Source organism: Psammomys obesus, unplaced genomic scaffold (assembly GCF_907164565.1).
Source record: "Psammomys obesus unplaced genomic scaffold, mPsaObe1.curated_primary_1811, whole genome shotgun sequence".
Taxonomy (NCBI): Eukaryota; Metazoa; Chordata; class Mammalia; order Rodentia; family Muridae; genus Psammomys; species Psammomys obesus.
The window spans coordinates 8,353,268-8,455,312 of NW_026586173.1; the positions used below are offsets into that span (position 1 = coordinate 8,353,268).

General features: G+C 47.1%; 1 protein-coding gene across 1 annotated transcript; it reads right to left on the bottom strand.

Moving 5' to 3' along the window:
- Positions 1-30,801: 30,801 nt before the first annotated feature.
- Igsf9b (immunoglobulin superfamily member 9B) lies at positions 30,802-76,082 on the bottom strand. The gene is made up of 20 exons (XM_055601365.1): positions 75,907-76,082; positions 65,654-65,851; positions 63,571-63,717; positions 58,708-58,859; positions 58,283-58,400; positions 57,126-57,267; positions 56,786-56,931; positions 54,261-54,403; positions 53,819-53,959; positions 53,616-53,732; positions 53,212-53,362; positions 52,217-52,328; positions 49,882-50,057; positions 48,065-48,291; positions 47,214-47,298; positions 45,055-45,216; positions 44,371-44,416; positions 42,180-43,832; positions 34,309-34,430; positions 30,802-31,152 (listed from the first exon to the last, which is right to left on the bottom strand). Exons 1-20 carry the CDS (start codon positions 75,968-75,970, stop codon positions 30,944-30,946), a joined length of 4,311 nt encoding a protein of 1,436 aa, XP_055457340.1. The 5' UTR covers positions 75,971-76,082; the 3' UTR covers positions 30,802-30,943.
- Between the last annotated feature and the right edge of the window lie 25,963 nt (positions 76,083-102,045).

Consider the following 102,045-nt stretch of genomic DNA (forward strand, 5'->3'; position numbering starts at 1 on the left):
AGAAAGAAAGAAAGAAAGAAAGAAAGAAAGAAAGAAAGAAAGAAAGAAAGAGACAAGAAAAGAAGATGGCTCAAGAGTTAAGAGCACTTGCTGCTCTTGCAGAGAACCTGGGTTCCGTTTCCAGCACTGGCTTAGCAGCTGACAACCATCTATAACTTCAGTGCCAGAGGATCTGTGCCCTTTTCTGACATACACAGTCACTAGGCACACACATGGTGTACACACATACATACAGACGAAACACTGGCACTCACAAAAGAAAAATCTTAAAATCTTAAAAAAAAAAAAAAAAGCAACAACAACAGAAAAACAAAACAAACAAAGCCCAGGAAAACATGGATTGAGCAAGTTAGGTAAATTCTCTAAAATCTCAGAAAGCATGAGGAAATCACGGCTAAGGCCTATTTTGGAAGTTTTGTTGGGTATTTGTAAATGTTTATTGGTCCTTCATCCCACCCCCTCCACTGGCCTCACACACCCCATCCATGTCTGTAGCCGAGTCCGAACATTTACAATAGAGCCTGAGGCCCTGGTCTCACTCCGCAGTGTTAGCTGTGCAGAATCACCCTTTTCACAAAAGAAAATAGTGCTGGAAACAGTTTTCATTGTGGTGTTTGTTTTCAGTACTCAACACAATGACATGTTTTTTTCAGACCTTTGGAGAATTCAGTGGTCTTTCTTTCATGAATGTTACGAAACAATGTGACTATTTTTAAGGTCAAGCCAAAATCTGCCTTGATTTTCCCAGCTGTTTTCTCTGTCAGAGAGATTGGGAGTGGCCTTTCATATTTGTGTTCTCCACAGGACCTAGCTCAGTAGTGTGGTTCTCATGACGCCAACACTTGGATGAGTGATAGTTCTGTGATGTGGTCTAGAAGTGCCTGGAAAACTAACATATGCATATTCGGCTTCATAAACATACCCCACATCACTGAGGAGTGCTGAACGAAATGGGTAATGGATGGGCACAGAAGCTGGGAGAAGTCGTCTGGTTTGGGGGAGCCAGCATTGGTGCCTCAAGGATTTGATGCAATTCAGTCAAGTGTTATTCTTGTATAAAGAACATACTGAACCTTCCTTCAGCACTCTGGTCAGGTTTTGCTTCTGAATAGTCTACATTCATCTGCACCTTGCCCTATTTGCCCAAATCTTCAGGCTGCTAATGCAGATGTTTTATTGTAGACAATCTCTCTTCAGCTTGACACTGGAGCACGCTTTGTCAATGATCTGATGTTAGTTAAATAACATGCATTTCCTTTTTGTGAGAGTAGCCGCACAACCAGCACTGACCAGCCCACTTTGTTGTCAACCAATACCTGAATGTAGAAATGTGAATTTCTCTACCTTAAACTTAAATTCTTTCTGCCATTTAATAGCTTCCCAAAACTCTAAATTCATTATTTCAATCTTGCCCATCAGAACAATAGCCCTCCCTTTCCTAGCTGGGATGAGCACAGTATTTCCACCACAGGCATCCTCCTGTAGAAACCAGGCAAGGAGGTGAAAATACCCCATGACAATGATGAGCAGGCAGGAATGCAATCATGTCTCAATTCCTATGTGTGTGGTAGAATGTATCAAAACTTGGTGGATAGAAAGAGAAAAAAAATGGTGTGTGTGGGGGAATTTAAGCAATGCTTTTATGTATATCTTGAGTCTATCTTGCAAATAAGAAAATTTTGGATGGAACTGTGGTGTTTAAGAATACGATTCCTGCTGTATTTATGCCCGATCTTCATTTTTAAATGTTTGGTTTTACAATATGTTCAATTACGTATGGTTTTTAAAAATAAGCTTTGGAAGTAAATGCAAATCTAAAATGCAAAATTCCAATAAGGCCTAGAGACTTAAGCAAGTGTGAGTATTTATCACTGAAGCGAGCCAGAACAAACTTCATATCCTCACCTAAGTGGTGTTCCCGTGGAAATAGGGCATAGAACTTTCAACCCTAAGCAAAGAAAAGTGCCAAGTTACACAGCACAAGTTTAACTTCTTCTGTTCTCCATCTGAAGACAAAGTTCATGAAGGAGATTTTTCTAATAAAGTACAACAATATATATTTAGATTAATTCAACTTGTTAAGCCCACATTAAAAATAAAGACTGCATTAAATTTGTACTATGGGATTTTTCTTGAGGAAAAAAAATAGATGGATCTTCTAATTTTGAAAAAAATAAAAATAAAAAATAAAAACCCTAAGTGAATTAGCCAAATTGAGAATCTGATCGCCAGTCTTATTAATTCACATATGTGCTTTTAATTAAAATTTTAATTTAGAACTTTTATGAAGTATTAATCTTCAAAGCACCCTGGAGATGTGAATGAAGGTTACTAATCTTCTTTAGACTCTCAGGCACAAATATTCAATAAAGTCCACTGGTGCAGAAGGAGGGAGAAAAATAGCACACTGAAAAGCAAAATAGGATCTATTTCCTTGAAGTACATTTAGGATACAAAGACCAAGGGCAAAAACTTAGTCACCAGTGTGATACTTAAAAACATGTCTGTGTAAGGATCATTGCAAACACACAAACTGTTTCAATTTGTGGTACAACAGTACTGCTCTTCTCTCTTAGCAGATGTCCTCAGAACATGTGACTATGTCACTTTAAAGGGCAAAAGAAATTTTGTAGACATCATCAGAGTTAGGGGCCTTAGGAAAAGAGATGTGGGGATGGAGAGAAAGCCTAGTTGGTGGAATGAGTTTCCTGTCTAAAACCCACAGAACAGCAGTTGGTCATGGTGATGCTTGCTTATAATCCCAGCACCAGGGAGAGAGCATGAGCTGACCCCTGGATGCACTGGCCAGCCAACAGAGCCTACTTGGTGAGCTCCAAGCAAATGAGAGACCTTGTTGCAAAAGACAAAAACAAAACAAAAAAAAAAAAATGAGGATCAACATGTGAAGATATCTGGCCTATAGACACACACACACACACACACACACACACACACACACACACTGAGATGTTATTAAGTATGCTGTGTACATAGGGGGTCCAATCTCAGCCCAGAAACATGAGTCCTGAAAAGTGGAGAACTCTCTCTGGCCAAAGTTAGAGAAATGTGTGATGAGCAAGGAAAGCCAGTGCAGCTGGAGAGGTGGCTCAGTAGAGAAGAGCATATACCACTTGTGGAGAGGACCCCCATTTGGTTTCTAGCACCCAAGTCAGGAAGCTCTCTACAGCTTATAACTCCAGCTTCAAGAGATCTGAGGCCCTCTTCTGACCTCCCTGGGCACTGCACTAATGTGCGCAAACACACACACACTGCATATATAATTTTAAAACTGAAACAATTAAATAAATAAGTAATCTTTTTTTAAAATGAAGAAAGCAGAGGCATGTGAAGAGAGGAGGCAGAAGTGAAATTCAAGGTATGATAAGAATTCAGCTCACGAGTGTTAGTTCTGAAGATGGAGGAAGGGAAACAGAAGCCAAGATAGAGGAAACCTCTAGAAGCTGAGACTAATGCCTGGCCGATAGCCAGCACACTATGGAGAGTTAAGCACTGTAAACACAGGTAGCTGAATGTGGCCGCAGCCTGGGGGAGTATGAAAGCAGACTACCTACCTACACAACCTCAGAAGAGTACCCATGTCAGCCAAAACCCTGATTCCTGCCCTACGGAGCAAAGAACACTACAGTGCTTTGAGAAACAATCAGTTTAAATAACAGTTGAATCATCCTTTCCCTTAGCATTCTCTTTATAGTGAGAAGGATAGAGTTCCTATAAAATTCTTACCCCTTTAAAACCTCAGAATGAGACCTCATTAGGGAAGTGTGTGTGTGTGTGTGTGTGTGTGTGTGTGTGTGTGTGTGTGTGTGTTTAATGTGGGAGTGGATGAGGACATTGGCTATCCTGCTCTATTATTCCCTTGAACTTGGACCTTGCTGCTTCTGCTACACTAACTGGCCAATGAGAACCCAAGATTCGTCTGTCTCTGGCTCGCACATAGCTCACAGTTGGTGTTACAGGTGGTGGCCGTGCCAGAGTTTTATGCAAGGCTTTTAAGGGGATTCCAGTGATCCAAATTTAGGTCCTAGTACTTGCATCTCAAATACTCTTATCCATTGAGCCATCTCCCTAGTCCTAGGAAAGAAATCCTTTACAGGTCTAGGACCTCAAAGTGACCACATGGTAGAGTAGCATGAGCCCTCAATTCAGAAAAGCCTTCCTTACATGACACAGAATGGGCACGCAGAGACAAACAGAAGAAAACAGAGACTGGAATTATGCTTCCACAGGCCACAGAAAACATACAGTCAACAGAATCTAAACAAAACAGGAAGGGTTCTATGAACTTTCAGAAAGAGTATGGACACACCAGTGAAAATATTTATTACATATTTCTAGCTTCCAGAACAGTGAAATAGACTCCTCTTGCTTGGTGCCACCAAGTAATATGGCCAAATTATATGGAAACCTCAGAAAACAGCTGATGATTTTGTATGATACCCTGTCTTAAACACACAAATAACTAAATAACTAAAATAATAGCCTTTGAAATATAGGTTATGCCATTAAGCTCCTATTTCAGTACTAGAAGCATTTATAAGGAGTTCATTATATTTCTTTTCCTTTTCTTATGTTCTTAAGGGTAGTGGAGTTTTGTTATTGTCTGGGCACAAAGCTTTAACTTTGAACCTTTATTTACTCCCTACCCTGATAACGGCTTCTTTTCTCCCTGCATCTCCGATAATACATGTGTGCAGTGTTCAAACAGATCCTTACTTCAGGAAAAAAAAATGCAACAAATGAGGTTTCCTACATTCTCTCTGCCCCTTCTTCTATGATGTACCTTGGGCCTTGGATGGAGTGATGGATAAAGGACTCAATAATCCTTTTTTCTTAGCACACTGACCAGTCACACCGCTACTCCTGACCACTACTGTGGGAAGATGCTTCTCTGACCAGAGCCAACAGCAACACTAACCAATAGGCATGAACATAGTTATTTAAAAAGTGATTTGATGGGTACATCATGGCTATTAAGCGAAACAACAATTCCTATGCTAGGGCCTATGGCATCCCCAGTCACGGCCATTGACTGGATTTACAGCACAGGCTTGAATTTCTTCCTGAGGAGAAGAACTCAAATCCAGTCAGAAAGCAGCAATTATTTCCACTATATGCCTGTCACTATGCACCAGTGGGCTGAGGTTCCCTGATCAGTTGGTTTTGTTACATGCCAGGCTCTTTTTTTTTTTTTCTCTGTCATTGTATTTCTACTAATTATTTGGGAATTCTATACAATACACCCTGATCAAACTTACTTCTCATTCCCCCCAGGTCCACCCACCCACTCATGCCTCCTTTCCCCAAAATAGCAAATAAATAAATATATAAATAGTTAGATAGATAACTAAATAAATAAATAAATGTGAAAATTAAAAATAAAAATGCCTATTCAAGGAACAGGGACTGTCTCTGACATGAACTGACTGGCCTGTTCTTTAATTTCCTCCCCCTGAGGGGGAAGCAGCATTACCAGGCCACAGAAGAAGACAATGCAGCCACTCCTGATGAGACCTAATTGACTAGGATCAGAAGGAAGGAAAAGAAGACCTCCCCTATCAGTGGACTTGGGGAGGGGCATGCATGCAGAGGGTAGAAGAAGGGAGGGATTGGGATGGGAGGAGGGAGGGAACCACGGGGGAGGGGGGTACAAAGTGAGTAAAGTGTAATTAATAAAGAAAAAAAGTTATGTAAAAAAAAATTGCCTATTCAATATGTGTTGCCCATATACTCATTGGACCATGGTTAAACTCCCAGTGGCCAGCCCCTTAAGGAAAACTGAGTCCTTTTCCACTCTCCTAACATCCCCAAACCCACACACCCCATCCCCACCAGAAGCCATAAACTGTGACAAGCTACACTTCAACATCTTTACCACAGTTTTTAAGGACTCTCTTCAGTAGCTTCCTGTCTGGACTGCTTCTTTTTGTAGGAGAGGGGGTTATCACAGAAGCCTTCAATGTCTCTCATTCTCAGTTTATGAGTCTGCAGTCATTGATACTACTGCAAAAGAAGCTTCCCCACCCATAGCAGCCAGCAGCAGCATGGATCATAGTTTTCCGCATGATTTTAGGCAGCAGCATGGATCATGGACTTCAACATGATTTCTGGAGGCAGTTCAGATCATGGACACCAACGTAGCCTCTAACAGCAGCTTAGATACCAACATGGCCTGAGGCAGCCGCACGGATCACAGACACCAGCATGGTCTCTGGCCACATGCCAAGTTCTTACCTGAGTAAGACAACTCCCCTTCAACAGCCTGCATAGACCTACTAGCACCATAAGGGCTTAACATTATCACACTGGGGCTCAAGTTTCAACGTGTTAGTTCTGAGAGGAGATCAACACTCAGAATACAGTGCTGCAAACTCGCAGTAAGTTTGCAAGGTGTTGGTTATTAAAGAGAGTGTGAAGTTAGGCAGAAAAGTCAGGAAGAGATAGGGAGAGGCTAAACGGAGGGAAAGTCAGGGGTGGAGTAGGATGTGGTAGGGATGGAGCTGGAGATGAGGAAGGTGGTAGATCAGATCCAAGCATGTTATATGTGTGCATGAATAGTGAATAAAATGTTTCCTTCAAAAAGAAAACTAGCTGAGAGCAAGAGAGTAAGCATCATGTCTCCCTGGGGTTTGCTTCAGTTCCTGTTTAAATTCCTGACAGCCCTCCATAATGGACTGTATTAGCTTTAATGTCAGCTTGCTACAAATTAGAATCACCTGAGTAGAGAGCCTCCCTTAAAGAGTTGTCCTGATTGCCAGGATTGATGTGGGAAGGCCCACCCTGATTGTGGTGGGCCTTTTAGGGAGCAGCCCAGAGAAGGACTTCTCTCTTGCCCCTGTTGTTGCTGGGGATTCCTTCGCTGATAGCCAAATCAGCACTAGCTTTCATTATGGGTTAGGGCTAGCAGCTCTCCAAGAAATTTCTAGGCTTTCAGCATCATATTGTGAATACTGGGGAACCCCACCTTGTGGACTGAGTGACTGTTTTCACCACTACCCTCACCCCACTCCTCCAAGGAGAGATCACTATCCTGGAACTACTCTGACTATTGAGGTAACCAGTGTTAAAGACTGAGAACCATGTTATCAGCATATCAAGTGTGACCTGGCTATCATTATTTTAAAGTTCGATATATATATATTCTTCCCCTTGGTTCTGTTTCTCTAGAGAATATGATTAAAATAGACTGTAATCTGAAAGTGTAGGCATAAATAAATAAACCTTTTACACCTCCCACACTGCAAAGATGTCCTGAGACCCTGAAAGCTGAGGCTCATATGAAAAGATCCCCATGCATCTGGGTGCATGGAAACCCTAATTTTTGGATCTGAATCCAAAGATCATTCACTAGTTACCCACTTTTTTCCAGGGAAATCAACCCCATAATGAGCTCCCTGCGGCACCTGCCTTGGTGCAAGGCTGGCTTTTTTTAGATCTTGTGCCCACTTCCTCTCTTTCCTTCTAAGCCTCTATATACATTCAAGTCCCATCAGTCCCTAAAATGTGAGATAATGACCAATGAGATGGTATCTTAGGGTTCTATTGCTGTGAAGAGACACTATGACCACGGCAACTCTTATAAAGGAAAACATCTAATTGGGGCTAGCTAACAGTTCAGAGGCTTAGTCCATTATCATCATGGCAGGAAACATGGCAGCATGCAGGCAGACATGCTGCTAGAGAGGTAGCTAAGAGTTCTAATCTGGATTGGCTGGCAGCAGGAAGAGAGTATGACACTGGGCCTGGCTTGAGCTTCTGAAAACACAAAGCCCACTCCCACTGACATGCTTCCTCCCAACAAGACCACACCAACTTCAACAAGGCCACATTTCCTAATAGTGCCACTCACTATGGGCCTTTGGGGACCATTTTCATTAAAACCACCATAAAAGGTAAGCTACATGCATCAAAAACTACTATTTTTAAATTGTATACAAGAAGAATTTGGGGGCAAGTGTATGGAAAGGGAACAGAAGAGAAAAGAAGAGAGAACATACAGGGTTTATTCACACTAGTCCACTAAGCAGAGTCTAAACAGGGGGCTGCAGCTTGAGAGTAAGAGGGGACCATTGTTGTGTTCTCAGAATGCTTCCTGTGCTTGCCTGTTTGCCGCTGAGTGTTAACTCTTAGACTTAGATTCTTAAACAGGTGTCCTGTGTCTATTCCATATGGTGCAACTATTTCCCACCATTTTCTTATTTTTACTTTTTGAAAAAGGGCCTCGGTTGTAACATAGTATTCCCACAAGGTTACAGATGACCTTGCTCAGGCATCCCAGAAAGGAATGTTTGCAGGAATAACCTATGTCACAAGGTAATCTGTCCTGATTGAAGCAGACAATTCCAGGAAGGAGAAACAGGAGACCCACATGTAGTAGGCATGGGTGAAACAATTTCCCCATTCTCAAGCCCCTCCCATCCCCCTATGAAGGGCCAAAGCCAGCTCTTTCCCCTGGCAGACCCTCCCATTTCTCACTGGGGAGAGGCTGCCCCTCTCTATATGTGGAAAAAAAAACAAAAAAAAAAAACAAAAAAAAAACATAGTTCTATCTGTTGGAGGCCTCAGCCTCAGAAATCAACATGTTTTGCCTTGTTTATGGTGTTTGGATACATAAAAGTGTTCCTAACTTTTTGTAAGTAAAGGTATTGTTTCTGAATTCTATCAGGATTTTGAGATATAAGTATTTTTCTCACACTAACTTTGTGATGGTTTAATGGTTTAAAATTACTGTACTTAAGAGAAGTATAAAACAGCTGGGTGTGTGGGACATGCCTATAATCCCAGCTGTAATCTCAGGGAGGCAGAGGCAGGCAGATCTCTTTGAGTTCGAGGCCAGCCTGGTCTACAAAGTGAGTTTGGGACAGCCAAGACTACACAGAGAAACCCTGTCTTAGAGAGAGAGAGAGAGAGAGACTATTAAACAAAATGCCTGTAATCTGTAAGCCTTACTTACCCAAGGACAGATAACGTCCCTGAATGCTGGGGCCTGTTCTTGTAATTGCCTGGCCTTGTATAAACCATCTGTTTTCACTCCTGTAAACAAGGTTGCTTGCCCCTGGCTGCATGAAGGCAGTATGTGTACTTGACTGCATATAGATAAGATGTGTGCATGATTACATATAGGCAGGAAATACATCTGGTTGTGTATTTGCACCTGATTTCACTAAGGCAGGAAGTCTGTAGCTTTGTGAGTTTTGCCTCTATAAACCCATAACTGATATAATTAGGGGCCACATATTGAGTTTGCTCTCAGGTGCAGTCCTGACACCATGATTATCTAGTGTTGGTATCTGAATAAAGTCTCTTCCTTGTTAAAATTTATTCATGGTCAGACTGATGAACCTCTAAATGGGACCAGACCCATGAAAAATTTATATAGAAACTTAGCTGTAATTCATTCCAGGACATATATAAGATGGACTGTAGCTCTTCAGTCCCTTGGAGGTTAAGAACATCAGCTAACCCTGTTCTTACTTGTCTCAATAATGATACATTAAAGCTCAATCTCGTGACTGGGGATGTTGGTATAATACTTGCCTAGCAATACTAAAACCCTAGATTTAGCCCCTAGAACGGCATAATCTGGGTGTCGTGGTGTACACCTGTAATCTCAGCACTCAAAAGGTAGAGGCTGGAAGATCAGAAGTTCAAGATCATCTTCAGCCTGAGATCCAGGAGACTCTGTCTCAAAAAAATTAACACATCAATGGAGGAGAATTATATTTATTGCTATAAACTTTTAGAATCACAAACATAAATAAAATCCTGCCTTCTCTATCATGATGGTCTTGGTCTTGACTAGTGTCACCTTCACATCTGGGGGTCAGCCGACCTACTCTGGCTTCTTACCCAGTTCTAATTTGAGCAGTGGCAGCAGTGTTCTGTTCTGTGTTTCCATAATCTTCCAGCAGGCTACCATGGACACATTCTCACAGCAGTGGCAGAAGCCCAATAGAGAAAACCCTACAGCAGGGCTCATTTCAAGCCTTTACGTGAGTAACATCTGCTGACAAGCCTCATCCACGCTAGTAAAGCAGGAAAGCTCTAGGAAGCCGTGAAAGAGTTTGAATACATGAAGGGATAAGGAATAGAGAGCATATTTATAACACATCACGGCCTTCGTCTTCCTATCATGTTTCTCCCTGTCGTCTTAAACTTCTTTTCATTGCTATCTCTACTTCTTTGTCTACCCTCTTCCCTAGGTCTCGATAAGTTGGCTTCCTTTCCAGACAGATGAATTTCCAATAAGCTTGTCATTGGTTCTCAACCAACATCTAACATGCAGTATGTCAGTCATGTGACTAATACGTTAATTGGGCATAAAGCTAAGTCAGACCTTCTATGGAAAGGCTATGTTTATGCGTCTCTCTTCTCGTTCCCTCTGAAGAACAACTTCTCATTGTTTTTCTCCCTGCTTTCAGGCACTACATGGACATGCCACCGGAATCCTGTGCTTTGTGGCTTTTAGTGGGCTTCTACCTACAGGAATCCTGGCCTGGAGGTTGGAAGAGGAAAGGGCAATAAGATCAAAGTGCTTGTTCAAAGTCTGTGAGGTCAACTGGGGCTATCGTGCATGTTACTCCTCCTTTCAACATGTCAATACAAGGATTTGCTTTCCCAATTGTGGTAGGTTCTTCTCATCTTTGAGTCCTCAAGCCTGTTATGGTGTAATGTTAGTATTGGTTATCAACTTGACAGAATTCGAATGACCTGGGAAATGAGGCTCTGGGAATGCCTTTGAAAATTATCTTGTTAAGTTATCTGGTTAAGAAGACTCATCTTAATTATGGGTGGTACCATTCTCTGGGCAGGGGATCCTGGGAAGTAGAGGATAGAGAAACTAACCTGAGCACCAAACTTGAGCATTTGTTGCCATCTAATTCTTGACTTTGAATGCAATGTAACTGGCTGTCTTCAGCTCCTGCCACTGTTGACTTCTCTACAATGATAGACTGTGGTCCTGAACAATAAGTAAATTCTTTCTCAATTAAGCTGCTTTTGTCAGGGTATTCTTTCACAGCAACAGGAAAAGAAATTGAGAACAATGACGACATCTAGGCAGTAATTACCCCGGGTTCTTGCTCTAACAATATAGTCTTCCTACAACTGCCCACATCTATGAAAACAGTTTCTTTACAAACCTTCCTATGAATATTTGTTTCCTATTAAAACTTCAACTTACAGTGTGATGTCATTCACTCTAGTATATCGATTTGTATTTAAACTCGAATGGTATTCCTTTTAAACATCTGATCAAACCCAATAAAGTGCACCAAAGCAGAAGGGAGGGAATGGAGAGAGTTCCTAATCACTACTCTTTGAGAGTCTAGAAATTGAATGCCCTGATGGTAAACAAACATAACCATATCAGACAGCAAGACCTAGGACTCTGTGTAAGCAGTGTGTGGTTCTCTGAAGCCTGTGAATCACAGTGCTATCATCTGCATCCATCCACATTTGGATGCTCTGATCTCAATCGGGCTAGCAACAGCATGAGCAGGAGGGATCCTAGGACACATTGTAAAGCCTTTGAGCTGGATAGGACTCAAAGCTTGGATTGGAGCTGGCATTCTCACCAACAAGCCACTCCAGGATTGCTTTTGTAACTCAGGGAAAAACTGCAATGAGTCTGAGAAATAGAAACCTTAGAAAACCCACCCCTTATATTTAGCAAACAAGATACAAGGACAGCTAAGGACACAGTGACAACATTTACAGAACTCTCATCAAATTTGACCCTGCTGACCACTCCCAGTTCTCCTGGATTCTCTCTCATCTTTCTGATTCATCTCTTTTCAGTACCCTTTTCTCTGCCTGCCCCTTAGCCACCAGCATCTCCCAAGATTCTATTCTTGGCCATCATCCATCTCTTCTCCACGTTCTCGTAAGCAAACACAACTTGGTTCATGGCTTAGCCTGAGGTGCCATCTGCTCTTTCTCTGTAGCATACTAATTAGCAAAATGAGTTTGGAAAACCCCAAGGCCAAACAAGGAATACAGCAAATCCAGGAGAAATCCTGGTGTGTGGAGATACTGAACCCCAGGAAAGACAATTACAGTCCATAGTGCTATACTTGCTTTCTCAGTACTCCAGGGAGCAGAGGAGCTGAGCAGGGGGGATGGGTCTCCTTTCCCCAGTGGCAGGGAAGATTATCAAAACTTTCTGCTGCTACAATTGCTAACATAAGGGGTCAAGATGATACTGCAGAAATGCATAGTTCAGTCCCTTTGCTACTAAGGAGCCTAGCTCAGAAAACAGCTGGATAGGAGACTTTACTCTCAAAAAGTAAATCAAAATCACAGTATTTAAGATGGATGAGATGGGGAAAAAGCAAACAGTGAGTAATGAATATGTGGAGAGGAGACTCATGCATGAGTGTTTGTATTCGTTTTATACACACTTAGCTACATATTGAAAATGTACATCTGAGAATGTGCAATCTAAGACATAATTCCAGTAGATGGAGAGGTAGTTTACAGTACTTGCTGCTCTGGCAAGTAAATACTGAACCCAGGTTCAGTTCCTAGCACCCCAGGGCAGCTCACAACCTCCCTTAGCTCAGTTCTAGGGGATCTGAAATCTTTTGACTTCCACAGGCATGAAACACACACATGGTGCACCTACAGTCAAAACACTCATGAACATAAAATAAAAAAATAAATATTTAAAAGAAAATAATTTTGAAATAAGAAATACTCACATACGTAAGTTTCGTTCTAAACATAGCTTAAAATAAATACACTACACTCTCACTAAATCTGGGGTTAAGATGGAGAGGTAAAGTAAACATATCCAAAGGCATAATTCAGGTTAGGAAAGAGAAAAGAGCACCTCATCATATTCCAGGTAGAGGAAGCAGTCAGCTAATAGTGTCCTGGTAGAAGAAGAGTTGGCGTTTGTTGTCATTTAATAGTGGCAAAGGACATATGGTTCTGACTGAGTGCTTGGAAATGAAGCATAATCATTATTGGAAGGAAAATGATGCTTAAGCTCCCAAATTTAATATGGAAGTAAACAAGCAATGAAAATTAATTGAAAATAAACAGCACAAACCAGAAAAAAATGTAAAAGGAAAAAAGTCAAGAAATTTTAAAATAAAAGTGAAATAAAACACAAAGTAAAACAAGCACTAAACAAGGTATGACAGTTTCCTCAGGGTGAGCTAATTGAATCCCCCTTCGCAAAACAGACACCACCACATTGAGTTTCTTCATGTTAAGAAGACAGACAATGCTGGGCTTTTATAACTCATACCTGCAATCTAAGTCCTGGAACAATGAAGCAAAAGGATCAAGAAATCCAGGACAGGCTGTGCCCACACAGCAAGATTATATCTTTTAAAAATACAAAAGGCTTGAGGGATGGCTCTGCACCTAAAAGCACTTGTTGCTCGTGCAGAAGACCCAGGTTTACTTCCCAGCACCCAAGTGGCTTCTTACAACCATCTGTAACTACAGATCCAGGGGATCTGATACCTTCCGGTTTCCTTGAGCTCCTCCATACACATGGTGCACATATATACATTCAGGCACACACATGCATTAGACAGACAGACAGATAGACAGATAGATAGATTATAGATATAGATAGATGATAGATTAAATTAGATTAGATTAAATTATATATTTTAGATAAATTTATAGATGATAAATAGATAGATGGATAGATAAATGAGATATACAGATGATAGATGATGATGAAGATAGATAGATATTTTAAAAACATACAAAGCAACCAAACAAAAGCACACCTCAGAGACAAAGAATGGTTAGAGCTTTCCACTGTTGGTAACAAGCCAGCACCATCATTTAAAAGTCTCCTGACAGAAGGCAAGGTGAGCTATGACAGACTTGTGAATGTAGAGCTGAGTTTGCTCATTGCTATTAACCAAAAACTAAGAGGGACCTGATGCTCCAGTTGAGCTGAGCAGAGGGAGACAGCAGGAGAAAGAGGAAGGTCCAAGCTTGTAAAGGAAGATCTTTGGTTTTGGCACCTGGAGAGCAGTGGCTTTTACACATAGGCTTTTACAAGGCAGACTGTTGGTCCTGATAGACTCCCTAAAAGGATCACATCCTAACAGAAGGAACAACACAGGGAGGCAGGATGTTCCATCTGCTTAGCTTTGATCTCATCTCCATGCTTATATCTTTTCTCACATTTCTTCCTTAAATTCCACCATTTTCCTGGTTTCTTATAGTTTGTTGCCATCGCTATTACAAAGTTACCTCATTTGTGTGTTGTTATTATTGTTATTGTCATTAGTTTTTGTGACCGAGTTTTACCTGGTAGTACAGGCTAGCCTGGAATTAAAGATCATCCTTCTCTGCCTCCCAAATGTTGGAATAAAAGGCATGTCCATGTTCAGCTAAATTTGCCTTTTAAAATACATATTTTTAAGCTCAACATGGTGACATGCTTGTAATCCCAGCAATGGGAAAGTAGAGTCAGGCTGATACCTGTGGTTTGCTGGTTATCCAGCCTACCCTACTTTGAGAGTCTCGAGCTAATGAGAGACCCTAAGGATGATACCAAGGTTGTCCTCTGACCTTCATGCTCACTCACACAGATACACCTATATAGACACAAATACAAACACACAGGCATATATGCATACACAGAAAAAATAAAGGAAATATGTGGTCTGTTGATAATACAAACATTCAGGCTCAGCAAACTTCCTTTGGTCTCTTACTATTTCTAATAGTTCATTATAGATTCTGTCCTTATTAGCTTTAAACTGTCAATTTGACACAGCCTAGAGTCAGACCTCAGCTGAGGAATTGCTCGGATCAAATTGGCCAGTGGGTATGTCTGTGGGAGACTGTCTTGACTGGTAATAGATGTAGGGGAGCAGAGCCCACCGTGGGCAAAACTATCCCTGGTCAAGTGGTCTTGGGCTACAACCCAAGAAGGTTAGCTAAACATGGGCCTATGAGTGAGCACTGCTCCTCCGTGGTTCCTGCTGTACTTCCTAGCTATGAAGGGAGTGCCTTGAACAAAATCATGGGTTGAAAGAGAAATGCTCCCCAAAGTCTCATGCATTTAAACATGTGGTCCCAAGTTGATGACACTATTTGGAAAGACATGGGAAGTATGGCTTTGCCAGTGGAAGGATGTCACTCAGGGTGGACTTCAAGGGGCTCTTCCAGTTCATTCTATCCATGTCACACTCGGTTCAAGATGGGGAGGTCTCAGGCTCCTGTTCTAGCTGCCTTGTCTGTTTATTGTAATTCTTCTCCTACATGATAGAGCCCTATCCCTCTAGAACCACAAGCCCGAATAAGCTCTTTCTTCTACAGTTTGCTTCAGATCGTGATATTTTATCATGGCAGCAGAAAATGAATGCAGAGGTAATTCTATACAGAAAGGTAAGCAATGTCTGCCTTGACTTCTTATCTTGACATCCCTCGATGATGAACTATGACCTAGAAGTGTTACCCAAATTATCCTTTCCTCCCCTAAATTGCTGTTGGACATGGTGTTTCTCATAGTGACAAAAAGTTAGAGAAAGTCTTAGAGGTTTTTTTTTTTTATGTTGATATTCATGTTGTTTAAAGATAATGAAAGTTTTTTGTTTTTACTTTCCAAATTCCAGAACTTTCCTTCGGCTAAAGGCTAATTATGAACATTAACTCATTAGACTCTTAGTAAAATATTCCATGATAGAGTTGATGTCTTTATTTATTTATTTATTTTCTTGCTTTGAAGGGAATGCTGCTCATTTCCCCACTAACCTTGTAAAATTCAACAGATGTCCAGATTTGAAACAGAGTGTTAATCTCTGAGCTTCAACCTCTGGAAGATAACCACTGTTAAGCTTCTCATCTAGGCTATGGCCATCTTTGATACACTATCCCAGCTAGAAGCCATGTAAGCTGTTGCGTTTTCTGGATTGTTTTTAGAACCGGCCCATTTTATTGTGCCTATTTCTCTGTGCCTTTTGATGCCCCTATTCACAGAATGCATTGGAGTCCTAACATCTATTTTTGTGTGGTCCATCACTCTCAAGATTCAAAGCCTTCTAGCAGCTATCAGAATTGCCTTCCAGAGACAAGCTCGATAAAGCCTGCATTATGGTACGATGACCCCAAATGAGCAAACTCTCCCTTACCAAGCTTTGCAGTCCAGTTCCTTGATCCAGCAGCCTCTAGACTTACCTGCTGCTCCCATCAGAAACAACTGGCCCAGGCTTTTCTTCCTAGAAGTGTTCTCTCTTTAGTATCTCTAAAGTATTTGCCTTCACCTGTACCCTGCCTCACTTCCACAGAGGTGACAATATCAGCAATTGCAGTGTTAAGGCATGTCAGGAGCCACTGCAACTGGACATAGTACTATGACAATGTCCTCTTGCCAGCCGGCTGCTGTAAACCCACCTTCAGAATTCCATCCTTGGTTCCCTTGTCAGCATATCTTCAAATGGGTTTCTTTTATGTACCTAGTTGTGGAAATGTTCCTTGAGTAAAAAATACTTAAAAGAGACAAAAGAAAGCTAGACAGGACTTAGAGAAGTGAATTTACAATGTCATCTCAGATAAATTGCAGCCTTGGCTTGAGACAGACGACCATGATTGAGGTGTGGCCTTTGTTCCTAAACCAGGAGGTCACAATGGGGTAGGGTATATAACCTCTTAGGCAAGGAGGCCTGTGTCAATGGGGCATACTGGTCAGCAATGGAACCTGTGAGACATTAGCCTCCAGGAGCCAAAGAAGTTAGAGACTTGGCATACCCAAGAAAGGGGATCTGGTGGGCTGCTGCTGTACCTGCTGTGCCCCTAAAGCTGTGTCTACTCTGGTCTGCAAATTCCCTCATTTGCCTTTTAGCCCTGGATTTAGCTATTGTCTCAACTTTCTACTCAACCCATTGGAGATGGAATGGCTGTACTCACTATTCTACTGAGACTTCCCTTGTCAGCAGCAACTACCTCCCCAGCACAGCCCACAGAGGTAGTCAGCTCTTTGGCCCTCGCTTGAGGCTTTTACACAACCCACTCATCTATATTCTACCTCTCTATTTAGGTGTTTAATACCAATACGACCTCCAGGCTCCCACTAGAATTCCAGGCTTGTACCCAGTGGCCTCTCCCCTGGGTGTCTATCAATCATTTCAAGCTTCATGACTAGACTTCCTTCCTCCTCCACTTCTCCTCCTCTCCATTGTCCTTTTATTCTAGGCTGAAGATAAATACCTGAGTTGCCTCCACCCCTGGATTCCCCTTCCCACACCTCTGATGGCAAGTCTCTCAGCAAATGTCACAATACTCCCTTATACACATCTGCCCTGGCCTGAACTCTCTTTATTTCCACTAAAGCTCCATTTAAAAGTTATGTTCTTAAATTGAGATATTATTGGTGTTCTTCTCACTGACCTCCTCAGCAAATAGTCTACCCCTAAAACAAAATTGTCTTGGTTTGTAAAGCACATGAAGTTTGCTGTCACATGGTCTCTATCTAGCCCTCTCTTCATCGCAGTAATTAATCTTAATTTCCATGAATAGAAGCATCACATTGCTCAAAACTGTTGGGTTCCCAGGAGAAGTGTGACCTAATAGGAACATACATGTCCTGAGACTGTGTCATGCCTGGATGAAGGGGGTCCAAGAAAAAAAGTGCTAGGACCTCAACACTGATGTGAAATAAGGAAAGGAAGGAGTAAAAGGGTGAATGGAGGAACAGGGGAAAAGAGAACAAGAGGTCACTGATAAGATCGTCCACTGGTTGATATAGAAATGATAAAGATACATTTTGCTTAGTGCATGAGGTTACCATGAGCTCAAAAACAAAATCAATCTAGAGGATTTTGTAAAGTATGGAGTTAGGGGGAACCTAAAAAAAGAAAAACAAGAATAGGTTAAGGAGCTGGACAGATAGTTCAGACATCAGAGAACTTGCTGTTCACAGCTGCCTGTAACTCCAGTTCCAGGGCATCTGACATCCTCTTCTGACCTCCATGGGCTCCTGCATACACATAAAAAAATATGCAGGCAAACACTTATACACAAGTGTTTTAAGGATTTTTTTAAATCCCATAAACACTATTTGGCACAGAAAAAGATCCTCTTGGCTATGTTCATTTCTATAAAGAGGCAGAAAACAACTGTGTATCTGCTTTCAAAAATTAAAACCAATGCATATAAAAATATCAAAACATTTTCACCAAGCCCTGCCAACAGAAAAGAGAGGACATGGAAACCAAGTAGAAATTGTGCAGATTGTTGAGACAAAAGGCAGCTATATGGATGCTAGAGTCCTACCTCATCACTTACATGTAAACTTGCAGAAGGTTTTGAATTTATAGATGAACTTACATGTGGGGAGTGGATGGCTGGTGCTGAGGCTTGAAAGAATTCCTTAAAGAGCCTACATGCTAACAGCTTTGTCATCAGCCTGCATATTACCAGGAGACAAGAGGTCCTTTAAGTCTAAAAGAATATTGGAACCTTTCCCCAGGCATAAACTGAAGTAGCTGATACTCTGAGTTAACTTTTATCTTCTTGGATATTTTGTCACAGTGTTGGGATGGTGACTGATATACTTAGGTGCTCGTCTACCTTACCCAGAACAATAGGCACAAATTTTTTAAACTCATATTTTGGTATTTGCCCTCTACTAAGTCTCAAATAGATTTTAAAAGGCAGGGCAATTTTGAGTTCAAGACTAATCTAGGCTACAAGGCAAGTTTCTGTCTCTAAAGCAAAAACAAACCTTTATATAGAGTTGACAAGATAAAGAGGGGCATTGCCTAGCAACAAAGAATGTCAGACACAACCACCAAAGAACCCTGGAGTTGAAGACATCCAAGCCTACTGATCCCTGAGGCCTTGACTCTCATAAATGAGACTCCCATGATGGACTGAGTCCCAGCGCCTTAGCATCGTAGACTCTCAAAGATGACATCAAACCAGAAAATAACCATCGGCTCATAAAATTTCAGGCAGAAGTGAAAGAGGCTTATGAGCCTTTGGCAGAGATAAAGCTCCCTTTTAATTCTTGCTCAAATGTCAACTTCCTTGTGAGGCCTCTGAACACCCTTTTAGGCTGCAATTGACCCTTTCCTTCTACACTTGAGTTGTGCCTTTCCCCACTTTCCCCACGTACCCCCATTTTTTCTAGTCACTAATTACAACATCCTGTGCATTATTTATTGCAATTATTGCTGCCTTTACACCACTACAACTTAAGTTCCTCAGCCTAGAGGGCATGGAGGCTGACCTGTTTTTGCCCCTGGTGGTCCCCCGGTGCAAACTGCAGACTCATACAGAACACCCCCTCAGAACACAGCTGACTGGTGAATGGGGAACAAAGAGTTCAGAAGCTTCCTACAATGTGAGTTAAATGAACTGATGACAGAGAGCTAGGGCCGGCTGGCATTGAAACTAGATTCCATTAGTAAATACTTCCAGATGTGAAAAAAATAGGAAACAAACTTTTTTAAGCAAATTTTTTATTTATATCAAAATACAAAACATTTCTGAAGCAGAGTAATGTTACATGAGGAGCAATTAAATACTAAACGTTTTGTAATCAGCTTAGCTTGCAATGTTCCCAGGGGTACCTTCCTTCATCGGCTACACATCTAGTTGTTGGATGTGCCTTCTTTCTCTCTCTTTTTCCGTGTTTGCTTATGTACTGTTTGTTTGCGGATATGAACATGCAGTGTTACTGGTAATGAGTTGGTTAGTTCAGCAAGCCTGAAAGAACCAGCAGGTGGAGCCTGGAGTTGCAGTGTAGGCTAAGGAGGACTGCAGATTTCCTCCCCAGTAAATCAGAGCTGGTGCTCAACTTTACACTGACAAGTCTGAGGCCAAAGGAATCACTGTCCTCAGCAGCCAGGGCAGGCATTGTTGGGATTAGGACCACAGAGCAGGTACAGCTATGGGTCAGCCACAGTGAGGCCTTCTCAATGGGCTAAGAAGCCCACCCAGGCCAAGGAACAGGAGATGCGGAGATCCCTGGAGGAACCTCTGTCCTCAAGGAACTAGGGAAGGACTAGAGAGAAAAAAGGTTCCTCTCAGCCTTAGGCATTAGGATTTGGTAGTTTAGGTGCCTGCCCTGTGGACAGACCCTTCACAGACAGGTGTTTAGTTTGGAGACTTTGAGGGGGGAAAGCACCTGTTTGAGAGTGTAACTGTTTCTGATACACCTTCACTACTGACCTAGAAGGGGAAATGGGAAAAGGAGCACGCCCCTCACTCCCACAGCCACCCACAACCAGGTCAACTAGGTCTCCCTTTCAATCTCCAGCTAGTGCATTCACTTTGGTACTATGCACTGGTGAGATCACGCACCCATGCATGCACGCACGCACACCACATGCATGCCATTCACAACACCTGGTTTCCCTTCAGCATCTGCTCAGGCTGAAGGTGGGCACCCCACCTCTACCATCATCTTCTGCTCCCAAGAGTCCCCTTGGCCTACAGGTCCCCAGGAGCCAGCCCCAGGCTTGACACACACTGGCATTCCCAGGCTTTTGAAAAGAGTAATAAAGTAGGGAGCTCCCCAGAGACAGGATATACAGAGTGTAGAATATGTCATAAGGCTTTGGTACAGCACCAATTTAATGTTCGTATAGTTTGATTTTTTTTAAGTTATCTTTTAGAAGAAAAAAAAAAAAGCTTACTGAAAAAATAGTGTCTTTATTTACTTTTCAGTTACATACCTGAAGTTCAAAAAGTAAGCCTCTAGTTGCCATCCAAATTCACACTCAAAGGTGTTCTGTGTGCAGCTATACAATATGTGGGTGAACTTGAATTTGGAGTCAAAGTCAGCTGCCCATGATAACTGACTTTAACCAATCCATACATACATACAAAGAGAAAGAGGAAGAAGTTGGAAGAGGAGGAGGGAGAAGAGAGAGAGAGAGCGAGAGAGAAAGAGAAAACACAAAAGCTACCCCTAAATCTCCCACCCCAACCCCCTAGGGAAAAACATTTAATAGAGACAAAATACAGCAAGATCTAAGGAATCAGTGAGACGGAGCTGACTGATTCTGTCCAGCTGGCCTCTTCAGGAGCAGCACCATGAAGCACCCTAGCAGTGATGTAATACTCAACATTCAAGAGATGGAAATGAGGTCTGAATGATCTTCATGAGAAGACCAGGCATGGGTGGGGAGAGCCCCAAAGAAAGTCAAAGAAAGAATAATTGAAATGAGAGCAAGAAATCTCATGACAATATTGATAGTCATGTCCGGATATGTTAAAACTAACAGCCAAGAGGTTGCCAGGTGCAAAAGGTGCGCAGTCTGTGAGGGACCCTGGCAGGGAGCCCCAGATCCCCCACCTCCCCCCTTCTGTGTGTCTACACACTGTGGGGGTAACAGAAGGAAAGGAATTCATACAAAAACTGCCTTTAGGTAAGTGAGGGAAGAAATATGTCCAAGATGATACAGTTCCTCCTCATGAAAGACAGAAAAGTGTTAATAAAGGGAGGCCTCAGAGTTGCTGACCAAAGCAGGACACTGCTCAGTCAGAGACTGTGTAAGGACAGGTAACTTGGGAAAGCAAGCCCCATCACTGTCCTCGGGCTCCAGGCCCGCAAATGGCAGTTAGGAAATTAAATCTGAATGGAGCTTTAAGACGTTCTGACCGTGTTTCCGGGCTCAGTGAATAGAGCACAAGTCCACGGCTCCCTTTGTGATACCTCAGTCTCAAGTTTCGGCAACAAGATCATTCTACAGAGTATCTCCTTCCAGTCACTTCCTCAACAACAGAACAAAACCCCCTGCTCCAACATGGTGGTCCACCCCTCACCCACAGAAGGGGCTGTGATCCTCCCCTACCTCATGCTTTTATGTTACCCAAAATGGTTCCACCTACAGCACAAAGTGAGGAGTAGTAGATGAGCCCCTTCTTCCCCCCCAGGCTCCTGGCCAAGGACAGTGGGAAAAGTGGGAAAAGGACAGAGCTTGGGAGACACTTGAGAGAGCAATTCCCAGATCTGTTTCCACACTCATTCCATATAGCAGACAGAGGTAGCCGAACTAAGTCTCCTTAGACTCCCCCTATCTCCTACCAAAAAGGGAAAGTGTCACAATCAACAAGTTTAGGAAACGTTTCAGGGTCCTAGCAGTGGCTTTATCAGAGCCACCCCTCCCAAACACCCGTCCCACTAACTGAGAGATTCAGAGATAAGACAACTTGCCTTTTCCATATGTAATCAGACCCTGGCCTCCGTTGCTCTGTGTTCCCTGTGGAAAGCTGGCTCTGCTGCAGAATAGGTTCTCCTCCAGTGCTCACCTTCCATGGTCTTACTGAGGTCTGGGTCATAGAAAGGGCAAAGGTAACATATTTCCCAAGCCTTAAAACTTCAAGGTAAGGGACATGTCCATCTTCCAATTTCCACAGTAGTGTCCAATTGGACACATGAAATAGTATGTCAATCTCATGTACCTTGATGCTGTGAGGTTTCTAAGAACCAAGCCTTTGGCTCAATGTGGAGAGAGCCAAGTGTCAGAGCAAACCTGGGCTTCGTGGAGTATGAGCCCTGAGATGTTAAGATGATTAACTCTGTTGGTATCTTATGACCAGAAGTGAGACAGAGTCTACATACAAAGAGAAGAAGTGGGCTGTAAGAACCAAAAAAATAGTAATGGATACCCCTCTTTGGTAAGAGAGGAGGGGACTCAAGCTAGGAAGGGACAAAAAATTTGTTGTTCTTCCTCTGCTCAACCTCTCCAGAAATTTATAAGAAACAGCTGGCCATATCCTCTGTTGGCCTCCTGAAGAGGCTGCAGGTAAGACCAGACACACTGTCAGTTAGACACCACCACCTCCATGCTAGACTCCAGCCAGCACTACATGGACAGAGCCCATTTTCCCACAGCATCCTTGGTAAACTTACAATATTTTGAGCAGATCATCAGGGAATCATAATGTCTCCATAAGGGTCAGGAGGAGTGAGATTCAAGCTCCATTCTACCTTACTCTGCCTAGCACCACCAGCCCCTCTCAAAAAAACATCTGGGATAAGATGTTTTGCTTGGGCAGAGGGGATACTTTAGCTTTTTCTTAAGTGAGATGTGGGAAGACTAGAAAGACTACAGCCGTGAGTCTCCCGTAGCTTCTGCATCAGCTTCAGGCACATCACTCTGATCACACTTGGCACATGATAAGAAAGAGCTAGCACCAGGAGGTGCCAGCTAAGGCCGCAAGGCACATGGCCCTTACAGCATAAGTGAGGTCTTGAATTCTCAAAGAGGTATTCTCCAGAGTATGTAGTTTCCTGCCCAAACATTAGTGAACTCATCCTCCCCAAATCTCCCATCCAAACCACATTCTTCCAACATACTAGTTATCTTCAGAGTCCCAGGCTGGAGTAGCAGAAGGAAAGAAGCAGTGGGACTCATCCTTCAGTCCCATTCCTCAGTCAATCTCTCATTCCTGTTCTTCCATTCAGTGCTTGGGGACTAGACTACCCCATTTCCAACAGTTTATTTTCCAATTAAAAATAAATGAAAAAGCACGGATGCTATAATTATACTAGATATCACATTCACACTGGTTCCAAGAATCTGCAGCAATAATTACCAGGGGGTATCTTCTCCAAGATGGAGCCCACGCAGTTAGCTTCAAAATCTCGCCACCAATTTCTACAGGGACTGCTTGAGCCCAGGTGCTATGAAGCAGGACAGGCGTTACCATGAGACCTAGAGAATCTGAACTCCCACTGTCCAAGAGCTAGATTGTTTCCAAAAAGCTGAATACCAACCCTTAGCCATAGGCACATGGATTCTTGCTGAGCTCTCCGTCATCCTTTCTACAATGAACACCTCTGCCAAAGAGCATGAGTTAGGGAGCCTTCCTGACAGGAGACAGACAGACAGATGCAGAACCTCCATGCCTTCAGCTCACTTGTTCTTTCTGCAAATGACTTTAGTTTTTCCACATATGCACATATCTACCAGAAAGACCCAAGCAGCTTCAAACAGACAGTCTGTTTCAGGAAGGATGGAGAAGTAGGTGGCATCAAGGCATGAGCTAGCACCCCGGACCACCTGGGGGAGGTGATACTGCTCAAAGTGTCTCTAAGCACAGGTACAAAAATAAAGCAAACTATGACTTCATATAGATATATAGATATATAGATATGCTAGATAGATAGCTTTATATAGGTTTTCTTTATATTTATACATATATATATGTGCAAAGGGCATGAGCGCCCATTCCTGCCCAGCTTATATCTCTTCCCCACCCACTCCCCCCATTCCCCATGTGGACAACTTACCTGAAGCTCCCACCATTAGTCACCACTATTGCATCTGATTCGTACCCTCCCCCTAGTAAGTCTCCTTTTGCCTTAAAATAGAACAAGTTATATATATTTATATAATTTTATATACAATCTCCATAAAAAATACACTCAAGATGGTATACTATGAGTATGACCCTCCTACCAAAACAGAAGTTTATCTAGCAAAGAAAGAATCAGCCATAACTCGGCCTGATGCTACCCAGGCAAAGCAGTGTCTCTATAGTTCCCTCATACTCACAGCAAACACACATACAAATCATACCCATACATTACACACCACACACACACACACACACACACACACACACACACACACACACTGCAAGCACACGAAGCACACTCAGATGCCAATACAGAATCCACATCCATCACAGATTCTCACACCCGTCTGATACACTGACTTCTGAACACTGGAGTAAATAGTTGGCTAGGGGTCCATGATTGGGCAGTTAATCTGACACCTGCAAAGAAACAGTTGAGATACTCCATTTCTCTACCCAGCCACAGCTATGTCAACCCGTGACAGACTGCAGTATGACTACTCAGTGCTAGAATAAGTTTCCCTTCAAAGGTTTGCAAGGTGAGGAGGCTTATTCTCCTCCACCAAATAGAACAGATTCTTAAGCCAAAAAGAAGCCAAGTATCCCCACCTCCCATCTGAGGAGCAACAGGCATTTTCCCTAACCATTGTTTATGTGAAAATCCCAGCAGTCACCCCAAAGCGTGCTTACAGTATTTTAGGGTTGAAAATGCAAATCCCCTTCCCCAGGCCAAACCTTACACCCTCCCCAGTTCTCTCCGTAACCCTACCACCTCCCTAGCATAAACCATGCATAAGCCAGAGATCCTGGAGCCACACAAGTGGGATGGGGGAAGGAAACAGAGCCTGAAATGATGTGAATATGGGCTGGGGGACAGCTTGCTCTGCTTCCTTAGAACAGATCCAGGAAATCAATGCCAGTGGGAGAAGGGATTGGTGGGATACATTTCTTCAAGACCCAAAAGAACAGCAAGCCCAATCATTCATGTTGCCATGTAGTTAAGTTGGGTGGGAAAGGTAGATGGTCAAGGTCCTCGCTGCAAGCTGAGTTTCTTGTGTTGCTCTGATTGCATTCCCCAGCCAGCAGTGCACAGCTGATCACTTTTTACCAGTGCCTTTCAGAATCCCTAACTGTTGCAATCAACCCGCTGCAGAAGAGAATGTCCAAGCAGTTCAACGGCTGGCTGCTGATCGATCCAACTATTCAGCAGTTAGGGTACCCCAACTCTTTCCCTTTCTAAGGCACCAACCACTAAAAAGATTTGCACTAATGCATTTTTTTTTAATTTACACAGAAATCCCCATGACCTAGAAGTGTCTTTAGATCAGACTCAATTGATTAGGGATTATTATTATTTTGTTTTAAATGAGGTCATGAAAAAAAAATTCTACCCTCTTGGCAATCCAAGACACCAAACATCTGGTGCAGACAGTGTATTTGTTCCTGAAAGCCTTATTTGGAAGTATAGACAGAGGTCCAAACATAACGCTCTGGACCCGTGCCAATTCAGCATCAAAGGCAAAGCAGTTACAAGCCAGCCCCATGCAAACACCAAGTTGGTGTTGCATTGGTAAGAGTTATTAGAGTCCAATCAGAGCTTCGAGTCTGTTTATTGACTTCTCTTAAAGAGATCTTCAGTTCTTCCTCTTGATCCAAGAGGAAGTTGGATAAAGTAAGGAGTATACAATAGATGGTCTCTGATTTCAGATAAAATTATTTTACTCTCATAGCTACAGTGTGGTATCTTTAACCTATCAAAGGAAGAGAAATTGAAGACAAAGCCTCCAGTCACGAGGCCACTATGTAGCCTCCAGGATGAAGGAATTCTCCACAAGTCAAGAAGAAAGACTAACAAGTCTAGAGGCCCTGCCTTTTCTCCTCCATCAGCACCAGTATCTGTTGGGTACTTTCTAACACAGCCTGCCACAGCTGCCAGAAGAATGAACACCATGCTCCCAAGAACAACACTTCCCTTTCTACTGACAAGGAGCTACTAAGGGTACTTGAAGGCTAGTCTACCAGTTTTCACCACAGAAGCTCCATAAACAGAAAAAAAAAAAAAAAGAAGTCTGTGTTTGGTACTCAGCATTAGAGACCTGTTCTACAAGCAGAAAAGCTGTGCTATAAGCAGGATTTCTTCCAAGAACCAGTTTGGGCCTGCTTACCACGCCATGCACACAACCTGTTCTCAGTGGCTACATCTCTCCCACACCAGGAACACCTGACTCTCACTGCCCTCCTTGGCAGTCATTCATTTCCTTGTGATGATTCTCCAACCATCTGCACTGTCAGGGTTAGTAGGAGTGTCCCCAAAGAGAATTGGAGGCTGGGTGTCCTATGTGAGTCTTAACCTTGCCACCCCAGGATTTCTCCACTCTCTACAACTGTTTTACTACTCTCTCCTTCTAAGTCTCACGTACCCTAACAAAAATCAGGCTATCTCACCATGCTCCAACTTCCCTTCTTGAATCACACCTGCCCAATCAACTACTGTATTCAGTGCAGAATGGCCACTAAACCATATCCTGAGCCTGTTCCCAAAGAGACAAAGGTGATCAGCAAGACCCTGAGCCCCCATTGTATTGGAGCCTGTATAAAGGGTAGAGCCAAGGAGCACTAACAAAAATGCTCAGGATCCCAGAGATAGTATTAGTACTAGCTCCCATGTCCCCATCTCTGCCCTTGACTCTATCCTCCTACCCCCAAGTCCTGCAGTGTCCCCCAAAAGCACCTTACATGCAAGCAAAGCAAGTATGAACCATTAGCTTTTCACTTCCTAGAGTTCTCTACATACTATTAAATGTACTTATCTATAATTCTCCCAGCCCACCCCAAGCCCTCTAAAAGGTTTTTCTACCAAAATCAGAAGAAATGGCTCAAGCTACTATACCTCAGTCTCAGATTCAGCTCTTAGAAAGTAACTAAGGTACCCTAATGTTCTGGGATGCCTCCCCTGAAGCTACTGTGTGCTAATCTCACCACCAGGGGGAAAAAAGGAAACCTACATCTCAACCTTACCCAGTTTCCTCTGCATAAAAAGAGCAGAACAATGAACAAATAAAAATCTCTTCAACCTCAAATAGTTTAGATTGCTGTACATAAATAAAGAGCGAAAACAATGGAAAAATACCAATAAGTAATTGTTCTAACCTACCGTGCTGAAATCTCCCCCAAATGCAGAACCCAGGCCCCTAGAGAGAGAGTTCAGATCCTGCTCACGATGTGTGATACAGTACCCTTCCTGCTGAGAAAGACTCTCATGAGGCCTCTTCTCTCCTGCCCTAGTCTCCCTAAGAAAACTGGGAAGGAGACAGGCTGGCCATTAGGCAGACCAGTAATCATGGTTGCACAGAGCTCCACTCAGGGCCTTGAAGCAAAGCTCTATGTGATCAGCCACCAAGTCAAGAAACAAGATTCACTTGTAATTTTTTTCATCTTCTTTCCCCCCAAACAACTGCAATCTTTCTGGGCCCTTAGAGAACCACGTTACTCTCTTTCTAGCTGATGGCTTAAACTCTGAGATAGCATTTCCAGTTAAGATACTTAAGGAAAAGATAGAAAAAAATGACTGAGTACAGTAATAGGTTTTGAACTGGGGTACTTCTGCAAGGCTACCAGACCCAAAGGTGAGAATTTGGAAGACATGATCTCCCACAGCAAGAAGGGTGAAAGCCCTAGGAAGCTCAACAGAGGTCACTGCCAAGTTCAAAGGAAGAATGTAAAGGTCATTGATCCCTAGAAGTGGATACACCCCAACATCACACATTTCTAAACCGACTGTCAAACATGCCCATGCCCAGCATTTGAGAGCACGCCTATGACACCCTAGCCATCTTATTTACCATGGGGATTGTATCCTGCCAGTTTGCTTTGCAGTCATCAAAGGAAGGGCTGAATCAGTTTCCTGAAGCACAGGAATGCTGCTGACCTCCAAGAAAAGCCACAAGAAGGAAGACCTCTTAGGAGAAGAATGCATCAGAGGCCACTTTGGAATGGGTAGACATTGTGTCCATTGTGAGCCCAGGGGCCACAATAGCACAGCTGCCACCCAGTGGCCAGTCAAAAGCAGTTTCCACCATTTGGTCAGCTAGGCAGAGGTAAAAGGCCCTGCCAGAGGCAAGAAGAGGAAGAAGGAGTCAGCACCTTTGTTAGCACAGCCTGCAAGCCCAGCCTGCAAGCCCAGGTGTGGACTGAGGCATCTCAGCCCACAGGGTTTGGCTCTTTGCCATACAACATCCCACAGAAGAAAAGTCTTCGACCCAGCTTCTCCTCAGTTGTAACTTCAAGGCCCAAATGGTGGCAGTTCCTAGAAGGGTCCTCAGAACAGTTGGCCAAGTTCAGTACAAAGTCTACCAGCCTTGACACTCTACTTTTACATTCCATAGTTCAAGAAACACACGCTGTGAGAGAGCAAACAAAGACCACATACTAGGCCACTACGAGCCTCCAAATATTGCCCCAGTATTTCAGGTAGGCTGTTCCCAGTAGCCCCAGGAAACACTTGAGTGAGTAGCCCATGGTGTCACAGTGGCAGAAGCAGTGGGCCACTTCTGAAAGAAAACATGAGTTTTCAAACTCAACTCTTCTACTTCAGTAGAGTTGAAATCCAGAGGTCCAGTAGTCACCAACACCTCTGAGAATCACATCGGTTGCAGGGTCCAGGGTATGTGGCCCTAATCTCAGAGCAAAAGAAACTCTGCCCTCCATACCTCTTCTCCCCATGTCCAGAAGAAAGCTGTGGTAGTGTGGCTTGCATGGTGAAGCCTCACGGGTGGAGCTCATCCCTAGCTCACTAGGAGAGAGAAGGAAGCACCAAGGCCTGCAGAGATGCAGTCAATCCCCCAAGATGGAAGCTCTGAAAAAAACAAAAAACAAAAAAAAAACAAAACAAACAAACAAACAAACAAAAAAAAAGCTTCCCAGCCCCTGGGAACCTCATCAAAGTCACTAGGCACAGTGACTGGCAGCTTCCACAGGGCCAGCAGAAGTCTGCCAGCAGACATGGCTAATGCCCAAGGCGGTCACTTGGGAGAGATGGATACAGCAGCACCAAGAAGGAATACTTCCAGGAAGCTGGCGGTTCCCACTATTTTAGGCTAAGCCAGAGGGAAGGGGAGGTTGTGCTCATTCTCTCCCTTTCCTACTCATAAATTAACACCATAACCTTTTAAGAAGAGAGAGAAGCATCTGAATTGACAAATAGCATTAGGAAAACTTCCTTGGGCTAATAGTTCAAACCAGTACAAGATTTGGACAGAGAAAGAGGATTATGGCCATGGTGCCTACCCACCACCCCTTCCACCTTCATTCCTGTGCCTCAGCCAACTCCACACAGGAGCAGTGAGGAAAGATCACCCCAGAACTCAACAATCTTAGGCACCCCCCATCCCTTCATCTCATGCACTACAGACTGGGCCCAGGGGGTGGAGAAGGACCCCAGGACAAAGCAGAGTTGGCAGGCAGCACATAGAGAGTATGCCAATGAGCCACAGGCAGCTCCCACAAACGGCAATTAATCAATCTGGAGAATTAGCAGACACAAAAGGAGAGGAGGAGCCAATCTGCCACCAGGGAGCACTGCTCAGAGTGCCGGGCAGAGATGGGTGTAAATAGAGCTCATGGCAGTGTGCTCAGCACAGGTGGCTGCAGAACAGGAGGGCCTTTGGCTGCAGGGCTCCTAGCCCTGGCTGGACCAGAACAGATTGAGGCAGGAGCATGTGAGCAGAGGGCTGTACACCAGGCCTGCCTGTCGGCCCCGCTGCTAAACAGTCGCTGCTTCTGTGGTGAGTGTTGAACTACAGAAGAAAGAAAAATGCTAGTCTGGCCTCGCGCCTGGCCATACTTTCTCCACCTAGCAAGCAGGTAACAAAGGTTTGGGTTTAGTTCAGGGCTAACTTGTTGCTAACCACCCCAAAGCAGGGAGCTAGAAATGATGGCAGGACCCCATTTCTGCTCTAGACGGGAGAGGCTAGAGAGAACAATGGTGAATTCAGCTGAGACACATGAATCCCGTTTCAGCTGCAATGGTCTCCCAAGACAGATATGAGGACAGCCACCAGCTCGTAGCCAGCCCAGCTCACCCAGCCCACTGTTCAGTAGCTTCCTCACTCCTTCACTGACCACAGGGAGAAACAGCATTTTGCTTCAATGTACATATATATACACATAGAGAAACCCACCAACTACACACAAGAGCATTTGTATCTATATCTATATATATGCAGAGTTTGGAGGACAGGATGTAATTCTAACCCCATCCCAGGACTTGGAGAACTGAGACAAATGCACAGTAGTAAAAGCCATTGCTTTCCTCTCCTTCACTTCCTAAGACATTTGAAGAAGTGAGAAGAATCAATCTAGTAAAGTGGGAGAGGTGCTGTTGAGACAGATGTTTTCCATCCCCAGCTCTGACCCACTGTTAAAAGCTCTTCCCCCAGTCCTCTTTTCTGTGGACAATGCTAGCTTGCTAGACCGTGGGGGAGAGGCCCGCCCTGGCAGGAGGAAACACACACAGGACAAGGGCTTGAGCCATCCCATGATGGGCAGAGGAGGACAAGGCCCTGTACAATGGTCCCTTTCTGCCCCCTTTAGCCTAGCACCCCACCTTGGGGACACTTAGAGTGATGTCAAGTCATAGCAGAGTTGCGTGGCCTGGGTCATCGTGATCCACGCTGTTGAGGATCGCTGTCTGGTCTTCCGGAAGCTGACGGTGGCACAAGTCTGAAAGCCGGGCAAAGGGATCCGGGCGAGAGTGTCTCTTCTTCTTTCGGAGGCAGACAGCTTCGTCGGGCCACAGAACCTGAGAGTTGGGAAGCTGCTGAGCCTGGGAGGCAGAACCGTCTACAGAGAAGGAGACAGAGATATAGAAGAAAAGGGTGAAAATGTGGATCAGAGCTTCACACACTCCATGCATTTCCCAGGGCTGAAGTCCAAGTTGCCACTGAAACCAAGGGAACACCTGTGTGTAGGGCTCTGAGGCCAAACTTCAGCAGAGAATCTCCTCTTTCCCCACTGGAGCAACCAGTAACCTAGCCTTGAGTCAACAGAGTAAGGTAGGTACTTTGCCATCTATGAATTCATGGATCTCAATGATCAAGCTGCTTTAGCAAACAGTCTAGATATATCTGGGGTGCTGTGCTGTGCTGTGCCTCTTGAATACCAGGTATCATTCTAGGTGGCAGGAAGCAGGCCTTCAGTATATCTTTTTCACCTATTCAGAGCAATGACAGACATGACACAGACTTCAATCATGAGTGACAGTCAGGCCTGCACACCTCTTCCACTGCCAGGGCCATTCCTCTGCCTCATGACCCTTTGGGGGATACAGTGGGAGGGTTTTGTTTTCTAGAATCTACTTCAGCATAGGGGTGAAAATACAAACTGTCAAGATCTGAAAGATACAGAAACTGGATTCTCTGGCGCTGCAAGAGCAATAGCAAAGGTAGATGAAATAGTTATATACCAATGCTTCTGCCTCCCCGAGTGTTACCATCTTGAGCTGGAGTCTTGAGCCAGGGTTATCTTCCAGAACTATGAAAATGACTACCATCAACAGGACCAGCCAGTATGGAAACCCCAAGTTCAGAGCAGGTCTAAGCCAGTATGGTGGCACATGCCTGTAATCCTCATACTTGGGAGACTAAGATAATATGAGTTTGGGGATAGCCTGGGCTACATAGTGTGACCCTGCCTTTAAGAGAGGGAGAGAGGGAGGGAGGGAGGGAGAGAAAAAGGGAGAGGGAGGGAGGTAAAGACAGTATACTCCAAAGAGAGAAAGATGGCAGTTATGTCAAGAGAGTTTAAAACATCTTCTTGTTGCAAGGAAAAGCTTCTAGAAGATTTTCCTGAGAATGTATATGTGTGTTTGTGCAGGTATGTATATAAAAACAGGGAAGGGGGAAGAGCTGCAAACTCTCTCCTGCTCACTCTGGCTGCTCTCCTAGCAGTCAAAGGGTGGAAGCAAGAGGACTAGAAGTTCAAGCCCAGATATGGCTACTTTCAGGCCAGCCTGAGCTATGCAATGAGACCTTGTCTCAAAACAGTAATAAAATACCTTTCTCTTTCCCTGCTTCAGAATTCCCTTTCACAGATAGGAAACCAGTTACCCCCAAAGGCTAAGTGATCCATGAATGATTGCCGTCTCCCTAGGTAAAGGTCAGGGTGTTACGTCAATGGGATACTATAAGAGTACAGAGAGGGGAGGAGGGCAGCGGCAAGGTACTGCAGCATTCCAAAAAGAGGGGGGTGGGGGTTAGAACTTCAACTTGCAGTGAAAACAACCAAAAAAGGCCAGGGATAGTGCAAAGGTTGAGCCAACATACCTCACCAAAAAGGATCAAGTGTGAGTCATGAGCAAAAGACTCAGAGGAGAAGCTGAGCACAAATGAAGCAAAACCATTTACACAACTGAAGAGAAGTGGGGAGAGGTGGGTTTGAGAAGGATAATAAAAAACATCTTAACAGTTATAAAACATTCAAGTCAAGTCCAATGGTCAACTGAAAATATAAGATTTGAACTTACAGAAGACACCTGGGCTAAAGGAAGACACCTGAGAGCTATGAACACAGAACAGACAAAAGAGAACATATATAGCTGATGTGGCCTAGTCTACAGTAACTGCATGAAATTTATCTATTAAAACTTACAGTCATGCACTACCTAACAGTATTTTAACCAAGGAAGGGTCATATATCCAATGGCAATGCCATAGACTGCATTACATAGTGACTGTCCTGGTTAATATAACCATTGTCTGTGATGTTCACTCAGTACTCAAATCATCTAATGGTACATTTCTCAAAATGCGTTACTATGATTAAATTATAAGTACATGCGTACACAAAAAGAACGTGTACATATATATATGATATATTATGCATATGTTTGAATTGAAGGAGTTTAAATTGAGCTTTGAATTCCATACTGACTCAAGCCTCAGAAAATCCACCCACCAGTAATCTAGCTTCTCAATATGTAGAAGAGGACCAAATGTTCAGGGCCAGCCTAGTGTACACAACTAGCTTCAGGCCAGCCTAAGCTAACTAGCTAGGCCCTGTCTCAAAACAATAAGATAATTTTTCTTTTCTTTTCTTTTCCTTTTTTTTTTTTTCTGCCTTTGTATTACCATCCACAAACTGACAGGAAACCGGCCACAGCCGAAGGCTAAATCATCAATGAGTTCATGGGCTTGTTGGCCTCGATGGATCACTCTTCTACCACCTCGCTTATTAAGACAGTTACTCTACAGCAGGCACCTAAGATCTGCAAAGAAACTGCTGAACATTCTTCCTTGGCAGACTGTCATAACATTCCTACAAATACTGGTAGAAAGAGAGTGTCTGGCAAACATCAGTTGCTTTTCTAAATGAAAAGCCCGGTTCTTTTTGCACTGTTTCATAAGCTACCCATCACTGTCTGCATCAGATATATCTCAATAGAAGTACCCTAAAGAGACAAGGAGACCCCACCCCTTGTCCTTGTCCTTAGATCCTCGTCCTTAGAAAAGGTTAGTCAATGCAGAGGCTGGCCTAGCCCAGGCCATATCAGCCCTAAACCCCACCACGCCTGCCCTGTGATCAACTAGGGGGCTGGAACTGGTGGAGGAGAATCATACAAGGAAACAGGGTAACAGCAAGGTGTGCTGCCGAAAGAACAGGATCCTACTTATGTTGCCCAAAAACACGCTGAAACAACACGGTGTACTTTCAAAAGCTTCCAGCAACAGAAAAGGCTCTATGGGCACACATACCCTCAAAGCAATGGCTCCCCAGGTGGGAGGAGATGAACTGGGAAGGGAAGGAAATCAGACATTTTTCTTGTGTGTTTATATGAAACCCGTTTGTACATTATTAGAAACGAATGTTTAAAAGGAAATCAAGAACAAGAGAAGCTGGTTTGGCTTCTAGAGAACACCCAAGGTTGGGATCCTGGGCCCACAATCCTGGTCAAATGGGAAAAGCACGGTGGAAAGACAAATGGCACTTCCCACCATTTACCGGATCGTTTCTTTGACTTCGAAGAGCCCTTGGATGACTTTTTGGGCTTCTTTATCCGTTGGTATCTCAGAGCCTCCAGCCTCTCAGGCACAGCAGCATTCCCGGGTGCAGGTGGAAGTATTCTGCAAGGAACAATTAGAGAGGCACAGGTCAGCTCCCAGAAAGGAGCCTTTGAAGAGGGCTGGAAGAAAGCCAAAGGACTGCCCAGAGAAGAGTGGAGCCCAGGGATGGAGTCCGGGAGTGTCCACGATCATTCCTGGACACTTGCCTTCCTATTGCTCCTGAAAGAAAGAAAACCCAATAGAAAGCTCCAGCAGCAGGAGGCCTATCTCAGGTGGAAACCAACCTGTGGAGCAATCAGAAGACCCTAGGAAAGGAGAGAGAGACTTTAATGTAAGCCCACCACACATCACTTAGGCTGGGATAAGCAAGTGCCAAAGAAGAGTCAGTTCCTAGAACTCACCATCATCAAGACCTTTAAGTAAAAATTGAAGAGCAGATTAAAGAAGGAGGTGAAATTCCAGTCCCAACAAGCTGCCTCCCATGTCCAGAAATAGGAAGGGGCAAGTAAGTAGCTGTGCCCAGTGAGGTGTGGGCTCTGCAGAACCCAACTTCACAGAGCTACTCTCTCCATGTGCTAGATTCATCTAGAATCTCACAGCTAATTGCTGGGATATGCCAACATCAGAAGGCACGTCTGCACAACACCTGTAGGCAAGACTCAGCTTTCCTCAGTCACAGAAGAAAACAGAAGAAAGCAGAAGTTGATTATGACAGGACTGAACGTTGAAAGCTGATGACCTCACACAGTCCTTGCTGTGTGTCACTGGTCTCCAGCGAGCTCTGTATCTCAAGATTCAACCTAAATGCTAAGATTGTTGGGAGAGGAGACTCCTACATATTGACCCTTTTTTCTCTATCCCCGTTATGGGTTGGATCAAGCTGCCATTTAACTAGAGCCTGTGTAGCCTAGGTCACAAAAGGAACCAAAGCAAACTAAGAGGAGAGCAGTGTGTGACACTGTGCCTACAAAGAGAGCTTTGCAAGAGTCATAAAAGAAGAAAATGAGGAAGACATGTTATCGGTCTCAGTGTTTCTCAAAGTAAGACAACTTGGAGCCTGAGGAACAGAGAGGGCAAGAGAGAGGCAGGGCATGCTTTCTTCCCACAAACACTGGTATTGGAACGAGACCAGGTAAGATAGTGACATTCTAGAGCCATGGTAGACAAAGGTGATTCTCTTCTGTCCACAAGTACCACATCTCCCTTTCCCACATCCATCACAGTAAGGTTTTAGAAAATCCTGGTTTTTTGTTTGTTTTTTAAAAGAAACCCTGAGAGTCCTGTGACCACCATAGGTCCCCAGAGGTCCACAAGCTATCTGAGGTAGGGGGGGAAATGCAAGGAAAACTAAAGAGAAAGGGATGGAAAGACTTAGTACTTCTCCACCATGGAAGACAACTGCAAGCACTGGGAAGAAGAATTGGTAGGCCTCTGGTCTCTGGAATTAACTGGCAGTGAAGGACCCTCCATCTTCCTTGATAGATGCCATTTGCTCCAAAGTCTTTTAGTGCATTGAGTATCAAGAAACTCTCTCAAGTTCAAGTCAGAGGCAATTCCTTAACATTCCACAACCCACAGCATCACCATACAGTACACAGGTACCCATGCCCCGTGGAAGAGCAGTCTATTTCACAGTGTAAGCAAGTCCCCCAAAGACCCAATATGCCAGTGTCCAATCCTCTTCTCATCCCCCAACCCATTTCTACCCAGAGATCTTCCCCAAAAGCAGCAGCTAAAATGGATTTGGCAGGGAGCCTGCATTACCCCTCCTTAGCTTAGACAATGTTCTTTGTGTTGCCTGAAAGAAAACCAAAGACATGAATCCTCCAGCATTTGCCTTCTCTAGTCCAGATCCTGTCCAGCTTTCGGAAAGGCCATGTGAGCTGAGATAGGTAGTCAGAGGAAACATGTGACAGGCAGGAGCAGCACTCCCCAATGCAACCATTGATGCCCCACGTTTACAGAACATTCTTCCTTATTCCCTTGACTATAGATGGATGGTAGGATGGGAAAACAATTCACTAACAAACTATAGCCAGGGAAAAGGCGAAACCACTTTCCATGTGCCACATAAATAGCCATGAGTTTAAAAGCGAGTGCCAATCCAGCTAAGCACAAAGAGATCCCTCTGCGATGGGGTCAGGGCACCAGCTATAGAAGAAGTGGTACAGAGCACCCCTAACAGTTCCCAAGGATTCTTCAAGGTAGGTGGAATTTTCAGGGATTAGGATACCAATAGCACAATTAACATATTATCACTGCTGTCATTTGTATTATATTACATGTGCTTATCACTTACCATGCCAGGCACATGTCTGTAACGAGTCTGAGAGGTGAAGTCTACAGTAGCCATATTCTTAACAAAGAAGCTCAACTTTAGTGGGGACAGCAACTTATCCAGGTATACTCAGCTCAGTATTGGGATAAACTGTTCTTTAAGTGAAGTAAGAACAAATGCTATAATAGACAAAACAGAGCTTCACTGATTCACCCGTCTGCTCTGCAGTACCCTGACCCCTCAACGCTTTCTGTGTCGGTGTCACAGACAGAATAAGAGAGACTGTAAAGTTTCACCTTCAGGCATAAACTCCCAAACAACAGTGACACATAGAGGAAGAGAAAACTTTTCACTTGAGAAGCAGCCAGACTCTGGCCCTTCCAGGATACCTGCTGCCCACCTGCTTGAGCTCCTGGCCCAGGATTCAGACACTGCTGCACAGATGACGATGTCTCCTAGAGGCACCAGGACATGCCTGCCTAATGCCAAAGGCAAATATAAAAGCAAGTCTCTAGCAGGGCAGGTGGGAAGAAAGGGACAGACATAACGGGTCCATTTTGAAAGAGCTATACAATAAAGACACGAAATATTTTTCCAGTAATCTTTACCAACAATGCTGCGGGCCCTCAGTATCAGCCTGCCTCCTACTTTTAGAAAGGATAACTGTGTCCCGTTGTCAATACCAAGTCTACCTGGCACTGTTCCAGCTTTGAAAATTTTTGGTGTTGAGTCTGGGATAAGAAGCAGGATGATTAACTTATAACCCTGGAATAAAGCTCTCCAGTAAACCTGAACTTGACCTGTAGGTGAGGTGGTTACAACAGACTCCAACCCTGCTTTCCCAAGGCAAGGCTCAGTTCTCCTTCTGGTCAGTCTTGACTTTTCTCCACATACAGGAATGCTGAAGACTTCAGTTTCCCTTCTCCCAGGAGATGATCCAGAAATATTACTGACAAAGGCCAACAAGCATGTGCGCTCTGATGGTCTCTCATTTCATGTAAATCCCAGTTCTATGATCCAGTTGGAGTTCCTTGCAGCTCCAAATTATCAAAATGTGCCAACATTTACTTTAAAATCCACCCCCATGCCAGTCCACACAAAATTCCCATCCCACCCACTCAACCCAAGAGGTTTTAACTTCCTGGCACCCTGCTCCCTAGGGTAGCTGAGAAGAGAGGTGGCAGATTTACAACACAAGAAAACCTTAGGCCAGAAAAGTCAAAATCCAGCTGGCTATTTCCTTGTTTTAGTGCCCTAAGAACTAGCCATTAAGACACGTATGATAGCAATTACTGACACATCTGGGAGGAGGGAACCTCGGCTGAAGAACTAACTGCCTCCATTAGAGTAGCCTGCAGGCATGTCTGTGGCACATTTTCCTGATTGCTAAATGTGGGATGGTGCAGCCCATTGTGAGTGATACCATTGCTAGGCAGGCAGGCATGGCCTCTACAAGAACATGGGCTAGCAAGCAGAGTTCCTCCATGGCCTCTGCTTCCATTCCTGCCTCCAGGTTCCTGCCCTGAGCTTTTGATCTGATTTCCCGAATGATGTACTATAGTAAGCCAAATAACGACAACCCCCCCCACACACACACACACACATACACACTCGAAGTTGCTTTTTGGTCATGGTGTCTATCATAGCAACAGAAGGATAAACTAGAAAAACACAGTTCTCCGTTACTCCCCAGACGGTAGGCACAAAGAAGTAGCTTGGAGGCTGCCTCCTCCTACCATGGGTGAAAGGATGGGGAAAGTTTTCAAATATATGATATAGCCAGGGAAAAGGTGAGAGTGCTCTCTAGGTACCCTGGAGACAGGCAGGACCAAGCCAGCCCAATCACAAAGGGACCCTCTCTGACAGAGTCAGAGTCCAGACTCAGTGTTCTGCCTCCGGTCTCAGGAAAGGCCTGTGCCCAGATGGGGACTCCTTCCCACAGAAAACCTAATAAAAGGGTTAGGGTTATGCTTTCCAGCTCCTGCATCACAGAGGGCACAGTAGGTAGTAAGGGGAAATAGAACAGAGATGGAAAATCCAAGCACTATCCGCATCAGGGGGGCACTGACTTAAGTGGCTGGGCCCCAGCAACCCGCAGAAGAAGAGATCCACATACTTCAGCTCCCCACACCGAGATGGGAGCTGGGAAGAGGATAAAGAGGGGAGAGAGAAAAAGAGGACAGGGTGGGGAAATGACAACAGGAATGAACAGGAGGAAAGGAAAGAAACTGAAGCGGAAAGAAACAAAGCAAGGACAAATGCAGACAAGAAGCATCACAACTTCTCCAGGCAAGACCAGGGGGACACATGCAAAGGTGCAACATGAAGACAGCATCTACAGAGGGGCCACAGCTTCCCCATGGCCCAGCAGCTCCTGTACCCCAGGGAGTCTTTCAGCAAGCAGGAGCATGAGCAGAGGTTCCTGTTGCCTAGCACCACAAAGGCCTAACTTGGACACTTCTTCTGGGTGGGGATACTATCCAGGCCTGGGGGAGGAACAACTGTCTCTCACTGCTGCCCCTGGTTTCTGGGTTTGCCACAGTGATAATGTGGCTGGGTTCTCTCAGATCTGAAATGATGAAGCCATTGGGAAAGACGGGGTCGGTGGAGTTGGGGATGGGGAAGGATGAAAATCACAAATGACACTAGAGTCCGGCCACTTTTCAGGAACTGGGTAAGAGCTGTCCCAGGGTTACCAAACCCCAGGGGCAACAAAGGGGTATGCCAGGGGAGGACAGGCACAGAACAGGGGAGTTAATCCTTCTACCTAATCTGTAGCATCCATCCAAGAAGCCACAGGAGGCCCCAGAAGCAGGTGAACTCCCAAGCACTATAGATCCTGCTCTCACAGGTAGCTGCAGGCTGACATTCGGTCAGCCGCACACACAATGCTAAGGCCTCTTGGATACTGACAGTTTTATAGCTGCAGGTCATAAAGAAATGTCCCTGCAGTCTCTTTATGGATGGCCTCTCTTATGACACAATGAGATTTATAGTCCTGAGTTAGGAAGAGCAGCACCCCCATGGCGTACGAGAGTAAGAGCAGGAAAGCACGTGGCTTCTTCTCACTTGGGAAGCCAAATGCGCCAACACAAAAAATCTCCCACTCTCTCACCCAGGGGCCTGGTGCAGTTTGCCAGCCCTAAGGCATGGGCAATAGAGCATATGGCAAAAAAAACAATCACTTCTTTAGGTTGCCTTGACAAAGAAGGAGCTCTGAGTGTCCCAAGCATCTTTAAGAGATGCCCAGCCCCTTCACTGGGAGCCCCCTCTTTTGGATACCACCTGGAAGAATGCTTGGAGGAGTCAGCAATGGCAAGGGAGGGCAGTGCTGATCTCTAAGGTTTTCAGCTTTTTGCCCAATCAACTTCCTTTTTCCCGGCATGAGCTCTCCCAAGGTCTTTTCCCAAGAACATGACCTAAGGAGGCCAGCTACAGCAGGGACCCTGAAAGCAATGTGGCTCTAAGGATAAGGTCACATTTCAGTCCTACAACAACCATGAAAGGGCTGCAGATTGCAAGGAGCATGGGAGAGTGGTTACACTTCCCACCTTCAAAGAGCTGAAAGCCACCTGACCTGGAGGACCCAGATGGATGTGGAAGAGAGACCTCTTTAAGATTCCCAGGAAAGAAAAAAAAAATTAAAAACCCCAGAAAGAGAGAGGGACTAGAGACCCCAGGAAAAGATCTGAGCTTAGGGGGAGGGGTTGGCAGGGAAGAGACACTATCCCTGAGTCTATTGGGGAAACAACAATGGAGTGGGGATGATGAGAGAGCCCTGGATCCCAGTATGGACCCAAACAGGGCCCCAAGGGTAGAGAGGCAAAGCTGATCATGGAAATTCTGGATCCCTTGGGCTTCATGCAGGGTCCTGCAGCTGCTGTGGAGGTCTATGAGGGTGCTGGCAGCAGGATGGCAAGGGTCTGAGTGAGAACAACTGCAGTCCGTTCTAGAAGGGTGGGCGTGGGCTTGGAGGTTAAAAGCTGCAGCTAGGCAGTGCCCCAGCATGGCCAGCTGGGCAGCTGGAACAGCAGAGCAGTGCGATGTGGGAATCCAGAAGCCATGGGCACCCAGCAGCAGCTGCCCAGATGGGGCAATGAGGGGATATGTTTTGGATCCCCTATTACAGAAGCAATGGCCCTGCCGAAGCCCCATCCACCTGCCCGCCCCTCCCCACCCCACCGATGAGCTCCCTTACCTATTGAGCTGAGGAGAGGCTTGTCTCGACAACACTGCCCAGATAGCTGAGATAATCAGAAACAAAGCAGTTACCAAAACCGGCCAGACGAACCACCCACGCACACCCAGAGGGGAGGAGGGGGCACATGGAGCAGAGACCCACAGGCGAGGTCAGAGAATGGGTGAGGGAAAAGAGAAAGCCAGAGAACCAAATGCATGATGGAACAGAGAAGGTGAGCGGGGCTGTGCAAGGCACAGACAGGGTGCGGCAACAGCATCTCCTGCAGACGGAGGTGGGCCCACCAGGAACTCCCACCTCAGCACTGAGGTAATTGTGCAATTTCCAGCAGGCGGAGTGGGAGGGAGGGCTGAGGTCCCTCCTCTCCAGCTACCTCCCATCCCCACCACCATCAGGACAGCCTCCTCTAGAACTCTGCTTCCCTCCACAGGCCACTACATCAAGAGGAGAGACCAAAGTACTGAACCCAAGAAAAAGTCAGAAAGAGAAGGGAGAAAAAGATGAGGAGGGCAAGGCAAGGGAAGAGGGCAGGGTGGGTGTAACAGAGGCATGGCAGGCTCTTCAGAGCAAATTCGGTCAACCTCAAGGCGATGGAGCAGGAAAAGAGGAAGACGGGCTGACTTGAAAAGGAACGAAGGCTAGGAGGAAGGGGAAGGGCAGGCGGGCAGAAGAGGAGGCACAGACAGGCATCCAGGCCGACCGGTACCTGGAGTACCAGCTGCTACAATACAGAGTGTGCACTGTAGATGGGCAGATCTCGAGAGCTTGTCTGTCTGTCTGTCTGTAGCTTCTGTAGCTTCCTGTGAGGCACACATGTGGGTGGGACATGGTTCCCCACACACATGTAGTCCACCACTTACTGGGCATGCTAAGAGGCGGGTATTTGAGCACACAGGGCCCCTGATCAGTGTTCCTGCTTGATGTGAAGTAGCTACACAAGAGGAGACTCGAGATCTGTAGGTCTGCGGGGAACCACCACCATCCAACACCAAGATCACAGGGATGTGGCCAGCCTCAACTTCAAGGGCACCATCTGCAGGCATCACTACCTGCTATGTTGTTCCCTTCCCCTTCCCCATACTCCTGACGCATGGAGAGCCTTTACAGAACTCTGGGCTGGGTGAGGAGACTCCTGAAGAGACTGGCAGGGTGCCAGCAGGTAAGCCCATCCATTCCAGTGAAGACATTCTCACATTCTGCCAATGTGTGGCCAGAACTCCTCTCCCAGGGGTGCCGCAGTGTGGTCCCAAACAAGCCTGTTGTTGGGATGATGGGGAGGTAGGGGACAGGGAGACTGACCAGAAGTCGGCTAGAGACGGTGGCTTACACTCACCCTGAAGTAGGTAAGGTTGTTGGGGGCTCTGGCCGGAGTGGCTCCTCCCCCATCCTTCGAGGGGAAGGCGTCTGTCCAAACACATCCAAGTTGTCCCCCGGTGCCGGAGGGGCAGGGCCCGGTGGAGGAGAAGGGTAGCCTGTGGCCAGAGTGGTGAAGCCCATGGTGGGCCTGTAGCTGGGGCTCCCACTGCGGCTGCTCTGTGAAGGAGATCCAGTGGATGGCGTGGACTTGCGAGAGAAGCTGACCGCGGCTGGCGGCTGCAGGGTGATCTCCGACATCTCTGCCTGCTGAAGGAGGCCTGGTCGAGGTCGGGCACGAGCAGCGAGCTCAGGGGAGCCAGTGCGGGAACTGAGGGGGCTTTGGGTCAGAGGTGAGAGCCTGGAGGGCTGTAGCACCACTTGATGTAAACTGGGCTCGGCACGCCGGGCCTGCCGGGGGCTGGGCCGGGGCCGGGGCTGGGGCTCGTACCACCGGGTGTCCAGACCAAATGTGCTGGGGCCACCGTGCCCCCCGGGCTCGGCTGGCTCCGGGTAAGGCAACACCGGTATCCCCATACCTTGGCTGGTATGTCTTAGCTGCCCTTGGCTGACCAGAGGTTGCATAGGTCTGTCCTGCCACTTGGTGGCAGGGGGCGCCGGGATGGGCCCCCTGCCAGGTGACTTGGCTACCCAGCCCTTTGGTGCCTCCAGAGAGAGCATGCCTGGATAGGCTGCAGGCACCTGGAGTGGGGCTGGGGGCAGTCCTCGGGGCAGGCAGGCCTTGGGTTGCAAACTCTCGGCCACATCACAGGGGTGCAGCTGGTGGGGGAACATCATGGCTGGGGTCTCCAGTCCCCCAAAGGGAAATTCTGGCCGGCCCCAGGGCTCAGGGGAGCGCCCTCCTGTAGGTGTCTGAGTCAAGGGCAAAGTGCTGTTGGAAGCGTTCTCGCCATTTTCCTCAGGGATGGTGGGGTGGCCAAAAGGCCCCTCGGTGTGCAGGGGTGGGGACGACATGACTGAGCTCAAGGGGCTGCCCACTTCCGGCATATAGAAGGGCGGAGGCTCCACCTCCCCAGGGCTGCTGCTGCTGAGGTACCCATAATACTGGCCATGGTGGAAGGGTCGAGGGGCAGGGGGCCTCGCTTGGCCAGTAGCCTGGAGTCGTCCTCCCAGTCCACTGGGGCCCTCGAGCCCACGAGGCTGGAACCGAGGGCTGTATGCTGGTGGTGGCAGGTAAGAGTCCTGGCTGGAAGACATAGGGGTCAGCTGAGGCTTCAGAGCAGCCACAGACGTGGGCACCAGTGGGTCGTCGTTCTCCTCGTCCGACTGCCGGAACTCAGGGTACATGTCCGTCTCCTCAGCGAATGGGAAGCCCTCGATTCGACGGCCCTTCACCGAGGGCTCGATCTCCGACGGGCCCATGACAAAGCGGCCATCCGGGCCTCTACTGATCAGCTCGATGGGTGTGGTGGCCTCAGCTTCGGCCTCAGCCTTGGCCACACTGTACTTCCGGCTGCTGATAGCCCTCTTGGTCTTTTTGTACAAGGATAGCTCTTTCTCCCTTGTAGGGCTCAGCATCCTCTTGGCCGCAGGCTGGCCCTGGTCGTCAGAGGACTCAGACGGGGCTCGGAGTGTACGGATGCTCTCAGGACTCACCTTGCCAGAGGATAAGCTATCAGTGAAACAAACAGAAGTTGATATGGGGCGCTTTACACAGCCTCCAGCTTATTTTCATTCTCATAACAGTGACTCCGAAGGAAACAGGCATGGATGGGCTGAATATTTTGGTCAGAAACTCTGGCAACTCTCTCAATTGTCTAGACACTACCGTTCATTTCTGGAATGAACACCAACATTGCTACTTTTCTTCTGGGCTGCCCCTAAAGTTGGTACACCGTGCCTATGCACAACTCCAGCTTTATTCCATAGCTGTTCAGAAATGCAAGCTAATATCAACATTGACTCTAGCAAAGCATAGGCCAAAAAAAAAAAAAAATTACAGATATAATACTGCAAGGCTAAACAAATAAGCTGCGAGCTTGAACTATCTAGACTACGCTCCCTCAACCCATGTGGGCCCCTTAAAATGGACATGCCAGAACAGCAAACATGAAATTTCTTAGGGAAATGAGGCCAACTAAAACTAAGAACTACTTATGTCCAGCCTCCCACTTATACCTACAGACCCCCCAGCAGCCAGAGAAACTTACGGAGACTCAAGACTCTTCCTACAGTGAGTGATGGAAAGTGGAGGATCTGGAAGAGAGAAAAAGGAAAAAAAAAAAAGGAAGAAGCCTGAGCCCACCAAAACAAACAAAGAACCTGGTACTCCATACAGAGAGGCCTGATACAAAGCCACAGAGGGAAAGGCTGTACTTGCCTGGTAGCTCTAAGCCCAGCCCAGAGGCCCATGCAACCACCAGGCCCCCTCTCCCTGTAGCCCTGGCCCATCCTGGCCCACCACACTTGCTATCCTTTTCCTTCTTTCAAATCAAGTCCCACTGGGCATGAAGGCACAATCCAAGCTCTTGGGAGACTGAGACAAGAGAATCTCAAGTTCCAAGGAAGACTGGACTACACAGCAAGATCCTCTCTGTCAAAATAATAATAATAACAACAACGACATAAAGCGGGGAGGGTCCTGGAGAGAGTTGGAGATAGGTAGGGAGAGGGATAAAAATCAAAATACTTGGTGTGTATGTATGGAATTTCCCAGAAACGAACAAAAATATTTCTTAAATAAAATCTTAAAATTTCAGCTCTGCCACTGAAGCTCTGCCTGCAAGATCCCTGTGTCTCTGCTTCCAGAGGAGAAATACCACAAGTGCTCTTCCTGCATCCTGCTAAAGAACATCTGACCTTGGCCAGGCAAGCAGAGGAGACAAAACACCTACCTTTCTTCCGCTTGAGTTTGCGCTTGCGCTGCTTGTTGACAAAGCAGGCAGCCAGAGTGCTGAAGAGGATGGCGGCTGCCAGGAAACAGATGGTGGCCACTATTCCAGCCAACACCGGCCGGGCCAGCCCATCGTCGGTCAGGTCCGGCTGTGGGAAGATGTCTGTAAGGAAAGCCAGAAGCATATGGGTCTCGTGCTTGCCAACATTTTCCCCACCTACTCTGACACCTGGTCCCTAGAACTTTACCCTCCAGCACACAAGGCTGGGGTGTGAAGAGTTCAGTGTGGCAGCCTGAGGAGAGCTAAGAAATGGACAGTCTATGACAGTCAAGTAACTTCCTTGAGGTTACTAAGAAGAAATGATGCCTGCATCTTCCCTGTGAAGGATAACCAGCAACCATCTTCTACAGATGTTTTGTCCGTCACTGCGGCAAAGCACTTCCACACATATGATTCCATACACAGTAACCCCGTGAGCTACACACCAACCCCACTTCACTAAACAAAGACATGAGTGGCTGGCTCACTCTGCTACTGGTATCCTAACAGGAGCACAGTTGCTCTGATTTCCAGTTGGGATTTTCTGCCTTCTCCTATGCCATCTATACAATGAATACACCTTGGGGATAAAATTCTAAACCAGAGAGGGGACCTGTTAGGATAGAATCTAGGCCCATCCATCTTCTAACCCCTTATAGGACAGGCTGGCAGCTTCCTGAAACAAGGACTAGTACATCTCGGTTATCCAGGCTCTGAAGCAGGCTGGAGCTGTAGAAAGGATGAGATGGGCTCAGTGCTCCCTTCCTCAGAGAAAAAGCTTCACCCTGTGCCAGATCCACACGCGTTAGTGACAGAGCCAGGACCAGGCTCCAGCCCACTGTACTGTATGCACAGGGCAGTCATATCAGTAAGTGGCACTCTTAAAGAATGCCAAGGAGAGAGTCAATACATTGTGACATGGCTGGCTAGAGTTCAACGCCACATCAATAATGATAATGGACAAAGAGATCCATATTACATGGCTGGAGCCATAGTCTTCGGGGAGCTAACTACAGAGAATGCTGTAGTTGCTCCACCCATGTAGGCCTGCCTAACTAGGCATGCCGCCTTCACTTCTGGGAGCCAGGCACAAGGCTACTGAGTAAGAACAGTTCATGGACCTGAGTGCACGAAACACTCAAGTTGTCTACTTGGGCTCTGGCTGGAATCTATTTCCCTGTGTTCTTCCATCTCTTGAGTCTCTTCCCTGGAGAGAAGCCAAGACAGACACAGCTGAGTTTTGCTGCCTTTGGGGGACAACTTGATTTTACACAAATGCCCCAGGGTACCTAACATATAAGACAAAAATCACACTCTCCTCTTCCCCAAGTGCCCTTGGCTCCACTTCTCTTCTCCCCTCTGCCCACACCAATGCTTTTGTAACTCCAAGAGGCTTCCTGCAAGGATCTTCTGACCAAGACTTTTGTAACCTGATCCCAGGAGTCTTAGTACGTGCTGTACCCAAGGAAATGGTACTGAGCTAGCTTACTAAGCAAGAGCCTCTCCCATACCAAAGACACCACTTCCCTGGAGTGGGTCTCTGCTGTGTTTCAGGAACTCTGGAATGGAGAGAAGATATGTGGAAATGGGACCATTGCCAAGAAAAAGAAAGATAAACGAAGAAAATGCTAGGGAGTTGGCTTTATTTAGTCTGGAAAAAAAAATCTAGGGAGAGGAAGGAAGGAAGGAAAACAACACCAAACAACAATTTTCCAAATAAAACCCACATAATTATAAGGAAGCCTATAATAGGCATCCAACAAACACTTGTTGACCTGCTGTATCTTCCCTCTAATTCAGGGTGCCCGCCCCATTACACAGCAGAGCTCGAGAGCAAACAGACAGTGTATAGCAAGCAGCGCATTCTGACAAGATCCAGTGGATTTCCTTCCTCAGCTAGCTCACGGAAGTATCAGACAGTGGGACAAAACATCATGTTTCGACCAACACAGATCTGATGGGCTTCAGTAATGCTAGGATGAACAAGGTTTCAACTAGCCTCCTGCTTAAGCTTCCAACCCAGCCTGTCCTCCCAGGTTAGCTGTCTCACAAAGAGACTCTCATGTGGCTCTGAGGCTTAGGCCCTGGTTGTTGTTAGATAATTTTGGAACCCAAAGTACCTGTGCTGGAGACACCGGCGATGTTGCTGGGTTCGCTGATCAGATCCTGCATGACAGCCAAAACCCGGAACTCATACCAGGTATCCTACAATCCAGGGACAATACCCAGTCAGCTGAGGGGCCTGGGACCACCACTGACCCTGTGCATGATCTTCACAGAACAGGGTGCCCAGAGTACTGGTCCCAGGAAGGGTTTAATGGTGACTGTTCACGTTGGGCGATGTTATAGTACACATAGTCCCACCTCTGTTAGAGCTACAGGCTACAAGCTATGCACAGGAGACGACTGGAAGACTACAGAGACACATGCACAGTGAGCTCTCAGACAGCATCATGAAGCAATTCCAGCTGGCCATAAAAAGCATCCGGAGAGAGGAGATGGAAGGATACATGAGATCTGTTTGAGCTGTTTTCTCTCTCAAGAAAATAAGATGCTCCTGCTTAAAAGATATCCAGCAGAAAAAGAGAAAAAATGTTTTCTCCCAGGACTGTGAATTATTAAGAGAGTCCTTCTCTTGGCCATCCTAGAAGATAACCTTTCTAGGGCCTCCTCAGTCCATCCTGGGTGGAACCCAGGAAACTGAGGCCTTGGGGCAGATGATCCCTACTGGCTTCTCCCTGCCTTCCCCTAGCTAGTGTCTGTATTTGTCTGTGTCATTAAACTAGCTCTGGTCTGGGGACCAATTCCCACCTTTGGTAGCAGACTAGGGAAAGTCCAAAGCCACAGATAAGAAGGGCCAGTGCAAGGCTTGACTTTCTGCCCCTGAGGTGGATCACTCAATGTTCAGTGGCTTTACAAATAGTCATAACAATTCCAGAAACTGGGAATGAGAGGCAAGAAAAGTCCCCACCTGTGACAGATCCTTGGCAAAAAAATCTCCATCCGTGCCTGGAATGGCATCATCTAGCATCTCCCAGCGTTCCCCAACTCGGAACTCCATGATATATCGGTCAATGGGGAAGCTGTGATTGGCAGGTGGGAGCCAGGACAGGAGCACACCCTGCTGGGTCCGGTTGGCTGTGAGGCACCTTGGTGGGGTCACCAGCACCAGGGGTTCTGGAGTTGTAACAGGGAATGCTACAGAAGAAAAACAAAGACGAAAGATGATGGCCACAGTGGGAACCCAATGCGGGAAGCAGAGCCTAACAAAGAATGAATTTGTTTCAAAGAAACGAGAGGGTGTCACCTAGAGCAGCCCTCCCGGTCCTAGGGAAGAGAAGTCAGGGCTGGTAACGCAAAGCTCTGTGACTCTTTTCAGGATAGGACAACTGCAAGAAGAGGGAGCACCTCCTCACAAGGGAAGATGCAGCAGGCACCATAGAGAAGAGAGAAGCTCCTAGTGCATCATAACGTCTAGGTCAGCAACATCCCTGATGGTGCCCCATGAAATAAATGCTGGAGCTGAAAAGCTCCCATCAGCTAGTAAGAGGGTCTCCACTACAACACAGAACAGCACGCTCCTCACATACCTGAGGTGACACTGGTATGAACACATCTATGGCACTGCCAGTCGCGTAACGTGCAGCTTTGAACAGTGCAAAGTATGTGACAACGGCAACACCCAAGCATGCCACAGCTTATGTGTTTACTCCACTATGCTTTTTTTTTTTAATAGCTAGAGCAAATTCCCACAACAGAAAAGGTTTCTGGTAAAAACAGCCCGCCCTGTTCCACCAGCCTCAGCTCCACTGACCTAAGGTTCACTATGTTTCCTGGTTGCAGGGTGGAGGTGCCATACCATCTACACAATGACCTCATTGCCTCATGACACGCTTCTCAGATGTGGTTTCCTCTGATGGTTTCCCCACTGCCAAGAGGCATGTGACTATATCTTTTGCTCTCATCCCAAGGACTAGTAAGGGCTGAAGGGATGGCTCAGAGGTTAAGAGCACTGTCTGCCCTTCCACAGTTCCTGAGTTCAATTCCCAGCAAGCATATGGTATCTCACAACCATCATGCAGATGTACATGCAAATAGAGCACTCATATGTTAAATAAAGAAATAAAAAAAAAAAGAACTAGTAAGATCTTCTCACAACCCATAAGTCATACTTTGGATTCCTTTGAGGCTCAGGCCAGGCTTGGTGGTACACACCTTTAATCCCAAAACTTGGAAGGCAGAGACAGACAGATCTCTGTGAGTTCAAGACCAGCTTGGTCTACAAAGTGAGTTCTAAGCCAGGTAGAACTATTTGAATAGGTGAGACCCTATTCAGAGGAACTTTAAAAATTTGGGGTGAACACTCTACACCTGCTGTCCACAGGGCAGAAAGGGGGCTGGAGCCATGACCTCCAGTCCACCTGAGAAGCATCTGCTTGCCAAAGCTGTTGTTGGACCCAGAAGACATACAACTACAGTCAGATAGTGCAGAAGACTCTCTGTCCCCTTGTAAAACTGCCAAACATTCATACATGTCACAGAACCTCTCCATTCAATCTAAGGGTGCAATAGGAATATGGCCAAAAATGCCATGATATGGGACCAGGGAAACCTACGGAAGAACATGGCAAATCCCTACTGGGAAATAAAAGAAGCCATTACAGCCATTGTAAGGTGCTAGCACCTGCTACGGCCTAATGTTAGTTCTATGACCATCACTACCATCGCCTTTGTCTAGCCCAGCTCCGCTATGAAATAGCCCCAATATACACCAGCCCAGGGCCTCACCTAAAGTGTTCACAGTGACCACCTCACTGAAGGCGCTGGTTCCCAGCCTGTTCTGGGCCAGGACACTGAACTGGTATGCGGTCTCGGGCTCCAGGCTGTCTACCAGCAACCAGCTGGGGCCCGGTGGCACTGACAAGGACAGCCAGTCGTGGGGCCCAAACTGAGCCCGCTTCATCCTGGCCAAAAGAGAGAAAGAGAGAGGGGATGGGGGAGAAGAGGCAGGGTGGGTCACACTGGAGAGAATGGCAGGCATGCAAGGTCTTCAAGGAAAAGGCAATGAAAGTATAAGCATTCCCAGGTTCAAGGGCAGAAAGAGGGATAACCAAGGTGGGGTTGCCTGCCTGGCTTTGGCCGTGCCAACCTTCCTGGCACCAGGGCATACCCCACTGTGGTACCTTCCCAGTGAAAAGGGGTCCTCCTCGGGTGTAAATCATGCTGAAAATACTGGTCAGATTACCAAGTGCATTTGTGGGAAAAACCCACTCTAAATACTACTTTACAAATGGGCTCTGTCTTGATAGAATAGGGACACTGGAAATGAGGATGAATATCCAAGCAATGATATGAGTGGAGAAGGAACCTAGATGACCTTGACTGTCTACCCTGCCAGGGAGAGACAAAAGTGGGGCCCAGAGTATCACAGGATATTCCGCTCAATCCACTCCAACTTGGGTCATCTGAGGATGTCCAAGGCGTGTAACAAAAATGGCCAGGGGTTTGTCCCGTGACAGAACCAGGGCTCCTAAGGCATGGAAGGCTACAAATCGCAATCAAGGGGAGTGTCACAGTGATGAAGACTACAGAATTAGGTGTGAAGTTTTCTACTCTAAAGCCACCCTCCTCCTCAACTCCCAATAGGCAAGAAAGCCATGGCTGCAGGTGCAGTTCCCGATGACACCACAGAGAGGAGACATTTTGCTGGGGAACTGGCCCACTCTAATCATCCCTGAGCTGTACTGAACAGATTGCTACAGGTTCCTTTCTCAGTTTTTAGACTCACTAAAAACCAGCCATCAGCTATGCCAAATAATGTGGGCTGAGGCAAAAGAAAGCATAGGAAGATTAATTAATTAAAAAAAAAAAAAAACAGCAGGAGCTGAATGTTTGTGTCAGTACAGTGAGCTACGGCCATTCAGAAAGCAGGGGAAGACTTCCTCTAGTGTGCCAACTGCCCGTCCTTACCAGAGTGGGTGAGCAGAGTATGACAAAAGTGATGAGTTGAGCAGCAGTACAAAACAGCACCACAGGCAGCAAGGCATCTGTGCCCAAACATCTGTCCATCTCCAAAAACAGGCCTGCCACACCGGATGTCACTTCCCGGCCCAGGCCCTGGGTTGGGACCCCTCCCCCATTCAGAAGAACACAGACAAGGGGTGGGAGATGGCTCTGATTCTAGCTCCTTCCATCCAGGTACAGTTCACGCACAAAGAACTCAAAACTCCCAGGATATGCATTCAGTCTGAGAACTGCCAGGGAAACAGAAGGCCCCCTCAAGCCCATGCTGCTGAAGGCTCTTTCTGAGGTCTACAGCCTGCTGGGTCCTCCTCCCCAGACTTGACTGAACCAGGATGAAAGAGAAGGAAGTAAAAGTTTCCTCTTCCCCACTTGAGGATGCTGGCTGGGAAGCTGAGGGCTGCAGTTCCCAGCTCAGGACAGGAATGTTAGGAATGAAAAGCCCTAGAGAGGTGGCGGGGAAAGAGTACAACTCGGCTTCTCTTCCCACCATACCAAGCCTTGGGTCCTCATCCTGGTTCACACATTTGTGAGATCTACCTGCCCTGAGGTTTGGACAAGGATCTTAAGTCAGTGGCATCGTCAAAAACAGACATGAAAACAATGTGCTCAAGATCCTAGAGAGAAAGTACAGACAGTTGAGGCAAGGGCAAAGGTGGGAGCACCCGTTCTCCTAACTGGCATCTTTGGGCAAGGAACAGATTAAAAACTAGACAATACCTTAGGTGCTATTCACAACACCCTCAAGACTGGGAGCCTAGAGAAAGAATGAGGTGAGACATAAAATGAGGGTACACTGATAGAAACCAAAGTGAGAGCAGAAGGAAGTACAATTTAAGCCTAAATCAACACCCTAACATCCTGGGTGGTGACATGAGGATACAGTGAGTCCATTATAGACATCCCTAGCATCCTTAAGTACTCAATGACTGCCTGGACCACTTTGCCGTCTGCAGAGCTGGCAAGTACAGATCTTAGCCTACTTGGGCCCACCACCCGCCCCAGGATGGGAAAGAATAGGGCAAAGTGGATGCCCTGAGTGGGGCAAGGGAGGGAGAAGCAGAGAGCAAAGCATGCGGGGCTGACTCACAGAGGTCCGTACCAAACTGAGAATGTCTGCTCGTAGCCTCCATCATAGCCTGGCTCCCAGGACACATTGGCAGTTGTCATGGAGACCTGGACCCGGACACTGCCTGGGGCATGGGGACTGGTGCCTGGAGACCAAGGAAGACAGCTCAGACAAAAAGGAGCCAAGACTATTTGCTAGGTCCCCATCACCTTGTAGGAGATATAGGAGAGGACAAAGCATATAGTACCAACATGCATCATAGGAAGTGGCAGCAGTGAGGGCAGGATGCCAGACCCAGACTGGTCCTACTGGGATCAGAGAGAAAAGCCCATCCACTGCATACGCTAGCATCAACAGTAGAAACACAGGCCAGAGGGGGGAAAAAAAAAAACATATCTTGTGAGCTAAAAAACATTCCCTTGAGGTCTTGGGAAAAAACAAAAAATAAAAAATAATAAAAAAATCACATCCCATTACTAATATCTATCCACAGAAGACATCCAGGTTGCACACAGCAGACAACAGTAGCCTCAGGTACGAGGCCAGCCCCTACTGGGTATGAAGAATGTGACTCTGGGCAGAATGGCCAGGCACTTCCTTGATGAACTGTGAGTGACAAGGCGCACAGCACTTTATTCATAACCTAACTGGCAGTAGTCAGTGTTGGCCTTGGGTACAACTGTGGACATCAGGCCCCAAAGGGACAGGCTACAAGAAGGTGGGCTGACACGTCCTGAGTAATCCGAACAAGAAGTACTAGTTACCGCCTTGCGCCCCAGGCTATGGACATCAGCCCAGCACTCAGGCAGCTCAGTGCCTGGCTAAGGTGCCACACGGTCTCATTCTCACTCAGTTCTACTCCTTCTAGCTTTCACATGTCTGTCTTTCCCAAGACAGGGCAAACATAGACCCTGACCTCTGCCAGAGCCTCCTGAGGTTAAGGGTTTCAAGTTGTCATCCCTCGCCTTACTTAGGAAAGACACCTGTGAAGAAGAAAATCACCCTGGTTGACCTACTCAGCCACATACCGATGACAGTGAGGTGGGTGCTGGCAGTGATGCTTGTGACCACATTGGTGGCAACACATTCCCACTCCCCGTGGTCCTCCTTACTCAGGGCACGAAACTGGAGACTCCCGCTGGGCAGGGCGTTGTGCTTGCTTCTGCTGGGCTTCCCTACCTTAGCCAAACAAGGAGCAGGGAAGAGGATAGGGGCAGGGATTCAGGTTAAGGGGCAAGCGCTCACCACTCAGGAGTCTAAAGAGGATGAAGATGGTAGGGCACTCCCTGAGCCCATTGCCAACGGCCCACCGCTATCCGCTAATGTTGCCTCCCCTCCTGACATCTGACCTGTCCACACGGGTCCAAGCAGAACCACCCCCCTGGATCTTCTGTGCCTCCCCCACAGCGCAAGAGCTTCAAAGCCCAGGTACCTTCCTCCAGGTGATGACAGGGAAGGGGTCCCCTGCAGCTGCACAGGGGATGAGCAGCTCCCGGCCGGCCTCCTGCCTGTACTCCCAGCCGGGTAGCACCGTGAAATACGGGGGGTCCTAATAGAAGCACAGAGACAGATGTGAAAGACTGGCAACAGGGAGACTGCCCACCACAGGGGCCATGCCCAGTCCTGGGGACTCACCTTCAGGACAAGCCGTGCAGGGGCAGACTGGCCCATGGTCCCCAAAGTGTTATAAGGCACACAGGTGTAAGTGCCAAGAGCCTCCTCTGTGGCCTCCTCAATGCGAATAGAGCCATCCTCCATCAAGGTCCAACCCAAGTTCTGCCAGACATAGATCAAAGAGCAGGGAGCCATGGTCAGGACACAGGCTCTGCATCCCAGCCACTTCCAGGCAGGGTCTGAGCTGGGCTAGACCAAGTGTAGGACAGAAGAGCAGCTCAGCGGGTGCTGGCATCCCCTGTGGGCATGGAGCACAGCCAAACTCCTGCCAGAACGTTACTCACTGCTTGCTGCGGCTTTTTAGGAGGAGTGGGGCTGGCAGGGAACCAGGGCCCAGAGGCAGCATCTTTGTTTTCAGAAGGATGCTCCTCATTCTTAATCCCAACATGCATTTCACTCATACCTTCTCTACCTGCAGTGGCCGGCCATCCTTATTCCACTTCACCACAGTAGCGGGTGGCTCTGCATCCACAGGACAGCGGATATAGCCATGGATTCCCACGGGCACATAGATTACAGGGGGCATGTTGAGGACACGGGCTGGGTCTGTGAAAGGGGTTGTTTGGAAAAACATGAAAAGCCAGGTGAGCCAGCCGTCAAAGCAGAAGGTGATCCAGTGCACAAACCCCATTCCTTTGCAAAGGAACCTTTACAACTACTGATGATATTCTCAATGTTCAACACAGTGCCAAGAGCCAAGGCCACCATCGTTAGTAAGACCAACAATCCCAGCTCTCTAGCGCTTACAGCCTAGGGGCCATGCACAGCAGGCTGGGGCAAGCTGCATACATCTTTCATCTGCCCAACTTACTTTGCTCTTAAGAACTTTAAGAGGTTGAAAAATGCTTGGAGGCATTCAGAGGCACATTTGAAACTGCCCTGGTCTTCAGAACTTGGAAATGGCTCTCACCACAGACTTTACCCCAGCCCTGCCAAGCCAACAATGACCATGCACTTCTCCAACTATTTTGAATCCCGAAGTTTCTTGGGAGTAAGCAGTTAATTACTTCACATCCTAAACCAAAAGAGCAATGTCAGTTCCATGGACGATGCTGTCCCAAGCATAATGGTAGGTACTCCTTCTGCTGGACGTCTAGCCTCCCTTTGGATTCTATATCACCTGACTCTGCAATTAAAGTTAAAATCTATCATGGCCCCAGGACAGATCACGAGAGGCCTGTAGCCCTGTGCTAAAAGTTAAGTCACCCCTTTTTATTTCTCCCCCAGGACCTTTAAGGCTACAAAGGAGAATGATCTGGAGCTAGGAAGGCTGTGATGAATGAGCTGGTACCTTTTAAGCATTCTGAGCTCTTCAGAGAACAGCCTTACATAAATACCAGGCCGAGTTATATATTTAGATGTAGCTTCCTACTTTTGTATGATAGTCCTTTTTTTTTTTTTAATTCCTCCAAGGTTTTCAAAGGGTTTATGAATGGGAAATACTCTGAACGCTGCTTTTTAGCAGAAATAAAGATCCTTGTCTCACCCACCTATAAATCTCAACTCCCTGGATTCTCTTTGAAGGGAGGAAGGAGGTAAAAAGGGATGAGTTGGGGTGGGGGGTTCTGGGAGAGCCAGGAAAACCAAGCCACCTCTGCAGGAGAACAGTGGCCCACAGCTCCAAGGGTAGAGCCTTCGCCCAGGCTGGTTCAGCATCCTTCTGAAGCGATCCCTGTAAGCCTGCTCACTCCTGCACCATCACCACCTTCTAGCTCATGTGGCACTGCCTGCATCTAGCCCAGAGGGAGAGGCACATCTTCAAGGTGATGCGTCCCTTCCTGTAGCCCTTCTTCCCCAGTGCTGCACAAGCATGCCTAGTCTCCTAGGATACACCCAGTATCCCGGGCTTCGCAGCTCATAAAAGTCTGGAACATGCACCACAGCATGACACAAATCCTTGTGAGTTGTCAGCAGTGCAAGAGAACTGAGGCCTTTGCTTCCACCAGCAAAGTCATCCCTCAGGAAGCACAACTGTGACCTTGTCTGTTCACAGAAGACCCATGCAAACACTCAGACCCAAACACCCAGCGGGGAAAGCTCCCAAGGCCACCAACTGTTCCTCTACTTGTCCTCTGTTCAGAGGCTGGCTTAGATCACCATACTATCCTGTTTAGCCCTGTCCTCGGAGGTACGTAATTCTCCCACACCAGCATTCTAATAATGGAGGTCTGTCACCTATAGCAACAACCTGCAGCCTTTGTTGCCTGAGTGACAGGGCCATCCATGAATCAAGAGGAAGACATTAATCTTCATTACCCATCTTCCCATCTCACTCTGTCACAATGTCCGGCTTGTCACAGGGTGGGGAAGCAACCCAGGGCACCCAAGTGTTAATACTAAGTGGAATCTCAGGCTCACACAGAAGCCCTTTAGGGTTCTGGCTGAACAACAGCTCATCCTTTTGAGACTCACAGCCCCACAGCAGAGGGACTAGGTAGCCAGGAGTCTGGTACAGAAGAGGACCAAGTCACCCACAAGGGCCCTGTTCCACTCAGTGTACAATGCCCACACATGGAAAGGCAGAGTGCAACTGGCAGAGAAACTAAGCCTGCTCCCTCAGACACCTAGAAAAATGTTCCCAGCAGCACCTAGTTCAAAGTCCAGGTATAAACCATCAGCCAATAACATAAGGACTGCCATTCTGAATGGCAAATGTTTAGAGCTAAGGTCTGTTTGTCCTTGAAGCTGGCCTAAGCTTGAATCAATGAACTGGCTAACACCTAGTGATGACTAGCCCACAGAAGATATATGCCAATATCAGGTCACTCCATTGGCCAGGCTGGTCATGACCTCCTTTGGGGCCATCCCTATTCTTCCCTCAGGTGTTCCTTTTTCCTCAGAAACATATTAGGGCTTCAATATCCAATCTAGCTAGCACAGCTTGCACCTACTAGAATGCCCAGAGCCTTCTCCTTCACTTCTACTCACACTGCACAGTTAGGTATGCTGAGGCAGATGGGGAGCGCCCCAGGCTGTTGCTAGGGACACAGGTATACTTCCCAGCATCCTCTGGCTTCACTCGGAAGATGATCAGTGTCCCATCAATGAGGATCCGCACTCTCAGCTTCAGGTCACTGCAAAACAGTGACAAGCAGGCAAGGAGAGGAGGGATGTTGGCAGAAATACAAGCAAGGTAGCAATGAGTCCCTTCACCTCCCCTAGAGGCAGCAAGGAAACTTTGGGTTCCCAGGCACTGCCAAGGCCCCTCTCTCAAGGTAGGGGCCTGTGGGGACACCATGTGAGAGGGTTAGAGCAGGGTGCTGCTCACTTCTGGAAGTAGACGTTCTCATCCTGCCAGTACCAGGTGTAGGTGAGGTTGCTGGGATACGCCTCTGCCCTGCAGGTAAGCAGAGCATCCTGGGAGATGTTGACGGTGATGTTCTCAGGAGGGGAAACAATGAAGGGAGGCCCTGGGGAGAACAGGGAATAAACATCACCTCTCCTGACTGGGAAGGCTACCCTACCAGGCCTCCCAGGAAGCTCTGGGATGCTCAAGATGGGGTGTCTGGGCATCATGGAGATGCTTCCAGCTGCTGTGAGGCTCAGGTATCCCTCTGTACCACACCTGCAATTGCTCCATGATTTCCAGACGAGCCCTCTATAACCTCCACACACCTTTCCTGCCCAATGCTCTCCAACAGAGCTCAGGCCAGAAGGTAGAAGGCCTGATCTTGTCTCTAAATTACACAGAGCCTTGTACTGCTCCCCAGCTAGAGGGTTAAGATGGCCACTTGGGAGAGGAGGCTGGGGAACAGAGAGGCAAAATCCAGCAAACCTTGGAAATTAGGAAGTCAGACCTCAGTAGAGCTGGGCTTTGGCTCTTCCTTAGGAGGTATACCACTTCCCACCATGTGCCCCAGCTCCTGCTCAACCCTCACTCAGGACACAAATGCCCTTAACCCCCACTGCCACTCCAGCATGCAGAGGGTGGGGAGGCAGAGACCCTTGCCTCGCACCCTGCCCATCCTGGGCAGTGAGTGTTCAGCCCTTTTCAGGCCACTCTGGCACCAGACAGGACAGGCCAACATCTCAGAGCTGGCTACAGAATCCAGTTCTACTCAATGTCCCTGATGTTCTTTAAGTGTCAGGTGCTTGGAGTATAGTCCTATCTTCATATATTGATGCTGTCACTGATGGAATGATGGCACAAGGGTATCTCCTCTCTGAGGAAGGTGGAGACATGGCAGGAATGTTCTCTCAACAGGAAATCAAAAACGGCTCAGCATGGTCCCTGTCTCCCTGCCACACCAGCTGACCAAGGTAAGAAACACAGTAAGTGATATATATGAGACAGTTCCCACCCATCTTCTCTACGCCCCCAAGTTGGGCAGGCTGTGCCATGAGAAAACATTCTCCATGGTCCAGCAGGCCTGGAAGCTTCCTGCAGAGTTCCAGGGATAAAAAAGGCTGAAAAAGTCCCCCTACCTTGAACAAGCAGATGGGTTGTGTGCACAGCCTCACCCTGGATGCTATATGCTCGACAGGTATAGGCGCCTCTGTCCTCCCGACTGACTGATGTCACCGTCAAGCTACCGTCACTCACCTGGGGGAAGAGAAAGAATTTAACATCAACCCGTGGGCCTCACCAGCGTGTCTTTTAAGCAAAGAGATGAGCTCTGAGAAGCCGGAAAGGGCCTCAGGGACTCATGGACAAGGGCAGGGAGGACAAGGGCCTCCTCGTTCATCTCCCTACAAGAAGCAACAGAAAGCCTGCAGTCAAGACAGGCCATTCTTCGCCTGTATCTGCCCTGGGTCTACACACACAGCATCAGTGGCCAGTAGCACTAGATGGGAGATAGTCAGGGAGAGAGGATGAGGAAGAGTGATTATGGTGAGAGAGCTATACTCACCTGGTACTTTCCACTAGCACCGAGGAGGGTCCCTTCCTTGAGCCAGGTGACGATGGGCTTAGGATTCCCAAAAGCAGTGCAAGTCATGGTAATACTTCCACCTTCCTTGGCCTCGATGTACTGAGGGGGTGTTTCTGTAAAGGTGGGAGGGGCTGCAAAGGACACCAGGAAAGTGAGAGGTGGGCCCCATCTACCTGTGCAGAGCTCTGCTGTATGCAAGAACAAAGGAACAAAAATAGTAAAGAAACTCCTACCCCGGATATCACAGGGGTGGGGAGACCTAGGTCCTAGGATTATGTGAGGTTATCCTCTCCTGTGCACTGAAGGTGTGATTAACAGTCCATCCTGTTTAGATTATCAATTTTAAGAGAATCAGCACCTTGGGCCTGAGCTGCTTACAGAGACAATCCAGTCAACTTTGGACCTACTACTCTCTGGCTAGCTCCAAAAATTCTACACTCATCTGGCCGAACTTAGCTTCTACCCAGTAAAGCTTCCCACCATTGGAAAGCTGCCATGCTCACTGCTAGGAATATGACATAAACAAGACTGAAGAATCTCCCACCTCCCTGCAGGATTATCCCGCTACACGGCTTTCACTTTGAGTATCTCAGTTCCACCAAGCCCATTCATTTGCTGATTTCCTGACTAGGTTCCACCAAGGCCTAATACAGGTTCCAGGCTGATATACAGTCTTATTTTTACCTCATTCCATGGGGGGGAGAGGGGGACACCAACCTCCCACCTGCCTGCCTCCTCTTTGACTCCTTTGGATAAAGTAGTGAATTCTTCAGGCTACTACCTTCTTAATTCTCCCCTGCTTACATGAGGCTATTCTCTCTCATGCACTGAAGGTATGATTAACATTCTATCCTGTTTGGATAATCAGCTTTCAAGAAACTCAGCACCCTTTGCCTGAGCTGCTTGCAGAGGTAATCTGGTCAACTTCAACCTCTCAGATTACTGATTCCATGGTCTTCCAAAATGGCTATACTGAATACCAACACCAAAACCAACGATACCAGGATAGGCCATTCTGGGTTCTTCACAAGGGCCCAAGTTCAAGCACTAGCCTATCATATAATCTCAGAGAGGCTCTTCAGATTCTCTGGGCTTTATCTAAATCCTCGGCCCTCTAGAATTGATTTAGGTAATAAATGAGATAGGGATTATGAAAGATCTTGTAAAAACTGCAGACGAATGCTTACAGCAAACTCTGACTGTTCTGCCATCACTCCTGCCATTGTCATCCCTGGGAGCTTTGGTCTGAAGACTAAGGAGAAGCTTCAGAAAAGCTCCTTCCCCCTTCCTATAGCCATGTTCCCAGAAACACTCAGAGGGCACTAGGATTGGGTCCTGCCTGTGCCAACTTATCTCCCGGACACTTTTTCCTGCTGATTCTAACAATACTGGCCTTCTGTGTCATCCCTGGGCAAGAACTTCCAACCTCAACAACTGTCCATTTGCAGCACTCTCACTGGCCCTAGAACTCTATAGCCAGACCCCATCTCTGTGACTCATGTGAGCAGGTGTCTTTTCCTGGTGCCACTGAATACTAGGATTCCCTGCAGTTCCTGGATGTAGAGTGCTCAACAAACCTCAACTGGAAGAATGAATGAAATAAATGAATGAATGAAGGCCTACAACATTACATCCATACTCCAAAACAAATCAAGTACACACATCCTCTTAGAAGGAAGACCATATAAGGTCATCCTGGCCCCTCATCTCCAGTACCCATAGCTGGGTGGGTACACAAGGACATTTGGAACTACAGGGTAAATAAAGAAGTACATTTCTTCACATAAAACACACATCCTCAAGAAAGCCAGCCATCCTCAGAAAGACACTAACCGCAATGATGACAAGCCCTCCCAAGTCCTTATAAAGAAGTCTTGGGACAGCAGCCTCCAGACACTGAGGATGTGTACTCACGCCAGAGCCCACATTCACCCACCCTGCCCCAGGAAGTCAGTTAACTCAACCACAGCCTCTATTACTTCTGGTGTCAAGCTTAAAAGAAAAGATAATAAATTAAATTATGTCCTGAAGTGACAAATTAATTACTAATTACATAATTACTTTATTATTTAGGTGCTAATCAGGAAAGTGCTTTGAACAAATTCAAGTTTTCAGGAAAATAATGGTTTGACTCTCAATTATTTACTGAATTAGGTGTTAGCTTGCCAGCTGCACTTCCAGGCTTAATTCCTTTTGCAAGTTCCCTATAATTAATAGCGCAGGTTAGAAATAAGCTGGCCGCTCCTCCAAGCCATACACCAGACCTAAAGGGAGGCTTGGCTTGGACTGTGGAAGTATTTTATATGTGATAAAGGAATAACTGGGATTGTTTCTACCCAGCCATTCTTCAAAAGAAAACACAAGAGGAGAATGAGATAATTTGTGGAAAACTCTTATTTTGTACTGGCCCCTCTATTTCCAAAGGTTCCCGTCACAAAATTCCTGACACTATACATTGTACTTGGGGTGTGACAAAAGGCTGGCACCTGCCACTGTCTATCTAGAATAGAAATATTTGCACAGGAAGAAATTTCGGAAGAGAGGAAGTAGGGCTGGGTGGGAGCTCTCTCCAGGTAGGATGTGTTCTGCATCTCCCAGTAAAGCGAACTGCCCTCTGCTAAGGCCTGGTTCTCAGGCACAGAGCAGGTAGCTGCCCAGACTCAATGCTCTACCCAGGGCCTGCATGGCCACACCCTGCCTGCATTCTCTCATATAGGTGCTTGCTTCCTTTGGGCTTCCAGATTTGCTGGTCCCTCTAGTGAAGGCTCCTTGCCACCTCACTCCCTGCTCTTACCTAAGTCCCTCCCTGGACAAGATTCTGGACAAAGGCTGTGTCCTCAGAGAGGCTTTCCCTCCTTTGTGCTCCCAAAGGCACAAGGTGATCATTTCTTGCATGACTGGAAGAGTTTAAACACCAGAGTCATGTTCCCTGCCTGACACCCAGAGCCCACCACAGAGAGGACATTGGGAAATATGTCTCATACGGAGATTCACGAGGACTTTTAAAGGACCAAAGTCCTCAGTGCCTTCTAACCAGCTATCCCTACCAATCACATTTTGGTCTGCTTGCCCTTTTCCCCACAGTAAACCATGTGGCTGCTATCTTGTCCACAAGTACCCCTCAGATAATTAGTGACCAAGACACAATCTCACATAGTAGTCCACTGAATCTTGCAAAGCCCTACCAACAGGCTCTTTCTGAGGAAACTGAAACTCAGACAGATGACTTATCTGGCCCTGGTGACTTAATACACAATGGGTTCAAGAAATAAGCCACATCTTTGGCAGGCCTTGGTCCACATGTATTCCACTCAGAGAAACTAGACATGCCTGAGTAATCAACCCATGCAACAAAGACAATATCTAGCAGAACATAAATTCCCAACAACTCTACCTCCCTGAGTGTGATTCTTGGCTGCGTAGCTGGTGTCTGGGTTCCCAGAATAGACACTATCAATCAGGATGATGGGAGAGATAGGCCACACCTCAAGGCGGTTTCAGGCAGTAGGAAAAGGCACAGGGGGAAAAAAAGAAGGAAACGATGATGCAGGATCTCTGGCTTGATGCTCAATCATGAAAGCCTTGAGCAGCAAATCTACCTTCTGAGTTATGATTTGCTTAGGTTCCTGGTGAGAGGAGTTTTCCCTGTGCACACAACAACTGGCTCAAATGGTCATGGAAAAGCTGGCTGCTGCTGGAGAAAATCCACACAGGATTTAAAATCTGCTTGTCCCTAACAAGCACCTAGTGACTGTCCCACCTCTGACCTTGAGTGACCAACTTTAAAGTGTTTTGCACTATAGGCCAATGCTCTTGATAAGATAATCTCTTCTGGGGCTGAGAATATAACTTTGGCATAGCATGTGCCTGGCCTGCTCAAAACCTTAGGTTTGATTCCCAACACTGAAAAAATATATATATTTATTTTTTTAAGAAAAAAATAAAATACTCTGTTCTCTCCAGACTCTGGGCAGACTCCCAGAACCAGACAGAGAATGGGTCTCTCACAACCCCAGTGAAAGAGAGACATAATCATTCTTCACAAAACCATCTTGAGAGAAATTTTCTAGTCTAGGATCATCGATTCTTCTTTTCTGGCCATGAAATATATAACACCAGACTTATGCAAGCTGTGGCACATTTCAGCAAGTATGCTAGACCACTGCCAATGAGGACCCTGGACATCCCAGCCTACACCAAGCCTGGAGCTCAGCAAGCTCACCCAGGCCTCCTTGCCCTAGTCAGACACATGAAAAGCATCTGTGCATAGCACAATCCATTTAACATGAGCTATAAATAACTGACAGCCATTAAAACAGTCCCTCTTCCAGGGATTCTCACATTTTATTAGCTGGTAAACCCTGTTGAAGCAGGAAATGGGTCTGGGTTTACTCTACATTATTTACCTGTCACCCGCTGTAGGGCTAGGAGCATAACAGAGCCTTGGTACTTATTAACCAAATAAATGAGCAACCTAGAAAGATTCATGCTGGGCTTCAAGGAACTCCACCCAAGAAAAGGCACTTCCTGGGCTAGCAGAGTTACCTGAGGCTGGGAAATGACACCAACAGTGACCAATTCAAACCCCCTGGTTCCCAGAAGCAGATTCAAGCCTTCCTTGGAGGAACTTTGATACCAGCCTGCACACAGGGGACTTGCTGCTTCCATGCATGCTACTGATCCATGAACTCCAGGAATATATCTAATGGGTATAAAGGAGACAGCAACCAAGATCTTATGGAGCCAGGGCTTATAGGGGCTCCTCTCCTAGTAGGGGGGTTTCCTCTGGTGTAGACCGCAGAGGCCATCTTCCTCAGCTACTCCCAAGAAACATTTACGCACCATTAATGGTGAGATGGACCCAGCTGCCGTTGTGGAATGTGTCATACTGCTGGTCCAGCATGAGAACTTTGCACTCGTACCAGCCCTGGTCCTCAGAGCGCACCTGCTCCAGCCGCAGAGAAGCTTTATCATGAAGACTGGCCCGGCCTGGGGGAACACAGTGGACAAAGCCCAGTGAGCCATCAGGCCAAGCCATCAGGGCAAACCTATCAGCATCCCCACCACCCCAGCCAAAAACAAACCTTGAGACCACTTCCCACGGCAGAGTACCAAAATGGCAGTCAGCACCCACTATAGGCAACAGGTGACAAAAGCAAGGCAAACTGCCTTGAGGATAGAGCCCCTGCTCCTCCCCAGATGGCCCTGCACCAGCCTACATGGGCAGCTTGCTGTGTGTTACACTGACAAGAGCCTTCAAATACTCCTTTGGAGATCTAGAACAAAAGAAAGGCATGATGGATGCAGAGATGAGAAGAGAAAGAAAGACATACAAAAGGATGGGGAAGCCCACCAGGGCCCAGAAATATTGTCTCAGTTAGGTGCCAAGGACTTATCTGGCCCAGCTTCCTTCTGTCTGGCTTTCCTGAACAGGTAGAAGGAAGACAGGCCACAGTCAGATGCTCAGTCCTTCCCACTCATGATAGCAATACCAAGATGACACATACCTCCAAAGACTAGCCTAGAAGGGGCAGGCAAGGCAAGGGTTGGCGGCTCTTCCCTAGCCACCTCTGTAACATGTATACCAGAGTCCCTGCCCACACTGCAGTAGACAAAGCAGCCTAGAGACCCCTCTTGCCTCACCTTCCACACTAGCCCACATTCATCCAAACCTGAACCACTGCTTCCTCTGTTTGCCTCCCTGCCTCAGAGTCAAGCCTTCCTTGTTGGAACTCTGATGCTGCTCAACCTAAAAAGACTAGCAAAGCCAGTCCTGGCCAAAAAGAGGGTGAGGGACAGAAGAAAGCCAAACATGAAAGGGTCTGGCACAGTGGTAAAGGCCTGTAATACTGCCTAGTCAAGAGGCACTGAGGCAGGGGGAAATGTGAGTCAAAAGTCAGAATGTAATGAGACCTTGACTAACAGACTGGGGTGGGGTTCAAAGGTACAGCAATTACATGAAAAGTGCAGTGCTTTGAGTTCAATCTTCAGTACCAAAGAAAGAAAGGAAGAAAAGGAATGAGGGGGAGAGAGAAGCGAAAGGGAGGGAGGGAGGAAGGGAGAAAGTAGAGAGTGAGGGAAAGAAGAAGGCAGGAAGGGAGGGAGGGAGGAGAAGAGAATGCATGCATTCTCGGAGAAGGTAATTCAGATCTCAGATGCCATAGGAAAAAGAAAAAGCAGGTCCCTGCCTATAGCCTCACTTCCTCTCAGCTCCAGCACACACTCACACTCACACTCGACACACACATACACATACACTGTGCCCTCTTCCCTGGCAGGCTGGCGGGCGGCAGCAGTGAGTCACAGGGAGACCATGCTGGCAGAATAATTACAGAGCAAGGCATAAATGGGGGCCAAGGAAAGAGAAGGATAGTGGCAGAGGGGGTGAGATAGGATGTCTGCCAGGACCACAAAGAGCAAGAAGTGGAGATGCATACCAGGTCGGCATAGGACACCCCAACTTCTGAGCCAGGAAAGTGGAAGCATGCAGACAGTCAATCCTGAAGCCTTGGCTATACCATACCTGGGAAAGGGTGAAGCTGTCTGAGCGCCAACTACCCCCCCATCCCTGAATCCCTTGCTTCCTCCAAGGGGGCTATCTTTCTAGCTTGCTCTGGAATCCCGGCCCCTTATCACTTCCCCAGGATGAACAGACAGGCTTCGTGTCTGCCTCACTTCCTACTTCCTCTCCTGCTTATGATGAAACCACAGTAGAGGGCAAAGAGAGAAGGAAAAGGCAAAGAACATGAAAAATAGAGATAATAGTACCAGTCAAGAAAAAGATCAGAAGTGACAGAAAAAAAAAAATGAAGAGTACCTGGCACTTTGTGGATACCACTGAGGCCCAGAAGGAAGGCACAACACAGTCAAAACCTAGAGGGTGATGGAGAGAAAGAGGGGATACCCCTCATCACTCACACCTTACCTGCATACTCAGGGTCCACATGTGGGGGATAATAGCCAAACTTGATGAAGATAGGGATGGGGACCCCAAACTTGAACCACTCTACAACATAGGGTGGGGGCTGTCCCGTCACTGGATGGATTACGTCGCATCGCAGAACCACACCCTCACCGGCTCGAGCAGTCACAAACTCGGGTTCCTCTCGCAGGCCGTGGGCACCTAACAAGGACAGCCAAGGTGACATATAAAGAATTGGCAAAAAGATCCTGCTCCTACAGTTTATGCTGATATCCAACCCTCCCTCCCCACTCCTGGACCTTCCCCTTCCCTCTCCAAGAGTCCCTAGTGCACCCTGGACACCCACCTCTTATGCATATCTCCCTCTGCCCTGAGAACATTCAAGCTTCCTGTATAGCCTTGGAAGAGGAGAAGAAAGAAGGGGGTGTCCCATTTTCTCCAGATTTCCCATCCCAGACCCAAAAAGCAGCAGGCATCGTCATGCCTGCCCTGCATTCCTCGGGTATCCCCTGTCCTTCCAAGGAACCTCAAGAGCTATAGACACAGGGAATGAAGGGCCTTCAGTTGGCCCTGCCCAGCTATAGTCCCTATGAACATTCTGCAATTTTTCTGAAACAAGGCACTTCCCACTGGAGCCTGGTGGGCGAAAGCAGAGCCAGCCACCTCCTCTGCCCCACCCCCAGCTCAGCCCGGTGTTACAGCACTAAACAAGAGGGCTCCATACAGGAGCGGGGAATCCCTAACAAGCTAAGGAGGCTGCTTGGCAACACCAGAGGGAAAGCCCCACGGGCCTGAGCGGCCTCGCCAGCCCCTCCTCCAATCCACTGCGCCAGCCTTGCTGCAGAGGGGAGCAAGAGGCACTGCAGCCATTCAATTTCCAGGCCGTGAATCTATTAAACACTCACAGTAGCCCAGACATCACCATTAACAAAGAAAGATGATGGTGACAAAGGAGGGGGGTCTGGAGCAATCCCCTACCTTTCAGAGAACGTCAAAATCAGGGAGCTAGAGAGGGCACACCCATATAGAGAAGCGGGTGAGAGAGGGAGGCAGGCAGCAGAGGCCTCCACCCTACCCAAACTGCAAGTTGGAGGAACCAGGAGAGTGGCTAACTCTGGGGTCACTGTCCACACATGAGAGCAAACCCCACCTCCCTCCTTCTCACACCAGAAAAGGAGAGAGACAACAAGGTCACCTTCATCATTTCTTCCAGTGAGAAGGACAGCCTCACCCCTGCCTCCCTTCAACTGGCCACAACAACCCCAAGCTAACTGCACCCCCTGCACCACCCCTCTAAGCCCAGCTCTCCAGGGCAGTACCAAGGACAGCAGCCACCAATGGAAGGTTACAAGCCAGAAGCCTGTTGGGCCCGGCCACCTGAAGATGACCTCAAGAGAGCAAGGGAGGTTTGTGGGTCCGCCTCTGTTCTTTCTGCACCTCTGAACCTGGGAGCTCATGCCTCTCTCTGTTCTTCACATCGGTGTGTCTAGCTGTGTGTAGTTGTTTTCCTGATCCCTGTCTACCTCTGTGTCCTCTGCACCAGTTTCTCCTTTCTCTAGGTCTTTCTTTTTCTCTTTCTGACTCCTTCTCTGGGTCTCTGTCTTTGTCTCTCTATGGCACATGTGGTGTGTGTGTGTGTGTGTGTGTGTGTGTGTGTGTGTGTGTGTGTATTATATACCTGTGTGTGTCTGTCTCTTTCTCCTGCTCCTTCTTCATGTTTCTCTGTCAATGCCTCCATCTCTGTTTCTTTCTATTACTCCCACTCTATGTGGGTGATTCTGTCTACCTGCTTCTCTCTCTTTTTCCTTCTCTGTCTCTCTCTCTCTTCCTTTTTTTTTTTTTTTTTTTTTTGTGTGTGTGTGTGTGTGTGTGTGTGTGTGTGTGTGTGTGTTGTGGGTAAGGCCTATGGATTTCTGCTAGCTTATAACAGGAAAGGGGGCTTTGCATGTTTTTCAGAAATGGGGAGCCTTTTATGTGCATGTGTGTTTCTTGTCTGTACCTCTCCAAGGAGTCAGTGTGTGTCGCCTGTGTCTCCTTCCCCCCTCTCTTCCTCCCTCTCCTCTGCAACTTGCAGAAGGAGGAGGCAGAGAGGGAGGCAAGCCCTTGCAGAAGCCTATTGGCTCTCAGTGACATCACTGTTTTCTAGAGAAAGAGCTAAGATCACTGAGTATTTTTGGAGCAAAGCAGAGTGTTGCACTCACCTGCCAGAGGCCCAGGCAGGTTTCCCAGCCTCCCTTCCCCCAACCTGGCTGTAGGCTGTTTTCAGCCCAGGCCCTCCAAGAAAGAAGAGGGTCCAGGAGCTGGGAGTGCCTCCCTGCATCCCCCACATCCCATAGGACACATGTGCAAAATTAGCCTACTGAATCCAGGCATACAAAGACCAGCACTGGACCAAGAAGAATGAACGGCCAGCAGGATCCATAAGACAGAATAGCAGTAAGGGTGGGGATGTACAGATGTGTGTGTATATGTGCATGATATACACACATGCAGAAACTATTTGCATCATAGGCTGTGAGGAAATTAGGAGACAAACTGCAGGATCTTGGGAAAAGGGAAGGGATTTTTTCCAGGGCCAGGTTACCTGGAGGTCGGCAAGGTAGCTCACTAAAGGTAGCTCCTTTGCTCCTAGAGTCTAGGCTGAAGAAAGAAAGCTAAGGAATGCCAGGAAGCTCTAACAGTTAATAGTCAACTTCTGCTCTGGACAACAGGCTGCCAAGTCCAGGGCTCTGGAGGGCAATGCCAGAGGTAGGTCAACTTTGGCATGGGTCCCCACAGTGCCAGTTGCTCATTTGCACCCACACTGACTGATTCTCACTGCATCTCAATAAGATAGCTTCTTCACACCTTCCTTCCAGGCCATGAAAGGAAGGGTGCAGGTTCACACTCCAGGCCTCTCAGCCAGCCCCTGGATTGGGCCCCGAGTCCCAAGCATGAAACACACCCCGAAATAGCCAGTCAAGCATTCCCCACCAGCCTCTCTTCTCCAGGCATTCAAACTACAGACAAGTGACTGCAGAGCGGATGTAAACCAAAGCTGACACACAAGACAAAATGAGACAGGTTTCTCCACAAGGAAGGCGATGGGGAAGCCATGTCTCAGCCTCCACACTCAGCCCCAGCTCTCCTGGGTTTCTGGATCTGAAAATAGTCATCTTCTCTTTCCCTTTTTACACACACGCATACATACACAGGCACAGAAACACACTCACGCTGGGTGTGTTCCCTCACTCCATCCCCCACAAATACTTCTCTCTAGGTCTCATCTTCTCTGAGCCAAAATATGTCTAATAAACATCTCTCCAGAAAAGCTCAGTGTGGAGAGGGAAAAAATGGAAGAAAAAAAAAAGTCATTAGCCTGGCTAAATGTATAATATATAGTGGGAAGAGGGTCCTGAAAAGGGAGACATTGAGAAATCAAACAGGGGCAAGGAAACCCCAGTCCAGGAGTGAAAGAGACTCAGTTCAGGACATTAGGAAGGGGCACAAATGGATCTCATGCAAGCTGGGTGCAGGCCCAACCCAACTAGGGAGACCCTTGGTCAGTTGCTGGAACAAAGACACGCTGGAACTCAAAGAACACTAGAGCTAAGAATCAGAGCAGAACCTGCATTAGGCAGACATATTTGTCCCTAGCAGCGCCATGGAGAACAGCTGGAAGCAGAGGAAGGAGGACAAGAGAGATAATGCTTAGAAATAGTGACCACAGATCCCTCCTTTAGACTGGCTTTGGAGGGTGGGCACAATAAAAAGGAGGCTAGGAAATGGCCCCGGGCCCCACACAGCACTTTTCAAGATGGCATAGTATGGTCTTATATCAATACCAAATCTGAACCCTGAATGTCTGCCCAGTCCACTTTAGGGTTATGCCATCCTGGCAGGAAAAGAAAACGAGAGGGCAGATGGGTGGAGTGGGCCCCTACACATTGGCTGACCTTTGGGAAGCCCATAGGATACAAATCTCCCATTCTCTGGGCCAGGTGGTACCCAGTGGGTAGCTGAGTCCAGAGCTGCCAGCAGATGCCCTGTGTGCACATAACCACAAGTCATCCAAGGCTTGGCACAGACCCACATTCAACAGCCACAAGCTGGAGCCAGGAAAGAGCAGGGGAGGAAGGGTCCTAAGGATGGAAAACCACTTCTAAGTACCAGGAAGAGAGAAAGGCAGGTATAGAAACCGCTGGCTTCCACCGGGAGGCAAGCGGGACACACTGCCCAGCTCCACCCATACAGGGTCTGTTCCGAGTGTGATGCTTGCTGCAGGCCTCCAGTGTAGCCCCCGACGCAGTGCTGCTATCTCTGTCTTGCAAATGGGGACAGTATGTGGCTCCCCCAATGCTACCTAGCTAACAAATGGTGGGTCAGGATCCCTTCCAGAACCCAGGTGACCAAGGCCCCTCTCCTCTATCCCCCAATCTTTCCCAAACAAAATCAAAGCTTCCAATCACATTCTGCAGAGCTCCTCAGAATCCAGACCCTACATCCCAAGACCAGACAGCTTACAGGATGGGCCTCCCGCCCAGAAACAGTTAAGCCAGATGCATCGTCACTGGCTGACTCTGGTGAAGGTCACTCTACCTGCTCCTGGAAACCCTGCTGGGTTTAATTATGGCTAAGAGGAGGGAAGACACACGCTGAATACCAGCCTCTATGGCTCCTTGTTGCAGCCTCCTCTTCCTCCTCCTCTGGGCACCAGACTCAAACCACAGGCCTGTTGTCTAATAATACCAGCGACAGCCACCGCCACCTCCATCTGCCAGCCTAAAAATAATCCCTGCTGAGTCCAAAAAAGACACAACCCCCAATAGTCCCCCAATCCCTCCTCCTCGACAGGCCAGGAGGCTCCAGGAGATTCCAGGAAGCCAGCAGACTTGGGCTCTCACCACGTGGGAGGCACACACCCAGAGGAGGGCCTGAGGACAGCAGAAAGTTGGCTCCTGCCACCCAGTACTAGGGAGGGAAGCATACAGAGAGTCTGGCCTGGGGAAGAGACCAATACCCAGGACATGAGGGTCCGTCCCATTCTCTACATATGTGAGTTTAAGGCCATCCATGGCATCTATCCTTCCTCTGCCTAAGAAGGACTCTCTTACATTCTAGAAAAGCCCTACCTTGCTGTGGCCCCCATCAGTATCTTCACAGCCTTTCTGCACCCCTCCCAGGAGGTCAAGAGATAGTGGACAAAGACAGATAAGTCACAACTTTAGGAACACCAAGGTGCTAGGTGGACTAGGATTCCACCTTCAAACCCTTCTGGCTGGATTTGCCCACCCCTCCCCCAGCCACCATGAGGTGCCAATGCTATTAGTGACCTTAATTTGCTGGGCTAGATTATATTTCCAAGAGCCCTTTCCCCAGGAGCCATGGGCAGGAAGGAAGTCTGTAATTGAATCTCAGTGCACAGCTCCTCAGCAGAAAAGTGAAGCCATACCCCCCACACTCACAACCCTAGCCCTACCACCTGGATGAAAGAAAGCTTGTCCTCACATAGCCTGTGTGCCTCACAGGGCAATCTGGTATGCACACATCAAGGCTAGCCAATGAGGGCACCACAGGTCAGGCAGGCACAGGAAATGAGTGAGAGATTATTCCTGATAGAGCAACAGCATCCCTGCTCCCAACCAGGGTGAGGGCAATGATTCACTGGTACAATCTGGGCCCATGTACAAGTTTTATGACACACCCCCATGTCTACATGCCACTTGACCAGAAAGAGAAGGGCATAGAAAAAAAAAAAAAAAAAAAGGCAGAAGGCCAAGTCATCAGTTCCCCTCTTTGTCAGAAGGTCAGGAAGGCTGCCTGAGACCTCTGTCACAGTCCTGACCCTCATGGAACTTACAAAACCCTCACAGAGGCCCCACCGCTACTCACTGCTCTCCTGCTTACTCATGCAAGAGGAAAGGAAAGCAGGAAGATTTCTAAGAAAAATAGGTCAGTTGCCTCAGGCAGACCAGGCCACACCCATGGGCAGTGCCCCTGGGGCAGAAGCCTGACTGCAAGCTGCTCCTCCAGCTCCAATCCTCTTCCATCTCCCCAGGCACCCAGAGCTTTATCTACCCTGGACTGTGCCATGCTGATGGCATCTAATGCCTCCTAGCAGGAAAAGCATCAGCTTCCCCATGAGCCAACCCTCTGCCCTATTACTTGAGCTTTCTCTATTGGACCTCTGGCAGTCTTGAGTCCTGGCTTGGAGCTGGAGGCTCCAGCTCTAAGAACATCTGGCTGCCCGGATGCAGGTGCAGAGCAATACACAGGGAGGCAAGCAGTTTGCCGAGCAGCCTCCCTGCATCCCATAGTACTCAAAAGAGGGGCTCCTACCTCAGACTTGTATATAACTGCTCTGTCCTGAAGTGAGTGAAGTATGTATACAGAAACACACAAGTACTTGTAAGTGTGTGTGTACACGTGTCTAATCAAGTGTAAACACCAGTCACAGAGGCGTGGATACCTACATGCAGGGATGTGTGTGTGTTCATACATTTGAGATATGCACATTCACACATGCATATAGGAATATACCTAACATGTATGTACAAGCACACTCTTGTACATGCACACAAGCTCTTACCAATCACAGCTCATTCAGATCCACTCTTCACACAAACTGTTCAACCCATCCCTGGAAGCAAAGGGAAGGGGTCACTCCCTCAGGGTCCCCCCAGCTGAGAAGCCTACAGAAGGGAGCAGCTCTCATGGAGAAGAGAACCAATTAAATCCCACAGCTCCTAGTGCTTCCTAACTGGGCCTCACCTCCTACCCCCACATTTTCAGTGCAAACTGGAGGACTGCAGGGAGACCTAATGAGCATGCAGCAGAGCTGAGAAAGAGCCAAAGAAGAAGCACACATGCTGGCCAGCTCTGAGTGCTAGGGACTGCCCTGCTGAGGAGGGGGCAAAGGGGAGACTTAGACCCTGGAACACGCAAGGTACAGCAAAGGGAGGGATGGATACCATACCAGCTCTCAGCATCTAGCCAGGAAACCTTTACCCCTTGAGAAACCAGATCCCAGCTTTCTGTCTCAGAGATATAAACATGAAACCATCTGAACCTGGGACCTGACAACTCCAGAGACTGGTATATGCCGGGCCATAGGCCTGCAGCTGCCGGCTGACTCCTTCCAGTACCCAGCATCATGCCTCCTCCCACACATACCCACTAGCTTCTTGCAGGGGCCTCCTACCAGACACACCCCCGCCTCCATGTAAATGCCCTGAGACACACTCATATCAGCACTCACTACCCACTTCCAGAAGCAAGTCCTTCTCAGCTGAGAGGTTCCCCGGGGGGTTAAACACACTCCTTCCCATCTCTATCAACATGGGAAGCTGGGTGGGTGAGGGCCACCCAGAGAATAGAGGGCACTGCTCCAACCGCAAGCAGCCTCTGAGTCAGACCCTGATTTACCTGGGCACATGGGAGCCAGGAAGTCCACCAACAGACTCTGCACCAGGCAGGGGAGGCAGCACCGGGAATAAGAAACAGACTTCCCTCCCTTACCAGAGGTTGAATATCAATTATACCTCACTCAGGAACTCCCCCAGATTGCTGCGCAGATGTCTTTAATACAGAGACTACAACATCAATAGCCTTCCTCCCTTCTTTTTTCTTTTCTTTTCTTCCTTACTTTTTTTCCTTTTTTTTTTTTTTTTTTTTTTTTTTTTTGAGACAAGGCTTCTTCATGCAGCCATGGCTGTCCTGGAACTCATTCTGTACAACAGGCTGGCTACAAACTCACACAGATCTACCTGTGTCTGCCTCTTCTTCTTTTCTTTTACCTCCCAACCCCACCACCCTACCAATCTCAGTTACTTCCAAGATGCCTGACCGGAGTCAGAAGGAGGAGTCCATGCCCACCTCTGTCCTAGACTTGCAATCTGGCAGTTTGATGGGCCTGATCCTTTTCACCAAGAGGGGCTCCTGCTTCAAGCAACTCTAAAAGGAGCATCTCACAGTCCCTGAACTTGGAGGATTTCTCCAAAAGTCACCTCTACCACTCAAAGAACATCTGGATCCCATAAGGCCCCTCATCAGCACCACTGCCCTGGCCTTACAGACAAGCAGGTGCCCTTCTGCCTTTGTAGGCTGGGCTCTGCAGTCTTCCTGTAGCATCTGGCAGCTAGCAATACTTCAGCTTTGCAGACCTTGTAAAGGACTTCAAGCAATTCTGCATGCCCCGCCCACACTTCCTGGGATGCAGGAAATAGGAGGTTCTACCAGACAAGGTCAGCCCATGCCCCCCAACACACTCCTAACTTCCAGCTCTCTGCATAGCCCAAAGGAAAGAAGGTGATTAGGAGCCAAGAATCCCATAGCTACTGAAATACCAATAATGTTTGATGAGCACATACTTCACAACAAGCAGCCAGCCACTTCTCCATCACAGCACTGTTCACACACACACACACCAAACCTCAACAAGTTCCCACAGCTAACACACTTTCCATTGAGGCAAGTGACATTTAGAAAAGCTGAGGTCCAAGGTCACAGGGTCAGCAAGAGGGACAGCCAGGATTTGAGTCCCATCAATTTATCAGTAAACCTATGTCTGTAATTGCCTCATAGAGCTGTTTCAGTAAAAAAATAAATAAATAAAAATAAAAAGACCAATCAGGTCACCCTTGCTCCCAGACAGAAGCAAGAGTTCTAGACAGAAGGACTAATAACCTTCATGTCCAACAACCTTCAACACTGGGAAGTTCCTCCTTCTGTCTAGCCATTCTGAGAATCTCTGCAATATAAACCCAATTTCCTTCATTCTATGTTCAAATTTACAAAAAATCAAACAAACAAAAATGTCCATGCCTATACCCTCGCTGAGGTTGGGAGGTTAGTTCAGAGCCTTCCTTCAGTGTCTCTTCCGTTCTGATACTAGCACAACCTTTTGTGCTTTCAAAGACAGTCCAACAGCAGAACATACCAAAACCCAGAGGGGAGGAGGAGGAGGTCACTGAAAGACTGCATAGAAATGGGGGAGGGGAGAGGCACAGCAAGATCCACCTTTTTTCCATTAGCTTCTGAGGTCACCCCGTCTCAGTTTTCCCACCTGACAAATGGAAAGCTTTATAACCATTCCGACAATCACAGTGATGGATGGAAACCCGTCCTTCTCTTCACCCTCCTCTCTTGTTCAGAAATCCCTCTCAAGTAGCAGAGGAGACACATTCCAATCCGGAAACTTTCTCAAACCACTCCCCGCACACGCCCCCAGGCAAGGTGCAAAGAAGTCGGGGAAGCCCGCGCCTCCAGCAAAGCCCTTCTAAAAGGCTCCCTCGTCCGTAGGTCCTCGACACCCTGCCGTCTTCCACCCACAGACCATTCCTCTCCCGCCGCCATCTCCTCCCTGCCTTTCCAACTTGCCCGCAGCCGGGTCCGTTCCGCGCGCAGAAACCGTGAGCTCAGAGTCCTGGCAGCTTCCAGGCTCCGCTCTGACTTCCATACAAGGGCCGAGAAGCGGATGCCACCCAGAGCTCTGTCATCTCCAAAGAGAAAGCCTTTGCGCTCAAGAATGCACCCCGCGCCCTGGCTTCTCCCTAGCTTCTTCTTGGGCTCAGACCCGAGAAGGCAGGAAGAAAAACCCCTCACGACTTTGCGACGCAGCGGAGCAGAACCCTCCCGGCCCTCGCCCCCAGGCCGCTGAGGCTGGCAACCTGGAGCCTAGGGCGGGGGACGCCTCCCAAGGAACTTTTGCCTGGCCCAGGCCCAGTGCGGCTCAGATGGGCGCTGGCGGCAGCCAGGGCCAAGAAGAGCAGATGCTGCTCGGAGCCGCTAGGTCAATTCTGCTTGTCACCTGCCAACGGGGTCCCACCTCCCCCACCAAGATGTATGGAAAACAAGGGCGCGGGGCGGAGAACCGAGTCCCTTAGAGGCGGCTGCGGGGAGTCCCAAGCTCTTGGTCGCGCCTCCCTGAAAGGGCTCCTCCACTGAGCGCTGCTGTGAGGGACTGGAAGTCTCGGAATCCTGCCTGAACACCGGCAAAGTCCCCAGAAGCCAGAATTAGAGAGCCAGGGGTTCCCCAAAGCTCAGGTTCGACATAAGGTTGTGGGCCAAGTCCACTTCGATTCCAAGGCGTTCGTTCCCCGCAGCCCATGGGCTCCCGCACCTTCCCGCCGAGTTCCTCCCACCCGCAGCTCCCCGGCCCTAGCGCCAGTGCTCGGAGGTGCGGCTGGCCGGAGCCGGAGCCTCGCCCCCGGGGTTCGGGAGCCAGAGCCCGGAGAACGCCAGGAGTGTTGGAGATGGGATGCTGCACTTCAACTCACCTTGAGCCGCAAGACCTCGGGTGCTGATCACACTTGCTATCAAAGTGGCCACATACCAAATCATAGTACTACCGCGCGCCAGCCAAGAGCCTCATCCTATCGCAAAGTGCTCCTGCGTCTGCACACTTCTCGTGCCCCAGTGCCCGCTTCTCGCCCGCCTACGCCCCTTGCCGGTGCTCCTGTAGCCCGGGCGGCCAGCTCTCCATCCCTCCCTGGCTCTGCTCGGCTCGGCGCGCGCAGCCTCCCGGGCCCCGGCGCAGCGGCACCTGCACTGCCAACGGAGGCAGAGCGCAGCCAGATCCACGGTGAAGCCTAGCCGGGCCTATCCTGGTGGCCCGTCCCTGCCGACTGCCTATTGGACGTTGCCCACGAATCTAGGGACTGATTGGCTTAACTCTCTGTCCGTCCCTGCGCGAGGGAGGCGAGCCCATTTCAAGGTGCGTTGAAGTGTAGCGAGCCCAGCGCCGCAGAATCATGCGCATTGCCTGGGAAAAGGCGTTGTAGCGTCTTTGCTCTATTCTGTTCTCAGCTCACACTGCATGGCAAGTTTCTGATGAAATAAATGGTAGCTTTAGGTACTGGCCAGTGGGACCCTAGGTGTCTGAATAACCCTTGACAGGTCCGAGGGGATAGAGCCCCCGCCCACCTTGAGAAGCCAACATCCGGTTTCTACCGAGAAAAAAAAAGAAAAAAAAAAAAAGCAGTTCCCGGGAGGACCACGCTGATACATGGATAGGGAAACCCAAGCATCCTGGGGAAACTAGGGAACGTCCTTTGCTGGAGAGCAGTTCAAAGAGGTCACGTGGTCTCTCCCCTCCCCCACTCCCTTGCACACTCTTCTCTCAGAACACACTACCTCCACCAAACGCGGTGTTAAGTTAGGTTCCATCCAGCCCAAAGGCAGGAGAATGACTAAAATGACCTCTAAGAAGTCGCTAAATTTAGAATGAGTCATCGGCTCAGCTGCGGCGAGTCACAGACCCCTCTGGAACACATGTGCACGCACCGCCGCCCCCACTGCTGGTCATCTTTTCTCATGATTACCGAATCCCAACTCTGAGCAATTAAACTTTTTCCTCCTCTTTCTAAATAAACGCTGCTTCTCCTGCACACAAATGTTGCTTCCTCCTCCTACCGTACTCAGAGCCCAGCCCCATTTTAGCAACATAAAGACAAGGTGGAGTTGGTGAGGATTAGGGGCTGAGGGGGAGAACGAAGGGAAAAAGAAAGGTCCTTCTCGTTCCTGCAGAAGAAGACCAATAAGGAAGCCCAAAGAGCTTCCTCTATCCCTGCTCTCTTCATCTCCTCCCCCAATACAGTTGTATTTACACAAGGAATAAATGAGTGTCATGGAGACGTCTACAAGCATCTCACACCAGCATGCTGAGGCTGCAGTGAAGATATTTATTCTTTCAAGGACCGAAAGCAGTGGTGAGGAGGGGCTGCTGGCCAGAGAAGGAAATGGAGGGGCAATGGAGGAGAGCTCTCAGAAAGCAGAGTCCCGCTCTAGGGCATGAAGCTCAAAGAACAACAAATAGCCTTGCTGCTGGAAAAGCAAATGCACATGGACTCATGCATCTCACACAGAAAGTGGCCTTGAATGGTGGAGGACCAGCCTTTTTGGAGAACCCCGCTCTCATCACCACCCAGAAGATGAAAAGCTGAGGATCCTAGGCAGAGATGCTAACACGCTGATAAACTTTTATCTTCTGAATATAATCTGGAGCACTGGACTTCTGAATATCTCTTGCTTGTCCATTCACTCTGCTCATGTAACACACTCAGGATATATCAGTCTGAGGATATATTTCCATGGGCCACTGCTTTAGGTTCTCTTTTCTGGGTCAAGATGTCTTTCCTGGGGCTTTGATAAAAGCTGTGGACCTCATTGATTCACTAATTCTCAGGCAACATGCCTCAGGATAACAATTCAACCTCTAACACAACATACACGCGTTAACTAATAAACAAGCTTGCATGCATTCAAACACATCCATACTCTGGGTCCTACGTCCTAGGTTCCATCCATACTGGGATCCATTTGTGGGATGGGGATGTGACTAGGATATGGTTTAATTGTGACCTCACAAAAATTCATGTTGTTGGAGACTTGATCCTCAAGGTGGCAGTACTGGGAGGATGGAAGCTTTAAGTGTTAAGTCTTAGGGGCTGCAGAGCTGGCTCAGCAGTTAAGAACATGTACGGCTCTTGGAGAAGACTTGAGTTTGGTTCCCAACATCCTTATCAGGTGGCTGACCACTACCTGTAACTCCAGCTCCAGAGGATCTAACACCCCTTTACAGTCACTGTGCACAAACCCCCACACAGTCACATGCATATACATATAGTTTAAAATAAATGAAGAGGTGAGTTCTACTGAGAAGTCCTTAAATCACTGGGAGGCAAGCTATTGCAAGGTAATTCTCCTGGAATCCTCCTGGTAGTTCTCATAAGAAGTTAGTCATGAGCAGAGCTGGATGCGGTGGCTCACGTCAATTACCCCAGCATTTGGAAGGTCGGGAGTGTGAGATCATCCTCAGCTACCCAGGAAACTTAAAGTCACCCTGAGCTACAAGAAATCCTATCTCAAAAAGTAAAAAGAAAAAGAAAAAAGAGGGGGAAGAGCTGCTATAAAGAGAGAAAAGCTGGGCCCTCCCTCTCTCTACCTGCTTCCTGGCTTGAAATCCAGACCCTTGCCAGCACATTCTGCTATCGCCATCCTCTATATGTTTCAGGGCCTTCATCAGAAATAAACCAATGCGGGTACCACACCTGTGAGCCTGCAGAACTGAGTGTTAAATAAACCTTTTTTTTTCCTTCATGGAGTCTACCTTCTTGGATATTTCATGATGCCAAACAAACAAACAAGCAAAAACTAAGTGATATCACTGATGAGTACAGAATTCTCCCCGCTTTATAAGCTCTGAGCAGCCATTTGACACCTATGGGTTGATGTGCTATGTCTACTGAGGCTGGGGTATAGGCAATGTTGAGTCTCTAGGCTAGCCTCAGGTCTTTAAATCCTTGCAATAGAAGAGACAAACCTGTTTAACATCTATGAGGCATCTGCTCTGATAAGGTTTCTGCTAGTATCCCAAGGGCTGAGAAAATAATGGAGCAACTCCCACTATGCATTCCTGCCACACTTGCTTAGCCATCCAGTTTGTCCTCAGAAGGATGGTGGTTTCAGAAAAGAAAAAAGAGAAAGCATTAGAATTTAAAACAATAAACTCAACTAGGGAGATGTTCAAAGGAAACTATCTAAAGAGGATAAATTTTGTCTGGAGAACTCTACTAGAAATAGAACACAAGAGTGAAGGCAGAGAGGAAAGGGAAGAAAATTGAATTGAAAAGGAAAAAATTAATATCATAACCATTATCATACAACATGTGTCTGTTCATTTCAGATCAGATCAAGAGAGACGTGTTGTAGCAACTGGAAGAGAGGAATGGGGACAGTCAGATCTTTTCCTCTTGACATATGGCTGAGCATTTGATTCAGGAAGGATGGCAACCTCTCCATCCCTAGCAGAGATATCAAGCTCGATACTCAAGGGAAGCATGGACCCCATCCAAGAGGCTTGTGAGGGAGGAACACAAGCCAGTTCCCGTGAAGAGGTATACCTGGTCCATTGAGGATGCCCCTAATGAAGACAGCTAGCTGCTGTATACACATTGGGTATAAGAATATATGTCATCTTTTAGCCTCATAAAGAGTTTCACTTCTGGAAATACATAATTCTACTCTTATCAGTTATTCTGAGAAAAAAAAATGCAGTGACTACTTACTCTTACATGCCAAGAACTCCTCAGAGGACACACACATGTGCCCTACATGTGGCAGCTACATTTCCCTCTTTACAAGCACTGAGCAATCAAACTAAAGTCAGCAGCTTGTGCTTACCTTCTTCAGGGTAGGTGCTTACCTTCTTTGGGGTAGAACAGTGGTCAGGGCAGCTCCTTACAAGGAAGTGGAGAGGCTGCAAACCAAAGGCATTTATCCAAAATAAATTCAAAAATGCTTGGTGTTTATACAATTTGAAAACTGTTCTAATTATCTTGCCATATTTTTTTAAAATTCCAAAATGACAAAATGACAAGAGTCACTTACTTGAGTAGGTCTTGCTGGAAACACCAAACACTGGTGCCTGTGGAGCATGGACATTCGACTTCTGAGATGGTTCATACACCTTGGCTGTTAGCTGATTTTAGTCAGGCATGTTCGTGAAGGTTCATGTCTCATCTCATGCAGACTTTTCTCTAGGCTGCCTGGGCTCCCTCACAGCTTGGTGGCTGGGTTCCAAGAGCCAGTGTCCCAACAGAACCAAGTAGAAATACCCTTTATATCCGCCTGTCCTGGATGACACAGCCTCATGTACCCAAGTGTGAACTGCCTGTCAGGTTAAAAGGGAAATCGTGTAGATCTCTGCCTCCCCTTGCAATAATGTCTTCGCCACACTCTAGGATGAGCTTGTGGAATGGAGGTAGCATTGCAGCCATTTTTGGAATGATACAATTTGCTATGAAAACAGTCTTCAAAATAAAAGCAAAAAAAAAAAAATGAACTCTAGAAGAAATTGCAGGAAAAAATGATATTATGGAAATTACTTCATGCAATTATGGAAGCTGAGAAGTCTAACAATATGCTGTCTAAAAGCTAGAGAACCAGAGAGGCTTGTAGTGTGATTCAACATGAGTCCAAAAGCCCAAAAGCAGGTGTAAGTTATGGAATCTGAAGCCTTGGGATCCTAGAGTTCCAGTGTGAAGGGCAGGAGGTAGGTGTCCAGCTCGAGAAAAAAGCAATTCACCCTTGCTCTTCTGTCTTGCTCTCCGCTCTCAAAAGGTTTGACGATGCCCACTCAAAGCAGTGCAGGCAAAATTCACTCCGCCTGCTGCTCCAGTACTAATTTCTTCAGGAAATACCTTCACAAACATACCACAGAGTGCTCTTTTACCAGTTATCTGGTACCCTTCAGCCTAGCAATTCTCAACATGTGGGTCACGAACACTTAGGGGTTGCCTGTCAGACAGCCTATATACCAGAAAATTATATCACGATTCATAACAGTAGCAAAATTACAGTTATGAAATAGCAACAAAATAATTTTATGGTTAGGGGTCACCACAACGTGAACTGTAATAAAGGGTTGCATCATCAGGAAAGTTGAGAACCACTGCTTTAGCCCGGAAGAGCCAACACCTAAAAATTAACCACCACAAAAGGGATGGCTATAATATCTGGGTCTAAGAATGCCCTCATTTTAATTCAAACTACTACCATGTTTCTTAGTCCTAGGGATGTACCCTTGATACTTGCAAAAGTCTAGCCAGTTTAAGAAGCTGGTGGTGCTTCCTTGTTTTCTCTAAATACAACAGAGAGACAGAACATTTTAGAAGATCTTGGTACCAAAGCCTGGTGGAGCATGCCTTTAATTCCAGCACTTGTGACTCAAACAGGTAGATTTCTGTCAGTTGGAAGCCAGCCAGTGTTATAAAGTGACACCTTGTCTCAGGCAGAAAGAAGAAAGGGGGGAGGGAATAGGGAGTGAAGAAGGAAAGAAGAGGGGGAAGAAAGAAAGAAAATGGGATCTAAAGTCTTCTCCACAGGATTGTGTGGTTGGGGATTCCAAAATAGTGAAGAAGTTTTCCCAGAAGCACATGGAGTCATGGGCTCAAGCATCTGGCACCTTGAAACCAACAAAAAGTCCCTAGAAACCAAGGGTCAGAAAGATATACAAAATCATCAGATAATGGTTACTGCCAGCAGTAGGGAGACCAAAGACTTGGGCTCAGGAAGCATCAGCAAAAAGAACTTCCCAGTGGTCAAGTAGACCCTGAACACAAGTTTCCAATCAGCACTGTGCCAGGCATTGAGGAGGACACAGCAAGAGCAAGACACTTAAAACCCAAATAGACCCTTGAGACTGACCGTGTAAACAATTCCTATGCATATCTGTCAATGCGACACCACAAAAAAAAAAAAAAAAAAAAAAAAAAAATAGTGGCCTAGACTATAAGAGAATATTCAAATATGGTTGACACTTTTTCTTTAGTCATTATCCTTATTGGCGGTGTGGCACATGTATGGCAGATGTGATTATGAGCATACATGTCACAGCACGGGTGAGGAAGCTAGAGGACAACCTTCAAAAGTCGATTCTCTCCTACCCTTGTGGGATTTGGAACTTGGACTCAGGTCTTCAGCTTGTCGGCAAGCCCTTTCACTCACTGCTCAGTCTCATCTGCTGTGATAGGCTTGAGAGCCAGAGAGGTGGCCCAGTAGTCAGCAGCGCTCATTGCTTCTCTACAGGACCAAACCCTAGCACCAATGTCAGATGGATCACAAAACACCTGTGACTCCAGCCCCAGAGGATCTGACACTCTCCTAAGGTCTTCTGGTACCAGGATATATATATATATATACACACATACACATAAATAAAAAAAATAAATCTGTTTGAAAAAGAGGCTTGTTTAGCTCAGATTTAGAGATTAAAAAATCTAAGACCCGGTAGCTTTTTTTGGTGGCTTGTAAGATCTAATTGTAGATAGTGTCATAGCAGAAGAGAAAGGTCACATTGCAAGACAAGAGACAGAGAATGAGTCCAAGTGTGGGCTCACTGTCACAACTCTCTATCACAAAAGCCCAGTGTCCTACAAGAACTACCTTTGTCCCTCCCAAGGTCCGTTCACTCAATGGTCTGGCTCCTCTCACTATGTGCTACTTTAAAAGTTTTACCACCTCTCAACACTGCCCAGTTGTGGCTACACTTCAACAAATGAACCTTTCAAGGATGAGCCACATCCACACAAGAGTGCCAAAGCTCAGACCGCTACAGACCTCCAAAAATGTGGCAGTGCAGGTGGGTGAGGTCTGAGCTCAGTCTTCAGCAAAGAGAGAGAGAAGAGACCACCAAGGAGTAAGCTGTGGGTTTGAGGCCTGTCAAGGGCAAGAAAGAGCCCAAATGGTGAGCATCCCTACTGTCCACCTCAGAGTGGACATCAGTAAGTGTTCTTGGCAAGTGAATATGTAAAGGTAATAATACCTTACCTGCCTAAGCTAGTTTGTAACATGAAGAAGCATCCATGTTAAAAACAGAATGTGTTTTGAGGAAATGAGGAAACCGGTCAGCTGAAGAGGGTGAGACCAAGGAGTAGGCAGACTAGAGTAACATGGATAAGTACAGGGTTAATATAGAGAGAGGTGACAAATACGGTCTGGTCTGATGGAAGGGCAGAGAAAAAAAAGCATCACTTTTGGTTACAATGAAACCAAAGGCACAAAGGCTGGGAGTCAAATAAGCTCCTGCAGAGTGCTGTGAGGAGAAGTCTGTAATTCTGTTGTGAACCCACAGATGGACAGGCTGGGGATGGGAGAGGAGAACAGGCCCTGAGGCCACAGCTGGAGAGTTTGTGGGGGTCTATTTTTGGCACCCATTCGACCCCAGACCTCTCATTCCCAGACCCCTCCACGCTTAGCTCTCAACTCTACACAAAGAGGCCTTGTGTGGGAGTGCCAGTGGATGCAATGCATCTTTATATCATCGCCTCCCCTCCCCAGAGCCTTGGCACAGTGCTTCACCAGGTGCTGGAGACAGGAAGGGAGGGGCTGGGCACCAGACAGGAGCCAGAGGGCAGAGGAAAGCAGTCCCGTGTCATCCCCCACCGACCCCCGCGCCGCCACCCCACCCCACCCCCGCCTGTGGGACAACCAGCATCTCCTGCCTGCTCCTTCCTCTCTCTCTCTCTCTCTCTCTCTCTCTCTCTCTCTCTCTCTCTCTCTGCTCCGCTTCCACGGCCCTTCTAACACAAGCCCTCTTCTCACTTCCTTCCTTCTCTCCTTCTCTGTCCTCCTCTTGCTGGGCTGCAGAGTCAAGGGAACCTAGAGACAGAGCCTGATTTACTCTTGGCAAACATCCAGGACAAAACATACCACAGCAACAAGTTTCCATGGTGTTGGACACGAGGCAAATGAGGTCTAGGGAGAGATTGCTGGCCTCAAAATTGTAAGTCCTGAGTCCCACCCCTCCTTCATCCCAACAGTGATGTATCCTTAAATAAGACTTTCTGCCTCTCAAGGACATGCTGAGAATTCTGTCAGTGACCAATCAATCATTCAGTCACCGTCACTGGAACTTTGTAATGCCCCCTGAGCAGCTTGCACACCATGAGCACACAGAACACCTGTGGTATGCCACCCCTCCACATGGTCCCTGCCTTCACACAACTTGCAGTTAATAGCAATAGGGCTGCTCAGGAAAATGGTGCATATTTGGGCATTAATGGAAGGCCAGCCCAATATCTGAGTTCAAGGACAGCTATGCCCACAAAGTATACCAGATCCCAGGGGGAAAGGCACAGTGTAGGCTCTTAAATGCTCCATGGACTATAGCTGTTGTGACTTTTGAAAGTAAGAGGGTAGTGCTGAATCCCAAAGCCTGCCTTCAGCCAATGTCTATTCTGGGTAAGTAGAAACAGGGGACCACAGAAGAATGCAGACTCATCCACACAGAAGACAGTTTGCTTGACCCATGAAAGCCTAATTGTAGAGACATTTGTGTGAAGGAGGTGTGTTCCTGGGTGGGGAGGGGGCTGCTGAAGTGAAAGATAAATCGTGGTAACTATATTTGGAAAAGGTAAAAAAAAAAAAATGTTTAGGGCCCTGACTCCTGAGAAATCAGAAGGTAGGTGCCTGTAGACATAGCAAGGGAGGGAGGAAGAGAGACAGACAGGCAGACAGACGGAGACGGAGACATCGAGAGAGACAGACAGAGAAACTCAATCCCTTTCTAGGAAACCAAGCTAGGAAAGTAAAAGCCTGAGGACTTGTGTGGGCACAGCTGCCTGGTAGGAGCCTGAGAGGAGGCCATTTGGGTCTCTGAAAAGAGAGTTTCATGAGAAACCTAGCACAATGAGCTGATAGAAGGAGGAATGTGGAGAGAAAAGGACAGAGGGGCAGGCTGCCACGAGCGCTGCTTGCCTGGCAACTTCCCAAGGTTAATGGAGGGGCACCAAGCAGACTCTCTGACATTCCAACTGGAAGGAGGCGGGTTGAGCCGTTGCTGTGAGGAGAGGGGGCCTTTCTCTGCCCTAGGCTACTGTCCCTTCTGGAGGCTCTTTGAAGCATGAGTCCTACAAAACCCATGGTGGGTTTCGGGGCGGGGCTACCACTCATCATCTGAGCAGATGATCTACTGCTGGCCAACAGGCCCTAATGCAAGTGTCCTTGGACCCTGAGGTGACAGCAGTTAGGAACCCTCTATACACAGAATTCCAAAAAGCCAACCTTCACTACATAAGTGATGGACATTCTTGAAAGAGTATGAAGGGAAAAGGAAGAGGAGAAGAAGGGGTATCAGAGGCGGAGAAGCAAATACTGTACTCCCTCTGGTATCGTGGGGTGAACCCAGGCTAATCCACAGCACATGAGTTACCCGTGGTCTACCCCAACAAAACTCTCAGCCTGAGTGTCCCTAGAACACTCCTCATTTCTTGCCTGAAGGCTGTCCCAAGGGTACGTCCCCATACAAAACACACCCTTTTTGTGCTCGCATAGCACCCAACATCCAGGCTGACTTGTACTCCATTTTAATTCTGGTTTGCAGGGTACCCATATCCCCTAGCTACAGATGCCAGGGAACTTTCACCAGCAGGTGGCGCCATCGGGAGCCTCTTGGAACCAGGAATGGGACTAATGAGGACAAATTACATGTCTAGAAGAAAACTTGGTCATGCCAGTGGGTGAAGAACCCTTTTTACTGTGCCAGTGCCAAGCCCTGGAAATGAATTTGTCAGGCATTCAAGCCAAGGATGACCAGTCCCAGGAAGAAGAGAAACAATAGTGGGAGGTTATTTTTTTCCAGTGGATATGGGTAAAGCAGGTGTGTAAAAGCTTGAGAAATTGGGGGGGGGGGGGGGGTCAGGTGTACAAGCCTGTGCAGGTGCTGCTATATAAAATGAAACCAAGCAAGCTGGAACTCTTACAGCCACACCATCAGCACTGCGCAGGCCACAGTTGTTAGCCTCGGCCCACATATCCCCCCACCCCACACACTTCAGGAACACACACACACACACACACACACACGATCACAACACCCACGCCGACAGGTGCTGTGCTGCCACATACAGACCTGCTCGCCCACACACTCTCACACATATATACGGCCCCAGAGAGAGCCACAGGAGCACATATAATTGCCGCAAAGACATGCACTGCTCGGCAAGCACACGTGCAGGTGTGTGCTCTCACACATTCGGTGCTGTATCTGTAAATTGTCATGCCCTCGAACCCCAGAGACACTGAAAGAGAAGAGACTCCCCCATTTTGTGCAGCATCCTAAGGGGACCTGAGAAAAATGTATAATCAGGAAGCCTCCTGGTCTGAGGGAAAAGGGCAAGGGAGAATAGAAAGGGGCAGCTGTCTGTATATCCTGCTCCCCAGTCCTAGATTCCTCAGCAGAGGTGGCCAGAGGTGTCCTGTGGCCAGGACCTCTGCATCAAAGACAGAGAAACCCCCGGCATCTCCTCTGAAGTGGAGTCTGGAACCCCTCACTGCATCCAGAAGGGCATCTGCAGTTAGAACCAATCCAACCCCTTGGATTAGGGGCTTATAAACAAGGACAAAAGTCTATGCCTCCCACGGCAGTTGTGAGTCACAAAGCACCCGGCGTTATGCCTGGCACATGATAGGCTTTCTGCAGGGGTGGCCACACCTTAGATTTCTATACCATCAGTTCTCAGACTGGAGGGGGGCGGCGGCTGGGAGTGGTCTGTACAGAGCACACTAAGTAATTTGGTGACGCAGCATTTCGTGACTTGAGGCTGTAAGCCAGGAGAGCTTCTCACACCAACCTTGCCAACCCACGTGATCCAGGAAAATCACCTTCTCCATCTGAGTCTCAGTTTCCCCTTTAACGACTCAGTCACAATAATAGCACTTACTCGATTTGAGCTTTCCACGGGCTAGGCGTGTCATAAACACGTCACAAAAAGAAGGGAACCTTTAAATCCTCAGGATACTGAGGGGAATGCTCGCCTACTCGCTGTACTTTTGCAGAAGAAGAAAGGAAAGCACCTGTCCATGAGCCGTGGTCAGAGATGAGCTCACACCGGCCATCCACAGAATCCATGTTCTTAGTAAGGACGCTGCACTGGCTCCTCGGTGGCATGCCATGTGCATTAAATGGCATCACGGGCATAGAAGTGCTTGGGAGACTGCAGTGCATTATACAAATGTGAAGATACATTGTTATGCATTCCAGCCTGGCTCACGCGTGAGTAACTGCACGGAGAGTGAGAACCACACAGAATACAGGAAACAAGATGGAGATGAGCACCATCTGTGACTGGCACGTCGTACCAAGAAGAGAGAAGTGGGTAGAGGATGCCCATGAATCCTTGCCTGCCTCCTGCCTCTTTAGCCAACCCATCACTAGCTAGCAGGTCACACTATTTTTCTATTAGAAAGAAAAATTTCGAGTCATCCTAAAAAATCCTTCTTTTGAGTATAATCATTGCCTTAACGGTCTCTTTTTTTCCTAAATGCACCTCCTGCTACCACTTTCCAATCAAATTACCTAGAACATAATAGTCCCAGGACAGCTCTCAGAGAGGTATAGTCAAGAGTCGTCACAGAACTGGAGGAGGTGTCTTTAGTGCTCCAAATATCGGGGCATGGAGCCTGGAACATTTTTTTTGCTAATTTTGTGAGAGAAATGAAAGCCCTGGACTCTGTTCTCGGTTCCCACGCTGGTTCATTCCAATGTGACCCACAGGTTCCTGAAAAAAGTGACCTAGTTCCCAGAAGAGAGTCACGTGCTGTACATAGGGCGAACCCCATCTCTTTAAAAGATCCATCCCAAGGTGGTTTGCACATAGGACAGAAAGGGTAGATGGAACACTGTCCCCAATTCTTATGTCTGCCCACCCCCATCACCTTTACTCTCCATATCCCTGGAAACCTTCCCCTTCCCCAGGCTGCCCACCCCCTTCCCTCCTCTCCTTGATGAATCCATTAGCACACAGTTCTTTTTTTGTGCTCTTCAAGCTGGCGAAGTGATCTCAGGCATTTAGTGGCAAAAGCTGTGAATCTGTCACCATTAGCAGAGCAGTGAAGGCATGGACCATGCAATATGGCTCTTGTTTCATTTCCAGTCCTACTCAGGACCCCTCCTTACATCTTAAGGAAGACAGAAGACTCCCTTCAAAAACCAAAGGAGCAGAGTCTTAAGAAACCTCCATAAAACCGAAGGAGGCCAGCAATGAGGGGTGGGAGGGCTTCCCATTAACCCTCGGACCAGCCTAGGCTTCAGAATTCTCAGTCTACCTTGACTGCTTCACTCTTAGTGTAGACAGGCCCTCTCTTCTGAATATCCTTTTCTTCCACACAGGCATTCAGGGTACGTCACCGTGCACCCTTCCCTCTTAGTAACCCTTTGCTCAGCTCGCACTCCTGCTTCACAGTCATCTCTGCTTCCACTTCCTGATGCCGTGTCTCCAAACACGTTTCATGAAGCACCTGCATGAGAACAGCCAGAACACAGGATGGTATCTCAGCCTCTGAAGAGTGACCCCAGAACATCTGAGCTAGAACTTGGCAGGCAGGGGTAGTGGGACTTCAAACCCTGCTCTCCGCAAAACTCTCTGCAACTTAGGTATGTAGCAGCTTGACACAGAACTGCTATGATACTAGCAGGACTTGTCCTCCCAAAGCCACCTGGATCACTTCCTGCTCTATCAGTGTTCCTTCAGATAAATAAGACCCTAAGGAACACACAAGCCCTATAACTTGTTTGAGAATCACAGTGTCATGGGGGCCCCTGTTACAGTTTAGAATTAGACCTGGTCTTGAACCCATGGCCGCTGAGAACCTGCTGCAAAGATTCTGGCCAACCATCTTGCATACTTGCCTTTGTCTCCTTGGCATAGATGGAGTATGGTACCTGTCTTCTCACCTCATATTTATGATGTAAGAACCAAATGAGAGGGCAAACGTGAAAACATGTCAAAAGGCAGCCGCTTTGAATAGATAACACATCCATCGATTATTAGGTAAGGGCCTCATGAGAGCAAGACATGGAGTATGTGTCAGACGATCCCATTAACACACTGTAGAGCAGCGATGATAAAGGAGGCAAGGAGCTCGGCCTTCAGTCCCCAGCACTCCCTGGGGAAAATCTTCTCTGAGCTTGGTCCTGAGCACAGTAAAGGAAAGAAGGCAGGGAAGATGCCATGTGCTAAGAGGACTTCTTGGAATTTCTTGGAACAAGCTTCCCCTGCTTCCATGCCCCACTCTGCCTAGGGGCCAGCTGCCTCCATCAAAGGTAGTGGCCCCAGTCCTCTGCATCAGCTGCTCTCCCACTAATTACTCTTTACACACTCCAGCGCCAGGCCCTCCAACCAAATTACAATTGATTCTTCACTCCTCCCAGATCAATGCCATTGACCCAGAACAGAGAGGACAAATCCAAATTCAGCCTCTGGGAAGCAAGCATTCCCCAGGCCAAGGCCAGCAGAGAGGCCTTCCCGCAACATACACACACATACATGTGCACTCACACTCCGATTCATGGATGAGCATGTGTGCACCAACAGCTCTGGACCTCCATGTACAGGTTTTTCACATGTAGACAAATATAAAGTTCAATATACACTATGAGCACCCTTATGTCTACCTACATATATATCCAAGAAGCACATACACACATGTTTAGCTGGAAGAAGAGGCACTTTGGTAGCACATGTGCTAGCCAAGTGATGCACAGAATTCGAGCACATCTAAGTCTTCCTCTGGCTAGGCTCCTGGCTTCATGCTCAGGAGCACCTACTACTTGTCAGTCATTGGTGGGATGAGCCCAGCATACTGTGCCTACCTCTGAGCAGAAGTTCTTGTGCCAATTGTGGCAGACTCCGGTCTTCCTCTTCTGGACTGTATCTTGCCTGCTCATCTCTCTGTAGGTGTCGGACACATACCCAGCCACTTCTCCACCAGGCAGAACCATTACGAACTCCAAGATAAGAGATCCCTGAAAAACACCTCAGATGGTTGGAAGTGAGTAGCCAGCTGTACAGATGCCAACTCAGGTCAACGACCACTAGCGAGCGCACCCCTGTCCCACACAGACATGGAATTTGAGCATAGAGAGAAAGCAGATGGACACCCACTCAGTTGCCTGTGGCCTCTGACTAAATTGCTCCTGCTCTGTGGTCAGTTTTGTTACTCTAATGCAGGCACACACCCGCGGCCTCCTTTGAGTCCATCATCACAGACGCAAAGAACATGATAAGTGGGAAATCCCTCGGAGATTATTAAGGCCTTCCTGGTCATACACTCTCAATGTCTAAATTTCCTCAATGACCTTCTCCAAAAACTAATTGTCTATCTTAATGAACATGTTCACAGACACCATTAAAAATGACATTTTTTTAAAAAAAGAATTGTGTGTAGGTGTGTGAGCCTGTATGCGTTTATAGTCACAGTATGCATGAAGGATCCCAGAGAGGCCAGGAGAAGACATCAGCTCCCCTGGAAAGAGATATGTAGGAGGTTGTGAGCTACCATGTGGATGTTGGGAACTTAATCCCTTCTTCTGTTAAGAGCTGTAAGCACTCGTAACCACTGAGCCATCTCTCCAGCTCCAAGAGTGGAGACACTTGTAAAGCAGTTAATTGCCTGGCTGAGCAGCTTCAGAATCTTTCAAAGCAGGGTCAGTTTCCTTTGCCTGGAATGCACCAATTGCCACAAAGTAAAGGGAGTTGTGTAGTTCTGAATGGCAAGTCATCCTACTGAAGCTGCTTAAAACAAAGGCCTTTTTTTCTTCTTCTTCTTTTTACATTATCCTATTGTGACTGCTCGTGGGAGAGGGAACGATAAGCAGATGATTGCAGCCTCCTGTATACATACATATATGTGATTTTGAAAAAGTCTGAGATACCTATAGTCTATAAAAGAACCCCTTCCCTTTTATGTTTCATCTCCAAATTGCCCTCTTAATTTGTCTGGGTAGCAGTAAGGAAACTCCTGGGTCCCACTAGGTCTCATCTTTCCTGCCAATAAAATAAATTAATAGAATTCCAGAAGATGATGGGAGTTTATGGAGCACATTCTCAGTACTATGTAGGTCCCTAGGACAGTGATTCTCTACCTGTGCATTGAGACCATTTTGGGAGTCACATATCAGATATCCTGCATATCAGATATTTATATCATGACTCATAACAGTAGTAAAATTACAGTTATGAAGCAACAAAATAATTTTACAGTTGGGGGTCACCACAACATGAGGAACTGTGTTGAAGGGTAGAAGCATTAGGAACACCCTTAAACCTTGACTCCCACATAGAAAGTGAAGATGTCCAGCCTTGTGATCTCCTTGTATAGCATTCATATTGTCTCTGGGGAATTCCCATCGTTCATTCACACAGAGTTTTGCAGCCCATCCTTGAAAGCTAAGGACTATCAGCCTAACAGAAGCTCTCATACCCTTCCAGTTGTAAGTGCTTAGAATGAGAAGTTTTCTTGCCATCCATCAGTCCTTTGCAGACCAAAGCGATTGAGAGTTTTAATGGAGAAGAGACATGGGGTCCTAGCATCCACATGTCCTCATCACTGCCAAATCATCTACACAGAAAGGCTGGAAAGCATTCCCAAACCACCTGGCAGCCATAATTCTCCTGGGTGTGAATCTGATTCAACTAATTGTATATACTATCACAAGAACTGAAAGCCAAGCAGGAGGTAGAAAAATGCTTCCTGCAGCTTGGGCACCTGATAATGATTTTCAGGGTTGGAACAGTCTTTTAGGACAATCCAGTGCTCACTGTTTATTTTCTGTTTCAAAATAAGCTTATAGTAGCCTCTTGATCTAACTGCCTAATCCTTGACTTCTACTGCCTCTCCCATCTCCGCATCTCCAGGAAAGGCTTCTCAAAGGCCAGAGGAAGCTCTAATCCAAATGGGCACAGCCCCAATGGCAGCCTGAGTTACAGTTTCCCCAGTCCTCTGTTGTTTTGGAAGTCAGCCTGGTATTCTCAACCCTCGACCTACTTCTGTCCCAGCGATGATTGCTTAGGTCTGACAATTCTGTATTAAAGCCCTTTTTGCTAGAGCCACCTAAAGTCTTCTCCTTCACTGAACCTTGACATACAAGGTACACACTGAGCTAAGAACAGTCTATGGTGTCAACCCCACTCAGCAGATCTTTAGTGAGTGTTAAGCATTTAACCGGCTGCTGTAGCTATAGTGACAGTATGGAGAAGTAATCTCTGTAGCAGGAAACGGCTGTCCTCGCACGGTTTGGAGAGGAAGACACAAAAAGAGGAGAAAGAGAGACAGGCCAACAAGAATCAGAGAAAAGCACAATACTAGAATAAACCACAGATAGTCCCCCATTTACAATACTAATGCTTTAATAAATTTGTTGTAAAATAATAATAATAATAATAATAATAATAATAATAATAATAAGTCAAAACTACATGTAAAAACACAGCACAGCGGTGCATTGCTGCAATCCTGAGAAGGAAGATTCTAAGTTCAAGGCTAGCCTAAGCCATATAACAAGGCTGTCTCCAAAAAATAGTTGCATTTAGTACACCTAGCCCACCAAGTTGCATAGCTTAACAACACGTTGCAATTTGTAGGTTTATATCTATCTGTAAAATCACTGCCACTCCCAGCATCTCAAAACAGTGGCCCACTGCAGTCTGCTATCCTGGGAAAAGATCAAAAGCAAGGGTTCACGTATCAGGCAGGGACTCACTGTGGTACTCTCAGGAATCCCTTTCCGTATGCTTCAGAAATAAGAAGCGTAGAATGGAAGGGGAGAAAGTAAGGAAACATGGAGATTCGTCTGATGTCTCCGTTCTGCTTCCCTTTGGAATTCTGGAGCATGAATAGCCCCACAGATATGTCCCAAACTGAAGAAAGGGCCTTTAGTAACGGCAGCAGTCGGCCATGGCTACGGGTCACTTGGGTGGGTGTGAGTTGTTAGGCATTTCCTTAAGGGAAGGCCACAGCTGTGAGCAGTAGCACTGTATTCTCAGAGCCATGGAGGGAGGGGGAGAGGAACCAAATAAAGAAGCCTGGGGGGAGCCTGACTGCCAGAAGTATAAAGTAGCAAATGCTCTACAGGATGACTGGGAAATGAGAACTGGACAGAATGGGGTCAAGGGAAAGAGCAGGTTCCTAATCTGGCTGCCTTTCTGCTCCATTAGCTGAACCAGAGCTGAGGGTGAGCAGATTCCCATCAACGTGCCACATGGTCAAAATAGAGAGCATGTTATGCATGCAGGGGCTTGGGGATTAATAATAGGCTCAATTAATTAAGCAACATATAGCTGCAGGGTGTGTGTTTTTTACTGTGTGCCACAAACAGATGTTGTTTAGGTGGCCATGAATTTTGAACCATGCATGGGACCTATGAGCCACTGACAGGCCCATTATCGACACACAAGAGGGCATGATAGAGAGAAGACATCTGGAGCTATGTTCACAATACAAGAACATGACGCTCAAATGGGCCAGGATTGTACCTATTTAGCATGTCCAAGGAGCCAGCAAGTACCTGGCACCTTTTCTTTTGTTTCTTTCTCTTTCTTTTGTTTATTGGTACTAGGAATTGAACTTAGGGCCTTGCATATGCTACCCAAGATCCATATATCTGAGCCACATCCCCCCCCCCTTTTTGAGCAGTCTATACCTTGTGTATCCCATTCAGGAAGGTAGCACTGTCTTCCCCAGAAGGCAGAGATAGGCAGAAAAAGCTGGAGATAGGATCTCCAGCTCTGTGCTGGAGATCCAAGCAGGGCAGCCTAGTGAAGACCCAGAGCTAGAAGCAAAAGAGTGGGCTGACAATCTACAGAGAAACCTGGGTACCAGGCACTGTAGCCATGGAGTACAATAAATACCACAGTGACCTGCTGCCCTGGATTACCTTTCCAGGGAAATGACATCATGGCTCTGTGCTGCCTGCCTGCTTATGGAGCACCAATCTTGTCTCTTTTAAAATCAACTCTAAGGCAGAAATCTTGGACCCCAGCTCTCTACTCCCAGCATACCTCTGAGATGCCAGAACTGACACACCAGGAAAGCAGGCATCTGGACCATTCAGCAGAAGTCTTACCTTCTCTCTCTTCAGTTTGCCATCCTTGCCATTTCCCACTGTGCCAGCAATGAACAGGTGAGAACTCTCCTCAGAGTGGAATTAGGCCCGTGAGAGCATCAACTCTGTTCAAGAAGAGTAAGAGACAGCAAGAGTCCAGGGAATCTATCCCTTTTTGAATGCATTGGACCAGATCAGCAAAACAAATGTCTAGTGTCATTGTCCCAGGTCCTGGCAGGTATCCCACTCCTGTCCTGAAAAGACAAGACAGTAATGGCTCCCTGATCACCCCGCTGGCATTTTACATTGTCTCAATTTGCTGCATAAGCAACGGCTAAATTGGCTGCTGTTTACATGGTGACCACAGAGCTAGATCAGTAAGAAAGGGCTATAAAAGACCGAGGAGTAGTCTCACGGGGTAGCCACTAAAGGTGAAAACCCAGAGCCAAGAAAAAAAAAGGGGGGAAGAGAGGATCCAGGGCAGCAGGTCACTGTGGTACTGTTCCTTCTTGATGGGAAAATGGGTCTCAGGCACCAGAGACCAGAGACACGGATGGCAGGAAGGCTGCCAAGAGGGAGAGAGGTGTGTGGAGCAGATACAAGCAGGCAGTCTGCCTGGCTCAGATGGTTGTCTCTGATCAGTAGCTCAGGGTGAAAATCTCTCTCGATTTCCTCTCATATTCCTCCTGTGTTCCAGGAAGTGCCTATGGGACATCGCTCCTCTCTCAGCAAACACATCCTTGACCCTACTCCAAAGACTTCAGAAGTACTGTTGTAAAACCTTGGTTAACTCTGGGGTCTTAGGGAAACCAAGATGTCTATTACTTTATCTCCAGAGATTTACACATCTGACTCCTTTCCTATTCATCAGCACATTATCATAGAAGATAATGCAAATCAAAAACCCCAAGCCCGAATGCCTAAATCCTCCAACCATGACACTCTCGGGCTGCAATCTCAGCCCCTATAGCATTCCTGCACACATATATTCAGGTTTACAAAGCCAGGCTATAGCGTACAATCCACAATGGTCCCTGATGAGCAGGTATTTTTTCAGCTAGGACTGACTAGACACAGGTGTCCTTCCATCCTTCTCTTCAGGTCTGCATCCATTTGAGAAAAAAAAAAAGAGGAAATCCACACCAAAATGCCACAGGGAAGCACAACCTTTTCTCCTTCAAGCCCATAGCCTAGAGGCCCCTGGTATGAATCCATGAGTCAGGACAACCCACCAATAGGAAAGAAATAGGCCACTAAAGTCTCAAGGACAGAGGCCATGCTTTAGTATAAACCCTTTTTGCCTTTGGCCCACAGAAACCATCTATGAAATGAGAGAAAGAATAAGGCAGCAGGGAAATCTTGAGGCTTCCTTGCAGAGAAGTGCTGAGTCAAGGTGGGTCACTGGGCTGTGCAGCACCCTTTCCCCCACCCCCATAAATGGGTTAAACTGCCTAGCTTCTCCATCTTCTGGGTCTTCTTACTCTCACCTGAATTGACAATAAAAGAGGGCCAAACTGCTGACGCCGTGGGAGGCTGCAAATGGTGTTTCCTGTGGGTATTATTCTCAGACTAATGTTGTATGAACATAGCTCTGCCTGGTGATTACTATATTATTATATATTAATCATACGCTAATGATACACACTCACCCTTTTTCTCTCCTTAGTCTGCAAAAGTTTCCACCTAGATTCTGCTGCACCTGTTTGCTCTCCTTACACCTATACTCAATCCCACTCTCAGGGACCAGCCCAGTCTTTAGTACCCCCTTTTACATAAGAGCGTCATTTTCTTGTGTCCAAGGACAGGATACAGAGTTCACCAAGCCTGTGAGGGCAAGTCCTTCATACCCACTAGTTCTTTTCCTTGTCCTCAGAATGGCAAGGTCTAGGAGGTGAAATGAGGCCCAGAGATCTGAGTGTGGGGGTACATTCCTTTAATCCTGGCATTTGGGAAGAAAGAGTAAGATGATCATTATTTTGAGTTCTATATAGCAAGTTCCAGAGTCATCTGGGCCATATAATGAGACCCTGTATAAAAAAAAAAAAAAGGCAAAAACATCCAGAATAAGTAGAAAATAATTTGCACAGTTCCCAGAAAAGGAAAGTGAAGCTTGCACCATGGTCATTTGGGGCTTGTTACATCATACAAAGTCTGATTTAGCATGACTTGGAGTCAGCTATGTATTTGCTTAATGAATATTTGTTTAGCCTCTACTTGGCAAATATGTCAGACAACTTGAACAAAGCAACCAAGGCTCTAACTTCATCAAACTTTTTCTGAGGCTTAATGCTAGGCTTCAGGAATACGACAGTGAAGGGGAGATCAGAGATGCCAGTGGGGAGTTACTTAAAGGGAAATAGCAGTAACCCTGAGAGAGAAAACTCCTCCCTGGTCCCGAGGAAGGCAGGGTCTCATTGGAAAGGCATACAGATGAACTCAGCTGAGCTGACCAGCAGAGCAAGTTCACTGCTGAAGGCCTTATGGAGTTATAGGAGATATCCTTGAGTGTCTACATCTGTGCAAGGGCTCAAAGTCTCATCTGTGCCTTCTGTTTTGTCCTTGAAAGCCTGGAAATTTTAAAGAGCCCTTCTATGCCACAAATCCACAATCCAACCAGGATATTGAATATGCCCCCATAATATGGTACATATAAAGTTCTGTGCTCACATGACAAGAAGAAGCAAACATCTGGTGATGAAGATGCTGGAGACAAGAGGCTTCCAGGCAGGAGGATGGGTCACTGGTCATATACTGAGCCCAAGCCATGTCAGTTTATTTGCAAGATACTATCATAGTAGGATTTTGTTTGCCCTACTCACCGTTCCCTCAGCCAGGCAATCTACAATGTGACTTCTGGTGTAGCTGGCTTTTAAAGAGTCCTCTTCCCCAGGGCTAATCACCAGAGAGGTGATGGAGTATAATTCCCAGTGCTATATCACAAAGGCATTGTGGCTTCTGCCTTCGTTTCCTGGATTGCTCAGTGGAGGGGAAGGCATTGCCATAGCATGAAGACACTATAGCAGAACTCTAGAAGAGTCTGTGTACATGGGGACTGAAAGCTACCACTAAGAGTCAGATCCAACTCATTAGGATATGAAATGGTGTATGTTGAAAGTCATGCTTCCCAGCTATGTGAGCACACAGTGCTGGAAACAGCAGCCTTAGCCTCAGTCAGGCTGTTAGATGATGGTAGTCCCAGCTGACATCATGAGGCAGCCCTAGACTTGAACTGTCCACTGTTGCCACTCTTGGGTCCCTATCCGATTCACAGATAATAAGAAGTAATAAATGGTACGGTTGTTTTAAAGAAAAGCAATGCTATAGCAGTTTTAAAATACTAGGTTCAAGATAACATGTTATACAACAGAGATAACTAGTACATATACCTAGCAATAACAGTTTCTGGAACACAGGATATGTTCAGAAAATGCTGGATGAATGGTGAATGGATAGGGTTTCTAAAACATGCCTATAAATCAAACATTCTGACTACCGATGAGAGAGACCATGACTGTGTGTGTGTATGTGTGTGTAAGTCATGAAAAAAAGAAGTGAGGAAAGGAAGGAGAGATTGGTTGGTTGACTGATTGACTGATTTTTAAGGAACTGGCTCATGCAATTGAAACAGCCAATCCAAAGTCTGTAGCACAGGCTAACTGACTAGAGACCCAGGGAAGACATCAAGCTATATCTCAGGGTTGACAGAGAATACTCTCTTCTTTGGGATAAATAGGTCTTCCACCTACACACCCTCTTTTCTTTAATTAAAAAAAAATTGAAACCAAGCATGGTGGTGTACAACTGCAATCCTAGCACTCAGGAAAGGAGAGGCAGGCAGACAGATCTTTGTGAGTTCGACAACAGCCTGGTCTACAAAGCAAAACCAGGACAGCCAAAGCTACACAGAGAAATCCTGTCTCAAAAAAACAAAAACAAACAGACAAAAATTGACAGGGTCTCTTTTCTACATAGCTCTGGCTGTCTTGTAACTCACTGTGTAAGACCAGGCTGCTCTTAAACTCACAAATCCACCTGTCTCTGCCTCCAGAGAGGAGTGCTGTGATTAACGGAATGGCATAACCATGTTCTGCTGCCTTTTTTCTCTTAAGATATCCACTTGATTACAGTGTCAGGGGTACTACAACTTGGATCTTCAATGTCCCCAAAAGGCCCATGTATCGAAGGCTTAGTCATCAACTTGTAGTATTATTGGATGTGGAACCTTTAAGAGTTGGGGTCTACAGAAAGACAAACATGATATGTACTCACTTACAAGTGGATATTAGCCATAAAGTACAGCATAACCATGCTACAAACCACAGACACAATGAAGCTAAGTAACAAGGAGGACCCTAGGGAGGATGCTTGAATCACACTGAAAAGGGGAAATAAAATATACATCAGGGGTGGAGTGAGGTAGGGAACTGGATGGGAAAAGGGGCTGTGAGGGGAATGGGAGGGGAATCAAGTATGAGGAGGATAGTGGGGGAAAAAACTGGGAGAGAGAACTGGAGTGTGTGTGTGTGTGTGTGTGTGTGTGTGTGTGTGTGTGTGTGTGTAATCTCTGGGGCAAACTAAAAATCTAGGACAGTGGAAACTCCCAGGAATCTGTGAGGGTGACCCTAGCTAAGACTCCTAGCAATAGGGGATCTGGAACATGAAACAGCAACCAGGCAAGACTTCCAATGGAAGAATGAGGATACCATCCCAGCCATAAAACTTTTTTTAGAAAACAATTTTTCCTGCCTATAAGAGATGCAGGGATAAAGAGGGAGCAGAAAAGCCAGCCAATGACTAATCCAACTTGAGTCCCATGCAACGAGAGAGAGCCCACCCCTGACACTATTAATGTTCTGCTCTGCTTATAGACAGGAGGTTAGCATAACTGTCATCTGAGTGCTTTCACCCTGCAGCTGATGAAAACAGATGCAGGGACCCACAGACAAACATTAGGTGGAGCTTGGAGAATCTCATGGAGGAGAGGGAGCGAGGGTTGAAAAAGCCAGAGAGGCCAAGGACACCACAAAATAACCTACAGAACCAACTAACCTGGGCCCATAGGGACTCACAGAGACTGAACCAGCAACCAGAGAGCATGCATGGGATGGGTGTAGCTCCCACTCCCCCGTATGTAACATATGTACAGCTTGGTCCTCATGTGGGACTTCCAACATCAGGAGCAGGAGCTGTCTATGATTCCGTTACCTGCTCTTGGATCCTTTTCCCCTAACTGGATGGCCTTGTCTAGCCTCTATAGAAGAAGATAACCCCAGTCTCACTACAACTGGATATGCCAACACGGGTTGATATTCATGGGAGGTCTCCCTTTTTAAGGAGAAAGGGAGATGAGCATAGGAGGAGGGAAGGGGAGAATAAGGAACTGGAAGGAGAGGAGGCAGGAGGAGCTCCAATAGGGATGGAAAGTTAATTAATTAATTTAAAAAAACAAAATTAAATTAAAATAAGAGCTGGGGTATAATGGAAGGAAGTTGTGTCACTGAGAACACATCCTTGGAGAGGAAATTTGGATTCAGTCCTCCCTACCCCTCTTTTCTTCCTAGTTGCCATGAAATGAGCCACCCTACATGACACCTTTGGGCTTATCACAAGCCCAAAGCAGCAGGACCAAATGACCACAGTCTAAAACCAATGCTAGTTTCAGAGCCAATGTAATATTTCCTATTTTTAAGTTGATTATCTCAAGTATTTTGTCACAGATGGAAAGCTGACTAGAACAGAGAGTAACAGGTTTTTTTTTAATTGTTCTTGTTTGAAAGTATCTTAATAGTAATATCTATGTTAGTTTTGGGTCAATATCTATGCACTGTGGCCTATCAAAGCTGTTACACAAAGTCAACTATTTTAATGTCATTGATCAATCCTAGACATGGAGACTCAAGAGTGAACAAAGATGCATGAAAGCCTTTATCTTCTGGGGCATCTACAGTCTAAGTGCAGGAAAATAATCACACATAACCAAACACATATATAGTATGTTAGTAGCACTAAGGGGGAGATAAAATCTAAATCAGTAAAAAATAAAATGGAGTAATGAAGGCTGGAACGGTGCTTTAGTAGGTAAAAACACTTGTCACAAGTGTCACAACCTGAGTTCAAATCCCCAGAGCCCACAAAAATCCAGGCACAGTGGTACACATCTGTAATACCAGATCTCCAATGGAGAGGTAGAAGGCAGAGACAAGAGAATGCCTGGAAACTCACAGGTCAGCTATCCTGGTGATGCAACAGCAAACAAGGAGAGATCCTGCCTCAAACAAGGGAGAAGGTGAAGATCAATACTTAGGGTTATCCTCTAACCTCCACAGGTAAGCCGTGGCACACATGTGCCTTTTTAGAACATTCAAGATCCCAACTGTTATACCTTCTGTACTGAAAGCTGGTTTCATCTAATCAAGGGAAAAAAGACTTATCTCCTGCAAAGAAGAGGGAATTCTGCAGACAGACTTGGTCTGCAGCAGCATCTCTTACCTGGGTCTCTTGTCCATGCTGCAAGACGACTTTGAACTTGCTGTTTCAACTGCATGAGCCAGCGTGTGTACGAATATGCACAACACAGACAACACACACATAAAATGATGGAAAAAGGAGGTAACGAAGGCTGCTGTTTCATATAAGTTGGCCAGTAAAGGATTGAAAAGATAACATCTACGGAGCAGAGCCCTGAATGTATCAAAGAAGCAAGTCATATGAATATCCTAGGGAGAAACATTTGAAGCTGAATAAATAGCAAGAGCAAAGAATGTTCTCCTCCCAGGCCAGCTCACTTCTCATTAGGGCATCACTCCCTTCTGGAAAGTTCTTCAACATTTTCCAACCCCCTCAGCTCTCCAAAGAGCCCAGACTTTAGAAACAAAATCCAGGATGGAAGACTGTCTGCAAGCGACTTCTCTTGGGGCTACACGAAGCTCATCTCTGTAAGTAGGTGAACACAGAAAGAAAATGGGCTGGCTTCTGCGGAAAAGATAATTTTTCAGAAATGCAAAAGGCCTCAGAAAGAACAGTCCCCACACCCAAGTCTTTAGAGGTGCAAGGGGTGAGAAAAAAGAATCACAGATGGGAAAAATCTCATCATTTTCAGGACTTCTTGACTTAGGACAGTCTATTCAGTTCCTGGCAGAAATGATGACACTTTTTCCCTTCAACCCTAAGACGCTCTCTTCCCCTAGCAGTCCAAATCCAAGTGGGATGGCAAATCCGAGTGGGAAAGGCAAGGGAATGCCTGTCCACTCACAAGCTCAGAAACTAGGCACAAGAGCTCACATCCTGAAACTCCCACTACAGGACCTTGGCCTGTATTTGGACCCATGGAGACTGACAGAGAGGCATCTGAAAGCCAGTGAGGCCATGGTCTCTAAGAGTCAGTGTGGGGCACCCACCTCCATATGATTGTGCTGTTCTGAACCTGAAGTAGGACAACTGGAACGGAAGCATGTACTGGCACTCTACACGGTCCCCAAAATGGCTGACACCAGATGTCCAGGAATGTCAAAAGTAAACAGTAATGTAATCTGTTATATAACTATTCCTAGGAGAATGCCCTTTTTGTGTGGGTTCACATAAATATGGCTTTAAGGTCAGAAGCCGGAGTCCTTCGTCTTCGCCAGCCTGCCTTATGTTTGCTGTAGACCTGTGCGGCTGTGCCTTGTGTCCATACATGCTGGTATGTGCCTTGGGGCCTGTGAAAGACTCCCTGCCTAATGGCCTCTGCCCAGAGAGAATAAAGTATTTCTCATCTGCCTGTGACTCCTTGAAGTCTCTTCAGCCTCCTAGCCTCTCACATTCCCCTTTCTCTCCTGGCACTAGAGCTTAGACCTCACACATGCCCTGCTTTAAAAATTCATAAGCAGAGTCATACACCTATGAATTCTGAGAGAAACAACACTGGCGTCAGCAGGTGTGATGGTCAGTCTTCATTATCAGCCTAACTAGGTTTAGAATCACCATGGAAACACACCTTTGAATTTGACTGAGAAGGGAAGATCCACCATGAATATGCACCATCTCAGTGGGGTGG

What these genes read in the sequence shown, in the direction of transcription:
- Igsf9b (XM_055601365.1), bottom strand. Translation starts at nt 75,970, where the DNA reads ATGATTTGGTATGTGGCCACTTTGATAGCAAGTGTGATCAGCACCCGA. An exon ending in CACCCACCTCACTGTCATCG is followed by an intron (nt 52,329 to 53,211) that starts GTATGTGGCTGA and finishes CTTGGTCTCCAG; the next exon opens with GCACCAGTCCCCATGCCCCA. An exon ending in CAAACTCAAGCGGAAGAAAG is followed by an intron (nt 44,417 to 45,054) that starts GTAGGTGTTTTG and finishes TCTCTCTTCCAG; the next exon opens with ATCCTCCACTTTCCATCACT.